This window comes from Xiphophorus hellerii, chromosome 6, assembly GCF_003331165.1.
Source record: "Xiphophorus hellerii strain 12219 chromosome 6, Xiphophorus_hellerii-4.1, whole genome shotgun sequence".
In the NCBI taxonomy this organism is placed as follows: Eukaryota; Metazoa; Chordata; class Actinopteri; order Cyprinodontiformes; family Poeciliidae; genus Xiphophorus; species Xiphophorus hellerii.
In genome coordinates, this window is record NC_045677.1 from 20,977,897 (window position 1) to 21,120,543 (window position 142,647).

General features: G+C 37.0%; 4 protein-coding genes, 1 long non-coding RNA gene and 1 other non-coding gene across 8 annotated transcripts; 2 read left to right on the plus strand and 4 right to left on the minus strand.

The window, feature by feature from the left end:
- Positions 1-1,092: 1,092 nt before the first annotated feature.
- trnae-cuc (transfer RNA glutamic acid (anticodon CUC)) lies at positions 1,093-1,164 on the minus strand. Its single transcript has one exon. It is a non-coding gene; the product is annotated as a tRNA-Glu (tRNA).
- A 212-nt stretch (positions 1,165-1,376) lies between these two features.
- On the plus strand, positions 1,377-12,773 carry sppl2 (signal peptide peptidase-like 2). 3 transcript variants are annotated; one of them, XM_032565927.1, is made up of 15 exons: positions 1,377-1,519; positions 2,254-2,370; positions 3,649-3,831; positions 3,922-4,011; positions 4,605-4,744; positions 4,989-5,131; positions 5,244-5,340; positions 6,099-6,215; positions 7,611-7,692; positions 7,767-7,841; positions 7,924-7,986; positions 8,060-8,159; positions 8,244-8,321; positions 9,857-10,017; positions 10,687-12,773. In XM_032565927.1, exons 1-15 carry the CDS (start codon positions 1,472-1,474, stop codon positions 10,861-10,863), a joined length of 1,671 nt encoding a protein of 556 aa, XP_032421818.1. In that variant the 5' UTR covers positions 1,377-1,471; the 3' UTR covers positions 10,864-12,773. The 3 variants fall into 3 exon arrangements, with proteins under 3 accessions (XP_032421818.1, XP_032421819.1, XP_032421820.1); XM_032565928.1 differs by lacking the exon at positions 10,687-12,773 and adding an exon at positions 10,366-10,565; XM_032565929.1 differs by lacking the exon at positions 10,687-12,773 and adding an exon at positions 10,369-10,565.
- A 1,377-nt stretch (positions 12,774-14,150) lies between these two features.
- LOC116721173 (uncharacterized) lies at positions 14,151-16,397 on the plus strand. Its single transcript, XR_004339544.1, has 2 exons — positions 14,151-15,938; positions 16,191-16,397. It is a non-coding gene; the product is annotated as an uncharacterized LOC116721173 (long non-coding RNA).
- Positions 15,562-37,398, minus strand: arhgef18a (rho/rac guanine nucleotide exchange factor (GEF) 18a). Its single transcript, XM_032564726.1, is given in 25 exon segments — positions 15,562-16,560; positions 17,139-17,243; positions 17,368-17,683; positions 18,275-18,736; positions 18,838-18,885; positions 20,004-20,078; positions 20,160-20,251; positions 20,948-21,088; positions 21,175-21,354; positions 21,566-21,621; positions 21,854-21,921; positions 21,923-22,036; positions 23,456-23,532; positions 23,778-23,832; positions 23,834-24,030; positions 25,019-25,136; positions 25,374-25,499; positions 27,544-27,636; positions 27,638-27,670; positions 27,672-27,790; positions 28,032-28,172; positions 29,255-29,349; positions 29,636-29,746; positions 30,737-30,793; positions 37,032-37,398. Coding segments are annotated over 22 exon segments (2,850 nt in total). The 5' UTR covers positions 29,334-29,349; positions 29,636-29,746; positions 30,737-30,793; positions 37,032-37,398; the 3' UTR covers positions 15,562-16,405.
- A 2,465-nt stretch (positions 37,399-39,863) lies between these two features.
- On the minus strand, positions 39,864-102,482 carry insra (insulin receptor a). The gene is made up of 21 exons (XM_032564724.1): positions 101,340-102,482; positions 86,243-86,791; positions 69,059-69,383; positions 63,489-63,628; positions 63,029-63,173; positions 62,584-62,798; positions 60,358-60,484; positions 58,706-58,947; positions 54,401-54,568; positions 52,294-52,492; positions 51,580-51,863; positions 50,844-50,983; positions 50,234-50,393; positions 49,227-49,326; positions 49,071-49,138; positions 47,934-48,163; positions 46,446-46,556; positions 45,005-45,164; positions 42,939-43,068; positions 42,615-42,749; positions 39,864-41,416 (listed from the first exon to the last, which is right to left on the minus strand). Exons 1-21 carry the CDS (start codon positions 101,425-101,427, stop codon positions 41,059-41,061), a joined length of 4,074 nt encoding a protein of 1,357 aa, XP_032420615.1. The 5' UTR covers positions 101,428-102,482; the 3' UTR covers positions 39,864-41,058.
- A 15,664-nt stretch (positions 102,483-118,146) lies between these two features.
- mfsd14a2 (major facilitator superfamily domain containing 14A2) lies at positions 118,147-139,405 on the minus strand. Its single transcript, XM_032564628.1, is given in 14 exon segments — positions 118,147-119,417; positions 121,427-121,584; positions 122,795-122,892; positions 125,079-125,191; positions 125,309-125,380; positions 126,760-126,873; positions 127,869-128,027; positions 128,029-128,088; positions 128,176-128,262; positions 128,264-128,291; positions 128,412-128,539; positions 129,866-129,928; positions 134,593-134,688; positions 139,144-139,405. Coding segments are annotated over 14 exon segments (1,473 nt in total). The 5' UTR covers positions 139,228-139,405; the 3' UTR covers positions 118,147-119,204.
- Between the last annotated feature and the right edge of the window lie 3,242 nt (positions 139,406-142,647).

A 142,647-nucleotide genomic window follows, 5' to 3' on the forward strand; every position in this document is an offset into this window, starting at 1 on the left:
CAAGAAGAATATTTGGTGGATAGAGAATTATAATAAAGGAGGGTCTCCTTTATTATCTCTGAAACCAACACAAACACAAAATAATCCAGAAGCAAATTGAAGAATTCAAATTCAAGAAGAATTTGAATTCACCATATTTCAAATGATTATATAATCATTTAGGCATTTATTAAACTATTACATAGTCAAAGGCAAAGCACACCAGTCCACCTCTGGTGTGCTAAAAGAGATCATTTTTAATTTGATTAAATTAATGTTTTCGTCTGACCTAGTTATAGTCTATTTTTGAAATTCAAGATGCCAAGGCATGTCCTTAAATAGACTGCTCAAACTCATCAGCTATCTGTTCACAATCCTAAACTTAAGTACACTTGGGTAATGCAGAAAGATAATAATCCAAAGTTCATTTCTAGATGGCTGAAAACAAAACACTGTAGGATTTTGGACCGGCCTAGTCAAAGTCTGGACTAAACTGAGATGCAGTGGTGAGCATAGGCGTTAGATAATAATATTGAAAGGTCTGCAAGTGCCTGGTTGGGTTGGTAACTATACAGTTTCTTGCGTGACTGAATATAAATAGCGTGAATTTATACAATAAATTTATATGATTTATTAAAAAGTCACAGATTTTTTTTTAAAAGTCAGATTTTAAAAAAGATTCTCGATTGCCTTGTGAACGTATAACCTCTTATTGTGAAGTTTGAAATTCTTCAGGTTCCGTTAATGATGGCTGTATTGACACAGGTAAAGTATACACCAGACGGAAGGACATATGGAATGACATCAGGCTGGAAGTCTCCTGCATCATGTCTGAATAACAAGATCGAGCACGCAACAATAAAGATTATAGGAGGGTCCCTGCTATGAGCTGCTGGATGTGAAATAACAATGACATTGATGAATAGATGAGGCAGAATTACAGCTGCCTGTCTTTTCTTTTTTACTTATTCAGTCTTATGAAGTTCTATTTAGCTTTGTAGTTGCACCGATAAAACTGTAATTGAACAGTTTTAAACTGGGACTCTTAATCCTGATAATAAATACAAACACCCTTTCTCTACTAAAAAATATCCTCAAAAGTTGAAAAAGATGTTCCCTGACCGGGAATCGAACCCGGGCCGCGGCGGTGAGAGCGCCGAATCCTAACCACTAGACCACCAGGGAAGATGATGACTACGACGTAAGAGCAGAAATTGAAAACGGTAACAGTGTGACGTTTCACTTCTATACACTGTTTAGGGAGAAAAATAACCGACAAACTGTTCCACATTATATTTTCGTTGTAAAAGCTATATTTTACTTTATTTTAATCTAACCCAATCGGAATTGCGCTCTTGCTAACCTCCTGATGAAACCAGCCAATGAAATAATGGCTAACACTGTAAAGGGCGTGGCTTTGACCAACAGCAGCTTAGAGATCGAGCTGAGCAGTTGGTCGGTTGATGGGTTAAACAACAACAAGCTCGGAGATATGAGGGTTTCCGGAGCACTGATTTGGGCCGCTTTCCTCATCCAGAGGGTGAGAGTGATTAAATCTGTTTCACTAAAAACGGTATATTTGTACAAGCAAGTCTTCTAGTTGACACAGTCGGGCTGCTGTACTGTAATCGATTTTTTTCTGCATTAGCCTTAATGCTATGTGAACGTTAGCTTGCGGAGATCACCGTGGGCCCTGGAAACCCACAGGTCACCGGTGGATAGTGACATTATAATAATAAAGGAGGGTCGCTGCTGATTCAAAGCATCTCTGAAACCAACACAAACACAGAATAATCCGGAAGCGAATAGAGATTTATTTATCTACAACGTGCCGTTGGTTTTAAAAAAATGGCAGCGGGTCTGAAATCTGAGCCGAAAGGAGTAAAATATGTTCAGATGACTTGCGTTGCCTTTAGAAAACAATTATAAAACTAACTCGACCCAGGTTAGAAAACAGCTGTGGTAAACTTTTAATTACTCTTTCCGAATCAGATAGATAATTTATCCGCTTTTAAACGTTTTTTTTCTGTTTTTTGCATTTCTCTTTTTGGGTCTCAGTCATAGGTTATTTGAAATTAAATTTGACATTGTTAGAGAATGTCTTACTTACACAGTAAGAACGAAACTACAAAATGGAAAACTGGGCTCAGAGGAGCATAAAACCCTGTTAACACATCTTACCACTACTACTGCTGAATATTTGTGTCATAATTTCTCAGTTTATTCCTCCCATCACTCATGACTTCAGCGGAAACAATGTTTTTCTGCTTACAGGTGGTGGGAGAGTACGGCATGGCCCATTTCAGTGATACGGGCAAAAGCAATGGGAAGGACTACTGCATATTCTTCAACTCCCAGTGGGCACGTCTACCTCAGGACCTTAATAAAGCAGTAAGTATCCTGATGGTACTACTGACACAACATCCTTTTGAGAAAACTACTCATGTATACCATTTGTACTTCACATTTTGACATGTCACAACCACAAACTTCAATGTATGCTATGTGATAGAGCAATACGAAGTACTGTGAAGTTGAGGAAGAGAAATCTAAATAGTGTGGCCAGCAGTTTTATTCACAGGCCTTCACTCTGAAATAATATCCTCTGGATAAATAAAATCCAGTGCAACCAAAAGTCAACATTGGTAAACCAACTTTTGAAAAATGTAATCTTCGTATTTAATGGAACGCCTTCAATGGCTTGTTAGAGAAACCTTGGAGGGCAAACATTTAAAGGAGAGCAGAGTTACGTTAGAACATATCTCATTCACATATCACATTACTCATATAAGCAACCAAGAATGGAAACTAATCCTCAAACTGAACACACTATTTCCAAGGTAAAACATGGTGGTGTCAGTATCATGCTGTGGGATTGCTTTCTTTCCACATGGAAGCTGTTCAGAGTTAATTAATGGAGCTAAATTCAGAATAATCTTGTAAAATCCTTGTTAGAAGCTGCAAAAGACTTGAGAGAAAAGTTCAAGGCGTATGAAAACCTTTGCAAAACATTGTATTTACTGTATCCGTCCATTACATTATAGTAACAAAAGTTACATTTACGGTGTAGATGTTGGAAATTCCTGAGATTCCAGCAAAGAACTTGCAGAAAACCTCTAAATCCAAAATGAATACAGACATTTGTGCTTTTCTATCCTGTTGAGAAAGAATTTCATTTTTGGCTTGTAAGATTATCTGTAATTTCCAAATTAATGAAGCCATAAGCTTGACGCTCTCAGTGTTTCCCATTCTGTCCACTTGATGACAAAAAAGAAGACCCAGACTGGATCCTCTTGACAAAGTTCAACTGTTTACTTAAAAAATAAAACAATACAGATGTAACTTATTTACAAAAACAATAAAGTAAAAGAATAATACGAATGAGGTAAAAAAGAAACTGCTTAACTGTCTGATAAGCAATTTCATGTGCAAATTTACAAGAGGGCGTTAGTATAGTGACTAATATAACAAATGAGAAGTTTTAATTGTTAAATAATACATTGTATTCTAATAAACTTAAATTATCATAAGAAATATAAACTATAAAATATAAAAACTTGTTTTTTTTTAATAAAATTGAACATCAGCTTTGCACCTGTATGAAATAAGAGTTTGTTGGTTTTTTTTTTTCAGTTTCGTTTTAATCGCCCTGATCTTTCTCCGTCACAGTCCCGTCTTCAGATCTATGACTTGACGTCATCGGTCCTTTGCTCGCCCTCCGAGGTCCCAGAGGGGGGCTTCCCAAACCGCATCCCCATGGTGATGAGGGGCAACTGCACCTTCTACGAGAAGGTCCGCCTGGCCCAGATCAATGGAGCCAAGGGCATCCTGATCGTCAGCAAAGACAGGCTGGTAAGACGTTCACTTACCGTCACAGTGTGTTGAGCAGTTTCCAGTCCATTTTATTGATTCTGTGTGTGGGTGTGTGTGTGTGTTTCACAGACTCCACCAGCAGGAAACAAGACCCAGTACGAGGAGATAGACATTCCTGTAGCTCTGCTGAGCTACGCTGACATGCTGGACATAAGCAAGGTGAGGATTTTCCTGATATTTCAGGGGTTTTACAGGTGTTTGAATTTCAAATAAAGTGTTTGCAAGGTTTGGAAAGAAAGTCCTTGATGATCTTTCTGCACAGTTTTGAAATAAAGTTGTAATAAACTTTCAGGTGAAAAGATGCCTTACAGAAAGTCAAGTGATTATTTATGTGGAGCAGGAAGGTTAACACAAGCCGATTACTACAATGTAGTGAATATTTATTGTTCCTAATGACTTAATGAGGTTTTGATCTGTGTAATTGCAATAATGGATTTCTTACATTTTATACGTTTTTGAGATTGTTTGTTAAATTTGTCAGTTGTATAAGGTGTGTGAGAGTCTCAAACTGTAACATTTTGTTATACGCTCGTTCACTTTGTATGCAGAATACTAAGAAAAGACATTATTAATAACAGAATAAATGATGTCATAATAGTGAATTAAAACCAAAACTGTATCACTAAAGTGTGGGGCTGGAAAAGTTTGAAAATGTAACCTTGAAAATGGTTGGAAAGTCTTACAGTGGGAAACCCTTAGATTTAAAAGATTTAGTAACCCAGACTGATCTCATTGTTTGTAACTCATTCCAGACTTTCGGTCAGGGGAGGCTTGTTGCCATGTATGCTCCCAATGAGCCGGTGTTGGACTACAACATGGTGATAATCTTCCTGATGGCGGTGGGGACCGTGGCCGTCGGAGGCTACTGGGCCGGCAGCAGAGATCGCAAGAAGTAAGTGGGATTCCCCCTCACCCTTAGGGTGGGAGCAGAAATATTTTTGCAAATATGAAATAGAGAAAAATGCAGCCTGTGTAGTTTATCTGAAGCTGCGAGCGACTCGCAGGTTTGAGCCGAGATGACAGAAGGCCCAGTCAGATGGGGGTCTCTGACGCTTGAAACATTTAGTAAAATGGATCATCAGAAGCTGAAATGCCGACTCAGTTCGAGACTCTTCAGCTTCTGATCTTATTTTCAGGCGTTACATGAAGCATAAACGCGACGACGGCGCAGAGAAGCAGGACGAGGAGACAGTGGACGTCACCCCCATCATGATCTGTGTGTTCGTCTTCATGTGCTGCAACATGCTGGTGCTGCTCTACTTCTTCTACGACTACCTCGGTACGCCGCACAAACATAGGAATTCAGAAAAAGCGCAAAGAGATGTATCATTTCATCGCTCCTAGAAAGTTAATTTGAGTTAATTTTCTGCTGCTGATGTCTGGTTGTTCAGCCATTTGGGTCATCGCCATCTTCTGTGTGGCCTCTTCCGTCGGCCTCTACAGCTGCCTGTGGCCTTTCGTCAGGAGGATTCCTTTCTGCAAGTGCAGGTGAGGCTGCACTTGCAGCTGACATTATTCTGATGATTAAAAATACTCCTCACTTCCCAATAAGATGCATCTGTTAATCTGTTAAAATAACATTTCTAATGACACTAGAGTCACATTTTGTTCCATTAAAACCACAAATTTCAGAATATTTTGTTTAGATTTGGTATGATAGACCAACACAGAGTGGTGGAAGGTGGTTTTGATTCTATTTAGAAATGAAAATCTGAAAAGTGTGGCATGTATTTGTGCTGTTCAGTGCCTGTGAGTCGGCACATTTTGCTTCAGTTACAGCTGCCGGTCTTTTAGTGCTTGCCTCTACCACCAAAGTAAGATTCTTGACCATTCTTTACAAAATAACTCGATCTCAGTTAGAATATAAGCAGAATTCTTAATGCTTATTTCACAGATTCTTTGGATTTGACTTTGCCATCACTAAGCTTTTACTTTTCCAGCCTCCAGCAGCTTTTCTTCTTGCTTTGTGTTCAGCTCTGTCAATCCTTCTTGCTGAAGAAATGGATTTGAGCTGTCAACATATTCCTCCAAAATGTATTTTATAGTGAGTGAATTTCTTAAATTTTGTGGTTGTGATGTGACGAAATGTCTCTCCAGTAATTAGAAGTGTGTAGATTTATAAAGAGAAACAGATGCTAGGCATGAGTTGTGGAACGTAAACAGTTAAGACAGAGAAACAAACAAGTCCTGCAGCGACAGTGATTGTTAGCGGCAGGCTAACCGATGTCGTAAATTATGGAAAACAGGATCCCAGAGAACAACTGGCCTTACCTGCACAAGCGTCCGCAGATCCGCGCACTGCTGCTGTCGGCCATCTGCATCAGCATCAGCGTCGTCTGGATGGTGTTTCGCAACGAAGACCAGTGAGTCTGAAACCAGCAGATGTGCTTCCTGTATGACAAATGAGAGGAAAACATGGACCTGGGCGATATGACTTAGACATCCTTTTATACAATAGATATACCAGATTCTATATTCACTTTTTTTTTCTTGCTTTATTTTCTAAAAGAGAAATTACAAATGGCAGAAAATATTTTCAAAATGTGGCTTTTATTTCAGTCGTCACTGCTGTGAGTTGTTCGACAGAGTGTTAAGGTCAGGCTGTGAGGATTTTTGTGTTAACTACGAGAAAATACTCATAACAGCAGAATAAAAACTCAATTTTACCAGGAAAATATTGAAATTATTAAAAAAAGTTTCTTTAATGAGGAAAAAAAAAAGCTTAATTACCACGATCTCAAATTGCCAGCTTACGTAGTTTGTGGTTCTTTATTTGATTTACAACTGTTTCAAATACAAATTTCATGCTACTGATGATAATTTCATGCTGATATGTTAAAAGATTTTGTATTTCTATGAAGTATGAAGTATTATTTGTAAAACCTATGCATACTGCAAAAACACAATTTCACTAAGTATTTTTTAGTCTAGTTTCTAGTGCAGATATCTTAATTAAAATCTTAGTTTTGTCTTAGTTGAAATATATTAACTTACGAGTAATTTTGCAGCAAGATACAGAAGAATGTTCTAAGTAAATAATTCCTTAATATTGGTGAACAATTGGCAGTTTTTCACTTATAGCAAGACATTTTTCCATTGTTATAAGGGAAAAAAATCTGCCAATGAAACTAGTAATTTTTCATCAATATTAAGAAATGATTTACTTAAAATATTCTTTTATATCTTGCTGAAAAGTAACTTCTAAATTAGTTTAGTCTTATTTCAAGTGAGATAAGATATTTGCTCTAGAAATGAGACTAAAAATACTTGGTAAGATTTGGTGTTTTTGCAGTGCAAAATTCCTCATTTTAATTGTAATTTTTTATTGTTTTGTGTTAGTTTTCATAATATTATGAATTTATTCTGGTAGTTTAAAAAAAAGGTACAAAAATCATAACCTGGCACTAATACTTTCAAAGTGATGAAATGGACTTTCTTGACTTTGAACAAGCGTAACAAGTGTAATTTGTTTGACAAATTACGCTTGTCAAACAAAATGGCGGGCCTTAACCAGGCCTGACATCACTACGAACTATGGAGACACACGGACTTTTAATAGTTGAGAAAAAAAATCCACATTTTCAAAAAACAAAAATTCAACAAATCAGTTTTACCGATTTATCGCCCGATCCTAGAAAAACCAGACGGTTTCTGCTTTTATAATAAACTCTTAATAATGTGGAGACACATGGGTCAGCTGTGTTTGTTTGTTTTGGCGCCGCGGGCTGATGGCGGCTCCTCTCTGCTGTGCCCTCCAGGTGGGCCTGGGTGCTGCAGGACACGCTGGGCATCGCCTTCTGTCTCTACATGCTCAAAACTGTCCGGCTGCCCACGTTCAAGGTGACGGATCAGAACCATTTACAACTGCTGCCTGAATAAGTCATAAATTTAACCCGTTTCTTTCTCTCCGGCAGGCTTGCACTTTACTACTGTCGGTCCTGTTTGTTTACGACGTTTTCTTCGTATTTATTACGCCCTTCTTCACAAAGGTACGATGACACTCGGCTGGAGTAAAAACAAACAAGAGTCGTAGTTTTCTGTCTGATTCTCCTCCTGCGTTGTTTTTCACAGAGCGGGGAGAGCATAATGGTGGAGGTCGCGGCTGGTCCCTCGGACTCCGCCCATCATGAAAAGGTGAGCGCTCTGATGATTCTGCTCCTCTGGGTTTCAGCGGCGAAGCGAACACTGACTCTGTTTGTGTCTCCAGCTGCCCATGGTGCTCAAAGTGCCCAGGTTAAACTCCTCTCCTCTGGCTCTTTGCGACCGGCCCTTCTCCCTCCTGGGCTTTGGGGATATCTTAGTGCCAGGTGACATTTTTAAAATCTTTTTGCTCACGTCTTGTTCGTTAGCTTCAACCTGACATGGAGACGGTGGTTCTGTTCCCCCCTCAGGTCTCCTGGTGGCGTACTGTCACAGATTTGACATTTTAACCCAGTCCTCCAGGATCTACTTTGTGGCCTGTACTATCGGTAAGTTCATCTGCTTGGATTATGATGGGATGGTAAATATAAAACATTTATTTCATAGTCTGTAATAATATAGGACGAATTGAACGCAGACCTAAATCTACTACATTTGCGTTTTGTTCAAATGCACATTCTTTTAATTTTCTCACACGACAAACCACAAACTTTAAAGCATCTTATTGGGATTTAATGAGATCGACACAAAACAAAAAACAGCATAATTATGAAGTTGTTATCCAGGGCTCATAAGGTGACTTAAATCCTGAAAATGCTTTAATTTCATTTAGGTGTTAAGGTTTGGAAAGTGCCTGATTTCTGTATAAAGTGCTCGATATTAAAGCTGCACAGTTTTATAATGAAGTACAATCTAATGTTTGATTAAAAGCCTAAATTTGGAAAACATTATTTTCAGTTGACATAATAAAAAGACACACATTACTCACAGTCTGAAGGTAAAATCAGATAAAACTTTTCTTATTTTGGGCTAGTTAGGATCACCAAAATTATTTCTATTTGCTAAATGCAAGAAAACATAGCAAGAACATTTTCAGGGATTTTCTTTTTCAGTAGCTTTACTTTGTATAATGTGTTTAAACATTCAATTTGGTCACAATTTACTAGGATTGTTCCAACATAATAAATATTTTCTATTCCTAATGACTCAATGACTTATTGATCTATTTAATTGAAATAAAGATTCTTATATTTTATACATTTATTTTGTTAATTTAGGGTTTTATTTTCAGACCAGTCAGGTGTAAGGTATGTGAGAGAAACGTACTTCTCGCTTACAGTTTACCTTGTCCCTGCTGTATAATGTAGAACACAGAGGAATATTTTATTTGACGTGCATAAGACTGACATGACACTGTCAACGGAGAAGCAGCATTCAGCTTCTATCCACCACAAATTTGGAATACACTTCCAGAAAACTGCAAAACAGCTGAAACACTGAGAGCCTTTAGGCTAGACTAAAAACTCAGCCGTCTGGAGTTGCTTTTGAAACATTCAATGAAACATTAATCAACAATCTGATGTCTAACAGGGTTAGGTAATCTAATGACGGCAAAATGTAAAGTTTCAATTGCTGACTTTGTATTTTTGTGTTTTTATGATGTGAAGCACTTTGAGATGCTTTGTTGCTGAAATGTGTTGTGCAAATAAACTTGATTGATTAACATGAAGGAGTCTTTATAAATGTTTGACCTGTTTTAAACACTTCTAAAGCAAAGTTGCATTAAAAGAGTCATTATTTACCTAATGGCACTTCCTGACCGTCATAAACATTCATGAAGACTCGTTCATGTTCATGACTTGCTCATGATAGTCTGATGCACACAAAACATTATCAATAACATTAATAAATGTTTTATTTTCATCTCCATTGTGTGGTGCTGGAAAAGTTTGAAAACTTACCTTGAAAATGCTTGAAGAGTTCTTGAGCTTTACTGCTGGAAACCCTGTAAAGAGAACGATTTCTCCCCAGCGACTGTACAGAACTGTTATTAAAAGTTGGATTTTCTCTCCTCTCCCGTCAGCATACGGCATCGGCCTGCTGATCACCTTCGTGGCGCTGGCCCTGATGCAGATGGGCCAGCCGGCGCTGCTCTACCTGGTGCCTTGCACGCTGCTCACCAGCCTCGCCGTGGCGCTGTGGCGCAGGGAGCTGCGTCAGTTCTGGACTGGAAGTGGATTTGTGGTGAATACCAGTTTGATATGACTGCCTACTGCGGAAGAACAAAAAGACTTTAATTAAAGAGAGAGAGAGAGCGACAAAAGACGATTTAAAAAAAAACACAACCCCATCCTACTTTAAAAAAAAGAAAAGCTATGCAGAGTGAAGTAGAATTTCAAGTTGAGTAACACCAGCCACTCCAACGTCTCTTTCTGTTTCGCTGTCCCTCCCCTGGCCTTTATCTGACTGTGGGTGTGCTGTAGTCTGCTGTCTGTGAATGTCACTGCAGGTATCTGGGCTTGGCTCTTTACTTTTAATTAAATCATGCTTATCTCACCTAAAGTCCCTTCCTGTTGTGTTGATTTTTCTCAGCAGCAGAGCTTTTACTTTGTGTTTGAAGCGAGTGACCATGCAGCAGATCGTGATCCTGAAGTAACCTGGCATGTTTATCTCAGTGGAACTCACGATCTCTGTGGGATTTCTGCTTTTCAGTCAACAGCAATACCTCTGACAACAGTTTGACCTCAAAGAGCTCCAGAAATTTGGCATTTTATTGTGCCAGAGGGATTACTGTAAATGTTTTTTCTGTTTACCTTCAGGTCCTCTGTATCTGTTCTCATTGCATTTTTTTTAGTCTAATAACATTTCAGACTTTTTATTTTACACATATTTTCTGTTTTTGTCCCCCTCCAGCCTCCCATAGTCCTCGCACCGATCAACCCCACGCAGACCGCCGAGCCGCAGACGGAGGGACTCCCGTCCGAAGCGGAGCAGCAAACCCCGGAAACAGCCGGCGAGAGCGACGAGGCGGCCGACACGGAGGGAAAGCCACCGACACCGAAGACGAGCGACGAGAAAATCAGCAACTAGTATATCTTTAGATTCGCTACATATTGATTTGTATACATGAATTTTCCTGAGGTTTCTCAATGGAGATCCAAGGTTCTCTTGATACAAAAAGGGAAGAACTGTTTGGTTCATTCTTTTTTTTTTTTACAATCGAAAATGTATTGAGACGGAGAAAAGTAAAGATTTGTTTAAACTGCTGGTAAAGATGTGTGAAAAAAACACCTTAAAATAAGTTCAGCTTTTATTGCAGCAGCATGGATGAGAAACAACTGAATAATTTTTTACCAAAATTATCCTTGAAACTGTTGATAATGATGACAGAGATAAAAGAAAGCTGATTTTTTTTTTTTCAGTTTAACAAATTAATAGAAAATGTCAACAAGCTTGACATTTTTGCAGAACAAAAGTCCAGAGTGTCACAGATTCTCCACCGGGCTTAATAATATTCCATTTTTACTTTTGATTGTAACTCGTATTTGCTGTGGCTTTGTTTCCATAAGCTTCTGAAATAATCAAGACCAGCAATTATTTATTTTTTCTCCACTTAAAAAAAAAGCACTTCAATTAAGTGTTGGATTTATAAAAAATTAAATCTAGATTAGATCATACATATGCAATACAATGAGTTCATTTCAGTTTATTTTGGCACTTTTGTCCACATCTGTAATGAAAGAAAATTTCAACTCTGCTGACTCATCAAAGTGTTTTCTCTCTTATTATTGCTAAAAGATCGGCGACATTAGCAGGAGCTTACAGTCAACTTGGAAATCATGGATTCAACATAAGTATGTTACGACGGGGAACACATGAACATCTGCAAACTTGGATAATTTGATTAAATGAGAAAATAAATCTCAGCTTCTCAACTGTGAAAATTTAAATCTGTAAACAGATTTTTTTTTTTTTATTAAAGAAAAAAGAATCTTGTAAATAATCTCCCGTCGCTGTTGTCTCTAATTTCTGTAAAAATGCCCCAACAGATGAAGTGTGGCTGGAAAGATCAACGCTGAATGTTTTGGTGGCTCTTAAACCGACACCATCGCCAAACTCAAAAAGAACAAAAATGGCTTTTCTGTACTGCAAACAGGTTTAACTGGGCCTTCCTGGTCTAATCAATCTGTTGTTTTAAAAAAAAGTTGTCATAATGAAGACAGAGCTGAGATCTCCGTTTGGAAAGGCTGCTGGTACTGAAACTTGATTGTTTCCTGTTGCATTATAAACTGCAGTAATGACAAACCCTTTAAAACTGAACCCAGAGTTAAGTCTTTTTTTTTTTTTTTTTTACATATATATTTCTTCAAACATTTTTCCTATTTATCATGTTTTGTAATATTTTATTTTGCATGCTATGGTTTTTAATTGTACTCTTTCTGTAACACTAGTATAGGATGGTACAAAACGCCGCTCACTGCTGCAGTTTTTTCATGTTGTCTTAAGATTTGGCCTTATTGTGTCGGCGGAATGTGTCTCATGGAAAAACTGCTCTATAAAAACAATACTGGACTCTAAACGTGCTGCAGTTTATCGGACAGGAGTGACCAGCTGTGTTAAAACTCATTTCATGCATTTGCACTTTTTTTTTTTTTTTTTTTGTTGCTCTTGTACGTTTTTAGCTATTATTATTATAAAGGATTTTTGGATGTGGAAACTAATAGTGAAACGTGTTCAGTGTTCCCCCCCCCACTCCTGACCTGAGGTCGCAACAAACAGCAGACCTCAGCAGTCAGAGAGGATAAACTGCTTAATCACAGAATAACCACCAAGTGTGTGTGTCGGTGTGTGAGGCTGAGTTGTGTTGAGGTGAAAATATATTTCATGTGGGCAGCTGAGATGTCAGATTTACAGGACATGAATCACCAGTATAATTTCTGTTGTCACCAAGTGGTTTTTAATGCTTTGAGGGGTAATTATAATAAAAGAATTGTATTTAATGTTTGTTTCTGTGTTTCCCTACATTAGTGTTGCTAGTATCTGTATATTGCCTTCAAAAAGGACATTTTAAATTGTCATGTTACCTCAGAAATTAATGTATATTGTTGGGGTTTTATATAGACCAAAACAATAAATGTTTAAGAAAAAAAAAACCTTTACAAGGAAAAGTCTGTAAACGTGCCAATGCATTTGTTTGGGTCAGAAACACATTTGACTGCACATTTTTGGACGTGCGACCCCTGCAGCTTCTCAGTTGGGACTTTGACTGGACCACTCCAGCATATCAATACGCTTTGAGTTAAACATTTTAATTATAATGTTTTTTTAGAAGGTGAACCCTTGGTACAATCTCTGGACAAAATGAATAATATCCTGTTGACACAAATCTTCCACCTGAGCCGTGGATCTCTGCAGCTCCTCCAGAGTCACCATGCTAGAATTAAAATCGCTGCAGTGAATAATTAGAGCCGTCTTTATCCCAACCTGATACTTTAGGTACATGGTGATTTTATTAGCAGTTGGTATGATTGCAGTTGTGTCTTAATCTTTCCAGTTTTGATTGAAGAGTTTTTATACGGTGATTAAAACTCAAGATTCTGTCGTATAACCTAAAAAGATAAGATTCCTTGATGTTTAATCTTTGGATTTATGCAGAGATTAAATCCCACAGAGTTAGGTCTCCGTTCACACTGCAGCCCGAAGTGAACCAATTCCTTTTTTTTTTTTTTTTTTGTCAAATCGGATTTTTTGGCTGTGGCCGTTCACACTTACAAATATACAGTATGTGACCTGTATGCGTTCTCCAGTGTGAACTGTAAATGACCTGAAAGTGTCCCGCATGCGCAGTAGAGGGCAGCGCTCAGTGTTTTGCCAACTGCTATAAAAAGTAGTGCTCAGTGTTAGCAACATGGATGCTAACGGTGGAGCATAACTTACGACTTTGAAATTGTTGTGCGACCGGAGCCAGCACTTTAACAAGGTAATCCTCGCTATCATCCGCCATGGTTGTTGTTTTTCTTCCCGCTTGCGCGTATCAGGACGCAGAATAGTGACGTTTGTCGAGTATCAGTGACGTTCAGGACAGATGAATCCGATCTGGCCAATCAGATTCAGGTCACATTTGAAAAGATAAGTATCGGACCTGGGTCGCATTCGAAAAAAATCCGACCCGTGTTGTACAGACTGTCATGAAAAGATCAGATACAGATCGCATTAAGGCAAAAAATAAAATAAAATAAAAATAATTATTAGGTCACTTCGGGCTGCAGTGTGAACGCAACCTTAGACTCTTCAGAATCATATTGAAAATGTAAAACCATGCTTCATTTTCTTTATTCAGCAAGGATCGATCACATAAAATCCCAATAAAATACAATTATTTGTATTATTTGGTGGCAACGCGACAGAATGAACATATTTGTGGAAGGTGCTATATGAATAGACGCTAGCAGTGGCTTCTGGGGCTGAATGAGTTTTCATGTGCAGAGACGGACGGCAGCCTGACAATGAGCCTCTTGTGGCTTCAGCAGTTCTTCAGAGGACAGAGGGACTATTTACTCTGGGTCGCTTGTCTGATTGACTGGCACACTGTTTCACAGAGTGCACACTCCGCCAACACTTGGAGAAATGTTGTTTTTTCCCCTATAGGTTAAGTTTCTTGACAGAAAATTGAAACAAAGCGACTAAACCTGATTGTCAGAAAACTATGCAAAAAAACATTTTAAAGATTTGCACAACCAGTAAAAGATTTGAGGATTGACAGCTGCTCACTCGACCCAAAAGACATTTTACGTGTCAAGGGTCTAAACTTTTACAGACTTGTCAACCCATTTTGGTATTTTTTTTTTAAGTATAAATATTTCAGCTGTGGGATTTTTAAGCCATCTTACCTTTACAGGTTCTCCAAGCGCTGATGTTCAGGACCTTCTTCCAACCCCTCCACTGGGCAACAATTCAGCCTTTGAATGCAAAATCTGCAAGAGAACAAACTGACAGAGGAGCAGCTGATGGAGCAACAAATGGAGGGTTTGATTAGTATGAATAAATTATAGGAATATTGAGTAATGGTGCATTCATACCAAACGCGTTTTGAGCATCAGGCTCATCTGATTTATAGTCAAAGTTTATGAGGAGCGTCGGACATGACCAACGCTCAAAACGGATCAAATCACGCCACACTAGACGCTTGAAACGCACGGACCCGCCCTCGACATGCCTCCATGTAGACCTTGAATGTAAACCAGACGCGCATGACGCTCAAAATGCGCTTGGTGTGAACGCAGCATGAATGTTGGGAAAAGTGTCTTCAGTCAGAGGCTTCTTCAAATTCGCTGTAATACAGACTGCTACAAAAGATCTTTCCTGCCAACAGCCGTCAATAACTTGAAGAATTTCAATTAATAAGTTACATTTAATTTCTCTTTTGGATCGATAAAGTATTCTTGAACTGAATGTATGCAAGAATAAACGGATGAATAGATAGAAGGAAAAAACTGTTCAATAATCGCTGGATGAATGGATGATTATTGAATAAATACCTATATGGATGAAAAGATAAATGATCAGAGTGGATGGATTGAAAAACAGTGAATGGACAGAACCACAAGTTTTCCATTAAACAACATAAAAAGTTCAATAAAGCATAAAGTCTGCATTTCATTTCCCTGCACTTTCTGACAGTTTAAATAAAATGAAAAAAAAAAAGTGAGATTGGCCTCATTGTGGAAGACAAAAAGGTTAATAAAATATCAAAATGACACATTATGAAAGCTGCTTCACATTGAGGTCTTCATTTAAAATGTTTTAATTGCATGCCATTCAGTTGAAGTTTGACAAGTTTTACACAAAACCAGTTCATGTTTACAGAGTTTCAACCAGGAACAATATGATGTTTCGCGATACCAAAACATGAACAGACTGTCAGAGGCAGAATTGCTATGAACTCAAACGCGTTTGTCTAAAACTTTAAATATTTGTCAATACTGTGTGAAAACTCAGTCTGCACAAACTGCTGCCATTTACATGGATTGTTCATTTTCAATAAAAAGCCGGACCGATTCGTACACAAGCTGAGAAGCAGAAACCTGAAGATCTTTATATTTACAGACATAAACTTGTCAAACCAAAGTTGTACACACATTATTACTGCTGTTAGAATTACCAGGGTTTTCGACCTCCCCCCTGAAGTCCCGAAAGAGGGTCAAAAGACCTGAGTCCAAACTGACGATTCTGATGGCTCAAATTAGCATCCCTTCTTCAATTGTAAATGTGGCCATTGACCGTCAGGCCAGAAAGGTAGGAGTGGAAAATCATGCAAACCTGCTTATAGGATGCTAGCTAAAATCCTTCAGGTCAGTCGACCCGTCTCTGGGCTCCAAAGGTAGAAATGCTAAATGACCCTTCTCTGGTAATTCTAGTAAGAGCCGAGTGCTTAATAGTTTAATAAAAATAAAACTAATCTTTGGATCAGAGTCTTTGTGTATTAAAATAATTATTTAAAATATATATTTTTTTCATAATTACAAAAGACCAAACTTTTTGATTTGTTTTTTTTTGGCAAATGTGCAACTCTTGGAGGATTTCTCATCTGGATTAAAGATGTCTTCCTGCTGCTCACGTCCAAATTCCTCCGTTAAAGAACGATAACATTATCTTGTTCCGTCGTACGTATGCCTGTCGGGAAGGGAGGAGGCGACGGCGGATGAGAACTGACGTTGTTCCACTTCGGTGTGATGAACGACTGAGACGGCTTCACGTTTTGGCCAGATGCTGGTGGCCTGAAGGTATCTGAGGGAGGAGGGGAGAAAAGATTTAAAATACTTCCCTGCAGCTTACAAAACATAAAATTACATCCACTAATGTAGTTACTGCTCAAGTTAAACTGGTGATTTATACTTTATTACAATAAATTATGTTGTTTAAAGCTACTTAAAGTCAACAAACAAAACAGTTTAAGGTGACATCTCCTTTAAAAACAGAATATTAGATTTATTTATGAAAGAATTTATAAAACTGTGCATCATTACGTTTATACTTTTGGCAAAGTAAGATAAAGCTCTCGAGTGTAGCGTTACCAAGTAAATTTGTAATTCAGTACATTAATATCTGTGTATGTTTTAAGTCAGTTCAGAAGTGTTTTTCTGTATCAGATCGTATCGGCTGATATAAACCTCAGATATCTGTATCGTATTGAAAGTGAAAAAAGTGGATCGGTGCATCCATGAAGATAATTGGATAAAAAAAACTTTAAAAAAAATGTTATTAATGTAAGAGAAAATGTACAAAAATGACATCAGAAGTTGTAGCAAAGCTTATATATTTGGAAACATTTCTAACAGTTTGGAAAAGTTTCTCTAAGTTCATACCTGAACTTAAGACTCTTTTTGGACTTGTGCTTATTTGGGCTTTTAGACTGCCTCCGTTTTTCCCCGTCGCCCGGATCGGGACCACCTGGGTTACGTCTATATTTGCTGGAGGAAGAAAAACAGGAATGATGTTCAATAGACAGAAAGTATCTGCAGCTTATGGACCGGTAATAACCCATAATAAACATTTAAAACAACTAACCCAAATGAATAATTTGGGGTTTCTGACCTGCACTGTGGGCTCTTTTATGAGAATGCTTTGACTTGATTTTCTCCTTCCCTTTGGGTTCAGCTGCCAGCTTCCTGGGAATCTTCTGCTGCACCTCCACAGGTTTCTGTACCTGGTTGGTGGTGCTCATCAACTGAACAGGCAGTATCTGTCTGCTCATTCTGATGCTGGTGCTCCGGGGCGGAACCCGCGGAGGAGTTTCTGCCGGGTCAGGAGAGTTACCAGTAAAGACCAGCGCATTGGGAACTGGGGTCAGAGTCCCTGCTCCGTTTACTATGCTGCTCCTGAATGATGAGAAAGTGGAGAGCGCCGGAGTCTGGGAAAAGAAAGGACAATGTGAGGAAGATGTTAAAATCATGAAGAACACAACCAGAGTTGGGTAGTAACTAAATACATTTACTTGAGTAATGTTTGGAAAAATATGCACTTTGAGGAGTATTTTTACTGCGGTGTACTTTTTCCTTTTGAGCAAAACTACACTGGAGTAAAATTTCTGGACACTTTGAGTAACTTCACTGAATGAAGAAAAAATTCTCCAGACATAAATACACCGACAGCCTTTTCTAAGTTTTATATTGAAAGAAATTGATTGGGAAATTGTTTTCTTTTGCCTGATTTTGTCATTTTATAATTTATAGAAATTATAACGATGTAACTTTTAGATATAAAATGATTTGATCAGTTATTCAGTACTTGAGTCGCCTTTTTACCAAATACTTTTTACTCTTACTTGAGTAATTTCTTGGATAGATACTCTTAACTTTTACTTGAGTAAAAATATGTTGAAGTAGTGATACTTTTACTTGAGTACAATTCTTGAGTACTCTGCCCGCCTCTGTGCACAACGCTGAATAAAGATGAATTATATAAGATAGATGATAGATGTGATTTTCTCTTTTATTCTCACCCGTGTCGGATCGTCATAATGGTTGACAAGCTTTGCCTTCATCTTTTCCAAACGTTCCTTGTCCCGATTAACCACCTCCCGGTCCCTCTCCAGTTTCTGCGTGGTCTCCCTCAGTCTCTCCAGGCCCTGTTGGTACGTCTCCCGAATCTGCCTCAGCTCCAGCTCTTTTTCTTTTAGTTTCTCCTCCGTCTTCCTGCACTCCTCTTCCCGCTGCTGCAGCTCGGCGTTCTGACTGTCAATCAGCACCTGCTGCTTCTCTCTCTCTTTCTCCCAGTGCTGCTGCTCCGCTTGATGCTGGACCTGCTGCTTGTGCAGCTTAGCCAGCTCCTCTTTCTGCTTCTCCAAGTTGCGCTCTTTCTCCTTCTCAAGCAGCGTGTCGGTGTTGCTGCGGACGGGCAGCTTGCTCTTTGACTCGAAGAGCTTCTGCAGTTCGATCCTGCTGTCCTGCTGGGCGATGACGGCCTGCACGAATCAAAGTGCAAATATTTTGTTTGCAACAGAAATACAACGGCATTCTTAAATTGTAGACAATTCCATTTGTAGCTTTGTGAGGTTCGACTTGCCTGTAAGCTGTAGAGCTTCTGCGCCAGCGACCGAAGGCTATCAAGCACCTACAAAGCAGCAGTGAAACTTTGGTGTATGAACACACATTCACATCTCCTAAACTCTTTTCAATCCTTCTTCTATTGCCACTTTATGTGACAGATCAACACGAAGTTGTGAAGTGAAATGGTAGTGATGCATGTTTGGCAAAGTTTTGTACTTTGCTGTTTTATTCAGATTCCTCTTAAAAACAAACGAGAAAGAAAGAAAATCCAGCGTAACCAGTGGAATCAGAGAAATAAGCAAGAGGATCGTGATATGATTTGAAGAAATAAATTGATAAATATCCATTATAGTAAGTTTGTTGTCATTTTTGTAGAATCGCCATTTTATTTAAAATTTTTGGTTTTAAAATAAAGAAAAAAAAAACCATGAAACCTTTACAAAAAGAGCAAAGCTACATTTCCTGTTAATATTATGAAAACCGATGTAAAAAAAAAACCAAAAAACGTTCTGACCTAAAGACAAGAAAAATAGATTTAATAAATATTACTTGTACTTTTAGTGTAATTTTGTTGTGGAAATTCAATAAAATAATTACACTAAAATCTACATATGTAAAAACATTGGTTTCTTTTTTATCACTTTAAGCAAATTTATTAATAACCCCTGTGGGACATTGAGAGAGAAACCTTAATAGTTGAAAATTAATGTTAAAAAAGCTCTTCTTTCAATATGAAATCTGTAATTTTGATACAATATTTCCCACAAAGTATTGACTTTAGGCTGGGAGCCGAAGGACAGGACTTTTACTTTTATTATTTGTAAAAGAAAACAAATGTAAATATATGTTGTTTCACTTTATAATTTTCCAAAACTTTTTGTTGGTTTATCACATAAACTGCCAGTAAAATACTAAAAAAAAAAAAAAAAAAAAAACTTTAAAAAGGTATGGAAACAATTGCAAGGCATGTTTGTGAGTTGCAGCACTGAAAATTTCAAATCTAATTTGGAAAATGTGTTAAAAACTGATCAGATGGTGTGTGTGGGTGTACGTGTGTGTTATTATATTATAGAATTGTATATCTATTTTGTAACCTGTCAACATAAATGGGAACATTTGTATTTGAGCCGTACACTGTCCCTTTTTAAATACAGTTTATTATTGTCATCATGGTGGACTTACCGCTGTCTCAGGGAAACCACCGCAGGCTGAACCACAGAGCAGCTTTGGGTGGGATCCACTTTCATCGTCATCAGTCTGGAACAGAACAGAGGAAATTTCAGACGGTGTCTAAAAACTGAACATCCAGTTTAGATCTTTTACATGCGTCTCACTTACAGACTTCTCCAGGTCTTCAGAGATCGACATGTTCTTGAGGAGATGGTCACAGCTGCTGTACCTGCGTTGCGCCTTCTCAGCTGCATCTTCGTCTGACAAAACGTTCACAACAAAATAATCAATTAAAGAAACTCCTGTGGCTCAGTCTTCAAGAGATCTTAATGTCAGTCAATGATTTCATTTCTCCAGCCAGAGCTACTTTGGGGTTTGACTGAAATAAGAAAAGCCTCAAAAGAAGAAGTCACCAGTATGATAAAGTATCTAAAAATGTGAAAGAAAGACACTTTGTTGTTTTAGTCAAACATGATAAATGCACATTTTCAAGGTGCTGTTTCAGCAGCACTAAAAAAAAAAAAAGCCTTTTTTTTTAAGTCATAAGCATTACATTATTTGCATTTGCTAAATGCCACAGTAATGTGGATATGTTTTAGATAATCTTTTAATTTCAGAAGTTTACAAACTAAAATCTCTATGCCTATAAATAATTTATTAAAACCCAGGCGGTAAAATCATGGCATTGTAACCTCCTGAAAGGTCAGTTCACAGCATTTATTCACTGATGGATGCATTTCAGGCACATTATAAACCAGCTGCTTCGGCCTCAGCATCATAGCAACATAAAAATAAATGAGATATAATATCAAAAACAGAGATATGTCCTGAATTTTCCCAACTCTGATATAAAACATGGAAATTTCAATCTGATCTAAAGTCAGAAAAAAATTATAGTTTATAATAAACATCTAGTTTCATGTGAAAAGGTCTATCCTTAGTAAAAACAAACTTACATTTCATGCTTTTAGCTACCAGATTATCCAGAGAGCCTTTAAAGGTTTCTGCCCTCCTGACACTTTGCTGTGTCTCAGTTTCCCCCTCAGGAGTGTCTGGATGTTTAATCGTCATAAAGAGAAGGTTCTGCAACTTTTCCACTGCAGAAAAAAGAAAAACCAACAAACAAACATTATTTAATCTCTCTACTTAAAGAGAACTTTAACTGTAGTTTTTCTGGTCTTACCCTCTTCAATGGCCGCACTCAACCAGGCCTCCCCCTGCTGGAGGTCAGAAGCATCACCTCGCAGTAGCAGCCCGCCGTGAGGGGTTTTCTGACCCACCACATCATTATAAAGTTCAGCAAAAATATCCTGTTTCTTCTCCAGACTTTTCTTTATCAGCTCATCTCTTTTCTGCAGCTTATCTGAAAAGTAGAACCAAACAGAACCTTCTTTAATCCGTCAAACGTAAACAAAGTCCTACAGATTTCCTACTATTTAGGTATAAAACAAAAATAGAAAAACAGCCTGGATTTTTTTCAGATATTTACCATTTTAATATTCTTTACCAAAGTTAACCAGGTATTTGGGTTACAGGTATGATGTGTGTACTCAACCTAAATTCAGGGGTTTTACCTTGATACATGTGCAGTTTAGTGATCATTTCTCTGTGCACTTCATTGTCTCTGCAACTGAAACACAAACATTTCACCGATATATTTTATTTCAAAGCGACAAATAAGCAATAGTCATCTTTCCAAACCGAGATGGTTTAGCTTTTATCAGATCAAACAAAATTTTGGCTCTTCAATCATTTCACTGACAAACTTAAAACTGTTATTTTAATCTGTTCAAAGTTATATTCGGCTTATTAATGATTCTTTAACAATACAGCATCTTAAGATCTACATTTGTCCCTCTCACCTTTCTACAACGTCACGTATGAGGTCCATCCAGGTTTTGCACTCCTCTTTGGAGCTTGTGTAGAGCTCAGTACATTTCTGGCGAGCCGGAGGGCCACGTACAGATGACATACATGCCTCTTTCCTCCTGGGCCACTTCCCTGACAATCACTCTCTGCAGGTAGATCACTGGCGGTTTGCTATCCTGCAAGAGACAACAATAATGTCCTCTGTTTACATTGTGATGTAGTCTTCATTATTACACCTCAGATCTGACATGTGGCATAGATTTAATAGATTCCAGCTAGGTTTTTTAAAAAATGCTTTCATTGTGACTTTACATCTGCTCAAATTAGGGTTTGAAAAAGTATTTGACCCCTTATAGATTCCTCCATTCTTGTTTTTCCCTTTTACCAGTGGTGAGCAGAACTCTGATAATCCACAGACATTTTTTTTTTTATTTAGCGCTTTAGCATTTTTGCCAACTTTAAAACTTTAATTTTTCTGGATGAAGTCTATAGCGCTGAATCTGCTAAGCTGTGTTACAGACTTTCTGTGATAAAGTTTTGGTTATTGACTGTTAAAAATTCTTCAATTAATTAGACATTCACATTCATGCTTTTCCTTTGAAAACTGGCCAGATAAATGTGGAACAGGTTTAGGAGATGTGTGGGTTCCTAACTTATTTGCTGTATAACACTGGGTTACAAAAAAATGTTTTTGGAAGTTCTCTATGTTTTTTCAACTGAACTAGAGCTAATTTTGCACCACTGAATCCAAAAATGACAACCATTTTTTTCTCAATCAGATCAGATTTTTATTCTAATTTGATTCAGAGAAGTCAAATTAGATATTTTTGTGACATTATCAGTTCATTTCCGTTAATATTTCTCATCCAAAAAAGGTTTTACGAGAAAAAAATAATTTTCTAACAGAGTGTATTAATTAAATGTTACAAACTTTGGATTTCTGTAAATTGAATAATAAACACTTATAATGGGAAGTACGTGTAAATTGAACATTACGTCTTCATAGTGCAAAATTCTCCATCTGTTTTCTGTCCTTGATGGAGTCTCTCCCACTGCTCATCACCCATTGATCCCAGATTATCAGGAAAAAGATCCATATGTGAGAACAAGTCATGCATTTTGATGCTCATGTTGCATCCATAGTTCAGAAAATGTGACCTGATTGAGCAAAACCAACGTGATTTTTGGATTCAGCACTTCAAAATGATCCTAAAACAGCTGAAAAACCTTTTTTTGGCCGTTGACCAGTTTTATTAATGCAGCATTTGAGAAAAAAAAACATTGTATAATCAAGTAAGACTCTTCTTAAATTAAATCATAATTTGTATTTACTCAAGGGATCTTTGACATAAAAATTATTTGGATCACTAAAATAAAATATACCTGTAAGGTGGCAAACACTTAAAGCAGTGACCCAATCTGCTGCCATGACACTGAATTATACAATAATAACAGGGTTGAGGTGTGATTTTTTAAAATTTGTTTCAAAAACAAAACAAACATGTACACCTTTGACTTAATATTCCCAAGATTGCCTCATGAATACAACAGATAGTTGTGATATTTTTATTTTCTGTGAATAGTTTTGGACTCACCATGGCAGCAAATACAAGCTTCTGATCTTTTTCTTGTAGCAGAAGGAGCATATCTGACAGCAGCACAGCCTGGATTTCTGCAGGGGAAAAGACGACAATATGAAAATTTAAAAAGATACAGACAGTGCTGCAACTAGACAAGTTTCAGGAATGATTTCTTTACATTTTACACACTCTCTTGAATGTTATCTAGCGGAAAAACCAACATTGTACCTGGTCATAGACAGCATACTGACCAGTAAACAGAAAGTTTAAAATAACACATTTTCATACAAACATACGTCTTTTATTTCTAAGACAGAGGCCAGAGTCCATCACAAACCTTTTTGTTTACCGGACGACTTCCAGATAAGGGGTCCTTCATGCAGCAGCGTCTTTGTTGCCCTGCAGCAGGTCCTCTCTACGGAACCAGCGGCCATCTTTCAGCTTGACCTGAGACTTTTGCTCCAGTCGACGGATGATCTCTCTGACGCGAGCGGTCTTCTCACATTCACTAACCTTGGTGTTCACCTGGGAGATGGTGTGCTTGATCAGCTCCAGAGCTTTCTCCAGCTGCCTGTGCTCTTCTGTGTCAGCTGTAAGAAGCAGCACAAAATAAATTACTAATGGGTCAGACGAAACAAACATTTATAAAACTGAAGCACCAATAAAAATCGTGTGGTTCATTTCTGACCTCTGGGCTTTTTAAAGCTTGAAAATAAAAATATCAGGATTTGGCAAATTCTGACTTCCCTTTAGGGGCTACACTGAAAGAACATAAATATATAAGAACAGAAGTGAAAATAGTTTTCGCCACAGGCGGTCATTAAATATTTGGATTAGACTGTTTCCTTTTTAATACCTTCTTTAATTAGTCTCTGTGGTTCTCCTGACTTAATTTTAAGCACCCTACCAATACTGATAATGTCTAATTTTGAGCATTTATAACTTTGTAACAGCATCCATACCCAATAGTGTTGTTAGTGAGACCTAGTAATGTTTATGCTGCATTCAAGTTGTATTCAGAACAGGAAAATTCTGCCTTCCCAGTTGGAAAAAAAATCAACTGGAACAAAGTCGGATTCACCACCAAAAAAACTGGGAGTAACTCCGACTACCCCTAGTTACGACTTGTTAGGACGTTCCTTGGTTAGACAGCAGTAAGTTATGGTGGAAACATGTTTATTTTACAAGACACCCATGTAAGAGTAGCGCCTGCAACTCTAAACTGAACACCATTAAAATTAAAGGTTACAATTATGTTTAAAAGAGGTATTGCAGACAATGTTTATGTGCGTCGCCATGTTGAAATGCCGACTTCCAAACGAGAACGCTGTCATCTCTGGGTCTGACGTCAAACCAAACTCAGAGGTATTCTGAGGTAACTGGAACGCAGCATTAGATTGGTTTATCTACTGATCAAAACACAGAGAACTGTGAGTACTGGATCTATAAAACAATGTATGCAAAGGTCTGATGGAGCTGAATTTGAACCATTTCCTGTTTACATTTTTCAGTGAAACTCCGGTTTTTACCAGAACTGAAAGAAGGCAGCAGATAAACTGATCAGGGCGGATTCTTTACCGTCTGTATTCTGGATGATTCGCTCCAACAGAACCGGATATTTTGTGATGCGTTGAGTCACCAGCAAGAAACATTCAGGAATCGTTAATCTTCGCACCAGAGGCAGCTGATCAATTTTCTGTAAACAAAACATTTTTCTGTTTTTAAACCAACTTCATAAAATGTATTATCTTATACAGTATTTGTTATTACTTAAACTTGCCAACCATCTCCATAAACTTGTTGATTGGTGAAGACTTTGCTTACTTTAAACATCATAGATCTATTCTGGTTAATTCTATCTACAATATAAGTTACTTAAAATCTTTATTTATCAGTCTTTTTTAATAAAGACTGAATAGTGCCGAATACTCACTCTTATCAAAATTTGCAGCTTCTTGTTGTTCTGCATTTGCTTCTTGTAGAAGTTGACAGCTTCGCTGTGATGGCTGCAAAAGTAGCCATAACCCTCCGTCATCTGTTTTCCCAGACTACCTGAAAACTGACACCAAAAACGAGAGCTTGACAAATCCATCTTAATCTTTGGGTTTATGGGAAATAAAAAAATATATATCACATAGAACCCCGTCAAAAACATATTTTATTTATGCCTGAACAAAATGTAGTTCCCACATTTTCATCTGCCACACACCCTAATTCACACAGTCTGCAGTTTGCACAGGCAGAACAAACAGCCACTTGAAATGTAAAGTCTACCAGCAAAATGTTATGATTTGCTCTTCGTCTTAGTGAGTTGATGCTCAGATATGAGGCTAGTTTAATGTATTATTTACATTTAAAACCCTGGCAAGATGCCCAAAAGATGAGGATGTATTTATCTTTGAATGAGTACATAGAGAGCTAAGCTGCTCTCAGCATATGCCTTTTAGATCAAAGTCGGAAATTCAGTTAAATATCAACGTCACAAGCTTGAAAACTTGGTTGTATGTTACAGAAAATCTACAGAAAAAACCGAGAGGCTTCCATTATTACTACATTATTATATCAATAGCTAAAAACTGTGATCAAAAACAAAATGCAATCAATTTCACAGCTTTCATACAGAGTAGGGATGCACGATATTACTGGCATGGTATCGGCTGATATCAGCTGTAAAATTTAATATCGGACAAATTATCTGTCAAAATAATTCACCGTTATAAAAGGCGTTGTTTTTATATGACAAACCAGTGTCAGTGATGCCTGCAGCACAGCACAACATCATAAGAAACTGATAAGTATTAAAGCGCGACTGATGTGCTTTTCATCAGGTTGAGTTTAGTTTGATGAAGATTTACCAGTTTGCACTGCTTGAGTCCTTGTCATTATCTTAAAGAGAGCAGATGTTATGAATAAATTTGACATTAAATATAATGCAAGTGGAAAGTGTTGCATCATTTTCATCCTCCTTTTTAGCATTTGCATTTGGCAGCAGGCTAAATTGACAAAGATAATGCAGTATTTTAACTCCACAGTAGAGAGACCATAGTTTCAGTAAGTAGGCATAGGAAAAAATATTGGTATCGGTTATTGGCCAAATGAGTTTTAGTATATCGGCATATAATCGACCAATAATCCAATATCGTTCATCCCTAATACAGCCTGTAAAGGTTCCCTACATGTTCAGATTTAATCATGGCCCATGATTAACAAGTGGGAAACTCAAACATTTGGCTTAAAAAGCATCAACTGTGAATTATTTTAAGGCAACAACCCAAAGACTGATTCCTTATGTCAGATCATAGAAAAGCAACAAAGCTTCTCATGTTGGTATATTAAAGACACATCTCCAACCCACTGTGGCTAAAGACTGAGGCAAGATATCAAAAAGAACTGAGAGCCTCCACCCGTTGTGGGTGTAACTTAAGGATGCCTGAAGGCGGCATGTTCATCTGTTCAGCAGGTGATGCAAGTGTAACAGTTTCGTCATTAGTCCTGTTCAGGAAGGAGGAGCCATGTTTTCTGTCCCGTTTATGAATAATCTACGGTGTGAAATTATTTTCTAACCTGCAGAACAGAAAAAAAGATGCATGGAGAGAAAGAAAAATGTGAAACCTTGGATTGTTTAGAGATAGCAAAGTTCATAGCAATGTAAAACATTGCTATGAACATTTTAGTATGAATATAGCAAGATTTTCAATTTAAAAAGTAAGGAGAAAAATTGTATAAAATTCAGAACAGGGTAAAATCCAGCAGCAGAGAGTACATCGACCATAAAAATCTGGTCAGTGCATTTTTAGTTGTTTTTAACTTTTGAAAAAAACTGGTGGGCATGAACATAAAAAGACTGAATTGTATGCAATTATCCCAGCATTATGGAGCAAATCCACCTTAGGTCGTATCAGACCCCTATCTGCACTTTTATTTTGTAAACAGATAGATAAGGGTGGAAATATGTAGGTGAGTAGAAACAGCATAGAGCAGATAAAGAATAAACACAATATATTTATACAAATTCTGCCAATAGACCAAACTCCCTGGTAGATATTGTTATTTTCTTAAAGACATGTCCATGATGGTATTTCTGGACCGCTCCTTCGCCCTACCTGATTGATGAGGATATCCGCCAGCTGTGTGATGCAGTAGTTATTTCGATTGTCCTCATCCGCACTCTCAAATTGTCGGGATTTGAGGGAGTTAGAGGAAGAAATGGTGGAGGCTGAGCAGAACCTCCGAGGCCGGGGAAGAGCTTCTCCAGCCAGACGATAACGTGGAACTGCTTCAGCTCGTACATGTAGATGTGGAGAAGGATTTTCAAGGTTCGCACATGGTTCATCTCAGTCTGGATCAACTCTAGGGAATTGACAAGGGTGTTGTCATTAAGCAGCTGATGTTTGCTCAATATTTAGCCTGAAACTTGGGATAGAGGAGGTAGAAATATTTCTATATAAACACATCGTCTAAAACAACACATGACTTTTACAAATGCAAAAGATTTGAGGGTAATGAGGCAGTTAACAGATTACTCTTTTCCAGGAAGAGTAAGACACACCCCAGTTTATAATGTTTTGACTCAACGTCTTTTTCAGCGTACCATAGATGACATCCTGCCTTTTAACAGCCTCTTTGTTCAGAGACATCAGGTAGTTCTGGTCCACAGCCGAGCTCCAGGACTCCGCCTCCAGACCGCGGGAGTCGCTCTCCAGATCAGCTTGCAGCTCGGCATAATGGGAGTCTGGTGACACACACCGACAGGACACAGGCAAGAATAGTTCACACACTGTTCAGGTGACAGGGATTTCAATTTTTTTGATGACAAACTGTTATGCCGAAGAAAAAAAAATAGGAAAGAAAACTACATTTTTTTGAAGGACAACATAAAAGTTTTTTGGTAACACTTTATTTTGACGGGGTGTGCATAAGACATGAGACTGACATAAACATGTCATAACAACAGCCATGAACATGAGGGAGTCTTTATGAATGTTTATGACTGTTGTCATCAAGTGTCATTCGGTAAATAATGACACTTTTAAAGCAAAGTTGCACTAAAAGTTGCATTAAAAGTGTAAACTTTGCATTAGTCAGGTCAATAACGACTATTAACACGAAGTTCTATTAAAATCAGCATTAAAAGTCCATTAAAAGTGTAAACTTTGCATTAAAACTGTCATTATTTACAGAATGACACTTCATGATAACAGTCATAGACATTTAGAAAGACTCCTTCATGTTCATGACTGTTATGACATGTTTATGACGGTGTCATGTCAGTCTTATGCACCGCCCATCAAAGTGTTGCCAAATAACTTTTATATTGTCCTTTAAAAAAAATGTAGTTTTCTCCCTTATTTTTTCTTCGGCATAACAATTTGTCATCAAGCATTAAAGAAACTGCATTTTGCTTTAAATTTTTGTAGAATTTTTGTGGGGTTTTTTTTAGGTTTGAGTGAATATAAATCCACACTGTCCTAAAATCTCGTAATAAAGAAGACTTTTCTTAAGCTTGAGAGAAAGCATAAATTCATATCTAAAGAAAATTAAAAGAATCCGAATGAGGCGAGACAATTTAAATCTTTTTGTTAAGAGTGATAAAACTATTTAATAACATTTTTAAATTATATTCTACTAAAAGGGTAAATATTTCATTATGTTTGCAACATCATATGATATTTAAAACTAACAATTCTCTGATTAAATCAAAACAATACAGAAATTACTTTTTTTAATTCTTCCCATCTTTACTTTTCATAAACTATTTCAATAAAGGCTACATAACTCTTTCATAACCACACCCTTCATCTGTTGCCAACTGACCTTCTGGGTTGATTGGCTCGGCCAATAACGCAGATTCATCAGCGAAAGACTTCACCCGCTGGCCTTCAGTCTCATCCATCTGCACCTCGCTGGGTCTAGATGGCAGGTGATGAGATAAGGCTCATCAGATAAATTAAAACATGCCAGCACAAAAACAAAGTACCTCAATACTGCTGCGACTAGTGAAACATGTGAAACGTTTTTTTCAGGGTCAAGCAAAGTAAAATCCATCAAGTGGAGTGGAACAAAGCTGACTAAAACTCAGACGTTTTGGATGACACATCCAGCCGGCCCAGAATACACATGGAAAAAACCAAGGTGCTGAATCTTGACGGGAAGTTGTTCCGTTTCTGATGAAGATTTTTTTTATTTTAAACCAACCTCACGCTTGCTGGTCTGTGTGAAGATTAAGCTGGTGATGAGTTGGATGTTTGGGGAGGAAAACTGCCTGTCCAGCCATTAGAAGGCGAGGGACAGAAACTCTCTGCAGAGCTGTGAGTCAGAACAACAGAGACAAAAAAAACCAAACTGTGTGTCAAGAAGTGTGGGTGTTGATGGTGAGGCAGACGCTCGAGACCCAGGTACGATGATAGAAGGTGGCTTTAATAATAAATAATAATCCAAAAACAGTCCACAAAACACAGGCAGCACAGGTTGAGCAGATGCCAGGGCTCAACGCCGGTAGCAACAGGTTAACGAATGGACTCGGAAGCATCAGACGCGTAAACAGCTAAGACAAGGACCCGAAGAGGAACAAAGGACACAGGTGGGGTTAAATACACAGAGGGTAATCACGGAGACGAGAAACACCTGGGAACAATCAAGGGGAGACAGGACAACACGGACACTCAGACACAGAAACTCGAAATAAATACACAGAAAAACACGGGACATGACAATGTGAGAGCAACACAGGGAAAAAGATAAACACTGAAAGTAAACTGGTGAGCACATTCACTTAAAAACATGAAATGTTCCAGTGAAAAAAAAAAAATCCATGATGATATTAATCAATACTTATATAACCTGTCACAACAATAGCTGCCGTTATTTTGCGTCATTATGTTTTCTGAACTATTCACTTCAAAAACATGCGTCTAAAGGACTAAAACTCATTCACCTGCCTTGTGACACTTTAAATAGATAAACTATCTGAGCCGAGGAAGAGGGAGTGTAAGCAGAGTGAAACAAGCCGCAGCAGAAAGAATCATGTGAAGGAAACTGGTTTGACAGACTGACACCACAACTCAAGTCAGACCAACTGAAAGGGAAAAATAAAAGTAGGAGCAAAGTTGACTTGTGGTAGCAAGCTGCAACTGACAAATATGTTCTAGACTCAAAGTGAGAAAACTCCAATATTTATAAATGTGTTCTTTAAATTTAAACTAAAATATACATCTCTGTAAAAAGGTGCAAAAATAATCAAAGAAACATGAATTATTAGTAGTTCATCGTCGCTTTTAACCAATTTGAATGACTCACCCTTCTCATGAGAAAGTTTTCTTTTTCCTCTGTCTTCACAATGTTTCCACAGTTCAGCTGGGAAAAAAAACAGGAATGAAAAACATGAAATAAAGAGTAAATATGAGGGAATGTTAAAATGCCGATCAATCTGATTCAACAGTAGCAAAGCATGGAGCAAACAAAAATATTCAAACATAATTTATGTTTTAAGCTTCCTCTTATCGAAGAGCTTATTCAGGAAAACAGAAGCTGTATAAAGTCAGACACACCTAGAATACACACTAACTAACGTTTGATCAAAGAAATTGAGGAACATATACGATTGGTCGCCACTCCAGGACATCGTTTATCACGCTTTTTCTGAAAAGTTTTCCAGGCACCACCATTCTGACCTTTTAAACACCAACACAACAAGAACTGCACTTTTTCAGCTTTAAAAAAAACAACAGCAAACACTTTCCTATACACTGGCACTACATGACAGAAACCGCTCTCTCTTGTAAATGAGATCTTGGATCTCATTGGAACAACCTGTACTAAATAAAGCTTAATTAACAAAATAAATAAATGATTGGTTAAAAGGTGCAGAGTATCATTGCCTTAATTTACTCAGAAGTTGAAAGTTAAAGATTAAAAGGTTTATCGCCAAACTCCCAAATTCAATCCAAAATAGCGGCCTTGCATTGGAAACTTGGGGCTAGTTTAAGTAAAAAAAACCAAAAACAGTTTAATTTCACTTTGGACAATTTGCCCCTTATATCTCCCACACATGCACAAAACACTTTAACGTCTTTTTGAAAATGTTTCAAAAGTGTTAAGGTAAAAAAACACCAAACCCCCCCTCACCTCACCTCCCACGCAAAATACATTATTACCTCGATCCACCAAAAACAATTAACTTGCTCACAGACAAAGTGCTTGAAAACAGTATTTGACTCATTTTTTGTCAAACTTAAATGTTTAGGATAAAATTAATTTTAAAGTAAGGTAAAGATAAACTAAATTAATAGCAAAAAACATCTAAATTATTAATATAAACAGCTATTCAGCCCAATTTGGATCTATGTGAAAAAATAATAATTAAACTAACAATACATTGCTCCACCCTTTACCTGAAGCATTTATGATTACTGGCAACTGGAATTGTTTCAATCTAGTCTTATTAGAGTGCTAGAGAGCTTCTAAATCAGATGCAGGTCCAGACTTTGACTAGGCCAGGCCTGTTTGGGTTAAGCCACCAAAAGATGGACGTGGTGAAGTTGAGTTTAAGGTCACAAACTGATGACCGGATGTCCTGCGGCAGAACAATTCATCCATTAAATTACAGGAAGTTTTCAGGTTCAGGAGGAAGCCAAGCCATCCCAAACCATCACACTACCCCCACTGTGATAAAAAAACAAACAGATTATTTAGGAAGGTGATGGTAGTAAAGCTTTGAGGATCTGGAACATTTATGCATGATAAATACAGAATAAATACAAGCTTAGATACTTCAATCCTATCGTTTTTTAAAGGAACTGGAGCATCGTTCATTTGGTTGTGATGTTATTCCCAGATCCAGACTCTGACGTTAACGGGACGCAGCAATAAACACTCAGTTTTATGGTTTTCAGATTGTTCTGGGTGACCTTTGAATTACTTTTTGTTGAGATGTAGAAGACAACTAAGGGTAGCCCAGGTATCACTAGTGTTACCTGTGGCTCAGTGTGAGAACCAGTGTGTTTGCAGAACATTATTTAAAGAATCCTGCCATCAGAATTGTGGTCAACAGCAAACTCAAACAGGTTATAAATATAATCTACCAGAACCTTTATTTAAAGCCGTGCTGATAAAGGCTTCGATAGGGTCTTCAAAGTAAAAGCAAACTCTAAGACTGTTTTATAATCTTTTGAATAAGTTCTGCCCTCCAACAGCAAAGCAATGATCCATGTCCTGATGCTGAGCGCAGTTCATGCATACATGAGGGTTTTCTCAGGGTTAAATTACAAATATAATATTACACATACTGTGAAGGAACCACACATCTTTATATTTCTATGTGACAGAGCCCGTTTTCCATTAGTATCATTTTCCTTTCTTTAAAAGCATCCCTCCAAGCCTCATGCTAAGTCATTCTCCACAATGTGGCTGTTTCCAGTCCCTTGTTGTTTCTGACAGCCACACCTGCTGCGATTCACCCAAACTGGGTGGAGAAAGAACCAACAAGCATGAATTACAGGTCATACCCTGCAAGAGAAAAACTAGACCAGCGAGTCGGCCAAGTCTGCTGCAGAGGACGGACAGATGGAGAAAGGAAAAAAACAAAACAAAATACGCTACTAGCACGAAAGCAGTTTCACTGTCCATGGTCATAATCATAGTGTTCCCAGACGAATTAGTGCATGAAAGTGAATAGGTAACCTCTGATGTCATGGCTTGTCATAGGGACACAAACCAGAAACACAGAAGCAACTTTAAGGAGAATCATGATGAATTTCTCTCTTTTAAAAACAAACCTAAAATCAGAGGCGTTTTGTACAGAACATTATCACACTTTAATTAGAGAATTACATACATGCAAACTGATGACCTGTGTGTCTGCCTGAACCTGCAAAACATCACAATGAACAGAAAACTGACTAGGTTGACTGACACTAATTCACAAGCAAATCAGACATAACATAGAAAAACAGCAAGAGGCGGCCAGTAGGGTGACGATCGGTCAGCAGTTGAAAATGAAGCACCTTGATCAGTGACGACAATCTATGTAAATCCCTAAAAGACATTTATAACTGATTGAGATTATATAGTTCTTAATTACGCCACGTACATGTAGTTCAGAACATGGTGTTAATTAAACAAACTGACATTTTGCCAAAATAAAATCATTTTGGCAGCTTGCAAAACGCAAAAAGGAAATTATTTAAATTTGTAGGTTATCCACCAGAAAAACTCAAACTACGAACCTTTGGAACCCAGAAGGGTACATGCAGAACATTTCAAATGAAATGCCAAAACTTAAGAAGTAATGTTGTCGAAATAGGAAAAAGAGAGAATTATCAGCAAAACAAAAAGATGCACCCACTACATCACATAACTCCAGACTGTTTACATTACTGCTCTTCGATGTCAACCTAAACTCTAACACCATTTTTGTGAAGAGAAACAGTTCATTTATAGTTTTTCTATTGACTTCTGAAAGAGTTTGCAGAATAATGTGCGTATTTTCACAACCGCACTATTCTATTTTAATTTTCTTATTAAGCATCTCAAAGTGTGCAAGCAAAGTTTACTCGTGTTGCACCAAAACTTTATGAAACCAATGGCTCAGCAGTTATACATTGCACTTTTCCTGCTGCTTTCACCTTTAACAGCCTTGACCACAGCTTACTTATTAACCTCAAGATAAATGGATGAGCACATGCTGCAATCTTTGGCTTTAAATGTGGTAGACTCGTAATGTCACTGAGCATCTGTGAATGTCCAAAAGTAAAGCTGTCTATTCACAGCTCCTCATCCTAAAGTCACAGGGAACCTTGGAATAAACGTTTGAGATTGACTGGAAAATGCAATATTTCACACAGGTACTCAAGATTTCCCCCAGAAAACTTGCTAAGCCTGGTGGTTGGGCAGTTATTCATCCAGCGGCCCGTTGTGTTTTTCAGTTAGAAAATGTTTAAAGCTGACAGGAAATTAGAAAATACCACTGGATTATTATTTGCTATTGAAAGATTGGAAGATTAATATATGAATACCAACTATAAAGTCTTACAAAATGCAAACAGTTTAGCACAGGTAAACCCTGGTGACCCGCCAGGCTTATAAAACACTGGTGGAAACCTTCGGTACTGACACAAATTTAAGAGCAAACAAGATGAAAATGAAAGCTTGAAAAGGTGGTTAATTCATTTGTTTTTCTATCAGTTTGTCTTGTTCAGTCTTGTGAAGCAGCTGCAGCCTGAGGCTGTCTAATTAGATCACATGGCCAACAATCAGGGATACACAAAATATTCATCAATACTGCAAAAAAAAAAACTTTGATAGAAAAAGAATAAAACACTGGACTTTATAAATCTAAACAACAGTTAAATTAACATTAATCAGAATAACAAAACAAAACCTGGACAGTTTTTGACTGTGGAGGAAAATAACACCAGCTGAAGGGGAAGAGGCAAAACTCTGACATACTTTCTTCTTGTGCAGCAGCGGTACTACAAACCAACACAAAAACATGCCAAATTTTACGGAACTAAAACGGCAAACAATAGCTGTCAATACTACGACTGGTATGCAAAGCGGTAATTGGATCCCTTTGTAGTGGCTTTTGGTAAAAGAGCTGCGTCTCAAACACACAGGAATGACATTGCCCTTTCTGACTTACAGAGATATAACCCTGTTTGTAATTTTAAAACTAAATGTTGGCCGATGGCGGCCATGTTGGATTCTCAGGCCCCTGGTAGGGGAGGAGATTCCAGATTTTCCAGTCAGTTGACTTAAAGATGGAAATCCTAAGTTTCAAGTTCAAACTGAACACAGTATCGTTTGGCTGGGACTTTGTAACGCTGATCTGGGTAAAGTGTCAGACGCAACTTAACAGTTCAAGCAGAAAGACCAGGCATATTACTATGAACAATACAAACTAATATTTCTCAGTATTTTATGAGTTCAAAACCCAAACAATGCTGTTTGAGAATCTGACCCGAACTTAATGACTGAACTTTCTTTGACCTTAAAGATGATATGGATTTGAAAGATTAATAAAAGTACAACTTCCCAACTTCTAAAGACCTAAAGTATGTGTTCCTCTTATACAAAAATATGAAATTATTATAAAATTAAGATCTAGCGTTTGAATTACACATCACTGCAAAAGGTAACACAGTGCCTAGTTAAAGTATTCCTTCAATTTTTTCACATTTTGTCACATCGAAACCACAAACTGTGCCTGAAAAGGAAAGTAAGTGATATTTATACAGGTTTTCTAATCATTTTACAACTTTTACACATGTAGTGCATTTGTAATGTATTGTACAATGCAATTAATATTACAGCTGCAACTCAGTTGGAGTACGTCTGTAAAAGCTTTCCATATCTTGACATCTTTCTCTTTGAAAAATAAGTAAAATTCAGTCATAGAAATTTATCTGGATTTCGGTCTGGACTTTGACTGGACCATCCTAACACCTGAATCCACCTTGACCCAAACCATGCACTGGTGTTGCAATGATCACAAGTAGCCTTTGCAATTGTCCCATACCCTTAATTTCCAAGATCATGACTCACTCTCCATGGGATGCTAAAAACTTGAAACATTTTATTTTAATCTTAAGTCAACTTTGATTTTCTTCTCAACTTTATCTCTAGTGTTTCTTTCATGAATCTTATGAAGGACTGATTCTGTCACAACAACTAAAAAATAAATAAGTATAAATAAATGTAAGAAATAACTAAACAATTAAATAAAAACGTGAGGAAATAAAACTCTACTGTGATTGGTCATCTACAAACCAATCAGCTCCCAAGAATTCACACAAACTTTTTGTATTAAATAATAAATGTGTAAATGAACATGGAAGCAAGTAATTACAACATATGTACTTATACTTATTTATTTTCAATTTTATTTCCTTATTAATTTATTGTTGATTTTAGCAGGATCAATCCACCATAGTAAACAAATAGTTGCTGTGGCATTTTATCTTTTTCATGCACCGAAAATAATGCTATATGTTTATAAAACTTTAAACTATATATCATTTATTTGAGCAAGAAAATGTACACAAACGTATTGCTGTTATGATGTTGCACATGTGCAACAACAACAGAGGGAATGGGAAACGGCAGGACGAGATTACTGGGCGCTCCACTGGAGTGGGAATGCTGGGAATGCCGAGGTGAGAGTATCTGACCTGGATTCATAACATTTCCCATCGACTGAGTGTCAGATGAGCTCAGCGGAGGCAGGTGATCTGAAGCATGAAAGTGGGAAACGGGAGTGGCAGACGGCGATACTAGCAGACCCGTAGCGGCCCAACGGATTAAATGCTAACTTTACACAAGCTTGACACCCAACAACAGTGAAAGTAAATTGAGTTTGATTAAATTATTAAATAACTCCAGCTCCTTTCGAGTTTGGGGTAAATAAAACGATACGATAAAAATATAATCACTCGATTTTTTTTTTACATGTTTTTTTTTTTTTACTGAAAACACACAAGTGACGTTACGTTTAAAAAACAAATAAAATCAGCTAGCTTCGTTTGTCAGCGTTAGCTGCCTACAAACTGTTTTCCTCCTACAACATTTTCACACAAAAGCAGTCACATAACTTTACCTGGACGTAGGAAAAACCTGTAGTAGGAGGAGGACGCGTCAAAGGCGAAACCCAACTTTCTGTTTACTTTCAGGCGAAGGTAAAGATAATAAGTCTCTTTACAGATCCAACTAAACTGAAAGGAAAAAATAGTGAAGATGTCTTCGGAGGAACAAGTGCACAAATCATTAAAAAAAGGGGAGGTTGGACGGTGAAGGGAGTGTTTTAAAAGAAATCCCAGCCTCCTCTCTTCTCTCGTTCGTCCTGCTTTTTCAAAACACTCATTAGGGCAGTGAACGCAGCACTTGTGTTTGTCGAACGGCGCTTTTTACATTGAGGTATGGCAAGACCATTGTCTATTTACTCAACATTCTTGATTTTGGGTGTCAAAGTTGTCACCAATTAAATCAAAATTCCACGCTAATTTTTACATTTAAAAACATGAAAAAGTGCTGAAAGCATCGTATCGTTTACTTTATATTCCGTTTCTTTGTAGTTTTATTTTTATTTTTATTTTCCCAGGTATCCCAAAACACTTGAAGTTAAATGATACAATTTGATGCAAAAATTCTTTATTTATCCTAAAGGGCAAAATAAATGTTGCTCATGTTATTCATGTCAAAATGTGCATGGGCTACACCGGTAGCAGTCAATCTCGCAGCACATCTGAAGAACCCTCTGACTGAAGAATATTTTTTAAGCCTGTGAGATGCTAATTAACTGCTCCAAGTTGTTGCCACGGCTAACATCCAAAATTTGCAAAGTCATTTAAAAATTAAGTTAATCACAACAACCTGATTAGCCTTAAACACACAAGCATTGTTTCACTGATCTAATCAATAGTCTATGGTAAAATATTGACCAGGACAGGGAAACTGACAACAGGCTTTCATTGTGATTGAATTAGAAGACTAGATTGGGTGCTTTCTTGTCCTTTTGTCAACTGATGTCACATTTATTTTCATTAATATGGCTTCACAAGTAAGGATATTTCCATCAGCAAAATTGCATCCAAATAAACAATTTATTGAGTAATTTAGAACGTCAAGAAAAGTCCGGCTAGTACTAAAGATATATTTTAAAAACCATTAAGCTAATGAATTGGATTTCCACCAGTGCAGAGCTTGTTCAGGAATGTCATGCTATGAAACTTTGTTAGAGCCTAAACTCTGGAAATACAGTAGTATTTCTTCTACTGTGAAGAAATAGATCATTTTTTTCTGTTATGAAAAATCAGCATTTCTTTGTGTAGAAAACTCTTGTAAGTGCATTATGCTAAACACATTATACTAAGTCCAGCGTAGCATTGGATAAATGATGTTCTTCAAAAATGCTAAGAAATTTAACCCAAAATAATGTCCTAATTAAAGAGGGGTTCACTTATATACAAAATTTACTGTGTGTGCTTCGTTGCTCTCTGCTTTACTAAAATTTGCAGTGGTAAAATCTGCTATAAATGAAAAACATTGTGTGTTTTTTGTATACGTGTCACTTAAATCTTCATCATATTCAAGACGGTGTTTATTTCAGTTTTAAACAGCAGGTGGCACTGTTACACTTCTTAAAGCACTTCACTCAAATCTCAAATAGTTCGTCAATTCAATAAGGGATACTTGATAAACTTCTGATTCCTCCTGCGTGTTTTACCACGTGCTATTGCTTACTTTTATTATTATTATTTTTATTATTATTTTACTGGTTTTTTTTCTTAAAAATTAAGGAAATTAAAAGAAAGTGTAAATCATTAAAGCCAGTTCAAAGTCCTACCAGGTGTGGCTATTACAAGAAATTAGAAATTAACCACCCAGTCAGACCTCTTGCTAAATATTAAGACGGTACAAGCCCTTTAAGAGCCTTCATGATCTTGATTTGGGCCGAAACGAAAACGAGTTTGACAGCCCTGATATATGTGGTTGTTTTACATAAATAATGGATGAAAAAGTACTAGTTACGAAGTTAGATAATCCAACAGCGAAACAAGACATTATGGCTTATAATATGGGTAAAAAAAATTATCTTTTTTCACTGGCAAATTATTTGACTTATAAGAATTATTCATTTAAAACAAGCTCATATATTGTGCTGAAAAGTTATTTTTCATGAAACCTCACCAAAAAGTACTTGGTAAGATTTTGTGTTTTTGCAGTGTAGGTTAATTGGTTTCCCCAAATTGTCCTTAGGTGTGAGTGTGAGTGTGTGTGTGTGAATGGCTGCTTTGTGCGTCTCTGTGTTGCCATGGCAACCTGTCCAGGGTGTGTCCTGCCTCTGCTAGAGATATGAACCAGCGGTTATAGACGATGGACGATGGCTGTTTCTTTTGACTGGAAGTAACATTAGTGTTCCAGGGTAAACCCAGCTAGAATTAACCTCAAATAAAAAAAAAAATAAAAAAAACATCATTAAAGCCTCAGGATTAATAATAATAATAATACACAGGGTGTCCTCCAGTGTATTATAAGCCTGGCAGGCCACCAGTCTTTACTTGTGCCCCCACCAGGCTTAGCATTGCTTTTTTATGTAGGTCTTTTTAAAATGTTTGCATTTTTTAAGATTTTATAGTTGGTGTTCAGGTATTAATCTTCCAATATTTGAATAACACACAATTATCAAGTGATATTTCCAAGTTCCTGTCAACTTTAAACATTTTTTAACTCAAAAACACGACGGGCCGCTGGATGAATGACTGCCGAGCGCCCCAACCACCAGGCTTAGCAAGTCTTCTGGGGGAAACCTTGAAGTAATGAGGTAAAACCAGCCAATCACATCTATATTGTAAAAAGTTGTGTAGCAAATTAACTCTAAAAGACTCAACAGGAAGGCAAAGAAGAAAAAAATGCACATTTGTCACAAATGCACCTTGCTGCATTATTTACTGCACTATTTTTATTTTGATCTTGATAAGATGGGCAGACATTTTAAAGCTGGAGACACCAAACACTCCTCCTCCTGGGCATCGCACTGTAAAAAGACCAAGTGCTGTTGGTTGAGCACAAGTCAGAAAAAAAAGCTAATTAGTACATTTATTTCTGGATTAGAAAAAAAACATAAGAGACTAACATGTATAAACATTATCTAACCGGAAATACCTCAAGAATGACAACATAGCTATGTACAAAAACATCAATATAAGATTTATATATAGATATATTTATATTTCTTGACTTCTATACCCACTAAAATATACCAACAAAGCAGCTATTGGTAAATCTGACGAACCTGTTTGCCAACATGTCTCTGAAAACAGTTTAAATATCCTTCAGCTGTAGATGTAAAAACTCAAATTTATGAGAGAGGAAAAAAAAGGAAGGAAAACAGAAATAACAGATATGTCAATAAATAAAAAATAAAACAGAACCCAAAAGAAGTCCTGTGTTTTTATCCTGTGTGCCATTTTTGGAATACTGCAGTGTGAGGAGGTAAGCCACTTCAGCCAGCTTCTCCAGTGGATCAGAGTTTGTTCCAGGATGGATCATTTTTTGGACCATCCAGCAGAGTCTTTTGTTTCATTTTCAGTTCATCATCCACATGCATTCAAAGACTCAGTTCCATGACGACCGATGTAGGCCACAGACAAAAAGAGAAGGGCACTTTTATTCCCCAAAACGAAGCAACCCGGGGAGATTGAGGGACGCGGCCTGGACAAAAAGGAGGTTCAGTGGGTTTAGCAGCCTTCTTGTTTGTCAAAAGTTTGTTTCACAGTTGAATCCAAAATCCACCCAGTCGAGCACAACATTGGCAATATATATATATATATATATATATGTATCTATGTACAGTATATAAAGTACAATCTTGAACAACAGAGAAGCAGGAGGTTCGTCCTTAAATACAAAAAGTGTCTTGTGGCGTCCGTGCGTGGACTCGCTGTAGTGTGTTTGTGGCATCTGGAGAGAAAACTAAAGTCCTGAGATGTGTGTTGAGGGGTTTCTGAGGACAAAGTGATCAAAGTGTGATCTATCTATCTATATATATATCTATCTATATATCTATATAGTGAGAACAAAAATAGATTTTATTCTGTAGCATGGATGTGGTGTTGCGGGATGTGTTAGGATGGGCTGGACCGCGGCAGCGCTAGTATCCGTCCGTTGGTTTTGCCCCCGTTCATGTGCGTGAAGGGGATGTGGTGCTCCTCGTAGCTGCCCCTCAGGCCCATGGAGGACGCCTCGTCCCTGTCCGAGCACTGCTCCCTCTGGGAGTACGACGACGGGTCCAGGGGGATGCTCTCCATGTTCTCCATGTCCAGGTCGAAGTCCTCGCTCTCTGGCAGCTTGTTGTCCTCGCTGTAGAAGAAGGAGACCTCCCGGTACGAGGGGTGCAGGTCGTCCTTCAGCATCTCGATGATCTCCTGGAAGGTCGGACGCATCTTCGGGTTGTACTGCCAGCACATCTGCATCAGGTTGTGTCTGTGGGACGAGATGGGGAGAGTGAGATTTCGCTGACGTTTAACCCTTTATGACCTAAGTTTCAAATCTCCGCCTGGATATTTTTGCTCATTTTAATTGCTACGACAGTTCTTTAAATGTTCTGAGTAAATATATTTGCCCATTTATCCAAGTTATTCTCACAATTTACCGTCTATTAAAAGAGTGCCCCTCAGACTAATTTCACTCCCTGCTACGGCGGGAGTGAAATTACCGTAATAACCCGATATTGGCTGCAAAGTGGAACGTCTCCCCTTTCAGAAACCGTTGGAATTTTTCAGCAAAATATCACAAAGTTACAGTACTGCAAATTTGGATGGGTTGCCAGCGCTACGTTCGCTCTGGAAGGGTTAAAAATATTAAAAATATATTTATATTATCAAATGTGATAAAGGTGACGTACTATGATTCCTTCACCAGGATATACAAAACATGTTCATTGCATTCTTTGCACAAAATCTCTAAGATTTCAGTCTGATCAGTTTTCCCTGTTTCGGAGCGTCTTGTCACTTTATACTAAATAAGCTGCTGCTGGCCACAACTTATCAACTCAACAGTTTCACTCTCATGTGAAAATAGTCGCAAACAGATGTGCAATTTTACAAATGTACATCTTTGAAAAGCAAAAGTGGAGCTTCCTGCACAACCAACAAAAATGAATCAAGTGGATGGAAGGTCAACAAGAAAACACATTTATTGCCTAAAATGCCATAATAAGAATCCTTTAGTGTACACTTGATCATTTGTAGTAAAGAATGCATTAAAAGGATGAAGTTAAAAATACTTCTGAGTGGAAAATATTTACAGACAAATATTTCTGTAAATTTAAGATGCATCATGTATCAAAAATGTATATATTTTTTGTATAGTTTTGGCTTAATTACTGCTCTGAGTATGTTGTTTAGTCAGAAAATAACATTTTGGAGTCTGTACACTCCTGTTAATTAACTGGCAACTAAATTAGTTGAACGATTATTTCAGTAACTGATTAATCGTTTCAGCCTTACATTCGATACTTCTCCTGACTGAAACTTGTTATTGGCACCTACTTTACTCTGTATTAGCAGAACAACCCTGCTCTTCTTTACACATAAATAAATAAAATATAAAAACAGCTTCCTTGCCTTAATGTTTATATATTATTGTTATAGATATAAACAGGTTTTGTGTGTGTGCTTACAGTCTGTCTGCGCAGTTGTCTGGCCGGTCCAGGAAGCCTCCGTCCATGACGAACTTGAGGACCTGCTCGTTGGACAGGCCCTGGTACGGCTGCTCGGCCAGAGTGCTGATTTCCCACAGCACGACCCCGAACGACCTGGTAAACATAGAGATCAGCTGATTAGACGTTTGACAGACTAATAAATCCATCTGTAAACACTCTGAGACCAGAAACAGAGCCGGAGTTGGTGAATACCAGCAGAGAAAAGGTTTACAGGTTGGTTTTCTGGTTCTGGTTGGGTTGTTCTTGATGAAATGTTGAAGAATAATCTGTGTTTTTACTTACCAGCAGTCTGAATGCGCGGTGAAGACGCCGTCCTTCAGAGACTCCGGTGCCATCCACCTGACGGGCAGCAGGCCCTTCCCTCCCTTCCGGTAGTAATCCGTCTCATAGATGTCCCTCGTCATGCCGAAGTCTGGGAACACAACATGATTGTTAGATTCAGAAATTAAGCTAGAAGGATGCAGAGATCTTCTTAAGATTGAGATATTTCCTGAGTATGACTGGTCTGTTTTATCTACTCCTTACAGGTGATCTATTATGCTTCCTTGAACAGGTGAGGATTGGTCTATGGTCTATACAAAACATGTTCATTACATTTTTGGCTCAAAAATTATTCTTAAATAATGAGACTTTACTCCAGCAAGTTCTGCCTACTTGCGCTATTTAAGCTGCTTTAGGGTAGTTTTGTCACTTTAAATCCAAATAAGCTGCTGCTGGCCACACAGCCAAACTCAACATTTCACTCGCATGTGAAAATGTCTGCAATCAAGACGCGCAATTATACCACCATACATGTTTGAAAAGCAGAAGTAGAGCCTCCTGCGCAAACAACAAGATTGCAGAAAGTGGTTTCTGAATGGCAAGTTAACAACAAAACACTTCCAGTAGCCATTGTACAGCTGACCAAACGTGCTGGAGCTCAGCTTGGGTTGCTCTGCTTGGGGTCCACTGAGGTTGCTAGGTAGCAGCAGAGTCGCCGTTGAATGTGAGTTTTTGAAGTGGCTCCTTGTCCAGACACCAAAAAATATTAACTTTTTGTCAAAAACCCCCCCCAAAAAAAAACAAACCAGCTGGTTTGTTTCTAGAAGCAGAGACCCAAATGGAAGAACAAAAACATGCAAAATATGAACTTTGAATAACCAAAGGAGTTGACTGTTAACTGTGACTGGTAGCTATTCAGGCCATGTATTTTGTAAATCTTTATTTTCCACAGTTTGAACCAGTCAACAAATTTCAAAAAGCTCCAAAATGAAGAAAAAAAAAATCATCCAACATCAGTCTTCATAACATCAGTGCCAGTAATCATTAACTGCTCTCAGAGGAGCACAGTTTTTGGCCGTGTGATCCTGTTTTTAAAGCACAATAACATCGTTGTGCAACTCAGTGCTGACACAAGCAGGTTTTTGAATTTGTCAAGAATTGGGACACATTCTGTGGCACTTACAACCCTAAAACGTTGAGTGTGAAACATTATGACACAACAAGTGGAAAAATGACCTGAAAACTGTAAAGGTTCAAATGTGCTGCAAACTGCAACCTAAATAATGACCCAATGTCACTGAAACAGTTCACATTTTCCTCATGTTAAAAACTTTAAAGTATTTAGTTAGAATTTTACATGCTAGGCTAGGCGTTTGTAACATGTTAAATGTTAAAGAATCAACTGTTTTAAATATAAATTTTATAACAAAGGATGGTTTATGCTGTTTTTAATCTAATAAGAAGATTTCGCACAACAAAGTGACACAAAAATATCATTAATGTTGTTGTAGGATATATATATTTTTTGCCATAAAGTTGGAAACTATTAGTCTGTTTTTCATTGTCCACAAATTTCACCACCCCACAGAAGGAAATGTATTCGCCTCCTTTCCTGCAAACATTTTATATTCTTCTTTATTTTGAAATCTAAATACACAAATTAAACAGAGCTCTTTAAAAATGGCAACAAATTTCCCAAAGTAGAGATTTATGAAAATCTTTAAGTTTAATTAAGTGTTATTTAGCTACACTGAAGGCAAATATGGCTCCTAGTTTAAAGACAGTAGTTCTTTAAAGGCCTCAGGAAGACTGATAAGTTTCAAAATGTTTATGAATGAGAAATGAAACGTCTTCAAGAAACAATGAGCTCAATGAGCTTTAGCTACATTGCAAAGAAGAATGGGTAAAAATGAAATCTGTAGACGTGTGAAAGCTATCTATCTTCTAATTTACAATACATCTCCATTTTATGTATATTGTATAGACATAATTAAGAAAGTACATTTTTCACAGATTTCATGCTGCCACCAGAGGGCGACATCAGAAAGCTTTTACTGCTAAACCTACAGCCTCCAAGCAAAACGTACCTCCTATCTTGACTGTGAAATCGTGAGCCACCATGCAGTTTCTGGCTGCCAGGTCTCTGTGGACAAACTTCTTGGCGTTGAGGTAAGCCATGCCGTCTGCGATCTCGGCGGCCATTTGGATCATCTCTTTCAGAGTGGGAGGTGGACGCCCCGGGTTATTCTGAGGGACAGGAGCCATGATTTTAAACATATGATCTACAGCAAGCTGGCCTGTTTTCCTGAAATGCTCTCAGCTAGCGCCAGAGGTAACTGTTTAAATCTTCTGTCAACATCCCTCAGTCCTCTGCCCATTCCGATGAATGTGTTTACAGACATTAAACCACAGTTTCCTTGAACATTACACTGGCAGTGATTTAAGTACAGATATTAAAACATCCAATGCAAATGTTTTTGCACAAACTGTGGAAATAATCTTGTGTTTCTCTGCACTATCTTTCATGATGTTGCAGTCAGAGAGAACGCTAAAACGAAAAACTAAGCTAAACCCAAAGAACAATAAGGTTCAAAGGAAAATAGTGCCTTAAAACAAAACACTGATACACAAGAGGAAGAGAGTCACAATGATGTATCAACATCACTACAAATAGATACAAAGTATTGATATGGCTTAAAAATAAAATCTCACATTTTTTCATACCAGGTCTGATTTCCAATCTTAACAGATTATTTTTTCTTGCTTTCCTAGTAAGTAGTAGTTTAAATGAGAAAAAAATCTTCAAGTTATCAGGATCTGACGTGACCGGCTCAGTCCAGGTGGTTCTTTCTTCGAAATAGACTCAGTCGTTTGAACAATCGTTTCAAAGTCCAGCTACTGGTAATAATTTGATGCTGATGTGTTAAAATATGACGCGTTTTCTTATATGTAGAGCCAATAGCAGAGCTTCACAAGATGCTCAACATTCCTCTCTTCATATTTTTTATCTTTTTGTGTTCGAGTCCTCATAAAATTGCTACTTCATTCTCCTAATATGACTTCACTCTTAAAATATTATGACTTTATTCTCATTTTATTAAAAAGAAAATCTTAGCCTGGCCCTGATATTCTCAAAAGCCCAAATAAATAGAAGGTGTAAAAGACGCTTGTCAACAAGATGGCGGCACTGGGTGTGCTGACATCACATGTAGTTCAAAAATTAAATCTTCAAAAGCCAAAAATTTGATTAATCAATAAAACAGGTTAAGTGTCTTTAGCGTCTGAATTCTTCATTAAAACAGGGCTCTTATTTCAGAGATTTTCAGTTCAGAAAATCTCATCAGTAGATTCTCCAACTCATATTCTTGTCTTTAAAAGTAACATTTTCATTCGGGGCTAAAAATAAAAAGAACCGTCAGAAATTTGAATTTGTACAACCAGGGCTGGGACCGGTGGTGTATTTTTTCCACAAAAAAGCAGAACTGAGAGGAAGAAACAAAACTAGCGAGTGAAACCAAGATGTGCTACCTCAGCGTCAGGCCGCAGAGAGCGCAGGTAGCTCTTCAGGTCTCCGTGGGTCATCAGCTCCATCACCACCAGCGTCGGCTGGCCCTTCGACACAACGCCCATCAAGCGGACCTGAGAGGAAACAACATTAGAGAGCATTATAACTTCATGTGACGCATCTCTTATCTTATATACTCAAATTCAAGACTTTTTAAGACCATAACAAATAAAATTTAAGACCTATCTCAAGCATGTATTAGCTTGCTACTGGTAGCCTTAACTGTGTTGAGTGACACTAATGTAGTGAGCAAAAATGTCTGGGCATGACTAAAACGTTTGCCTGACAAAAAAGAAAACTACAGTAGATAGACTATATGAGATTGAATAGTCCTGCCATGACAAAAAGATCTGTTATTAATGTATTTAAGCCATAATTTTCAATAAACAAATTTAAGACTTTTTAAAGGTGACCTATTGTGCGTTCTTGAACAGGTTAGTATAGGTCTATGGGCTATAAAAGAGAAAAGCTTTTTTTTGCACAAAACTATTCTTAGATAATGAGATTTTAGGCTAATTAGATCTGCTAGTTTTGAATTTCTTACAGAATGAGCTGCTTTAAGGCGTCTTGTCACTTTAAATCCAGATAACCTGCTGCTGTCCACAATGTTCACACTTACATGTGAAAATGGCTGCAAACGATGTGAAATTACACAACCGTACATCTTTGAAAAGCAGAAGTAGAGCCTCCTGCACAACCAACGAGAATGCAGCAAGTGGTTTCTGTATTCTTTTGTCATCAACAAAACACGTGCAGAATTTCCCACAGTGTATTATAAGCATAGCGGGCCACCAGGCTTTACTTGACCCTCCACCAGACTAAACGTTGATTGTTTATTTTACTTTAATACATCAGTAAAGCAAGTCGTGTTAATCAAGGTTTATATATAATAAAACATTCTATATATTTAAAAAAGATAATGGGATTTGATTATACATACAAAACCTACAGAAAGGCTAGTTTTATTTAGCGCACAGCTATATTTTCTTTGTTATTGATGTTTTATTTCTCAAATTTCTCAATTTTTAGCCTTTTTTTTAACACGGTGGCTCGACTGGTGGACTTCCCTAGCACCTCTACCACTGGGCTTAGCTTGTCATCTGGGGGAAACCTTGACTTGTCTTTTCTAGTGGCCATTGTACAGCATATAGAGTGGTTAAAAACAGCTGACTAAATGTATTGGAGCTCATCTTGGGTTGCTAGGTGATGATGGAACTTTGCTAGGGTTGCTAGGTAACGGGCTGCTGATTTGTTGCACACTGGAGATTTTTGAAACAGCTCTTTTTCCAGACACCAAAAGAGCTTTTTTTTTTTTTAAAGCACTTGGGGTTTTAGAAGCAGAAGAAACCAAAATGAAAGTATAAAAACATGCAAAATTTGAAGATGAGTCATTTTAAATAAATAAGACTTTGTAAGTATGTGCAGACATCCTGATGTATCAGTTTCTTTACCACATGGTGGCAGCTGAAGGCCTTCATGACTGACGCCTCGTTCAGGAACTCGATCCTCTCCCTCAGGCTGGCTGACTCGTTCACCGTCTTCACCGCCACGTGTGTTTCGCCCTCGCCCTTCACGATGTCCTTAGCGATGCCCTCGTAGACCATGCCAAAGGAGCCCTGGCCCAGCTCCCTCAAGATGGCGATCTTCTCACGCGGCACCTCCCACTCGTCCTCCTCGTACACTGCAAACACATTTCAGGTTTTACAGCCTTCAGTTTCAGGGGAATACAGGAAGGCAGGTTAGAACAAGCCGGAGCAGAGCATCTTCCAAGTTTTTATGAACACAATTAATGTCAAATTCTCTGATGTGTCGTATGAAGCAGCCGCTGCGATTTGATTTATTGGGGTTCAGATGCTTTGATGGCTCGAGTTCATGTTAACCATTTAACAGATAAAACTGAGTAAACAATTCTGCAAGCTACTGGCAATGATGTTCTGCACCAACATCTAAAAATGTAAACAGATTAAATCAACTGAAGATGATTTACAAACAGGAAACATCTGGGAATTTCCGCTGACAATGAAACATATAAATGCCTCTTGAAGAACTGGGAATCTGACAGAAAATTTAGCAAACAATGACATTAAATACAAATACAATTAGTTGACCAGTTTGTTCTTCAAGGACCTTGAGATTAATGGTTGAGTTTTTTACATTTTTGTTATTGTTTTAGATAAAACAAAGTTTAAATCAAATATTTGGTGTTTTCTCTGCTTGATGAAAATTATTTGACCTTTCAAAATCTTTTCCATCACAACCAGAAGTGTCACACATGGCTGTTTAAGGAATAAGAAGCCACTCACTGCGTCATTAAATAACTTGTTGCCAGGCAGTAACTATTGATTAAATCCAGTTGGTGACTGTTTTTATTTTTATTTTTGGCCATGCAGTGTATATATTAATTTAGCTGAATGGTTGTTTTTCTTTATCTAGTCTATGAATCAACTTCTTTGTTGAAGTGAAACTCTTTAGAAAACACAAGCAGCTAATGCTGTTGATTATTTCAGCTCCATTTAAACGGGATTCACTGAATGAGGCGCTAAAATCCCTGTGCAGTTAAAGAAACGGCTCGAACTCTTTCTGCTCACCGTCATTAGCGCTGAGGTACTCTGGGTTTGAAGAGGCGTAAATGGGTCCGCTTGGTCCTTGTGTTTGACTGAAAGGAAGCGAACAAACACCTTGAGAAGACAAAGTGATAAAAATACATAAAATAAAAGACTGAAAGGGATGCAAGAGCTGCGCACTTCTTCCTGAACACGACGAATCCTGCCACGCCCAGAAATATCAGCAGGACAAAGCAGATAATCGGCCCGATGATGATCTTCACGATGGAGAGAGGGTCGCCTGTTCAAAACACACCGGCACATTTCAGGTGGGAAAGAAAACACTCAAAGACGCGATTCACAGGCTGCTAATTATACATGAACCATGCCTGGATGGACACAACAACAATCATTTTTATCTACATTTTGAAGACTTTTGCTGAAGCTCTAATTTTAGAAGAATTTAATTAAACAGATGTCCTATCATCTTAGGAAACGTAAGAAAAAAGCACTTTTTAAGTTTAGTTTTTCAATTTGTATCTAAATTTGGTAATAATCTTCAATGATCTGAATTTTAGAGAGCAAAATAAAAACAAAAAAATTATTCCGTAAATCACATTAAAAAAACAAAAGATTTATTACTGACCCCAGATCAAACTCCAAACAATAATTAGGAAACATTCTAAATCTTTTTAGTTATCATCATTAACATATTTCTAAGTATTTTAATTACCAAACTGCATTCAATTTTGTCTTTTTTTAAAGATGTTTTTTGGCACAAGTAGTCATTTATTGCATAATAATTTGGTCACATGACCTTGTTCTGAAGAGGAAAAACCCTTAAAATGTGTGTTTCAACAAGTCAGAAACCCCAAACACACCGGGAATCAAACCATATCTTTGTTTTAGTAGAGTAAAATTTTTAAGCACGTTTTTAGATTATGGAGTAAATATTTGAGTTTGTAAAGAAAAAAGCAGATTCTCTCTCTGTATGGTGATAAGTGATTCATTCAATAAATATTTTCTTCATGTTTCACTTTGGATAAGAAAATTCCCAGTTACACTGTAAGAAATGTGAGCTTTACTCTCATTTTTTAAAACACGCTGCTCCTATTTTGAATGCAGCTGTACTTTTTGTCCCTCATCTCCTCCGGTAGTTTTCATGAAAAGTCGTCTCTGAGCTCCGTTTTTCTTCCACAGACACTTACTCGGATCCTGGACATAGAAGTACGAGGGCTCGGTCCACGACCCGTTTCCAGCCAGCGACGTGGCTCGGATCCTGACCGAGTAATTCCCAGGATGCATCACTTTCAGCTTGCAGCCGCGGGACGCTTTGTACATGTTTCTGGACACGCAGTGGGGCAGCTCCTGCAAGGAGGTTTGGAAAAATTAACGGTTATTTTTTATTTTTTCTGATTTTTAAATGTTTATTTTGACTTTTATTTTGATATTTTACGCTTTAAAACTTCATATTTACTTTCCCTAGTAGAAAAACAACATGTATGATTACAAAAACATGTTTTTAACAGAAACAACAGGCATTTATCCCTGAGATGAAGCTTATGTTTTTTCCACTTGTTTCCATGGATACTAAAACACAGCACAGCACTAAAATTACTCGCCCATTAGTTCTCATTAAACTACCATCAGGCAAATTTCAAAATTAGTCACGTAGACATGGCCTCTCCACACTGCTGCGCTCTGTGGATGGAGTTAATTTGTTGCTCATAAATTTGTTAAAAGTTGCTGTTAGTCATGAATAAGCCAGAAAACGCTGCTCTGTGTTGGAGGATCTACGTAACATAAGTGAGTCTTTACCTCAGCGTCTCCGACTCTCTTGTAGTTCACCTCATACAGGATGATGATGCCGTTTGGAGCTGCAGGCTCCTTCCAGTGTAGGTGCACCGTGTTTTCTGTCACTTCATGAGTGATATCACCCAAGATGTTATCGGCTTTATCTGTGGGGAACAAAATATTTCAGAATCACGTGTTTCAACTTCAGAGTTTCTACAAATTCAATATTTTTCCCGGGTGATTTTTCAAATTCTCTTCTGAGAGGCTGCAGGTCTTTTTTTTCTGCACAGAATTGGGAAAATTGGCATGTTGCAAAAAGACTGGAAATTAACTGAACTTATTTAATTTCAAGATGACTCCCATAATTGTGACGGTTTTTAGTAACTATTTGTGTAGCTAAAAAAATCTAGTAAGCGCTTTTGAACTATCCAATTATTAAGTTGGTTAATCCAAATAATATACAACAGATCAGCTCTGCACTGTTTTGATGTTAAGTCGAGAAAAATAGGATGAAATCTTCACATATTTTTTTAGCTGCAGGTGAACAAAAGTTCACTAAAGCGATGTTATTTTGTTGCATTTTAGGCGATAAAATGTTTACTTTCTTATTTAAAAAGGGTTTGAATTGTTTATTTGCATCTTTTAATGTATTTTTAATATTGTATAAATAAAAAATTTCCATCAGAATAATCGATAACTAAAACAATCGCTAGTTGCAGCCCTAATCAAAAGCTTACTTTTCCATTTGGAGGTGTTTTACCTTCAGGCATGGTGCGGGCGCTGACGTACGCCGCCATGCTGCAGCGGCCCTGGTCAGTGGGATCGTTGCAGGCGTGGACCTCAATCTGGTAGCTGGTGAAGTGTCGCAAGTTGGAAATGACTGTGGACTCCTTGGAGTAGACAACCACCAAAGTCTTTGGGTATTCCTTGTTCTCGTCCTCGTCGGTGGGGACCCCCGTGCTCCCTGGCGGGCTGGCGGCTGTGGTGAGGAAGGGCTGCGTCCTGTTGGCGATGCCTATCACAGAGCGCCGCTGTCTCGGGCGTCTAGAAAAAGCAGATGTGTTTAAGTTAAAAAAAAAACTAGGGCTGTCAACTTTAACACATGCTAAATGCAGTTAAACATGCTAAAATGTTTAACGCATTTATATTGATTAATTAAAACCTAAAAGTTTCTCTGTTGCAGAGAGTTACTTAGCTCAAAGCAGCGCGTTACCCGGTTCCTTCCTTCGAAGAACAACCTGTTTATAGTTAACGTTTCTAAATTATGTCTGAAACAAAATTACTCCTACCTGAACATAAAGACTGAGATGTTTGGTTTGAGATATTGAGAAAATGTCTGTTTTTACATTTCAAGCTTATCGAGTGAAGCTGTGATTAATTGCAGCGCTAGAATGTCATTATTGAAATTTCACAAAAACTTACAAAAATACGTATCTGATGATCTTAAAAAATAAAAACCAGCTGTTTGACTTACTTGACCTCAAAAACTTCATTGTGAAGGTAGTTTTCAAAGGTTTTCCTGTACTCCGAGTCTTCTTTCTCCTTCTTGAGTTCCTTGTCCGTTTTTGGGCAGGCGCAACATTTCTTCCCCTGGCCCTGGTCCTCCGTCTGGTTCCACTTCTGCTCCTCGTCACTGTCCACCTGAGTGGGCACCCGTGACGGCAGCTTCATTCCTGGTGGCAGGCAGACATGCGGAGCGGGGAACAAAGAGAGACATGACAGGTGAAATAAACAGCATATTCGCTATATCCACACACTCCTGCAGGGATTGTCTGTCATTGTCAACCTCTGCAGTGGAGATAAATTAACCCTGACAGGACCTCCCTGCAGAATGCAATCTCTATAAACATGCAGGCATTATAGAATCGATGTGCGAGTGCAGATCGGCGCTGACGGCTGGAGGCTGACGTGGGCCAAGCCGGGCTCAGAATAATTGAACCGAAATAAATGTTTGAACTCCGTTTGAACCCGAGCCAGAGTCAAACGAGGGCTCTGGACTGTCTAAAGTTTCATTTCCAGATTACATTCACGTAAAGGAGAAGGAGCTCATAAAAAGAAGTACAGATGCTTCTCAATAAATTCAATTTGTTTCAGAAAAGTGCTGCTTCAGTAGCACGATCCTTTTCCACGGCAAATACAAGATCTTTCCTCAAATGGAGGCCTCAAAGAAGGAAAACATTTTTAGAGATCATGTGATAATGTAAAAAAAATTAGCTCCTATTCATCTGCAAATAAGTCTCTATCAGGGATTCTGAAAGTCTGACTTTTCAGAAAACACGACAGATAACGCTGCTAATAGACGATAGTGTACGTAGTCATCATCAATACATATTACTGGATTGGACATCACCTATTAGCTCCTGGCCACACGATCCTGCAGGTGCCGTTACTCTGCATTTAGCCAAATCATTAAACCACAAAGTTCTGATTTGGGAAAAATTGGAATCTGTCACAAATCTTTCTTTTTTATCGTATTTGTATAAAATATCACTTAAATTAAAGCTGAGAAAATGATCAGTGTTTTAATAAGTAAAATATGTACGTATAAACAGTTTGATTTCTGTCAGTTCTGTCTCTTATATTGCACAATAATTTAATTTTACATGGTTGCCACTGTAGGAGACAAGAGTTAAAATTTTAGTTAATTGCTCCTATATTTTATGAACTGTTATCCTATTTGATGATTGTAATTAACATCTCCGTGTTCCACGAACTGCATTAATTTCCTTGTTCAAACAAGGAAATTATTGCAGTTTTGGTAATTTATTAAACTTTTAGAGCTACAGTGGACCGCGACAAAAGGAAAATAACTGCGATAACTCAAAACTACTTTTATTCTTCTTTTCTTTCGCTCTCTGTATCAGCTTCATGCTAAACACAGACCCGTTGACATGGCAACCGGCTGACAGCAGCTCCACTAGCTGACAGAGCGGAGATTACGTTCAAGTGTATAAAAAAAAAACAACCTGAAAAACATTTCCACACAAAAAAGATACGTAAACATTAAGAAACTGAACATTCAGTCCGTTACAGTTTTATGCTTTTAGGCTCATTAAGCACTTATTAATAATAATTGACTGTCTGAACACTAGCATTGATTGATTAGTTTAAACACATGCTCTACTGATGATCCATTTGAGTAAGAAAGTAGATGTTTTGGGTCACATTATTTTAGTTTTAAATGAACTGAAACAAACCAAACTGTGTACATGCCAAGCTAGCATAACTAACCTATTCACCACTTTCTCAATATATATATATTTTTTTATAAATGTTTTTAATGGCCTGTGAAATGTGATACTTTTGGACAAATAATGGACAACGCAATAAAACATTGCGTTGCTTTTTTAGATTCTTTACCTGACTGACTGTGTAATTTTTCCAACAATCATCAATATTCACAACTGGATGCGTAGCAACGGCGCGTCTGTGCTGCACAATAAGTGACGTGACGGCCCATCCAGTAACATATATGAATGGAAAAAGTACTAGAAATCTTTGAAGTGACATTAGCCATTATGAAAAGTCTTTAAAAAAAACACTGTCTTGACCCAGAAGGCCAGAAACCAACAGCGTCTCACCTTTCTGGCAGTAGTCAAACTTGTAGAGCTCGCTGGCCTCAGGCTGGCGCTGGTAGAAGACCAGGTAGTGGCTGATGTTCCCGTTGGGATCGTTGGGAGGTTTCCACTTCAGGATAATCTGAGACGACGAATTGGAGGAAGACATGGGGTCCAGTGGTACGGAAGGTTCTGCACAGACATTGAGGAAAGAACTGTTAACCAGGAAAGATATTTAATGCTCAACAGAGAACAAATGACAACTAGGATTAAAAAAAGACTGGGTATCTTGTATACTATGGACAAAATTCACTTGTCCTTCTTTTCATGCCCATGTTCCTAAACAATTGCATAACAATTTATTTTTTGAGTATTTGGAGTTAATGTTCAGAAATATTCTCAAATCTCACATGGAATTTTGCTGAAAACCCTGGTTTTATTTTCAATTTCCATTCATTTGATTCTGATTCTCATTTGGACCAATACGCCTCTTGATCACTCTAAAACAACTTTTAATTAATTGCAGTCACACAATCCAATTTCCTTATACATGAACTATGACTAGAATCGAAAAAATACTTTGGTTTGTAAAATGGGTACAAAATACTTAATATGTTTTACTTCAACAAATAACAAATTATAAGAGATTTTACTCAGGTTTTCAACTAATCTCTTCTATCAATAGTAGCCTGAAAAATGTAGCTCAGAAAAAAGGACGTATTCTTACCGAGCTTCTGGTTTCTGTGGTCTAAAATGTAACATAAGTCTACAATGGAAATGCACTAAATGCACATTTTTTAGCAGTTTTGAGATAACCCACTTCATAGATTTAGCACAAATCTAGATATAAATCACAGTTCTTTGTTTTAGAAATTACGAGTGGAAAATTGCAGTTTCGATCCACTTTGCATTTCAGATTGTTGCTCGATAACTCAGCGCTTACTGGCACATAGCCGCCTGCTCGGGTTCTCCCTGCACCGCCTTTTAGTGTTTGATGTTTGTGTCATCAACTGCTTTGGTTTTTGGTCACTGGCCTTCATGTCACAAGTGGAAGGAAAATGATACTCTGCTCTAATTTTTTTTTTTACTTTTACAAATAAAAGTCTGAAAATTGCCCCTTTTACTCGGATGATTCCAAATAAAAGGCAGAATTTCCTTCATAAATCCCTTATTTGGTTGGTGTCTGCCAACCTAAACGGAGTTGAAGTTGAAACTCGGTGGTGGCAGAATAATACTAGACTTTTTAATATCTTGTCATAGTACCATTACAAGCTAAAATTTATTTAATATCTGTGAACAGCAAATTTTCCCTCAAATTCTCAGATTGATGCCGCTCTGGATGTGTTTGTGCCATTATTGCTCATCTTTATCCCACTCTCATTTTTTGCAGATTTTTCTTTTGGGAATGGTTTTTCTCAACTTAGCTTAGATGGGGCTAAGCAATGAGACAACATAGAAAAAAACTGTAAATGTTGAAAAACTGTAGTTTTGGTTGGAGGCTCGCTGTTGGATCAGTGGCCCAGTCAAAGTCCAGATAAAATTCAAATACGGAATCTGGGGTGGTTTTTAATTTCTGTTCTCCATCCAATCTGAGTAGGCTTGAACAACTTTGCAAAATACTTGGAGATTCTACAATCTTTGACTAGTGAGGGGACGGCATCAAATGTACACCACACTTTTCAGATTGATCTATAAAAATTAAAAACAATGGATCTATTTCCTTTCACTTTAGAGCAGTTTTTTTCAAACTGTGGGTCGAGAAAAACCACCTACGGTCCGCGTGTAAACAACCGTTTATTTGCCATAACGTTAGCTCAAAGTGCGACGCTACAGTTAGCTTACCAAAGGATTGTGCTTAAAAGTAATAATGAATAAATGGCTTAACAACAGATCACTAAAAAGAAAGCTTGAAGATTCCGGGAGAAAAGTTTCTCAGGGTGAGTTGCAAAACTTTTGTTTTTGAACATTATTAAGCTGTAGGTCCACAATACAGTGTTGCGCCCCACGCTGACTAACTGCATCTTAATACCTAAAATAAAACTATTTATGCCTCTAAATTATAAATAGCTCTGAAACTTTATTAGTGCTCAAAATACTTGTAGTAGAGAAGAATTCATACTTTTAGGATCTGTAAGTAACTCAAAACACCCCGAGTTGACGTGTTTATGGTTTTATTGCGGTCAGTCACATTTACAAAACAGCGCCACCCTTCACATTATGAGGAACAAAGTCAATAAGTTAAGAGACTAGTATTTTAATTTGAGGTTGTATATATTAAGATTTTGTGTTATTGTGCAGGTATATCATCAAATCCCAAAAAATACATTAAAGTTTGAGATTATAATCTGACAAAATGTGAGAAACTGAAGGATTATGGATAGTTTAGCGACTAAACAATGGACGTGTTTCACCCCTATGTGAAGTGCCAGCATAGTTATGAACTGACTTTGTTTTAGTTCAAGGTCATTTTAAGGACTCGGGTTATTGCATCAATCACTGTCAACAAGCTCCACATGACTAGAAGCTCAGTCAGTGTGAGATTTATGAAAACTGAGGGATTAAATACAAGAGATTATTGGTAGGATTAAATACAAAAGACTTTAAGTTGCTAATCTCTGTTTTTACTCTGTTGTACATTTATAGTTTAGATGAATTTAGCCTGAAAGTCTTTACAGATGACGTGGGAAGTGTGTGTAGCAGCATAATATGCAACATGTAGCGTGTGTGTCTGATAGATTGAGCGCTACATGTTCTGAGATTTACTGTCCCTGTGTTTTGACTTTCCTCCATGACAAAGCGACGAGCTGGTTCGACCGCATTGTCAGACAAGGTCTCATCAGCGCCAGCTTATACTTAATGACAGCTTTGCCCTTCCAATGAGGAACGTTGGTGAGACGCGACAGCGACCAGCAACCGGGAGCAGTCGCCAAAACAACGCTCTCCCGACATGGCTGGCTGGCCGCGGCGTCTCAGCAGGAGATTTGTTTTGTGCGAGCGACGGCTGTCATGTTTGATGCGGTTTGCAGGGAAGGAAATATATTTTGTCTGAAAGGAAAACGGCCAGACAGGTCACAGTGTCTGTAATTAGGCCGAGCTGCACGAGGCAGGCTCTGTGGGTGGCAGAGGACATGGAGTACCAAGGAGCCGAGGTTTGGTTAGACACCTAGCATGAGGTGGAGTCCTGTCAGGTCAGCGGCAAAAATTACCATCCAGCTTACTGTTCCCTGTTTGTCTTATTTTTATTTTAAAGCAACAAACAACTGAATGATGTCCAGTTTGTGAGTTAAAACATCATACTAGTCCTGTAACAAATGATTAATCGGATAAAAAAAAAAAGTCTGCAGATTTTTATTCAACCACTTAAGCTTAATATCTACAATTTTAGAAATATATTAAAAGATGCAAATAAACTAATAATTTGATTCATTTTTTAAATAAGAAAACAAACATTTTATTGCTTACAATGCAGTAGCAGCGTTCCTTTAATGATGATTTGCAGTGAACGATGAATCTGCATGAACATGTGAAAATCTTTTCTGCTTCATTCAACATCAGTGCAGTTTAGCACTGATCTGTTGATTATTTTTTAGATTAACATATTAATAATTAGACAGAAAAATATGCTTAATAGGTGATTTTTTTTGTTTACACAGTTTTAACCAAGTGAAAGTAAAAATATGCAACTGCAGGAGTTTTGTGTAGAACATATTTACAGTCAAAGGTGTTTTTATCTTTAAAATGCAAAATTAGTGTCTTATAAGCCTGGCGGGCCACCAGGCTTTATTTGTGCCCCTACCAGGCTTATCATTGCTTATTTATTTCAGTTCTTTAAAAATTTTTGCATTTTGTTGGTGTTCAGATATTAATCTTCCACTATAATCTTCCAATAATACGTAATTATCAAGTGATATTTTTAAATTTCCTGTCAACGTTAAACATTTTTTAAATTCAAAAATACAGAGCGGGCCGCTGAATGAATGACTGCCAAGTGCCCCAAACACTGGGCTTAGCAAGTTTTCTGGGTGGAAACCTTGAAAATGTATATATTTTTATGCTTTTGGCTTTGTTACTGTTCTGAGTTTGTTGTTCCTTCATCAATTAGCCTTTTTTTGAGTTGGTACGCTCCAGTTAACAGTTAATCAATTATTAAATTAGTTGATTATTTCAGGAATCGATTCATCACGATTAATACGATTAATCGTTTCAGACCTACTTTTGAGGTTTTGATGGTGAATAAAATTATAATCATTAATTTGATCTCAAAAATTACATCAAGACAGAAAATAAATAAATAAATAAATAAATCGGAGCCATTTATTTCAGTCTTACTGGTGGCATTTGTGCGAACGTAGATGATATCGCTCTTGGCCCCGTGGACCTGATGCTCGTCGGACGCAGAGAGCTGCGTTTTCACCATGATGGCGTACTGCGTCCACGGCTTCAGCGGCAGGATGAGATGACCCGGCTCGACCTGCTCTTTGTCCCGGCGCGGCGGGTCGACGTCGGCGATCACCCAGCTGTTGGAGCCGCAGGCGTCCTGCCCGTCAAACTCTGTTACGTTCTGAAAAGGTCTGCACCGATCACAAAAACATAAACATAAAAATGAAGCTCAGTGGGTGTTTTACATGAAGGCTGGGATTTAATTTGTTTCACTGCAGTAAAACAGAGTTATTGAAGTGATCAGAAGTGGACATCTCATGACTTGTGTTGTTAAACTTTATGTATTATTCAAGGGAACTGAGTGGTGTACAATTTATATAAAATAGAGTATATATTCAAAGACAGATGACATCAGAAAAAATTAATAAAGGAGGATAAAAAGAGGATTTTTATGTTCTTTGTCCAATGTGGCTGTAATGCAGCTCTACTGATGTCTTTTATTTAAATAACACAAACCAGCAGAAATAAAATCCTAACACAGCCATGTATATAGACTCAGACTGACATTTCTTTGTACAATTTATGCAGAGATGGTGAAGATGGATTAGTATGAATGATTATTTGATATCTTGAGATTAAAAAATAAGAGATAATTTCAAGGTTTCTTGACATTTCAAAGACATAAGTACTGCAACATATTATTCCACGTTGATATTCGTACACTTTTCCTACAGCAAAATTCAAGCCTTTTCAAAGTAAGTTTTAAAAATTATTCCAGCACCGGACTTTGGAGATAAAAACAAAATAAACAAACTAAAGAAGAGAGTTTCAACTCACTATTCTATATGACCTTATTTATCACTGTTGATAATGTCTGATTATAATAATCTAGACATCACAGGCAATATTAACTAAAATATAACAAAAGTTGTATGTTTTTAAACACGTTTCTCTCTGAAACATCCTATACACCTGACCGGCTGGTCCAAGAACAAAACACTAATTTAACAAAGAAATTGTATAATATATAAGCTAACCTTTATTTTGATTACACAGATCAAAATTGTGCAGTTTGAATATCCAGCATTTTCAAGGAGTTTATACTAAAATCAAGCAGGTTTCAAAACCTCAAAACACATAATTGAAATTCAAGCATTTTCAAGGATTTCAAGTACTTTTAAAGTTCCCAGACCTTAGCATTTATTTTAAAATATAAAATGTTATATGAATCCTTTAAACATGGAGAAACACAAGTGGAAGGAAGGGAAGAAGCAAAAGAAAAGGAGGAAAATAATAAATAGAAATGAAGGGAAGATGGAAGAAAAATCGATTATTTTAGAACTTGAGGGAAAGGAAGGAAGGAGACAAGGAAGGAAAGGAGGAAGGTCCACATGAGAGGTAGGAATGAAAAAGATAAAGCCAATTTGGACAACAGGAAGGAAGGACACAAGTGTATTCACTTCCATATTTTGGGGGTTTTAAGAATCAGAACTGATTTTAGAAATGACCGATTTTCCACGACGCTGAGCTTTTTTTTCTTTTTACTACGGATCTGAAATAACAACCTGTTCGGTTCTGCTCCCGCCTCGAGGCGGACTTACGCTTCTTTGTAGAGAACCATGAAGCCCAGCAGGTCTCTGAAGTCCGGAGGCCAGAACGGTTCCCACTTGATCATGATCTTATCGCTCATGGTTTTGATCTGGGTGAACTTCAGCACGCGGTTCTCACCTGGAGAACAAAGTGAAACAACATTTGGCTCAGAAAAGGCCAGCAAAAATCATAATTTGGAAAACGTATGGAGAAAAATTATTTGTGTTTATAGATTTATTTGACACTTGTAACATGCAGATTTTAAATCATTTTTCCCATCTCCACACATCATAAGGATGCAGATTGTCTCTTACAAACCGACGCTATAGTTGATAGATTAAACTGCCTTTCATAGGCTTCTAGAAAACGTAAAAAAATTATATGTAGTGAAAAATCAGCACAAAAGTTTCAATACCTTGGAAAGTCCTACTTATTTCCCCACTTGTTGTCACTTTTGTTGCTGTTTTGTGATAAAATGTTACAGAGCTGAAGAATTATATCATTTTAGTATGAAAACATTCCTGTCAATCTTTAGGAAGATTATTTCTTTTTTTTGTCTTCTTAGAAATCCATATGTTTAACAATACTCTAAGAAAACGGTAATAAAGCTTCTTAACGCCTCAACAAAGAAAAGAAAATGTCTTGTTATGTGCAGCTGAGTGGAAAAATTTGCTCCAGCCTGGTGACCTTCACAACTGAGAAGCTTGTTGTCCAAGTAAAGGTCAGATGGAAACCAGAGGTTTAAGAATTTATACTAGCAAAAATTTGAAAGAAGAGGACCAAGACGGAACAAATTAAAAATACAAAAACTGTTTTGATTATTACAGCATCAGCCTGATGAAGCAAACGCCTGTCTAAATGTAATTCTTCAGACAATTTATCCCGGTTACTTTCTCCGAGAAAAAAAAATGTATGATTTATTTTGACCTAATTTATCAGTCAGCCTCTTATAAACAACTCGTTCTTTAAGCAAAGCATTTCTTTGGAGGGATTACTGTCAGAACTGTGTGGTTCAGCGCTGATTGAGTGTTTTGTTGTGTTTTTTTCTCCCAGCTGGGAACCAACAATCCTGCCGTCGTCGTCATAGCAACGGTGGAACTCTACAAGTTTAACCTTTATTTAAAACCTCTTTCACGGACAGAAACGACCAGGATTTTTTTAATGCCCAATCATTTGTCAGACTAGAATTGAATACACTGAAATATATAGTGTTTTTTTTATATATACATTAAAAAAAAGAAACATTAAGAAGGAATACAACAAAAATCTTAAACTTTTGGAGTGAATATTTTCAAATTTTGCCACAAGATGAGCACAAAATAGCAAATTTTATTGGGATTGTTCTTGGCAGAACAATGTATAATCCCAAAGATTACAGCAGCATAAAATAATAACACAAGGTCTGAACATCTCACAGAGAGATGGTTTCATCCTTTGAAAATGAAAAGATGGTGGCACAACTGCAAAACTACCAACACATGATTACCTAAACGGACAGAGAAGCAAGTAGGAGATTCTTGGCAACTCTGGAGGAAACCGCAGAGATTCACAGTTTAGGTGCAGAAATCTGTTGTCATGACAACTATCAGTCATGCACTTCACCGATATGGCCTGATATGGTCAGAAATAATTGAGAGTATTTGTGCAAAATGATGAAGAATAAAAATGTAGAAAGGATGTCACTTGATTCTACTTTGTATTCTATAACCAAGATCCACTGAATCACCCTATTGTAATGTTAGTTTTAAACAATGCTACATTTGTTATAGTCCAACACTATGTGAGTTTTATTTGTTTTTATGTGCTTCATTTCTGTTTTTACAAACAAAAACTGGATAGGGACAGAAGAGAAAGAGTATTTGTGTTAGAGAAATAGGCTGTGGAAGGTGAACTGACGTAAACAAAATAACAAAAAATAATAAAAAAAGAGAACCCTGTCTCATCACCTTTCATCTTCTTGTGTGACAAACTTGCTGGTCTGTCACATAAAATCCCAAAAACATTTAGTGAAGTTTACAACATGCTAATATGTAAAGACGTTCAAGGGAAAGGAATACTTTTGCACTGTTTTCCTCTGTGCTGCTTCTTCTTAGAAAAACAAAATCAGTGTAAATGTCTCCAGGAAGTTATCTACAAACACAAGACAGGAAGTGACCTCTATAACAATAACAGCTGTGCCAGGCGTCAGTGTGTGCCGTCTGCTACAACAGTCACGTCTGCAGACTGTGGTTCCTTACATGAGGCCTGGTCTCCGTTGGTCTTGGAGGCAATTTCGTTCTTGACCCGTCGCTCCTTGGTTCCCGTCACCTCCTCCATTTTGCGGATCTCGGTCATGCAGAGCTTGGAGTTGTAGTGGAAAAACATGCGGCCCTGCAGTATGGTCAGCTTGTGTTTGGACCAGTCCCAGAGCTGCCGTAGGTTCTGGTTATCCAGGGCGTAAAATGAATAATTCCTGGAAAAGAGTGCATGGACTCACAGTGAGCACTGAAAGCTATTTCTGACTGCAGAGCTTTAAATAAGAAACATCCACCACAATTTCTGGATTAAACTTTGTTTTTTTTGTTTTTTGAGAGGTCAAACCAAAAGCACAAAAAAAGACATTCTGAAAAGGCCAGACTGTCTGTTTTTAACTCATAATTACAGGAAGAGGCTCTGAAATAGTTAAGGACGAGGGAGGATTACCCGATTTCCTGTTCTTCTCCGCGAATGAGGCGAAGTTTGCGGAAAAATGAGAGGGACACGAGAGCGTAGGAACGTCGAACTGTGAGGTAACCAGTGATCTCCTCCAGCTGGCCCAGGCTGGCCTCCAGCTCAGCTGCAATGTTGTCTAGAAAAAACAAAAACAAAAAAACCCCCATTGAAACAAATCCTAAAGCCATAAAAGTGAGATTTTTGTGGCTCTAGAGACAATTATTCAACAGTAGCTGGACATAAAGAGAAGGGGAAGAACAACACATTTATTTTATCATCAACTGTTTCTTTAATATTCTATTTCCATGTTTTGTTTTCTAGCTGCTTGACTGGATGCTCTTGACGTAGCCTCTTTGTTTTGGACAAAGTCAACAAGCCTTTGTTTTGTCCTGCACCGCTGACGGGTCGCACGCTGTTATGTGACACTACCAAACGGACCGCAGGTACTCACTTCCTCCCCGCAGGTTGATGACCAGGCTCCCATTGAGGACGGTGCAGCCCCTCAAGGCCTGGGCGGCAGTGACAGAGTCCACCGTCTTCAGACCCATGCATACTTTGGGACAGGGTCCTGCGCAGGGCGTGCAGTTGAGACTAACAAGATAACAAAAAAAAAAAAAAAAAAAAAAATCAAATAAAGAAGTTTAGAAAATATCTAAGAACAGAAGTGTATGCTAATCCTAGTACCTCTTTTAATAGTTCACCAACTAGTAGCTTGTTTACACGATAGCGCAAAGTGAGAATGTTTTTGACTCAGCAAAATACGCCCATTATTTATATCAGACTATAAAGATAACTAGTGTAAGTCTGTTGCAATAAAACTAAAATACTTTAAAATAGACTTTAAAATAGTTTTGTTAGTTTATAAATCACTGAACCGATCAGCACCACAATGCATGAAAGATCTGCTGTTGTCATAGCAACCTTCCAGACCTCTCAGGTATTTCTGGTTCTGGTTCTGGTCTGCTCTACATCCCCAGAATCAGGACCAAACACAGAGAAACAGCATTCAGCTTCTATACACCACAAATCTGGAACAAACTTCCAGAAAACTGCAAAACAGCCGAAACACTGACTTCCTTTGAGTCGAGACTTATTTATAGTGGCTTTTGTACCATAATTAATGAAACATTAACCAACATTTTTGATTTGTAATCACAACACTTGGAAAAATATGTTTCAAAAGTTGATTTTTGTGTTTTTATGAAAAGCACTTGTTGCTGAAATGTGCTATAGTTACAAACTTGATTGATTGATTAATTACTCAATTCATCACCTTAAAAGGAGCTTGATAATTTTCATTCTGATGATTAATAATTTTTTAGAAGGGGGCAATTTTGTTTAAAGAGACAACATAATCCATTTTATGTTTGGTTTTGGTTGTGTGTGGTTTTCCTTTTTCTTAAATCTCTTTTTTTGTTGTTGTGTTTTATTTTGGATATCTAAAATATCTTCCAGTTCTAGTGTTAAATGCTCTGGGCAAAATTTTAGTTTATTGGTCTTTAAAAGAACAAATCTGCATTATTATTACCATCATGAATATATCACTACCAAACAGTAATGTTATTATTTATAACAATAATTACTGGGACAATTTATCATTTGCTTTATGCTTTGTTTGATGGAGTTTCCACATGTTGGTTCAACTTCAGACTTTTACAGGTTTACTTTTCATTTAATCCATTTTTATACAATATTAGAAATACATAAAAAGATGTAAATAATTGAGTCTCCTTTTGAACAATAAAATAAACATTGTATTGCCTAAAATGCAATAACAGCATTTCTTTAATGAATGCTTCATCATTTGTAGTAAAAGATGAATCTGGATCAGAGTGAAAAACTCAACTCTTTCCGCCCGACTTATCAATAAAGTGTACGATTGATCTGTTGACAATGTTTTGGATTAATCAATTAATATTTGGACAGCAAAAGGTGCTTGATAGGAGATTTGTTTTATTTTTTTTTTTTTTTACAGAATTTGAAATGGGTGAAGCTAAAAGTAATAAAAAAAGATTTTTACTTGAAAATGGTCAAAAACAGTGGATTCAGTTCAATTAAAAAAAAAAAATCTAATTTAAAAATACTTTATTTGTCCCAAAGGGAAATTAATCTGTGGCTGTAGATTGATAAAATATTGGTAAATGGTTAATGCAACATGTCTACAAAGCAAAAGTTGTTGCAACAATGAAAGTGAGCAGCAGCTGATCTGCGACACGCCGCGAGCCGTAGCGATGTTGTAACAGTAGATCAGATTAACAAACAGTTTCCAACAGCAAAACAAGCAGCTCATGTGACGAAATTCTTAAAAAACGCCAGGCGCCTCGAGGGGAAGTAAGCGTTTCTATCTTCCACATAGCAAGCTCTGAGCATCGTTTATTTACTTAGTGCATAACTTCACTGAACTGTCTTGACCCTTTTTTGCTTTTTTCCTTACTCTCTGGTGCCACATCTGCACTTTTACTGACTGCGGGGAGAGCACCGCTCGTCCTAACAGCAAGCCAAAAAGGGGAACAGAGACAGTCACAGTGCGAAAAGCCGAGGATATGAGTCCAAATGGGTTCACTATAGGTCGACAGTAGCCTGGAGATTCAGATGTGCAGGCTTTGTTGATTCATTTCCCTGGCAAAGCGAGAGCAAATCTGCCCAGAGCGGCTACCTATGCTCGATTTTGAGCGGTTTTATTCTGGAGATAGCAAAAAATCTATAGCTTATCTCCAAAAATTGGCAAAAATAAACTAAACAAACACTTTAGTTTGATATCTTATCATTATAAGAGGCTTTACCCAACATATATTTATGGGTTAATATTAAATTTTTTATCCAAAGATTAGCTTATGCTTCAAAAGCTCAAAGCTGAAAAGAATGAGCATCTTTTCTGTCTGAAGAAAGGCTGCACCGGTGCTGCCATCTGCTCTCAGCTGTTTGTCAGGTGTGAATAAGCGCCGTGTGACTTTTTAGACGTGAAGGTGCACACTGTTCAAATGGGAGATTATGTACCCTGCAAATCCTCTGTGGATTAATAAAGGTTAAACACACATAACGTCACAAACAACCAGAGCACAACGGCTTTTCTTCGTCACAGCTCTGAGCGACGGCCTGTCTGGACTCGCCGCTGCAATCAGCTCATTGACAAACCTTTTTAATTCCTGCAGAGAGCCAGAAGACCAAACTAAGACTGTAGTCAGAGCTAAATGGACGGTAATCCCTCAGCGCCTGTCACGTTCTGCTGGTGTCAAAACATTCATGATTTACAGAATTAACACTGATTTTCTTTTAGGTCAAAATGTCAGATTTTCCCAGATTCTGATTGGATGGATGGATGGATGGATGTGGATGGATGGATGGATGGATGGATGGATGGATGGATCTTATGAACAATACCACAGAATAAAGTTTTATAAGTTTTAAAAGTTTCCCATATTTATTCCCACCAGGTGAATCCTTAAATCAAACTTCTTCCTTTTCCTCTCAGGTAGAAACTCTAGTTTTCAGCCGCTGACAAACTGGCTCTCACAACAGAAATAAAACCCCCAAACATGTCAGCGTGACTCCTCACTGCAATGCGAGGACAAACGTCTAAACATAACAGGCTACAAACGACTGATCCAGTGAAAGCAGCCTTCACGTCTCAGTAGCTGCATTTGCATACCACTCGATCTCTGCAGTGCAGACACCTGCAGACCAGAGAGCGACACCAAAATGAGAAACACTGAGTCAGAAACGCAGATGTGCCACCCTTCCTGCACTGCTGCAGCGCTCTGACCTCACTGTTAGTTTCTGTGTGCAAAAACAAACAAGGTGATGCCAGAGATGTGGGGACTTTCAGGTCCTTCTGTTACAAACATGAAGCAGGAGTTTATAGTTTATAGTTAACAAAATAAACAACGTTTTCAATTCCAAAACCCTTTTTAGCTGCTAAATTACTGAATAAATAGACACATAAGTTCAACAACAAAGATACTTTATGTTTTTCTGTTATTCAATCATCAAATTTATAAAAATTAGTCTTTCAAGTGTTTCAGGAACCCCTGATCCTCTTTGAGAAAATAATTATCTAGAAATGTAAACTGTGGAGACTAATCATGCTTAGCATTTAGATGCTATTTTAGGCTTAAATAGTTTCGTTGACAAACAAATTTTTTGCACAATTTGCACACAGAAATAGTAGTTTTCCAACATTTCATCAAATTGTGTTTTGAAGCAAAAATTAACCTCTGGTGGGGGAAGAAAAGTGGATTTGTCGTTCATCACTGCTGTTTGCAGACGTCACTTGTGCGTCAGATTGACAGATGTACCAGAAACGCATTATATAAAGGTTCCAGTTCAGGACTTTTCTATGTAAAACTTTGTATTTACAAATAAATAAAAATCTATTAAATTAATCGTAACAATCTCATTAAGAGTTCTGGCCCTACTTAATATAAATTTTACCATAAACTGATTCAAGGACTTTTAAGGTACTTTAAGCTTTAATAAGGTTTTTAAAATTCCTTTGAGGTGTTTTTCTGCTTTTTCTAAAAATGGAAAATTAAATATTAAACATGAAAGTGATATGAGCTCAGTGTGGGAGTCGGAGGTGAGCCTTGTTTTCTATAGCAGAGCACAAAAGGAGCAGTTCTCAAAATAAAAGCATGATGGCTTTGTTTCAGTTTGGTGATACATTTTTTTTCATCCTAAAACCAAAAAATGGAGAGATCTCTGTTACTAAAAGAGAGGAGAGGATCCGTTTCCACGCTGACCGCAGACCCTCAGATCAGTCCGCAGCGTTGACACTGGTGCACTCACGCTATTGGCTGTGTAATTTTGCGTCATCAAGGTCAAAGTTCAAGAAATTTCTAACAACACTGTGCAGACTTCACTGATTTGGGGGTGGATTGACGCCAAGCGTAGTCAGAACGCTGTGTGGCGCAAACAACACAAACAAATGAGTTTCAATGTTTCTTTCTTCCATCTTTCCTTTCCTACCTTTTCTTTTTATCTCTTATTTTCCCTTGTAGTTTTGCACCCTTCTGTTCCTTTTGTCTTTCTTTCCAGATTTCTTTTGGCATCTTTGTTTTCATTTTCCAGTCTTTCATTCAACCATTTTCTTGTCATCCAGCCTTGTTTTACAATCAAACCTATTCCTGTCTTTTCTGGATTTTCATCTATGTTTCATTGCATTTTTCATTGTTTTTCCAATTTCCTTTCTTTTGCTGTTTTTCTATTTGTCGTTTTCTTTACTCTCGTTTATTTTCATTCCATCTCCTCTTTTGTTCTCTGCACTGTTCTTGCAGTTAAAATATAGTTAAAACAATCTTTCAAAAAATATAAATATGGGAAATACAAATTATAGCACTCATCTCACAACCTGTTAATCTCTGTTTTTCTTTTTCAATGGTTCCTTCTGTGATTTTCTTGCCATCTTTTTTTTTGCTTCATTCTTTCTTGACTTTCATCCATCTTTCATTAAATTTTTTAAATTCTTTTTCTCATTTCTTTTCTTCCTCTTTTGCAGCTCTGGTTCGCCCTTTCAGCTAAAAAAGCTGTTAAAATATTAGTGAAATATTATAAAATATTTGCTGCGTTTTAAAAAAATATTATTCACCTTACTGTTTACTTCTCTAATCATCCTATCATTTCTTGTCATCTTTCTTGTTTTGCAATTTCTTATTTTTTTCTATTCTTGACTTTCATCCATCTTTCATTGAATCTTCTCAAACTTTTTTCCAATTTTCTTTCATTTTTTCCTTCTATTTTCCTTCCATCTCTTCTTTTGCTCCCTCCTTCACTTCTTTCCCCTTCCATATTTAATTGATATATTTTGAAATTTTTTGCCCCACTTCTATTCTTTTCGATTGCACATCAAACACAAGTGATGTAAAAAAGAAAAAGCACACATTTTGATTTAAAACAACAGAGTTACGGAGCAAAGATGCAAAATAAAATCTATTCTAAAGCAGCATACAACGCACACTTCACTGATTAAACATCTTCCCTGCAGGCCATCAAGCAGCCATCAGACCGTTTCGAGTGTCCACTTACGTGGAGGAGTTGCCTATCGAGTAGCCAGAGGGACACTCCGGGATGCAGGCACCGTTGTGGATGACGTATTCGTAGCAGTCAGAGCTCTTCTCCTGCTTGCACCTGTTGTGCAGATCCTGGCAGAAGGCGAGGGAGACGCAGCGCCAGCCCTTGTAGGTGAAGTAGTTTTCTGGGCAGCGCTCCACACAGCTGTCCTCGTGCAGGAGGCCGCGGCAGGCCACGCAGTGCCTAGGCGAATTGGGCCTCAGGCAGCCGCCCAGACACTGGTAGTGGCAGCAGTCGTCGTCCTTGGTGCAGGCTCGGTGTGTGCAGTTAATAGGACACACTGCTGTGGAGAGGGTAGAGACATTCAGTTCAGACGGAGCAGGTCAAGGGGAGATTTTAGATCTTGCAGGCCATAAATGTGAATGTGTTATTTTTTTAGTTTAAATGATAATCACAGAAATGTTACACAGTGAGATCTTTCTCTCAACAGGAGAGAAATCCCTCACACAGCATAAGGCAGAGGATCATCTGTCACGTGGCAACAAGCGTACCAGTGGTGGACCCCAGAGAGCAGGGGTCCACCACTGGTCATTAAACTAACACATACTTATCCAGAACACTGGTGTAAGAACAAACTGCAAACAGTATTTAAAGCAGAGGTGTCCAAAGTGACCCAGGGACAAATTGTGGCTCTCAGAGTCAGGCTGGGCGACAGACAGTATAAGTACTCCATAATTTATAAGCTACAAGAAGTTTCTAGGTTATAATATAATTACACAGCAATTATAGCCCAGCAAACATAAATAATGCTCTTGAGAATTGTTGATGCTCTCGTTGAAGAGTTTTGGCGTAGCTAGAGGCCACAAAGCTTTAAAAACCTTCATCCTACTTTGCAGATAATTTCTTCTACAAATCTGGAGATAATCAGGCCTGAGTGTTGCTAACAAGACTGATCCAAAAACAATGTGGGTAATTTCACTGAATATATGATTTATTAGAATTAGAATTATCTGGTCACATGCTGTCAGGTTGATTGTGATTGTCTTCTTCCCCCTTATAGATGAAATCCTGACATAATGACCATTTTTGTGTCTTTGCTTGATTTAAAAATTTTTTAAGATCTGAAAAACTTAAATGTGACCAAAAAAAATCATCTGCTTTTATTTCAGATATTTAAGGCCTAAAATTAGGAGTTTTGAGATTTTCCGAATTTTTTAAGATCTTATAAATCAGTTAATTGAATGATGAATTAAAATAAAAATTTCCATTAACATGATTTATAGTTTATCATCTTTTCTCTCTCTTTTTCTACTAATCCATAGATGATAAAAGTATTCAATCTGATGTATTGGTCTCAACAAGCCCTTTTTTGAAGGACAATTTTGTGTACAGAGTCTTCAAAATTCATTGTATTGGTTGTTTCTGTAGTTTTATTGATCTATTTTGTATATTTAAAATGTCTTCCAGGTCCAGTGTTAAATGTTTGAATTTGAATTTAAAGTTAATGGATCTTTATCGTTTATCGCAATAACTTCTGGGACAATTTATTGTCCAGCAAAACTGTGTGACAGACCAATTTGTTATCACTAATTCACACTAGGGCTGTTGCAATTAACAATAAATTAATCACATGCTAAATTAAAACAAGCTCAGTAACTTTCATTTGTGTGATTTATTGCTTTTCTTTTCTCTTTTCTTGGTAGAAACAATTCTACCAAAGCTGCATTTTTTTGAAGGACAATTTTGTTAACAGAAACGTAATATTTTATTTCATTTGTTGATTCTGTTTATTTAGTTTATATTTTTAAAATGTCTTCAAGTTCCAGTGTTAAATGTTTATCAGAATTTAAAGTTTATTGATGTTTGAGAATGTGTTCTTGCGCTTTTTATGCCATTACCATTATACCACTTGAAAATTGTCTCAAAAAAAACAATATTATCATTTATCGCAAAAAATTCTGGGACAATTTATGGTCCAGAAAAATTTGTTACCATGACAAGAAAAATTAACATTGTTTTTTAGTAAATTTAAATGATCTTATGCAATTGGTTTCTTTGCTGGAAATATCACAGAAATCTCAAACTGTATTGGCCTTTATTGGTTTAAAGCTTGACTTTGCACAGAATGAAACTCTACTGTTGCTTAACCTTCAGGCCGCGCTGATTTGCAGGTGGGTTTAGCCGCTAGCGACTGAATGTAGGTGAGGACAAATTGTGCGAGCGTAGATGAAGGATTCACCGACTAACTTGAACGCTGGAGATTAACCTCTCGTCCATCAAAGCCAGATTAAATCCGTTAGCCAGCATGTGTTTGTGCGCATGTGTGTGGAGGGGCCGCCAGTCATTGAGGTCAGAGACGGACAACAGGTCAAACCATACATACAGGTGTCTTTGAGACAATAAAAGTGTAAGAAACTAATTTTATGTTTTTAAAAAAGTGGTGTCAGCAGACAGTAGGGACGTGTCATAAACAGACTCATCATTTGTCCATTAGAAGAAGAAAACAACGCAGTGTCCTCGTCCACTATCTGAGGGGAGAATGAAGAGCTGCAGGAATGTGTGTGTGGGTGTGTGTGTATGCGTGTGTGTGTGGAGAGCAGCAGAAAGAGGAGAATGGCAACATGAGAGGGCGGTGAAGGGGGGGAACAGTGGGGCGACGCGGCTGTAAAAACAAATGATATAACCACTGTTCATTTTTCAGTCATCTTCACACAAGTTGAAGCTTTTATTTCCATTCCTATTTGTTTGGAAAGCTGCTCTTAAAGCTATCCCCACATGCATATTTGCACACAAACATGTGGAGCGCAGCAGAGACTCCTGATCCTCGGCCAGCGCTCCACGCCGCAGCACAGACCCAGCAGCAGATCCACCCTCAGTCTTAGCCAATGTGTTGACTAGCTGCTGCAGCCAGCCATTCAACTGGCCTCTCCCATCTCCAAGGAAGACGGCTACAAACGTTAACCCTCTCTATTCCTTCAGAGCGAGAGAGGGAGAAGCTGTGAACGGAAAATCTGCCACGAGAGTCGCACAGAAACAAGCCGGCGCTGAATGAAAGCAAGTCTCGCTGCCTTCACTGCGCTGCACTCATTGACCGAGTTTAGGTCTCTATTTACTATGCATGGCTGACGTAAACAAAAGAAAGCTCCTGTTGAGAAGAACAGAGCGTTCTACAATAATGGGGTCACGCTCATGTCAAAACAATTATGGTTTGTTATTATGAGGCCGAGCAGCTCCATGCCTCAGTACATTAATCATCTCTCCTCTCATCCATGACTTTAGGAGATTCTTATGGACTCAAATATAATATTTTCAATCGCAGGAACATTTAAAATTAAGTTTATTGGGTTGGATGGTGGGGGTTTTTGGTTCTGAATTTGTGCATTTACCATTTAGTGGATTAGAGATGACTCCCTAATTTAATCTAGACAATCTTTTCATTAAAATAAAAAGTAGATTTTACATTCAGTAAACATGACTTAGCTCAGAAACTAAGGCATGTTTATTCATGTTCTAGTTAATTAGAACATGAATATCAACATTTGTGTGGCATAATGGTTCAGTTTTATTAATTAGATTTATTTTAAGAGCAGTTTTAGTTTGTATGCACCATAGATTTATAGCCAGAAATTCTGCAATAAAATTTTAAATGTATTTTTTTGTTACTTTTATGCCATTATAAAAAGAAATACCATGAAATATTGTGCATAATGGCAATAAAGATTTTCTACTGCTTATTGGAAAGGGTCAAAAATAATTTTCAACCTCCCATTTTTAATCAAATTAAAAATAAAAAAATAATTAAAATTGTTTAAAGTACTTTGCCATTTTCTTGATATTATTTTTGAGCCAAAACAAACTTTTTAGTTCATTGGAAATAATTTTAAAACTAAATCTACAAGTGTTATGAATAATTTTGGACTTAAGTGAATAGCACAATTTAATACATGCCTTATTCCAAGACCATTCAATGCTAAAGATTTTAAAATGTTCCTTTTTTAACTTTTCATAAGCCTAAAATTGTTTTCAAAGCATCTCTGTCATCCAGTTCATTTTTGAGTATTTTTAGATGTTGAACTAGAATCAAATTATTAAAAAGGAAACAGTGAAATATCCTTTTAGCTTTTAGCTCTGCCCCTTTTTTCAGTAATCCCAGCAGCATGATCTGAAAGCACGCATGCCCTCTGATCGCAGCACATTGTTGTGTTTAAGAGGTGAAAGAAAAAAAAAGTGTTACAGTTGATCTGAAAGGATCATTATTGGTGTTTTTGATTGCAATCCCAGGGGCTGTGTAGTGAATATCAGTTTAAAAGTGTATATCTTCTGTCTTTAACAGTTTTGAAAACTGAGTAAATTCAACAAAGCTGGGTTTCTGCCAACTTTAATGGAGCTGACCATGCGAAAGAAGCGCTATAAGACACTAATTTCCACCATTAGCTCTGTCTGTAAAACTAAAAACACGTCTGTAAGCCGATGCTGAGAAGTTATTTGCCATCTCACAACCCGAGAGGCTCCAATAGTAACGAAAAGAGTGACCACACTGAAGGAGATGGACTTGTTTTCTTGTGTGCTTGTCAGAAATGCTTTCAGGGTTGAGACCCTGGGGACCTGCGAGAGTGGGGCCAACCCAAGCCAACTTTGATCTTTGTGAATGAGGAGGGGGGCCTTTTGAGGGAATTTCACATTCTTTCCTTTAAAACATGCAAATCTTTAAATACATGCTAACTTCCCGGATTGTTATTGTAATTAGGCCTGAAGCTGTAACGGTTTAAGGAGAACGGAGGTGTTTTTCCCAGCATTAGTCCACTCCAGTTTGGCCTTGTCAGCATCTTCATGCTTTATCTTCCATTGGCACAATCATCAAGTAACAATAAATCAATGCAAGTTTTAAAAAGACAGTTCGACTTAGACCTGTTGTCTCTTGTCCTCCTACTCTGGTTCCACTGACATCGGTCGGGTTCTGACCGATCTCTTGTTATGCAGTTTGTCCAAAGTACAGCAGGATCACATGAAGGCCGAGCAAAAAAGCTGCAGAAATGCCTGGCTCCTTATCGCATTAGCCGAGGCTTCGGTGGGAATGGAGGCGGGGTAGGGCTGCAAAATGAGACCCCGAATCCCCGAGGCTTTAAAACGGGCTGCAACAACAAACCAACGGCGCTTCAGGCTCTGAGGCGACCAAGAAGAATACACACTGTTGCCAGCATGAGGGCGAATAAAGCAATCTGTGCCATGTGCCAATATGAGACTCATGAGTTGGGACAAGTAGAAAGGCTGAAGAGAGTGATAAACAGCCAAAAATGCGAAAAAAAGAGCTGAATCTTAAAACACCAAACAAACAGCAACCTGTTTATGCAAGCTTAGATAACTCTGAGCTGAAACTCCTGGATTACATCCATAAGAAAAGAATTTCACAAACCAGAATGTTTCTGGATCGATTTTCCTTTTTTAGTGTTCTTGTAGGGCAGCGATGAAACAACGGTGCACTCTGACTATTTGGGTTGCGATCACTTTGGATCAGAGAACATGGCAAACGGGGACGTGGTGGAGCGCTGGCTGCCAATTAAAATTCCACGGCAATGACAAGGGTAGCATTTAGCTTCTTATGAAAGAAAGTTTTTACTGAAGGCCAGAAGAAAAAAGGTTTTAGGGAGATACATGGCTGAAATGTTAGAACCAGTGTGAGAAAAGTAATAAACAGAACAGCTCATGTTTGAAGCCTCATTCCTCAATGAGTTGGGTGAAAACAAGACAGGTTAGCGGTTTAAACATTGAATTAAATGTTTAAATCCCAATACATTACTCCAAATTTAGGAGGAAATAGTGATTTTGTTAGTCTGCTCAGACAATAAAACCTAAATACTGGCACCCCATCTTGTAGAGAAAGCGTTAATTAAACTCCAAATACACCTTAAACAACAATGTCAAACTAAAGGCCCGAGGGTCAAATCTGGCCCACTGTAGCTTTTTATGTGGCCCTCCAGACTCCAAATTAGATCAATAAATCTGCAAAATTCACACCAAATCAACAAATCTCCACATTGTTTTCTGATTTTACTGCAAATTTTCTCAAAATTGGTCAAAAACATGAAGTTTAAGTGACTGCTGCCTCAGCCTTTCTTAATTTTATAGACTGTAATTAATACAAGTAAAAAAAAGTCACATTTAACATCATACATTAGTAAAAATTCTCTTACAAACATTTCTATATTGGCACCACAAAATCTGTAATTTTGAGTGTAAACCACTAAAACAATCACAAAATCCTGGAGGAACAACTATTTATTGATTATTTTAACAGTTTAATTGGTTTTATCAATATATTCTGGCACAACCGGCCCTTTAAAAACATTCAGATTTTTGATATGGCCCAAACTGAAAATGATTTTGACGCCCCTGCCTAAAACTAACACACAACAACTCCAATCATTTTTACTAATTTCTTTAATCAACACATTCACATCTATTTGTACTGGCTCACATCTGTTCATAAAACCTAATTTTATTCAGATGAATGTCATTTATCGCCTCATGTACACTTTTTCAGTCCTCAACGATTTATTTCAATTAAAAGTCTATTTTATTGAAATGTTACTTACATTTAAATGTAAAGGCAGAAGAGAGTGAGACACTGAAAACAGATTTTTGCAAATATTACTTACATTTGAATGTATGTAACACTTAAATGCTTAAATGTTACTTACAAAGCCAGTTTTTAAGTGATTGTTCTGTTAGATCATGCAATTAAGCAAATTACTAGCAGGATTGTTGTGGGGTCTTTTGCTGGAAGTGGTAATGGTGTATTCCCATAAATGGGGAAAATTTTTGAAAAAGGAAGACTACCCACAACCTTTTTAATACTTCACCCCGAATTACCTAATTGGATTCAACATTCAAAATGTTCTTGCTTTTTTAACCCTCATGTGAGGCAAAATAGCCCAAACGTTGTCTCATTTGACAATAATCCTAAGTAGGGAGTGAAAACTGAGTTTTGGACTGGACACAGCTGGCTGACATTAAGCTGTTGAAGTGGCTCGAACCTCAATCCCACTGAAACTCTTATCAGGTTTGTTTAAAAACCTGGTTTGTGCCAGAAAGCAAGAACTTTATGTCAGCTTGACCCATCACAAGACAAATGGGCAAATATCAGACCAGAAGCTTGTTAATAAGTGACATAACGCAAGTGCTTGAGGTGCAACTTGCTAAGACATTGAACCAGGTTTTATGCCTTTATTATAGAAAGTTTGTTATAAAGTCACAGTGGAGACCACATTTTTGCATTTTAAATGCATCATTCCGACCTAAAAGCGAAAAATAAATCACAACCAGCTTTATTGGCTAAGTTTTTTCACACATCAAAGAATTTGATATTATTTCCACTTTGCTCTCAATGTCTAATGAAGATAAAGGTTGAAATATAAGGAGATAAATACACAAAACGTGATTCATTCTTCCTGAATAAGTCATCAGTTTCTGGTAAACAGCTTTCAACTGTATCGAGCGCAGAGTCGGCTCTCTCATCTCTGCAACTGTATCTTCACATATTCAGCGAACCATCATAACGGATTGTTTCGTCACTGTAACCGTTTCCCAATGCTGAACACCACCAGTGAATGTTTCCAGAAGTATAATCAGGCTTTTCCCACCCCTGCAATATATCACTGAACATTTATAACGGTAAAAATACTTTAAAAGTTGACTCATACAGCTCATTTTTGCAAATAATAATTCAGCATAAAAATAAATGTGATAGAAAAAGATACTGCTTCAGACACTTAGAAATGTTGCTGTCTGAGGACGTTCCAGATTATAATCCCTGTTTGACGTTTTGGTTAAAAGAAAAATAAATTATAGCATGAGATTAGATTAGCTTCTAGTTCAAGTCAAACTGTGCAAAGACAAAAATACAACTTTCTAGTTGCATCAGAGCTCTTCATGCTTGTTTTTGTACAACAGACAAATTTTGCATCTACCAATTTGGTATCATGTGAAAATGAAATTTAATTAGTGTATCAAATTTTAATGTTTTTATTTGAGCTAGGACATTAACTTTCAAGGTTTCTCCCAGAAAACCTGCGAAACCTGGGGGTTGCAGTGTCAGGTCAGTCATTCATCCAGCGGCCCGTCGTGATTTTGAGTTAAAAAATGTTTAAAGCTGACAGGAAATTTGAAAATTTCACTTTATAGTTATGTGTTATTGGAAGATTAACACCTGAAAGCCAACTACAAAGTCTTAAAAATGCAAACATTTTAAAAAGACTTAAATAAATAAGCAATAACAAGTAAAACATGGTGGCCCTGCCAGGCTTATAATACATGGGGGGGGAAACCCAGACTTTGATCAATTTAACTGCTAAATATTTCCATGGCAATACAGGTTGAGATTACCTTTTACTTTTAATTTTACGACAAAAATTATAGACGTAAAGGGAGACAAAACAGATGGCTATGTAGATGGATGTACGAACAGATGGACAGACAGACAAATGGAAATATGTCTCTTTTTCCACATTTATTCAAATCTGTGAAATATTTAAATCCAATTCCTGCTTTTCCAGACTGCCTAGAAATTCAGAAGGTAGTTCTCTATTAAACTAAAACAACAAAACTTGCATTAGATATTTAGCAACATTTTGTTCTGAGGAAGTTCCAGATTATAATCACTATTTGAAGTTCTGGTTCGTAAAGGAAAAAGAAATTATCAGGCTTTACACATCTGCAGGTTTAAGAAAGTTGTTGCGACTAGAAGGTAAACGTGGCGGCTTGACAAAACGATTTTGTCTGAATTTACAAAACCTGACTGTGAGCACTATTTAAAGAAAGACCATAATGAAGAAACTTTGGAAACTGAAAACCGAATTATAGATCATTCAACAAATACAAACAACTTGCAAACAATCCAATCAAGCATGAAGGCAGAAAAGCAGTGACGTCATAAAACCAGGCGCTGATAACCGGTTTTATTTCCACTTGTTGGATGGCCTGACTCAACGGCGGCAGCAGGGCACTGTTAAGGCGACTCTGGGAGCAACAGGGACCGTAAACAACTTCATTAACAGGCTCCTGCCTCCGCTAATAGAACGAAAACACATCAACAACATGAAGAAGCACTTTTTGTTTTTAATGTCGGCCCGATGCCGCCGTCATCCAAAACGCAGGATATCTAGCTTGTCCGTGACCGGAGATAGAAATGATAAACACCGTGTTCTCATCGGTGCCGCCAATTACGCCGCCTGTTTGGCAGGCAAATGACGCACGCCGCGACCTTGAATCTTCATTTCCTTTCGGATATCAGCGTCAGGGTAAAATAATAAATAATGACTTCCCTAATGCTCAGCTTGGTCTGGGTAATGACATCAAACACTGATTTGTTCTTAATGTTCTTAATGTAACCTCAAGTGATGTGTTTTTGTTTGTTGTTTTTTTGGTTAATGTCAACTATTTTCCATTGTATTTAAACTTTTAAACAGATGGGGAGGAGCGGAAATTAAATTTGTGAGAACAAAGAGTTTGTCCTTTTTAATCTATTTTTGCAACAACATGTTTGATCTGGTAAAAAGATTAGGATGGCAAAGTGGGCATAAACTGGGCACCAACACTCAAACTGATCAAAGCAAAGATTTGGGACTTTTTGCTCTACTTCTGCGACCATATATGGGTTTAAATACGAAGCTTTGGCATTGTTGCTCCAACCAAAAACATTAAGATTAGAATAAAAAAAAAAGATTTCATGTTTTGGACCAGGGCTGGGCTACCAACTTTTCAAAAAGGGCCAATTGAATAATTGTTGTTCAGGGCTGGATTTATGTTAATCCAGGAATATATTTCATAATACATTACATATAAAGTTTTTTTTGTTGTTGTTTACTGCTGGGGCTTAAAGTAGTTATTGTAACATGAAATACTGACAACCAACGTTATTTTTATACTACAATGAATATTTATCTTTTAGAAAAAGCATGTTTAGACCTGGGATCTGCAACCTTTACAATACAAACAGTCGTTTTTCTTCTCAGTCACCTAAATAAAACTGTTATATAAACTTTTTAATAAAAAGACAACTTATAATTCTCGCTAAATACCAACTACAGCAAATTTTTTGTCATTTTTAGGTTTAAAGTAAGAAGAAATTAAAAAAAAGTTTACAAAAACAGATGCAGATATTTAAAAAAGTATTTGTTTCCAACCTGGTGGCAAGTGAAGTACATAAAAATTATATTAGTTATATTTTAATGTCATGTTGTAGACATGAAAAGAAAAATAGATAAAAAGAATCGGCTAAAAAAATCAAAATCTAAAACACAATACTTATTGTTATACGCATTATTATTGATAATTACATTTATACTGTCTACATTAAAAAACAGATTCTTTATTTCAAAACATCTGGCAACAGAAAGCGTACACTGCTAATACAGTTTTCATAAAATTAAGCTGCACGTCGCTTGTACCAGCTGAAAAGAAACATGATTATACTATCATCAGAACAGCAGCGATCCGTTTGAAACCGAACGGCTGTGGTGAGCGGGTTCATCGGTGGAGAAACGCCTGTCGGCTGCTCAGCTTTAACAAATGCCTGAAATGTCTGACATTCCATGGGAAAGACTCCAATAGCTGCGCGGAGAGGGCTTGCAGGGTGCAACTCCACAAGAGCGAGTGCCAGAACGGTTAAGTCAGCTTAAAGAAAAGAACTTATGTGGGGTGTGTGAAGGGAGCTTAGAGGCTAGCTTAAAGCTTGTAGAGAAGAGCAGCACACACTGCTAAAGTTGGACGAGGGTGGGAAAAAACCAGGAGGCATATTGTTACAACTTGAATTTGTCTGATCTTGTCTGGGTGTCTTCTTTTGCAACGATGATTATCAACCAAAATTCCTGCAGCAGTAAATCAGTCCAACGTTTTGGATATACGGTCCCAAAAACTGAAGCTCCAGTTACCTCTTAACATAACTGCCTCGGCGCTGTACATAGAATGACAAGTGGGTGACACACTTGGCTGGTGTGCATTTCAAGCGTTGCCAGGGACAATTCAAATAAACAGCAGCTTCAAGTGAAAAGCTTAACTCATTTACAACCCTCAGATATGAACCGATCCTAAAGAATCTTGCCTCAACGCTGCGTTAGTGCAAAATTTTAAATATTCTGGAGGTTTCTAAGTTGACTCTTTTTAAAGTAAACAGATCAAACTTTGAATCCTAAAATTGTTATAAGAGTCTTTTTAATACTCTTAACAGGAAAAGCGTGGAAGTCACTTAAGTTTATATGGCTTTATGGAGCAGAGAGCTGAATCGATTAATCAGATGAATCGTAATTAACTGTCAACTAATTGAGTAATCAGTTATATATTCAGACTCATGAAGGTTATTTGGTGAAAGAACACTACCCACAGAGCAGTAAGTAAGCCAAAGCTGTACAAAAATATTTTTTATTTTGCATTTAAGATTAAAAAAAACAACAAAAAAAAACACTGTTGTCTGTAAATATGTTCTACCCAAAACTCACCTGGCTCAAATTCTGTGAAAGCAAAAAAAGAATCACCTTCTGCTTCACTGTACTGATGTTAAGTTAAGCTTTTCACATGTTGAAATCAAAAGTAACAAACAAATGATCAAGCGTACCGTACCTTGCATTAGTAAATAAATAAACAAATCATCGCTACTCTGTATTGATGATGAGTCAAGCAGAAAGCCCTGAGCTTTTTATATTTTTATGTTTTAAGTATTTTTAAGCTGCAGATGCATCCCCTTTGCTACAAATAATGATTGCATTTTAGACAGTACAATGTTCTTATTTAAAAAGGAATTGAATTATTTGTTTATTTAATGTATTTCTGATATTCAATAACATAAGCCTAAGTGGTTAGAGGAAACATCTGCAGAATGTGCCTTTTTTTATCCAATTAATCATCAGAATACAAAAAGTATTATGAATCTGCAATATTGCAGCTTTTACGTTTTTATTTTTCACTTGAACTGTACAGAAAAATGGTTACATTGAGTTGTTTTTTTCAACAATGACACAAACCAGGCCCTTTAACAGCAATAGGAAATGCTTCTTGAACCGCTGTACTTTAGAGCACCTTGGGGTGTTAGTAATGGCAAAGGTTGAGAAGTTTTTACAAACTTTTGTCAGTCTGTGTCAGAAAGTGACGGCAAATCAATCTTGCAGAAATGAGCGGCGCTTATATCTGGAAAGCTGTTTCATCAGATTGAATATAACATAATTTACTTCTCGCAGCAGCTAAAAGCAAAAACCTAAGAGTGACAGAGTTACGTTTTGCATGGCAGCAGGTATTAAACCCACAACATCCACCTGAATATTTAAAATTAACTTCTTGTATGAGGTCCTGTAACAGCTAGGCTTGTCGCGACAACCAATAAATCAATTAATCGCCTTATAAATAAAACAAGTTCAATTTCCATTTGCATGATTTATTGTTTTTCTCTTTCTGACAAAAATTGGAAGATAAAATTCTTCAGTCTGGTGAATTGGTCTCAACTATCACTTTTTTAAAGGACAATTTTGTTTACGGAGACTTTATAATTCATTTTATTTGTTTATTTTGGATATTTAAAATGTCTTCTAGCTACAGTGTTAAACGTTCATAAGAATTTAAAGTTTACTGATCTTTGACAATGTGTTAATGTTGCCATTACCATTAAATTACTTGAAAATGGTCTTAAAACAACAATATTATTGTTTATCGCAATTTATGGTCCAGTGAAATTTGTTATTCTGATTAAAATATCCCTGTAGGTTCAAGGTACATTCCCTCCTGACCCCCCCAAAAAAACAAACACTATTTTCTCACGGATTGCTTCACTAGTAGCCAAATTTGTCCTGCTGACCTCCAGGGGTCACATACTAGTATTTTGTGCTACCGAGACCTCGAGTAAGGTCTGGGTGTCCATTCATAACTTCAGACGGGAAGCAGACCAACAAAGGCAGGAAACAATTGAAGAGAGCTCTTGGTGAACTTCTACAACCGCCATTGTTTGGAGGGGAAACGGACTGTGGCGCCGCTGCAAGGTCAGCGGCGAGGTTGACCAAGGTTTACACTACAACAGGTCCCATTCTCTTGCCCGCATGATGACCGGCCGTCACGCTTTTCCTTCCGATATGGCCAGGATGGATGATGGATGTGTTCATATCCCCGATTACACCACAATGTTACAACCCCGTATCCCAGCAACAAGGACAAACAAAGGCCGTCGTCTGTCTGCACAAATGCGGAGGTTATGTCCCCCATGAGATTTATAGTGCGCGTTACTGGTCCACACATTCACACAGACGCTTCCAGACCTATCAAAGTCCCTCTTGTGATTGGTCGAGAGGCATGTGACATGTACAGAGTGTAAATTTGGACCCTCCGAATGGAGGAAAGGTCTTGTCCTTACCTAACCTCACTCATTCACATCAATAAGCGGTCACAAAAACCCAACATCTTGCAGATCGAGGAGCTACAAATCCTTCAACTAAACAAAATGCCAATCCAGTCAGAGAATCAGGATTCAACGGAGAGATGTTGATTATCTTAAGGGATCCTGATTAAATATGTGACGAGTCCAACAATCCCAAACACAGGAGAGAGCTGCAGCAGGAAAGGAGGAGCACAAGCTCCTTTGAGTGTCTCGTCTCCAGCTGAGAGCGGATAATTAAGCTCTCATTCAATAATGTGTGTAAAATACGAGCCACCTGGGATACTCGGGTTCATTTGCTGGGTGTTGCTTGGTGAAAGCCAGTAGCAGAGACGTTTCCGCGCAGGGCAGATTTGTCAGGGTTTATATACAGTTTTTATTTTGAGATTATGTGCTCAAGAGCTCTCGCTAGTGTTTTTAAAGTATAAGTATAATCGTAGCAACAGTTTATAGCAGATATTGCCATAGTTGTCAGCCAGGTGAATATTTGTGTTATTTGGGGGCAAATAAGACAAATAAATTAAAGTTCCATAATATTACCAATGTTTCAGATTATGGCTAAAAAACACATCACAATATAACCATGTCATATCAGTCAATATCAATTATTAGTGATTCGTTTTTTTTGTTTGTTTGTTTTAAATATCTGAAACCCTGCCAAACTGGTGTCATGACTGTTTTATCCACAATTTTCACTCCATGGCATTGTTTTTTATTTTTTTTATTTTAAACAGTTATGAGGCACAGCGGTGAAACCTTAAACTGCTGCTGCTCCAATTACTCAACAACTAAGTAATTGTTGCTAGGCAACCACAGAGTGAGAATGTGCCAATACAAATGTTAGATAAAGGAGAATCTGCCTAAAAACTGGCCTTCAACCTTAATAGAAAGTCTGATTACTAACATACAAAAAAAGCTGATTCTGTCTTATTTTTCACTAGTCGAGACATATTCTTCGTAGGCCAAATACAAATGTTTGTAATTTAATTTATAGGAACAGCTCATTTTAAAATCAATAAGGGTGTTTTTAAAACTTATTTGATCCAGTTTTTTTCATTTAAATTTAAAAGCCATTAATCTGTGGTCTAAGGCAACGGCTGACATTGTAAGGAAGTTATTACCAAGATCTTTGACTGTGAAAACAAAATTGATCCTTTGGTATGTTTTAATAGAAACGGCTGTGAACTGGATCTACTGCTAGTCCTAGTCTAGTACCAGAACCACTTTGATCTAAAGACCTTTCTATATTGCTAGTTGTGTATATTTGCAAGTATTTTTGAGTTTCCTGGTCATCTAAGAGATGTTTTAACAGAAAACACCAAATGAACTTGAATTCATTTATAAAATTATGCATTTTCTCACATTTCTTCCTGGAATCTAACACTAAATCTTGTATTTTTATACAATTCACCTTTCTTGTACAGTACACCAACGAGGAGCTAATTGAAGATAAGGTGGATTATGCTATCTATGTGTTTAGAGCAAAATAAAGCTTTTCCATCATGAAATCATTGACACGCCAGACATAAAAAATATTTAATGTGATGTTAAACCATTTAGGGTTCCTGATTTTTAATGCACCACTTTTATTAGGTTTTGAATTAATTTTGTTGTTTTGTTTTTTTAAAAAAAAAGGGACACTTGCTGTGGCTAACCAGTACTTTGTCTCTGTAATCCTCTGAATCATTTTCTGAAAATGAGGTGTTAATGTGAGTAGGTGTTAATTTATGTTGTATTATATATACATGTATGGTGCAAAATGTCTTTTTTTAAAGAGAGATGTGCTAAAAGTAGCAACAGCGCAGATCAGAGGAGAACACTGTACGCTTCGCAGTCGTCCTGTGGTTATAGCTGGTGCTTAACGGGTCTTTTCATGCTTTAGTGAAAACCGCAGGTCCCAGACCACAAGACCACAAGTCCTGCCTGAACAAAATCCCTCCCCATGAGCTGAAAGGCAGCACTTTCTCATCATCATCTGGTCTTAATTCCCTTTCATAAACTGGCACCACTAGGAAATCCTTCAGGGATGTTGCAACTACGAACGACAAGCCAGGCTGTTCAAGCAAAACCCTGAATAATTGTAGGTGTCTAAATTTTAAACAATAATAATAAGAGAACAAACAGGAAAGTTTGTGTTCTTAGCAACATATTTCAACCTTTCAGCTACATGACGCCAGCTTTTTGTTTTACAGTAAACACAGCGGCAGGAAAGAAAAATAAATATGCCTGGATGTCAAACTTCTTCACCCCTTTCAGCTGAGCAACAGGAAGGCTGCAGCCTACGGGGAGAAAAGTTCACAGCTGGCAAGGTGTCGCTATGTGGAGCTGGGTTTAAGCTGCTCTGACACGGATCTTGGCCTAATTGTTTATACCCACCACACAACACAGCTCTGACATTCAAACATCAAAAACACAGAAGTGTTTTGTCTTGAATCCACTTGAAAGTTTTTTGTGACACACTGACATTCAATTTGACTCACCCACATTTTGTGTCGTTTCATTTATCGTCTTCCAGAATCTGTAAATAGCAGGTAAGAGCTGCAGCAAAAAAATAATAAATGCTCATAGAGATAAATTGGTTTTTATTACACTATTTGATACAACATTAAAAGTCCAAAATGGTTAGTAAAAGACATCTAAATTCAAACGTCTCTTACTAGCCAAAAAGAATCTGAGAGTGATTTGAAGAGCTGCAAATGTATCCTATAGTTATCTAAAAAAAAACCTCACCCATAAAATACACGTTTCATCAAAATATACCATAAAAGTGTATTATTTTGTTACATTATAGACAAGTTATTCCAAGTCTAGACAGGGAGATACCTCATCGTAACTTAATGATGATTAAATGTTTATACAAAACTTTAACTGTATTAAACACCGCCCTTCCCATTTGTGTTTATGGGACAAAATGTGCTTTGCCTGTGGGCGCATTTTGATCAAAACCGCATTCTCTGAGAACGCATTCAGTTTCCACACTAACATGCATAGGCAGCATCTTGAAACAAATATTACACACAAACTTGGAAAACAGGGTTCAAAAATGCCTTATGGATATAAGGCTGAATAATGGTGCGTTCACACCAAACGCCTTTTATAAGAAAATACCAGTTCCAGCTTGCTGGGTGTGAATTCGTAGCTGTACTGTAATTTCCCAAAAGTAATTTCCATTCATTAAATTTGCAATTCTGACACAATTTACATCCATTAATTGCTCAAATTGTCTAAAATTCCTATCTCATAAATGTCTATTATATTAGGGCTGAAACGATTAATCGGATTAATCACTATTATTGAATTAATCATCAACTAATTTAGTAACAGATTAATTGTTAACTGGAGTATACACACTCAAAAGGGCCATTTGTTGTAGGAATATCATATATAAAGCAAAAATTAAGCCAAACTGTACAAAATATTTATACATTTTGCATTTAAGATTAAAGAAAATCTTTGTAAATATTCTCTACCCACATTAGAAATATTTTTTAACTGCAAAAGCTATGTTATTGAATTTTATGCAATAAAATGTCTATTTTCTTTTTTTAAAACAGGATTGAATTATTTGTTTATTTGCATCTTAATGTATTTTAATATAGTATAAAAAATGCTAAAGTGGTTAAATGAGAAATCTACATTAATTGATTAACTGCCAGAATAATTGACTAGAAAAAATAATGACGAGTTGCAGCCATGCATGATATAAAGCTCTACAATCAAAGTCCAGCAAGACAGAAATAATTTTTTTTAGAGATTATATTAATGTTGGATGAGAGGAAGATGCTTCTTACTTCTTTGACAGTGGCTCTGAGTCCAGCAGCGTTCGCTGAAATGCCCGTTGATGGTCGTCGACGGGCAGGTGGTCTTTCCGATCGACGCCCCTGGGCAGACATCGCCGCACTCTCTGTCGTTTTTGTTGGCCACGATGTAGTTGTCCTCCACCGAGTCGAGGATCTTCGACCAGTCCAGGGTGGACAGGTAGCAGAGGTCCGAGTTCTTCTCGATCCTCACGGCGCCTCTGGTGATATTCATCAAGCTATGGAGGCCGATTTCTCTGAGCTGGAGCATCTCGAATATCACCAGGGCGTAGTTGAAGAACAGGTTGTTGCCTCGGATGACCGTCAGGTTGGGGAAGAGGCTGCTAAGACTCTCCAGGCCGTAGACTCTGAAGAGCAGCAGGTAGTCGGTGACCACTCTTAGCTTGGGGAAGCTCAGGCCTTGGAAGTCCTTGGGTTTGGTCCCAAACATGAGCAAGATCTTCAGGTGGCCTTCGATCACAGTACAGTTCTCGAGCTTTCGCAGGTTGGTCGCATTGTTGCGAATGTCCTTGCTCGAACAAACTGAAGAAACAAGAAAATGGAGAAACATTTTTTTGTAAATTGAGCTTTAAATAGACAAAAACAAGGACAAAGGAGTACTGTGTGAAGCAATATTAACTTAACTGCCCTTTATTTTATAGGTTAAAGTTAAGTATTGTCCCCAAACGTAGGTTTATTCTTGTGCAATTGTCTGCTGCATTTCACCAGATGTCTGCTCTGTAAACAGGACAAGACCTCATAAGGGGAAGGAATATAAAAATCAACCTTTGGATAATTAGAGAGAATGTTTTATCTTCAAACACGTGGTGGTGTCTCTGGCTCTGACAAAGAACAGACCATTGAAGATGACATTTTGTTTAGCAACCACATATCTGCCAGTGAGTTACTGTCAAATATGGAATGCTGTCATCAAGTACGCTGCGCACATCCCTGGTTACGCTGTGTTGTGGAGCTTCTCCTGCAAATCACAACAACTATAAAAACCTGGGGGAAAAAAAACCAGAAAAACATTTGGTAATGCATTAAAAATATGTTTGTGTGGGCAGCTGATATACTAATGCTTGTGTATTTGCACCAGCTGTAGATTTGTAGTTTTGTCTATCCTCACCCAGACACACAAATCCTACTTGATGAGAATTCCTCGACTGCTATTACGCAGTTTGGCTGCATTTTTTCTGTACTCCATTTCCAACTGTACTAAAAACATAATCCTGTGGCCAGCCATTATGAATCTGACAATCCCTCCAAACACAAATCACATCACCAGACAGCCTAAATATTTTACAAGAAAATGCTCCAGAAGCAACAAAAAAAAAAAAAAAAAAAGAAAGAATCCTAAAAAAAAATGTAATTCCACACTCCGATGATTCTCCAGACTCACATTTAAAGATTTTCATCCATCCATCTATCATCTTGCAATGTTCCATCTGGAGCTGTAACGATTCATCGAATGAGTCAAGGACCTCAGTTATTAAAATTCAAAGCTATGTTAAATTATGTTTTATTATTAGCACACTATGTTCTGATTGGATTATTATTTGTGTTGAGCAACACTCTCATTTTTTCCAATAGGCTATCAATGAATGCTAAGGGCTATTAGCAGCTATGGAGGAAGATGTGTGGGATAAACTAAATAGAAAATATAAAAAAAGAGTAATTATGTGTAGAAAATAAAAAATTGTTTAGAAATATTTTCTAAAGTTTTTTCATACTTTAAACTTGTAAACTGTAGTTTATTATAACCTCATTTTCAGTTTGCTTTGTAATTTGTAAAAGTTAAGGTGAAATGTGTTGTTTTTCACTGTGTTGAGTGACTTTACACTTTAAAAAAAGGTTTTCTATACTTAAAACTTGAGACTAAATGTGATGTTCTCAGTATGACATTTTCAGCTTATTACGTTTTCTTTAAAAAAAACTTATTTATTTACTATCTCTTTCAGTACATTTCTCATATTAGCTTAAATAGCAACTGCAGAATGGTATTTTTTAAATTTAATTACTGAATTAATCATCAGACTAATTGATAAATTACTTGATTACTAAAATAATTGTTTACAACAGCCCCAGGGATTTATTCTGTTTGCCTTGTTCATCATTTTCTTTAAACAAATCCTAATTTTAGGACGGTTGTCTTGCAGAAACAAAGTCCTGGGTTTGAATCCTGACCATAATATTTCATAGCTGAGTTTTGTTCTGTCCACTGTACTGTGGCTTCCAGAATATCAATAAAATAAAATTAATTCAAGACATTTCCAGTGTACATACTCTGCATATGATCCAGTATTGCCTTCAGACATTCTACTAAATGTAACTTAACGTCTTCCAAGTAACAAATTTTAAAAAATGGTAAAGATTAGCTCAACTTCCACTGCTCTAAATCTCTCCAGCACATGTTCCCGCTGACATAACAACATAAACAACAAAGGCAATAAAGATTAATCCCTCTGCGGGTGCTATTCAAGCCACATTCCCGCCTCGGTTTTCCAGTTCATGGGTCCACACAGCTGGAGGTGTGTGACCCGGTGCGCACTCCGATGTGTTTACTGCCCGACTCACAGCCAGACTCCACATCAGGCCAACTTGGCAGCCATGTGGAGAAAAAGGTGCAACAACTATAAGAAGCTCATTGAACACCGTCTGCTCAGTAACATTACAAGGTAAACAACACAAAGAGCCTCTGAAGAGTGAGGAGCTAATTTACTGTATGTGTTTTATTTATGACCAGGCTTATGGGATATGTGGGATTTAGCTGACAACACCGAGAAAGACTCACAATCCCCCAGGTTTTGAAGCTCATTAAAAAAACCTTAAAACTTTTATCCCTTTTATATATCAATCATCAGCTTTTCTGGGAATATAGTGTGATACCAAAGTATTCAAACTCCTTGAAGTTTGTCACATTTTGTAAGATTACAACAGCAATCTTTAATGTATTTTACTGGGATCTTATGTGACATAGACAAAGTATAATATATAAACACATTAATATTCTAACCAAACAAAATATTTTATATAAAATTCTAAACAGATGTTGATCATTATAATTTTGAACATCTACAATATAATAAAACATTAAAAAATTCACTTTTTTGACCACATTTTTCTCAGTTTGCTTTTTACTCACAACACTGCTGCACATACTCCAGACCAGCAGGTGGCACTAATGCCCCTTAGGTTTCTTTGAGAGTTGTAAAGAAAATATAGATAATCTGGACTTGTTTATTTGGATCAACAAATATTGACAGCAAAAGCCAGGTAGCATTGTGCCTGGGTATTATAAGCTACACTATCTTTCAAATATTTCAGATATGCTCTACTAAAATAAAATAATTTGAAGCTGTGCAGTTCTCCACGAAAAACTTGGAAAAATCCACAAATATATAAATCTAAGAATACCAATTTTGTGATTATTGAAGTACTAGTTGGCAGAGGTTCCCTGTACACACGTTAGCCTGATAATATCCCAATAATAATAAACATGCTGCGGAAACACCAGCTGGCGTTAGCTACAAGATTTGTGGCACAGGTTTAAAGCCAAAACAGGCAAGTAATGTCTAATCTCAAAGTTTAAGTTCATTAACTGATTCAGTTATCGTCCAAAATTTACTGAAATGGAAACATGTTTTGTTCCGGTTTTAAATATCCATCTTTGATTTAAAATGTATTATTTTTTTTAATTATCCTGGAAGAAAACCAAAGACAACGTGTAGTGGTGTGGAGGTTCGCTTTCCAGTTGAAACGAACAACCAGAACCACAGAGGAATAGTTTAAAATCAAAGCATCCATTTGTTAAAATGGTCTAGTCAAAGTCCTAAATCCAACTGTAAATTTTTGGCAAAGGTTTACCCTCACATGCTCTTCATTTAGTCTAGCTAAGATGGGAGAAATTTATCAAAGATGAATGGTAGGAATGGGTGTTGTGAATCAGCTTTGGCTATAAACAATGTGACGCAAACATTACATTGTCTTGATTTGTGTTTCTTGTATCTGTCAGTATCAAAACAGCAATAAAATAAAAATAAAAATCATTCTCTGTGTGTGCAAAGCTGGTAGAGACATAGCCCAAAAATACTTGGAGATATAACTGCAGGCGTACACAAAGTATCTACAAAGTATTGATAAAGGATTGCTGAATACAAACGACACATGACACTGCAGATACTTGTTTGTAAAAACTTATTATGTAGCTACATAGTTGTTATGTTAGCCTATAACATAAAATACAAGTAAGATCCATTAAGGCTTAAGATTGAAAAGTGACAAAAAGTGAACAAGCTTTAATCCATTTAACTTTAAACATTCACCTAAAAGAAATGAAAACAATCTGCTTGAAATCCCTGAACATTTGCAACCCTAAAGGCGCCTCTCTCTCCGTCTGTCTTGTACGAGTGGAAAAAGGCGAATCATCGCAGGGCGACGAGTCCAAGCTCCTATCAGTGTACACTTTCGGTCAGCCCTGTATTTTTAGCACCACATTCCCAATAGAGAATCTAATACACAGCAGTCACACCAATAGAGGCTCGCGCTGCAAACTGGAACATGGCCGCCCTGGTGTGTAAGTGAGGAATTTCAGAGCGGCAGCAGAGCTAGAGGTGTTTGAAGACCGTCGCGTTTTTGTACATGTGAACAAAAGTTTGGCCGAAACGGTTTTAAACAAACAACAATTAAAACTTGACTCCATGACAATGAGGCACAAGTTAAATATGCCTCCCTAAATGTAATGATCCCTAGGCTGGAAGACAACACAAAGGTTACCATGGTGACAAGGCAAGGCCATACATCCCGTAATTTAGCCAGAGGCTGGAAACAGCCGAGTGGCTCTGAGTAATCGATTAGAGTGATTAGAAAAGGAGATTTTCATTGACTGCAGACACCAAAAGTCTAAAACAGCCTGCATGTCTGAGAAAAAGAAACATGTAAGATTTATTTAAATTAAGTCTTATGAATACTTTAAATAAAACCAAGCAAGAAATAAAATATCTAAAATGTATGCTATGCATATTTTTTGGATGTTGGTCGTGTCAACCTTTCATTATTTCATATTTGAAGTTTTGGTCTTTTCATGCACAGCTGGACATTTTCATACCATCCTGCATCATTTTGATAACAGTTAAGCATGTTGGTTCAAAATGAATGAATTTGGTCAAGATAAAAGTTATCTGGAGCCATTTGTTTGTATTTTAAGTTTAGTAAAACTCTGGTAAGGACCAAAGCTTTACTGTGGTGCACAAATGGGAATAATCCTGCAGTTCCTGCATTTTCTATTAGCTTGTACTTCATCAGGGTCTCCCCCAATGTATTATAAGCCTGGCGGGCCACCAGGCTTTATTTGTGCCCCCACCAGGCTAAGCATTGCTTATTTATTTATTACGGTTTTTTTTATGTTTGCATTTCTTAAGACTTTATAGTTGGTATTCAGGTGTTAATCTTCCAGTCTTTCTATAACACATAATTATCAAGTGATATTTTCAAATTTTCTGTCAACTTGAAACATTTTTTAACTCAAAAATACGACGGGTCGCGCGATGAATGACTGCCAAACCCCCACCTACGAGGCTTAGCCAGTTTTCTGGGGGAAACCTTGCTTTAGTCTGCCCTTTATTCGTTAGATGGTCAAGGTTCATTACATTTCATAGACAATACGCACGAGTGAGTTTGTTTATTGTGGTAGTGTTTTTTATGTGCTGCAAATGTAAAAACTTGGGTTGCAAATAGGCCTGTTACGAACAATAAATCAATTAATCGCACAATAAATTAAAATAAACAAAATTTTCATTTGCTTGATTTATCGTTTTCCCCCTGTTCTCTCTCTTTTTACCAAAACCTGAATGATAAAAGTCTTCAGTCTGGGGCTTTCTTCTCAACTAGACCTTTTTTTTGAAAGATAATTTTGTTTGCACAAACTTCATAATTAATTTTTTTGTTGTCGTTTCTGTTGCTTTTTTATTTATTTTGGATATTTAAAATGTCTTCCTGCGACAGACTGGCGACCTGTCCAGGGTGTATCCCGCCTCTAGCCTGGAACGTTAGCTGGAGATAGGCACCAGCATCTCCCAACCCATCTAAGGAACAAGGTTGTACAAAAAATGGATGGATGGATGGATGGATGGATGGAAAATGTCTTCCAGTTCCAATGTTTAAATGTTAATTAGTATTTAAAGTTTATTGATCCTTGACAATGTGATTTTGCATTACATGGTTTTCCCCCAGAAGACTTGCTAAGCCCGGTGGTTGGGCACATTCTTCGCACGGCTTGTTGTGTTTTTGAGTTAACTTTTTTTTTTAAGTTGACAGGAAATTAGAAAATATCACTTGATAATTATGTGTTATTGAAAGATTGAAAAATTAATCCCTGAACACCAATGATAAAGTCTTAAAAATGCACAAATGTTGAAAAGATTTAAATAAATAAGCAATGCTAAGCCTGGTGGGGGCACAAGTAAAGCCTGGTGGACTGCCAGGCTTATTATGCACTGGGGGGAACCCTGCATTGTTATGCCACTATTACTATTATGTTACTTGAAGATGGTCTCAAAACAACAATATTATTGTTTATCGCAAGAAGTTCTAGGACGATTTATCGTTACAGCAAAATTTGTTATGGTGACAGGCCTAGTTTGAAAATACATATCACGTAAATATGTGTCATTAAAAAAATAAATAAATAAAATAAAAAAATAAAATAAAAATATATATATATACAAAATATACTGTATAAACAACAATCTGCTAGTTGTGTTTCTTCACTGAAACAAAAACTAAGAAAATGAACTGCAGAGTAAGACTAAAACTTAATATCTTGACTGCATGGTGATGAATGAAGAAAATATTGGCATTCACTTTTTAAAAATTGGACATATTTCTTCTATGGAAGACTTTTAAAAAAATTGATTTCTGTTTCAAGGTGACACAGGTGGATAACTATGAAAGGACCACCAAGGATTAAAAAAGCAAGCAACGAATACCTAAAAGATTGTACTTACCCTTCTTCAAACCAACAAAAAAATTTTAACAAAGAGAAATCATCATTCTTTCATTAAAGATTATTATTTTTTTTTTTACTTTATCAACTCATCAGCTTATCGCTGTAAAAGCTTTACTACGCAGCGCTGCTTTTGGATTCAGTGGGTGACGCTTGGAGGTGGTCTGGTTCACATTAATCAAGCCACAATCAAAGTCAATGAGGCATAAAGGAAATCCATAGAGCTTGATCACATTAGAGAGCAGGGAAAAAAACAAATCCACATACTAGATCTGACCTCTGTGACCCCGTTTAGAAAAGTAATGTCCCAGTCTGCGCAAAATCCTGACATACACAATAAATAAATGCATGCACTCTCACTTAGCACCATCTAATGATTTCAATCAAATGAATCATGTAAATTACTCAATGAAAATAAGTTTTCTGCTTGTACTTGAGCTGAAGCATTGGTTCAGAATTAAACAGTTATTATATCTGAAGCTGCTACCCCCGCGACCCGACCCCGGATAAGCGGAAGAAGATGGATGGATGGATGGATGGATGGATGGATGGATGGATGGATGGATGGATGGATGGATGGATGGATGGATGGATGGATGGATTATATGTGCAACAGCTGAGGGAGACACTCGGTCCATTTTGATTTCAGCAGCATCAACTCTCACAGTCTCACTACGTCTGCGAGCAGCAACTGGCCCCGACGATGATTTCTGATCTCATGATCTGAGTGAATGTGGGTGGAGGGGGCTGGGAGGTGAGCAGGGTGTTAAAAGTTGTTGTATATTACTGCTGGACCCTGTAGAGAAGTGAGGCCTCAAAATGTATGCAAGAAAGCAAACAGAGTGTTTGCAACACTTCCTCTTTCAAGGTTTTACAGTTCTGTTATTTTGTCACCTAAAAACAAAGCAAAAACATGAAAACATAGTAGAGTACTCGCTGTCCTGAAAACTTTAAAACAAGTTTAACTTCCTGGTTTAAGGAATAATTAACTTGCAGTAAGGAAAAGATATGAAATATGCAGCCATATGTACCATAAATGTAATTTTAACATTCAGACATTACAATTTAGTTAACTGTGTGTTCATCCTGGTAAGACTAATGAAGCAAAAACCAACCATTATTCCTCACTTTCTCCAGTTGTTTAAATTATTGCTGTGATGAACTTTGTTTTTCTTTTCTGTAGAAGGTCCAGTACCTTTTCCTGGATAGATCATTGGCTGCTATATATTGAGTTTTCCTTCAGTTTTTTTTTATATAAAGTATTTGTTGTTCACTACTTGTGGTTTTAGGTCTGTTCTTTGCTTGACCTATTGTTGCCATTAACCATTTGCAGTTTCTGATGGTTTTCTTCCCCATAGAAAGTATTCCTGGTCCAATTCTTCTCTCAAGGTTTCCCTCATTAAACTTGCTAAGCCTGGTGGTTGGGGCGCTCGGCAGTCATTCATCCAGCGACCTGTCGTGTTATTGAGTTAAAAATGTTTAAAGTTGACAGGAAATGTGAAAATATAATTTGATAATTATGTTATTTGAAGATTAATATCTGGACACCAACTATAAAGTCTTAAAAATTGCAAACATTAAAAGAAAACTTAAATAATTTTTCCATTAAAAACACTAGTGCTCCAGCGATTGTTTAGCAGTGTTTCTTTCCTGGACAAAGCCATTGATGGAAACATTATTGCCAATTACTGTATATCTGTACTGGCAAACCTTGAGACAGATTCTGTGCAGATATGTTTTTCTTTTTTTAAAGTTGGTTTTTAAAACTGAAATTTCCCATACTTCATGTACAGGTTTATGGCTCAGATTTATGGACTTTGGGTATAGAGAGGTTTTTCAATCGCAGAAAAAAACAGAACTGAGAAAAATCAGAAACAGAGGCACCTTTGAAAGTTCATATTAATATTTATTAATGTGCATCAGTGTTTAGCCTTTGAGTGAGTTTTAATTTAGTGAATAACATAAAAAATATTTAAAAGGTACTGATACTTGACCATTGATGTTTATATTAAATGAGTCTTTTTGACTGCTGAGCAGGAAGTTTTTAAACTGGGGGCCAGTGATAACTCTTGTGGTGTTACACCAAAAATAATGCTTCAAAGTAATGTGTAAATGTTAACGGTCGCCACCATACCCTCAATTAAATAGATACAAAACTAAGATTTTTAAAAATATCTTGTGTGAAACACGCCAATCTCCGCCAATTTGGCAGACGGAGCTCAAAAGTTTTGTGAACTCTGCACATCTGTGAGTGAGGTTTTTTTTCTACACTAAACAAGTTAAGGCTAAACATTGTTCTGTTATTACTGATACACATGAGAGTTGATACAAGTAGCAACAACAGGGAACAAGCCAAACCTAAATATACTTACCACTAAAACCTTAGGGACAAAGACAAAAACTGTTTCAACATCTAATCTTGAAATTGCTGTTTGGCTCTTTATGGATGATGAGCTTAATTTGGGTGTTAATGCTGAACTGGTTTGCCGCCACTGCTAAATATACTCCGTTTTACTTCCACATAGAAAAAAACAAAACAAAAAAACAACTGACTCAATGCTCCAGTGTTTAGTTGTGTCTTTTTTTCTTAGACAAAACCACTGGTGGCACAAACAGTGCTCACTGATTTTCTGCCAAGGACTACTTGTCCACAGATTGTTTCTGTTTGTCTCTTTTATGGATGAAGGCACTGATTGATCTATTAGTGCCATTTATTCTGTGTGTCCTCTTGTTTTATAAAACCATTGCTCTTTCCCAGGACACAGACATTGACGGACGTTATTTCTGCCACTGTGCAACCTCTCCTTCATCATAAATATTTCTCTGTACCCAGTGACTCTGTCAATGCTAGCTGTCTCTGGTTTTCCTGTTGGTAGCTATTGATGTAGATAAGTATAAACTTCAATAACATCCAGGAAAGTTACAGTAGATCCCAAGAATTGGCAGAGGAAAAAGAAGATGAAATCTGCAAATAATTGAGAACCCCTTTAAAAGTAGTTTTAATTTCCAATTTTAATATGCAACAGGAAAACCATCTTGACACCAACGCAGTAGCTAACATCTAGGATTTACTTGGGCCCCCATCAGGCTAAGGATTGCTTATTTATTTTAGTTTTTTTTAATACTTTATAGTCAGTATTCAAGCACTGGTCTTCCAATAACACATAACTATCAAATGATATTTTCAAATTTCCTGTCAATTTTAAACCTTTTTTAACTCAAAACATTGTAGCCGTTTTCCTTCCCCATAGAGAAAAAGGCTGAAAACTGAACAAAGTAGGAATATTGAATCTTGTTTTGCAGCTAAGAGGGAGAAGCTTCCTGCCCACTGTCACCACATGCTTGAATAGGAGAAAAAAACAACTGCAAAGTCAACAACTCAAAGCAGTTAGCTGGTCTTTCTTAAACAATCTTAAGCCATAATTTAGACTTATTACTTAATAAAGAAAATAGAGAATAGGTTTAAACCAGTTAAAGAGCCATCAGATCCATGAGTTTACATCAGGTTGTTATGAGTGAAAAAGATAGATCACAAAACCCATTCTTGGGATTTTGTCATGTGCCTAATGCGCACCAAAGATCATTTAGTTGTTCACTTAAAAACCACATTTTCTCCTTGCTTTACAATATTTTTTAAAATAAAATCAAAACCTCCTCATCCCCCAACATAACCTGTTGTTTTTCTTATTGTAGATAACCACCACATGTTTATCTGAAAGCACCGCGAGGCAGTTCAGTGACTTGACACTACAATGTCAAGCCGTCGTGCTGAAACAGCTAATGTCCGGGTAATCATCCACACTCTTGATGGCCATTTAAAAGAACTTTGATTTTGTGTGGGTGTTGAGGGCAACACTTGAAGAGTGGGATAATAATTACCTCTCAAGTTTGAGAGTGCAATAACAAACAACAGAGGAACTGTGTCAAAGGTCAAAGATCTGACACAACAAGCCTTCCCCTTGTTGGACACATTTGTAGACAAAGTGAAGGAAGGCAGGTGTGCCACATAACTATCATAAAGATTGTAATTTTCTTATAAGAACCTGTCATCCTGGATTTAGCCGCCATTGTTGAGTTTGACAAGCACAAAATCGCTCTTTTGAATCCATGTCAAATATGAATTTGGTACCTGAGACCACATAGGGTGTTTACGAGTAGCGACAGGTGTGATGATGGCAGTTTCATTGCTTTACGATTGTTCCCCTCGCCAGGGCGACTAAATCAGACCTGCCTGACTACAGGGCTCGTTGTGACCAGAGTGCTGCTCAACAACACGGTGCCTGAGGCTTCACAGCGAACTCCTGCTGCTTGACACTCCAGTCAGAGTGATGTGTTATCGCAAGAATCAACCCAATCACCAGAGACTGCAACGTAAGCTGCTGCTTTTATTGGCTTTCAGGGAGTAAAACACTGCCAAACAACGATGTCCAAACAGTTGCAGTTTGAAAATAGACTAAAATGTTAGACCTGTCACAATATCAAAATTTACAAGACGATAAATTACTCCAGAAATTATTGTAATAGACAATAACATTGTTATTTTGAGAACATTTTCAAGTTGATAATAGTCTAATAATGCAAGTTTGCCCTGTTAAGGGCTAATAAAATTTTATTTTATAAAGAACACTTAACACAAGAACTATTTTTAAATATCCAAAATAAAACGTAGAAAACAAAAACAATAAACACAATGGAAATAAAAACAATACACAACCGAAACCATAATTAAAATGGATTGTGAAAACTGCCCTTCAAAAGAAATATTCGGAATAAAGAATGAAAACTATTGAGCACAATTGCTTATTGTGACAAGCTAGTTCCTTGTTAAGACTATTTCAAACTTTGTTAGAAAAACCATGACACTGAACGTATTTACAAAGTCGAGCGTAATTGTAAAAATAGAGGAAAACGATAAAAGGTTGCACATTTCATCAACGCATTTACTCTGACACTCTAAAATAAAATGCAACCAACTAACTGGCTGTAGAAGTAACTAAATTGATAAACGGGAGTCTATCAGTAAATAATTTAATCTTTTCTTAACCGTCCAGTCAGTGCCAGTTCTGTAAAACCAGGTCATACAGCTACTGAACATAAGCTTTCATTATTTAGTAAAACTTTCCATCAAGCTGAGCTGGACAGCGACCAAAAAGTAGCTCAGAAGTTTTTCTTCTGACTTCGACACCGGCCAGTTCAGCTTATGAAACCAGCCAGTGTGACAACCAGGTTCCACTCTTCAAGTCTGTGGTTGACTCAAGACCGAGAAGACCAAGAAGGGAGGGTGAAGCAATGCAATTACACAACTTCTCCTCGTTTTTTTAGTCAGGATTCTTGTTCAAACTGGTTTGAAGATAACTCTATATAAACTCATCTTTACAGAATGGCAAAAGGAAGCCGTTCTCTCCCTTCGAAACATCGAGAAAAACTGAACCAGTGGAGTGAGTTTCAGCACCATGCTGTCAAGTCCACAAGGGAGGAAACTTTCTTAAACGATTATAAAGAAAATCAAAAGTAATTTCACATTTTTACTATGCCAAATCCATTCAAATCCAGCTGAAAGGGACTCATTATGATCAAACAGATTTCTGTATGTGTTAATTATCAAACAGCTTGTTTCTAATCATTACTTTAAGAGTGAAACTCACAGCATGGTGTTAAAAACCAAATTAATGCCACTCCATTTGGAGCAGAGCCACTCTTGGTGTTCTAATAAAATCCAAACAAAATTTCCACAAGTTGTGACACAATTACAACATTGTTCCCTGCTAATAAACATCCTCGCTGTACAGTAGGTTACACCAGCAAGTAGGTCCCACAGCTCTGCAACTCACTTCTTTGGAAGAACAACTAATATTTGCTTTATGTAAAGACTCTTAGTGGTGTAAAACAGTGAGTGTGCGCAAACATGAAAATGTCTCCGGGCGACGCGCAGATGGATTCATTCACTCCTATCACCTAAGTTGGTGAACAGAAAGGGATTTTCAGGAGCTGTGAAAAGGGCTCATTGTTGCATTCTTGTGCTGACCACAGCGTCGACCCAAAGGCCTTCCATTTATAATAACTGGCGGCTAATTCTGTCCAATTCTCAGACTACTTACTTAATTGGGACAAAACATTGTGTTTACAGTTGCTGCACAGTCACACACACAGCCGATAAGTGTCAACCTTTGTCCCTTCAATGCAGTCATTGGATACAATACCGCCGCCGCTTGCTGCTAGCATACCTTTATCAACCCACCATCGCTAACAAAACAAGAAATCTGGACGTGCAATTTTTCTGTTTAAGGTACACAAATTAGAAGAGGTTTCGCAGCGAAAGGGCATGAAAATGAAATACTAGAATTTACAAAGGAAAATATTGTCCTACTGTAATCATTTTTAATGTGTCACTGTAGTGAAATGTATCAGGGAGGACTGACAAATTTAAACAGCGGGTTTCCAAGAGTAAGTAATAAATTAAAAATGATTTCCTCAAGCTTCTGCCCAGAGGTCTCCAGTGCCGTTCAACACTAGGCTTTTCAGTTTTACTCTTATTTATGGGGCTGCCACAGTAAGAGTCTGTTTGTTTCTGCAGTCTGGTTTCATTTATAAGATTTGATTGCTAAAAAAAACAAACTCCAAACAGTTTTTCTTCTGGCTGTAAGCTGATTTATTGAGTGGTGAAATATGTCAAAATGCTCTTTCAGTGAAGGAGTGAATACTGCAGAAGTCCGGGGAAATATTTCCTACCTGTGGCCGTCAACCTGCGCAACTCCTCCTTATGACCACAGACTGTCACTTGCACTCATGCTATTTTTTTGCAGTACCGCAAACTTAGGATAGGATACAGATTGATGTACATACTATATATTTACTAGTACTTGTTCTTTGCAGACATGTCTGCACGAACAGAAAGAAAAACATTTGACTGCAATCAATCAACAAATATAAACCACAATTAATGAGGTACGCTCTAGGACACACAATAAGCAATTGCTAAATTAATGTTTTACTTTGACAAAAAAAAAAGCATCGAAATCAACTTTCATCAGACAAATACAATCTTGGCAATACAAACCTTTTACGTATCTTAACTTACTTTTTCTATGTCATTTATATTGCTATTAAATTTTTAATTTAAAGTTGTAGTTCTGAGAAAAAAAAGAAGTTTTTAATACAGAAAATAATAAAACAAACCTTTGCGTAAAAGTCTTACAAAGCAGCTCCAAATTCAGTCAGAAAGTAGGATTTTCATTTCATGAACAAATCCTCTGATCCTGAAGCTTAAACAATAAGATCTATTTGTCTGTTTTTATAGCCTGGCTTAATTTAGATTAGTCAAGATTTGGTAAACAAAACATCCAGTCACAGTTTTTCTTATGGTAGTTACTAGATTGAGTGATGAAGAAAACATAATAATGAGTAGAAAGTATTTTATAATATGTCTATATATTCATTGTAGTACAGTGGAACAAATTAATCTTTTTTAGGCATGTTTAATAATAGACGTCTCATTTTTAATCAATTGTCCTTTTTAATACTCTGGAAAGCAGAACTAAATTTATAGCATAATAGTTTTTATAGCTTTTTAACATATTTAAACACTTTTCTTGTCTTAAGAAAGGTAATCTGTCCAATAAAATGTTTAGATTCATTAAATACAATAAACAAAATAAAGCAGACATTTCACACTAAAGGATGACAACAAATCTGAAGAAGATATTTTAATATTGTCAAATGTGAAGTGTTTTCTAACTCATTTATTCATACAGTTTCCTCTAACATTTTTATTTAACCTTTACTTCCCACAAAAATTGTCGATATTATTATTATTTGTATGTTTGAGGAGTTAATCGTTTTTTTAAAGAATTTATTCAAAGCGTTTTCCTTTTATTAGTTTTTTTTTTTTTTAAGTCAGGTAATAATTTTAATTTATCAAACGTTAATCTGCAAATATGCGGTTTTAAAATCATCTCTGGGTATTGCACAACTTTTGTTTTTCATTGCACATTCACAAAACGATGGACGGCAATAAAAACTGCAACGAAAACACCACAGTAAGTCGATGTTGGTCGAGTTAAAGTATAATAATCATCGGTTTTCACTTACTTTCTCCATGCGCAGAGTGACAGCTCATCACAAGGCAGACAGCGGCCAAAACACAGCCCAAAGTCCGGAGCCACATAGCTGCTACCATCCAACCACCGCTCCGGCCAAAATACACGATAATCCCGTGCGAGAGGTGTGGGGGGGTGAACAGTCCAAAAGCCGCAAAAGATATGCGCTCAGGAAGCAGGGTTTGTTTGGCAGCGTGGGCCAACAGGTAAACAAAAATAAATAAAAGACATCCCGGAAGATGGGCGGAGGAACGAGTCCAACGTGTTCACTCAAACACAAGCTAACGCAGCAGCAGCGGCTACAGCTAGCCGCTCCGTGAAAAATGTCCCCGCACCGACACCAGTACCACACACGAGCATTTATTTTGTCACTTAAACGTTGCGCCTACGTTAAACCAGACCAAACGGAGCTCATGAGCTCATTCGTGTCCGCAAGGAGGAAATAAAAAGTAGACTTGTTGAGCTTGTTTTAGCCGTTGTTGCTGCTAGCTCGGGAAGCTAGCCGCTGGCTGCTCCAACTCTGGTCCAGGCCACAAGTGAAGTTCAGCAACCTCCCCAGTCAGCGCAAACTTCAGGAAATGTCACAAATAAGCCGCTTGCTTGCACTGCACCCAGTTTTTAAAAACCCATGAAAGATGCATGGATGCAAAGCAAGTAAAAAAAAAAATAAAAAAAGTCCAGCTTTATTGTAATTCAGGGGGATTTGTGGCGTAATGTTAGAGAGTCTTTCGTAGAAGAAAAAACAAATCCAGACAGAAAAAGAGTTCAGCCTGCTTCGCTTTCTTATCTTGATTAATATGTTGGTGCTCGTTAAGAAGCTTGAGGGCTCCCCAGGCTTTGCAGAGATTTCACGTCCACTCTGGAAAAAGCTGACAGGCAGACTTGGTCGCGGATCAGAAGCGCTCCACTCTCCTTTTTGTTTGAGAGTTAAAGATAACAAGGGGAAAAAACGCTCCAAGTTGGCTTGACTCTCTGCACATCTGTCTGCTACAAAAACTGCACATGCATGTGGATAACTAGGAAAGAAATAAGAGCTTTAACTTTCTTTTTTCCTGTTTTTTCCCTCCACAGACAGAGGTAGATTGTGGAGTCTCCTGTAGGATCCCCTTCTTCCCAGGCTCTCCGCCAGTAAACAAACCCTGCCAGAGAGCCAGAAGGGCTTGAGGGGAAATACGGACTGGAGCTTAAAGGATTACAAAAACCACTCAGACAACCTTTAAGGCGTTTAGTTGGGTACAGGTACTCCTGCAAGTCATTATATTTAGTTTGATATAACGCTCATCAGAATATGTAATCCAAAATATGTCATTTGTTTACTAGAAAAGTAGCGCCAGGTAGAGTTGGGTAGTAACCAGTTACATTTACTCAATTACATATACTTGAGTAACTTTTGTGGGGAAAACGTATCAAATTCACCAGACACAAACACTTGCAGTTTTTTTTAAGTTTCATTTTTTATTATTGTAAGAAATTTATTTGGAAAAAAAAGTTTCTTTTGCCTGATTTTGTTATTTTGCAATTATGAATTATTTTCATTTTCCACATAGCTTTAAATTTTGGTCCATCTGATGATGTACTTCTAAAATATTTGATCAGTTACTCAGTACTTGAGTAACCTTTTTACCAAATACTTTTTTTACTCTTACTTGAGTAATTTCTTGGACTGGCTACTTCCTACTCTTACTTGAGTAAAAAAATGCTGAAAGTAGTGTTACTCTTACTTCAGTAATATTTTGACATACTATGGCAACATATTTTTACTCAGGTGAAAGTACAAAGTAGTCGTCCAAGAAATTACTCAAGTAAAAGTAAAGAAGTACAACTGAAGTGCTGAGTAACTGATCAAAACATCAATTTAATATTTAAAAATTACATAATCACAATGTAAATGTAACTCAGAATTACGTAAGTAATGTTTTTGAAAGAAAAATTACTTTTATAAGAATTTTTACTATCCTGAAATTTGTATTTTTATTTGAGTAATTTTACTATGAAGTATTGTTACTGCTCACTTGAGTAAAATTTCTGGATTTTCTACCCACTGAATGAAAAACAAACATGTTTTAACCAACAATTCACCAAACACAGACACACCTGCAGTTTTAATTAAAGTTTCATACGTTTTTTTTATTGAAAGAAAATGATTTGGAAACATTTTCTTTTGCCTGGTTTTGTTCTTTTTTATTACTTCTATTTTATTATTGTCATTTTGGTCAATAAAATACCAAAACATCAACTTAACTTTATATTTTGGTCCATCTGATGATGCATTTTTAAATACTAGATGATTGATAATTTGATCTGTTACTCAGTATTTTATTAAATACTTTCTTACTCTTACTTGAGTACATTTTTTGGTTATACCATATAATTTTTGTATAGTTTATATGTGGATATGAATCCCATTGAAAGTCCATCCTGGAGCTGTAAATATGAGGCTTATTTTCTAAATTAGGCTATTATCTTCCTTCCACTTTAAATCTGGATCAGATGCTGATAAATTTTTTTTAAAAACCATCCTTAATTCTCATCCGGACTGCTTTTTAAATTTTTTAGCTTTACCCAAACCATCTTTATTTTTAGTGAACTGTTGGGAGGGGAAACGACGAGGAAGGAAAATATGCGTATGAATGAACCATTGTTTAAAAAAACACACTGAACTTGATTGTCCCTTTTAGGTCCTCTGCTGTTCTCACACTCGGACGGGGAGAAACAGAAGGATTACGTGTTTCACGCTCTTCTCACCGCTGAGCTCCCAGAGGCTGAAAATATCCCAGCACGTTCTTCCTGACGTGTTGTTCTTGTGCCCTGCGTTTGTGCCAAAATGCCAATCTCCGTTGCCACTGCTAATTCTGTTTACATCCTCCATTAGAGCCGAGACGTGTTTGATCGCCGGTCATCGCGTCCTGTTTTCTGACCACTGAACGGAGTCAAGTTCAATTCTTAAACGTAGACGAAAACGTTCTTAAACAGTCAATTCAGGAATCTTGTGTATCATTTAGAACAGAATAATGAAGCTGGAGCTCAGAGGTTAAGAGGTCATAGTTTAGCAAAAGCTCTTATGTCTTCGTTGAGTTGACTGGAAAACGATCATCAGGGCTAAATTGCACTGCTGTGAATTTGACATCTTAAGCATTAATCCAGCATAGATTGTGCCATCTGTAGGAGAGAGCGCTCTTAATGAGATTAAATCTTACAGTGAGTGACAAAGCCATGCCCCGCTTCTCATTCATGAGCTGAACTCTATTATTAACTTTATTATCTGAGGTCCTCAAATAAATAAGACATTTTTTCAAAATTTGACACAGTCCTTGGTTAAAATGTCATGTTTTTGTGATGACCATGATATGTTATTTCAGCATTTCTTCCTTATACAATGTGACATTTATCTTTAATATTCAAATGTTTAAAAGAAATAAGTATTTTAGATTGAAAACACACACACAAAAAAATGCAATAAATCCCTAAACTAATACTTTGTTAAAGGACCATTTGGTTTTGTTTGGTAGGAGTCCATCTCTAGAGAACTTAGCAGCTATATTCAACTACTAAAATGGCCTAGTCAAAGTTATGGACTGTGGAATGAAATGGGATCTATTGTGTCTTTGTGACAGGCTGGGAACAAAAAATAAATTAAAATACAACTGTTCAATCTGTCTTTTGAGTTTTGGACTTTTTTTGTATCCCTGATTCATCGGCTTCACAAATAAAAAAACATTCCTCAGGAAATGAGTGAAATGCAGCCAAAACATCTCAATAAAACTCTGACAGTTAACGCAACTGCTGCACAAATAAAAGATTACAAGAAAGTCACAATCATTGGGAAGCAAATAAAGAAATGTAACAGATTTACTTCCAGTATTTAGAGCTCCTGGTGGATATCATGATCAAAAAACATCACAAATGATCAATATTGTTTTGATTTATTGAGAAATAAATGAATTAATTGCTCAACTGTTCTTTATAATAAATATTTTTCATATTCCTGATGTGATTCCTGATGTATTGTATTTTAAATAGTCTTTTTAATATTCAATACATCATTTATATATATATATAAAAAATCATCCTACTCAGTTGCACATCCTTTGGATTTGAGTAAGCTATTTTTATTTCTAACTACACAGTATTTTATTTACTGTATTATCCTGTACAGTGTATTATTATTATTAATGTTGGTATTGTTTATCATGATTTTTCATTTTCTATTCTATTCCAGTCTGCTGGATGTCATTGATTCTCTCTTGAATTAGCATGGTATGCTAATACTTTAGCTTACTTCATGTTGACAAACAAGATTCTAATTTTGTGATTTCTAATGAATCACATAAAAAAAAAAAAAAAAAATCTAAATAATGTCCGACTTTCACCCTTTGAAATAAGAATTTTTCAAAATAACAAATTTTGTCAAATGCTTACGTTTGTCTCCCATGTTGCGGCGCAGACCGGATGAGGTCATTGGCTCAGACTTATTGATGGGCTATTGAGGGGTGAGAGGAAGAAAAAACAAATGACTCATGAACACATGATCAGAATGTGCTAAAACCCCTGTAATCCTGAGCGCCGGGGTCAGGTCAGTCTGCTAAAAGTGGAGCAGAACAACATGCAAAACATAACTGGAGTGGGCTGCTGTTTGTCACCAGCTGCAGGTAGCGGGCGGTCGAGATGGATGAAAATACACACAGTGCTGCTTTTATTTTACATAAAAGGCTTTATCATGATTTAGTTTGACTAATTCTTGGGTTAGAATAATATTTGGCATGTTCTGCCAGTTTAATATTGTCTCAAAACACCTTCATTAACAATCTAATTTGAATTTAATATAATTTAAATGTGGGTGTGTAGGATAGCTTTGAGTATTCATCGTCTGACTCTCAGAATGGTGAGAACGTAAAATTTAGTTGCAACCACAGATTTTAAGTATTTAATTGGATTTTTAAGTCGTAGAATAATCAGAGGCATCTTCAGATTCTGTGCAACACTGACTGCTACTGGAGATCCTTCCTGTCCAACAGTGACTATTTGAAGATACTTGGATGATATGAGTTACAACAACATTTAATTTAACCCTTCTAATTGAACTGATTGTCAGACTTCTGCTAAAAGAATATAATTTAATTCCACCCCAGAGTTTGTTATACTGATTTTATACCATCTAAACACTTTATTCTGTTGTCCAACTTTCTTCTCTTAATTCATGACTTAATTGTTGGATCCAATCTCCATAATTGCTACCAATTAAGCACCTCACCAGAAATCAGACACAGTGTCAAAGCCACATGTGAAGCAATCCTCCGAGCAATCTGAGCTTTAGTTGATGTTTTTCTTGGCGTTCCAGTTGATGAGAAATGTGGATCCCATTGTGAAAATGTTGCTGCTTATGGCCCAACATTGATGTCGCCATCTAATCTGAACGTTTGTGGTTTAGAGGAATAAAGGAGCGACTTGGCCGGAATCGATGAGAGAAGAACTACTGTCTTTAAGAAACAGGAGATTAAAAACACCAATTTTTATAAACAAGGCAACAAGAGGCAGTAAATCAAAATATGCCATCTGTAAAATAATTCGATTTTGAACTTTAATGCATGTCATTCCACTCAAATTAATCAATTTACAATTTATTGTGCCAAAGCTCTTATCTAAGAGCTAAATGAATATCAGTGCTTGGATAAATAGCCTGCATTCATTTATAATTACGTAAAACTGAAGCCAGCAAGAGTGCAAAAAATCTCACCATATCATAATTATGAAATTTTTTGTTATTTTCTTATTTATCTGATCAATTTATTTCAAAATAAAATAAATATTTTTAAGGAGTTAATCATGTCCGTAGGCCTGTCACGACAACAAATTTTCCTGGACGATAAATTCTTCCTGTATTTATTGCGATAAACCATAATATTGTTGTTTTGAGATCATTTTTAAGTAATATCATGGTAACGGCAAAATTAATAATGCAAGAGCACATCCTAAAAGATCAGTAAACTTTCAATTCTAATGAACATTTAACACTGGAACTGGAAAACATCTTAAATATCTAAAATTAATAAACAAAACAACAAATAAAATTCATTTTGAAGTCTTTGTAAACAAAATTATTCTTCAAAAAAGGGCTAGTTGAGACAAAAGCATCAAACTGAAGACTTTTATCATCCAGTTTTTGGTAAAAAGAGAGAAAAAAAGAGCTAAACGATAAATCATGTCAATGAAAATAATTGAGTTTGCTTTAGTGTATCAAGCAATTAATTGATTTATTGATTATTGTGACAGGCCTACATGTCTGCCACACAGAGTTTCCTACCAAAGGTGAGTTGCAGGACTTTAATCTCACTTGTGGCATAAAGAATGTTCCTTTGCGGCGCCTTTAAGGAAACTTAAACACATCCGATATTTACAGGTTGGCTGTTGAAAGCTGCTTCTCTCACAGGATACACTGCCTGGAAATCAGACCTGGAAAATCAAACAATGAGCAAACATGGATTTCTTGAAAGAGATTGTGAAATTTTCTCTGACATCAACAACAAAAAGAAAACAACACATGGCAAAGTTCACATAACACCATGCAGACTTGGCTGCTGTGTGTTGAATGGTTAGGAGATGGAATAATCTGATCCAATAATATGACAACATGAAAAGATGTTTTCCTCCCTGCAGCTGTTGGACTTTACAACCAGATGTGGCACCAAAAAATTAGATTAAGCCGGAGTTATGTGCAAAGGAGACTGTAGTCTTGTGCAGTTGTGTGAAAATAACAGCAGCTTTTCTTTCTTCATTTCTTGTAGGCTGTTGTGTTTCGTGTGCACAAATATACACATCTGGTAAAAAAAAATTATCCTTTAAAAAGCTTCCCACCATAGTTTTCTTATATTTTGTCCCATCTCGCCCGATCGATCTGCTCTAACTGAATCTGGTTTGTAACTTATTTGGAAATCACATTGCCTAAGGTTCAACTTCCTGTCTGATGTCTTGAAATATTTTATTTCTTCAGTTGAACTTTTATTTAAACCAAGAAGGGCAAATTAATAACATTTACTTTTATTTACAATGACTTTTGAGGGAAAAACAGTGCAAACACCAATGAAATGAAGGACATTTAAAAAGACAAGACTAAATCAACATAAGGTCAACCTTTATTACGCCCAGTTATTAAGGTAATACATCAAGTTCTATACAATTACTTCACGTCTTTGCAGGATCAGCTTGTTCGCAGAAATGGCGCAGGTTTTCTGTGCTTGTTAAGATTTGATGTTGTTGTTTTTGTTTTCTTTTTCTGCATTGCCAGAATCCTGTTTTTAGTGGAAAGCTCTCCGGGTTCGACTTTAACTCTGGAGCTCACAGTATGTAACAAATACAGTAATCGGATCAAATTTCAATAATTATAATGTGCAGCGAGATAAACTGAACTGATTCCTGTCAGGCATGTCAACAATGTAAAGCAGCAGAGCAAAACGTTCTGAATCATAAAGTGTGAGTTCATGTTCATCTGACACATTTTGAATTTTGTAAAATGACAGGCATTTCTAAAAGCATTCAATAACACATTTTATGCTGCAGTTATTGTTGTGAGGTTTCCTGTTTATGAAAAGATTGAGAGGTCAAATAATGAGGATTAGTCTTCATGCAAATAAACCTTTAGTCCGATTAAAATGCTACATGGAGCAGCAGTGTTAGAGAAAAAAAAATCTCTGACTTCAGCATCATTTGTGCAAGTAAAACTTTAGTTTTTACTAAAATATCTCAGAAAATTATAAAAATTTTAAAAGTTTGTGATCCACTGTGGACGCAGTGTGCCAAGATAGTTATAGGGATTTACTTAAGCTTTAAAATTTAAAGCTCCAAGAAAACAATTATTTGCACAAAGATTATGTAAGTAAATGTGGAGGTCTCTTTTTCTATTACTAGAAAGTGTGCAGAATCATTTTTTGCTGACTTAAAATTTTTAATTTCAATGTTTTTGGCAAAGATATTCAGTAACTTACATTATACAATTTTATTTTACTGGGATTTTATGCAGCAGAGCAGCACAGATAATTTCATTATTCCATTCTGGTTGGACCCAAATCCATTTTTATGAATAAAAGGGCAAAAATCAGTCTACAGATGTTGAATGAATACTTTTACAATAAACTGTAAATGTTTTTGTTTTGTTTTTGGTCCAAAGGGATGAAAAGCAGCGATTTTAGTCCGAGTCAGAATACAAAAAATTACAATATTTTAATGCTTTTAATGTAGATTTTGTTTGGTTTTGTATTCTTTAGATTTATCTCTGAAGTTCTGCAGGTGTTTGCTGACAACATATTGACATAAAACAGACGCATTTAAACAGGAAAACAATTTAATCACGTGTCAAACCGAAGGCTCGTGGGCCAAATCTGGCCCGCTCTACCTTCTTATATGGCCCTCTAGAGTCCAGAGAAACGCATAAATAGAACCATCAAGAAACAGTGGTGTGATTAAATATTATTTTATCAATAAAATAAAAGCTGTTTTTATCTTTAAACTGCGAAATTTCATCAATCAACCCCTCCGGTTTTCATGGACTTTTCCACAATAATGCATAATTCTAAGTTTATTGCAAATTTTCTGCAAAAATATTGTGAAACATTGAGTTAAAATGATGCTAACTCCCGCCTGTAGGTGGCACTATTTCTTACACACTGCTGCCTCAGCCTTACTCATAGACCGTAAACATTTACCATCAGACATAAGCACAAATATCGCAAAAATTCTTGCAAATATTTCTAAATTAGCTCCACAGAATCAGCGATGAAGTACTCATCACATCCCTGATTTATACCAAGTTAGAGTAAAACTGGAGCAATAAAGAAAGACTTTTTTAGGACAAGACGTGAATTTTGATTTCAGGAAGAGTTTAAATGTAGGTTGATGTGACTTGATTGATGTGGCCTCTTACTGCACAGGTGCATCAGTTCATGTAATTTAAAATCACATAAAAATGTTTGAAATGATCACCTGAGTGACCCTACATAAAAGCTGAACCTCTACTGTCACTTCCTGTAACACACAGAGAGGCAACAACAAACAAGATCAGAGTGCAGGGTGATAAGGCCGCATGCTGTCTGCAAGAAATGTGGAGATGCCTGCGGAGAAAATACAAGGAAGTAAAAATATTTTTAACATTATAAAGAAAATATATAGATATACCATTCATGTTAAACCTTGGATGTGAAAGCATCCAATGCCAGCAGACCCACACCCAGCGTGTCGCCGAGTTAATCGTCAACCTTGGTTTCCAGGAAGTCGTGTGAAAATACGTCGCTGCTGCTTATAGATCATGGGAAAGCAGGCTGAGGTTAGAAACAAAACTGGGTTCAAACAGACAAACCTGACTGGAGGAACAATAAAGTTCACACATGATTCATCTCAAGGCTCTTCCTAGACGCCAACATTCAACCCTTCCGCCGTAGGAAAAGATGCCGTCGACTGTCAGGATGTCCACTTGTGGGCCCATTTCCGCTTCCTCCAGTCCAGAGAGTCAGCTGGGTTATTCTGAAGAAAGATTTCCCCTCGTCGCTCCTGATAGATTTTAAAGATGGCTTTTCCACGGACAGAGGCCTTTTGGTGGATGCTCATGTGTGTTACTGCAACAGGAGACAGCGGGAGATTCATCTGGCAAAATTTCAATTTTTCAAACTCAGAAATTTCCAACTTTGTAACTAGAAAATTTATGAGATTAATCACTAAATTTCAGGGGTTTTTCTGGCACATTTTTGACTTTCCAAACTCAGAAATGTTCTTTTTTTCCTAAGACTTCTTGGCAGCAGTTTACTACCTTTTTTCCCTCACAGAACTCTGTGTCAATCTATGTGAAAATCCAAATAAATAACCAAAAATTGTTAGGTGTACATAGTTTATGTTGTTAGTATGTTAAAATGATTAAATATCTGTTTCTTCTTTGGTATAGGATTGTAAACTTGCACTTTATCCACTCTGAAAGCCCATCCCAATTTATTTGGCTGGTCTGAATTTTAAGTCAGAATTCTGAGAAAAAATAAAACTGAATTTTGAGATTAAAGTCAGAGTTTTATTTAATTTTTTTGTGACATTAATTGTCTTCAGTACATTCACCTCTAACCGAGGCCTGTTTAGCTAATATGCAATGACAGCAACTCGGCATCGCTGCACATGGCAGCAGCCAACCAACCAAGCAGTCACATGGTCCTTTCTTCATCCAAAACATGAGCACAACCCGAAGAGGGACTCCTGCTCTAACGTCTGCCAAGAAGGTCATTTAAGAAGCTACTCCAAAGCGATCAGAAAAAGTTGCTCTCGTTAAAACATGCCCAATCCTTTCCCTGCAAGAGAGTCGGTGCTAATCCCGACGAGGCTGCGTGCCCCTAATTCCCAGAAAGCTGCTGCTGTGCAGCTCCAAGCACCAGAGGCTGCAAGTTTAAACATTTCCCTTCCTATTTAAAAAAGAGAAGTTATAAAATATGTAGAGGAAACTAAAATCTTTGCACCTTAAACTTAAAGCTTTTATTGACACTGAAACATTTAAATCAATCAGTAAAAAAAAAAAAAAAATCTTTCACAAAGACAACCAGATTAAATGAGAAAAAAGGATCTCTCATGTAGTAATTTAATAGACAAAGCAACTAATACTAACCTGATTCTTTGTGGAGCCATCGTTAAATCGTGCATTAACTGTGATTAACCCTTTTTTTCCTTGGAAAGCTGAGGGTAATTTCACTTACAGCTAACTACTACCTGGCCTGTAGAATCTAGAAATCTCTAAATAGAAGCTGTCTTTGGCCTACTTCAACTAGTAGTCGAAGTAGGCCAAAGACAGCTTCAACAAGAAGTAGGCCAAAGGTCTCAAAACGCAACACATCATACTCTGACCTGAAGACATTGAAGAAAAGATGAGTAAAAAAACAGAAACTGATGTACAAAAATTACTTTAAGACTGCATCAACATTTTATCCAGGAGGTCACAAAGGACCCAAATCAGGGTTCATGACCCCAACCCAATCGCAGGGAGGTTAGCAGCTGCATTTCCATTGAATATACAGCTCTGGAGAAATGATCAGTTTCCCTGATTTTACTTTTTATAGGTTTATGTTTGAGCAAAATGAACATTGTTCTTTTATTCTTTGAACTACTGACAACACGTCTCTGAAATTCCAACCAAAAATTTTGTATTCATTAGCAGAAAATGAGAAATGGTCAAAATAAGGAAAAAGATGCAGCGCTTTCAGACCTCAAATAATGCAAAGAAAACAAGTTCATATTCATCTAGACACAGCAATACTAATGTTTTAACTCAGGAAGAGTTCAGGAATCAATATTTGGTGGAATAACCAGTGAGGTTTTCAGTGGGATTCAGTGCAGTGGGCTCTTCAGTTTTTCTAGAGCTGCATTTGCATAAATTGGAATTACAAAAAAAATTTCTTAATTCAAGAAAACATGTTTTTTGATAAAAAGATTGAGGTGGTTCTTTGGCTGTATTGAAGCTAATGTATTTTGCAGAATTGCAATGGAAAGACTTTTAATAGAAACACCACAACTGACAAATTGTGATTTTTCAACATAATAGACAAAGTCTTGCACACATTTGCAGTGGAAACGCAGATATTGACGCACCAACATCGCATTGGAAGAATTATGCTTGAGAATACTTTCCTTTTCTTTTGACAATCCAGATTGTTATCCAATTCTTTAGATGTTTTATTTGCAGACACTCTCCATCCAATCTGACTTATCTTGAGCTGTTTTGAAGACTAAATATTGATTCAGGAATGCAAATAACATGAACATGCATTATTTACTTTTATTTTACCATTTAGCACCACCTGGTTTCCTAATAAAGTACAGTATCCTGACAAAGCGAGGCATGGTGCAGCGCCTGGTGCAGCAAGAGGTTATGTGAGGAAACAGTGGGCACAGATTATGGTTAAGAGACTTATTATTATCTCTTTCATCCCAGGTTAAGACCACGTAACACCTGCTACTCCACAGGGAGAACTTTTCCCGTAGCTCATCATATTCCTGCAGAGGGAAAATGCTACAGCGGTGCAGCTCACGGATATACAGAAACAGTATTCTGTAAGCAAAGCAGGAAATGTTCCTGTAAACCTACAAACTCTCACTGCCTGTCGGAGCAGGTTTGTGTTTCAAAGGCACAGGCAAAACCGATGCAATAGCAACGCTAGGCTCATGTAGCAACTTGTTAGTTTGTATGGAGAGCTTGAGGAAAGTGTGTGAATGGATAGAAAGGATTTGATGTGAGAAATCTGTCCAAATCCCTATTTAAAGTCATGTGATTTTGAGTATTAAAGCTTCTCAGATATTAAGTCAGCCTGAAATGGAAGCAAACCCCACTGTTGTCATTCATTTACTTACTAAAACCAGCTGACTTTATTCGGTAATAGCTGGACAAAAACAAGGGCAGAGAGAGAAAAAGGGAAGACGTGCAGGTAAATGGCTCTGAGCCAGGAATCACACCCAGGTCAGCTGCGTCAAACTGTAAATGGATTGGATTTAAATAGCGCTTTTCTAGTCATACGACCACTCAAAGCGCTTTACAGTGGAGTTTGCCCAGTCACGCACTGACGCTCACCCCTTCATACGCAAACACTCGGATCTGTAGGCAACTCGAGTTTAAGCTCCCAGGGCCCACAGACTCCTCTGTCAAAGCCTGTTCACACACTGGGCCACATGGTGGACCAACACAAAGTAGAGCATTTTTGAGAAAAGGAACAAAAGCTATTGGGAGTATTGATTATATAAATGGGAACTATAATGAAAAATTCACAATTTTCATGTTTTTATACGTTCATTTGGGTATCAGCTGCTTTAAAAACAGCACTAAACACTTAAAAAGCAAAAACACCCGTCAGTTTCAAAAACCTTCCTGATGTAAAGTCACAAATCAAGGTACTGTGCCATTACCTAGCAACCCCATGGAAGCCCAGTCTACACACAAGCAACCCCAGCAGAGCTCCAGCACATTTGGTCAGCTGTTTTTTCTGCTGTATGTGCTGCACAGTGGCTGCTGAAAAAGACGAGTATTTTGTTCTCAACTTCCATGGGGTTGCTAGGTGACGAGGCTGGGTTCTGATTGGGTTGCTAGGTAACAACAGACTTGAAACAGCTCATTCTAAAGACACCAAAAAATATTCAGCTATTGCCAAAAAATGGGTCGTAGTTTTTTTGTTTTTTTTAAGTACTTTGACTCTTTTTACACAAATTCTCCCACCTGAGCTCTGGATCTCTGCAGCTCCTCTATAGTTACTATGGACGTCATGATGCCGCTTGCCTTCGCAGAACAGCTGCAGTTACAGAAATTAAATTAGAAATGAAAACTATTTGCTAATTAGGTCATTTCTTATTTTATTTAACAGTATCAGAGTAAAGGGGGATAAATAATATATGAACAGTCTGCTTTTAAGGTCTTCGGTAGTGAAAAAAAAACTCCATTACATTGAAGTTGGTGGTTGTAACATGAAAAAAATGTGAAAAAGGGTATGAATACTTTAGCAAAGCACTGTAAACATAAACCCTATGATCATAAAATGAAAGTGGTCCTACCAGGAACCTTGAAAAATAAACAAAAGCTGTGGGATTAAATAAAAACAGGCATTAAAGACAGATAAATGCTAACAGGATTTCTGTTTGGAAAGAGATTTACTTCAGATTTAAAAACCATTAAACGTGGCTGCCTCGCCTTTAACCAAACGCTTCAGGAGATCAGAAAAAAAAGAGACACCCTAATCGCTCCTGTGCAAAAAAAACTGAGGCAAATATTTCATTGTACAATAAACCTTTAATAAATAGTTTATCATTAGTTTCCCGTATTTACATAATAACCACCGTTTACTTACGTTGCCATACACATTTCTTGGCTAATTTTAGGCACACAGAGAAGGGGGGGTTCAGGCCACAAACCACGGTGTACTAAAATTAAAGAGTGGCTAATAACAGGTACGCGTTGAGAAATATATAACTGCACCGTACGACCAAACAGGACCAAGAGGCGGCCAGCTCCTCGAGCGACAAGTATATATTTACATTTGCTGCATGTACAGGTGATTTTTGTACCTTTACAGTCGTCCGCTTGGAGTATGAGCGCACATGGAGGCTGGTGCAGATTCTTACCAATTTGCAGAGGATTAGGGATGTGTGTTTACCTCTGTGCTTCGTCCAATAAACTACGAATCGGAAAGTCTAAGATTAAATTAACTTTAAAGACCGCCTGGATGAATAAAAACTGTGACAGGCTCAGTTAAGTTATGTGGTCAAAATGATGTGGAACATTCAGATATCAATCTGGTAAACACACAAATACACTCAAAACAGAAAAAAAACAGTGAAATGCTTGTCATTAAATGAAGACCAAGGCTGAAGAGATCTAAGAAAAACAAACAAAAAAAATGGAAAAGATCCTAAAAATGACAGAATCAGGACTTGAAAAGCTATAAAAAAAATAGAGCCTTAGAAGTTACATCTTCTGCCAGAGATATTAAGACAAAAAAAAGAAACCAATAATCAAATTACTCAAGTGCATACAAAGTACAAAAAGAAGCAAAATCAAACACATTTGGCACACGTGTGAGCTCAGTTATTAAATAGCATTTAGCTAGTAGAGGTATGATTAAAACAAACAAGAAGAAAATAATAAAACCTGCAGGGGAACAACTCCCCAAAACAAGCAAAAGAAAGACTGGGATGCCACCTACAGGCAACAAAAACAGACTGTATCGATTTGTACATCATTTGAGTCCATTTCAGGTGTAGCATCTTCAAATGAGGTTTTATTCACACTGAAAAGGAAGAGAAGGGTTGTTAACATCCTTTTTTTAAAAAATTGTATTCCTCATTTATAGGGTTTATTTCAAAATGCAGGACCAAAAGCATTAATATTTCTTTATCAAAGTTTGAGCAGCTTCAGTCCTTATGGTGCAGCAGGTTAAATTTCCCCGCAAAACTCAAAGAAAAGCAGCAGCGCAGTTTAAGGTAGGATGGTTGGAAATCTTTAGATGGATTCTAGAAAATCAAATCTGCTTTTAGAAACTCCTCCCTCGTCATGAAGGCTCAAGCTTCAAACAGATAAAGCCGGAAAATGTCAACAATGCTGCTCACACTCCACTTAATGTCCTGGATTTTAATCAGACTTGATAGCATCATCTCTGATTGAGTTGAGCGCTTTATTTTGCAAATCTGACCTTTTTTCAAACAGGTTTTTCCGCTCTTTACAATGACATTCACAATGAACACGACTGCATTTACTTCTGCAGATTATGTCTGAACATCCTCAAACAGAGCGGCTGAAACTCTACTCTTTAAAATTTATGAAGTTTAAGGAGGAAGCTGAAGAACCTTTTTAGTTTTCTGTACGTTTTGTCCGCACTGGATTAACTGCAGCTGCATGAAAATAAGCAATGAGGCGAAATATTAGTGAGTCGCATTGAAACAGAGAGTAAAACATGCTCGCATTTAGATAACTGCTCCGTTTGAAAGCAAAAACAGGATCCTGCTGCCTTTGGAATGTGACTGGTGAGCGAGTTAACTGGGATTTGTACTGGGAGGGGAAAAAAAATCCTTATCAGGAAGAGATTATTCTAGATGGTATGACCCAATCAACTCGTTTTACACCATACTGAATCACTTAATTCATTAACTGACCTGACTGAGCAGGAAAATGACACTAAATATAAAGGTCCGATGCTAAAGCTCCGATGCGTAAGCAGTAGGCTGGGCTCAGGAAAGCAGAAGCGAGGAAGAAGCTGAATTTGTAGATTTAAATTACAACTCCCAATGAGGAAACAGGATTTAGATCGAAAACAAGATTTTACAAAATTTCTACAATCAAACCTCCAGGATATTAAACACTGAACCATTAAATACAGAGTTCCTGCAGGCTTTTCACATAAAGATGCTCAGACTGAGATCTGCAGGTTCTACTGAAATATAAAAAAAACAAGTTATCTTCAAAATTATGGCAGATAAAATTCTACAGGTGGACGACTTTAAATAAGAAACCAGCAAAAGAATAAAAGGTAGGAAGGACAAAAGAAGAAATAAAGGTGCATAGAGAAAGAAAAGAAAGTAATGGAGAAAGGATAGAGACAAGGTAGGAACAAGGAACTCAAAGACGGAAGAGAGGAAGGAAAGACAGAATTTTTTTTTTATATTTAGACATTGGGAGAGGGAGAAAAGTTGAAAAATATTTTTTCCATCCTCTACTTTCTAACTGAAGTCAAACTCTATTCTTCAGGAACTCTGTAAATAGGAGCAACCAGAGATGCAGGTTGGAGAAACGCGCTGTGTTTTCAGTCGGCCGGTTAAACATGAGGGAACAAATGAAACTTTCAGTTTTTAGCAAAACTGCAGAAATCAACACACCACACCACAAAGTGAAGAGACTTAATGCTGCAGGATCGCTGCACTGCAAAAAACATAAAATCTAACCAAGTATTTTTGTCTAGTTTCTAGCACAAACATCTTAGTACTTAAAAATACTAACTTACAAGTAACTTATCAGCAAGATACAGGAGCTTGTTTTGAGTGAATAATCCTTAATATTGATGAAAGGTACAAGCTCAACTAGCCAATTATTTCACTAATAAGACATTTTTCCAATGTTATGAGTGAAATAATCAGCTAGTGGAATTAGTACTTTTTAAAATCAATATTACAAAATTATTGACTTCAAACAAGCTGATTAGTTACTTGTAAGTTAGTTTTGTTTTATTTCAAATGTACTAAGATGTTTGCGCTAGAAACTAAACAAAAACACTCGGTAAGATTTTGTGTTTTTGCAGTGTGATATTCTCATGAATGTATTAATGATATTTCCAGAAACTTTGTGTTAACAGCCAGCGTTGACCACTGATCTGCTAATAGATAGCTCTACGTGGTCCTGAAGCTCTAGAAATTAAAAAACAAATAAACAAACGTGGTTCTGTAAGCCTTAGCCCTGATGCTGATACACGTCAAGAACCGAGATAAACAGGAAGGGTACGAATGCGGAGGAATAAAAAGTGTCTAACAGCTCCGATGGGAGCGACAGAGTAAGATTACAGAGCCTACTCAGACCTTGGTCTTCATACAGGTTATGTCTATTTTTTTTATTATTATTATTTAAATGGTAAGCCACTTCAAGGCAACGTTTGTTTCTTGAATTAAAAACTTGAAGCACAACTCGGACTTCAGTTTGAACAGAGAAAAATATACAACCCAAACTGTTCTATGAAGCTAGAGAACTGCAAGTAAACATTGAGAAAGGACTTCAGCTAACGGAGTGGTCTCTTTCCTTGCACTTCTCTCCGTAAGAAGTCTAATATCTGGATAAATCTGTGGTCCTGACGCTGAAGCCTTCATCATCTGAACGGGTCGACCATCCTAGCTGAGGTTAGGCAGCGTTTCCTCAACGCTCCTCTTACAGTTCTGAAAACGACGATGAGCGTTGGGACACAAGTTAGCTTTTCAGTACGAGAGCTCGAGTGTTTGTTGCACTCCAGCTGGACAAAAACCAATATCAAGACTCACACAGGTACGTAGCGACACTTTAAATAAACACCCCCACTCGCACTTGATTGGGTTCTACGTGCCACACCTGCAGAGAAAATGGAGTCCAGCTGAGCAGCGTCTCTCTAACTCACACCCAAAAAAACAAAATAAAAATACTAAACGCTTCCTCCAGAAAGTCCTCATAAACCCGCCTTTAGACGAAGAACGGCCTGGTGGAGCACCCACTCTTGTGCTGTGGACAAACTCCTCTCCACGGCACCCTGATGCGTGTCCTTGTGGTTAAACGTGTGCGTCTGTCCGTATGTTGAGGGTCTTTTTTTTCTTTTTCTGTTTTAAATGGGGTGTGTGCCCCACTTAGCTGAGGTTATACGCTGCTGTCCTCCAGCAGCGGCTCCTTGCCCTCCGCCCCGCTGCCCTGAGGACTGTGGGAGTGACTCTGCGCCCCGTTGCTGTGCTTCTTGTAGGAGCCGGGCCGCATGCCGGGCCCCGTGTGCTCCGGGATGAACAGCGCCACCAGCAGGGACAGCAGCACTGAGCATGCGCCGAAGAGGAAGGGAGGACCGGGGATGATGGCACTCTGACGAGAGAGGAACAAACGACATTAATTTAAAAAAAAACAAAAGTTCCCACTCTTATGAAAATCAAAGTTTCTGCAGGTTTGATATCATGACATATTTTGCAGGATGATAAATTATCCCCAAATTTATTACGATAAAAGATAATATTGTCATTTTAACTATTCTCACAATGAAGACATAATCAGGTTTCCCACAGTGGATTATAAGCCTGGCGGGCCACCATGCTTTACTTGTGCCTCCACCAGGCTTAGCATTGTTTGTTTATTTTAGTTTTTTTTTTATTATTGCCTTTTTTAAGACTTTATAGTTGGTGTTTAGGTATTAATCTTCCAGCCTTCCAATAACGCATAACTATCAGGTGATATTTTGAAAATTTCCTGTGAACTTTAAAGAATTTTTCTACCTCAAAAATGTGGCGGCCGGCTGAATGAATGACTGCTGTAGTACCCAACCACCGGGCTTAGAAAGTTTTCTGGGGGAAACCCTGATAATGGTACCAGTACATCCTCTCAAAGATCACTGTATGTACATTTCAAAGAAAATTTAACACTGTTTGGATATTTAGCTTAAGTATCAAAATTAAATAAACAAAACACCTAAAACAATAAATAAAATAAAAACTGAAGTTCCAACAAAACATACAAATCATTAGGCTCAGTCACAGAAAACTGGCAAAATTTCAGTTTTACTTTTATTTTTGTAAAAGATAAAAGTGCAAACTGTGTTGCACTTTGTGTGAAATGTTTGCAACATTTTTCAAAATGGCTTTTTATTCATATTAAAGGGCAGCATCACTTAAACTACACAAACAAGTATGCAAATGAAACATAGCACTTATTTTAATTTATTATGTGATTAATTGACAGCTGTAATGACTCAGGACTTTTTTTTTTAAAAACAAGTAAAATTAAAAATTTTAATTGCATATGTAAAAATAAACCTTAACATTTAGTCAAATCTAACTTTTTCAAGCAGAGTGTTTTTACAACTAGCCAATCATTCAAATTACACTTTTCCATCCAAGATTTTCCTCCAATCAAGGAGCTGAAAATGATTTTTATTTCTTAAACATGTAATACATTAGATTCACTGCTTTGCAAAAGATCTGGGTGATTTCTTTCAATGGGGCGTTTTGATTCCCTGCATCATGGAGCTTGTGGTTTTGTCACAGTGATGAAACACCCAGATTCCACAGCTGGGACCACACATCACGGGACAAACACATCCCGTGTGTGCCCCACTTAGCTGAGGTTATACGCTGCTGTCCCCCAGCAGCGGCTCCTTGCCCTCCGCCCCGCTGCCCTGAGGACTGTGGGAGTGACTGCTTGTCACGAGTTTGTGCTCGTCCTTTTCTTAAGGACGAGCACAAACAGCCATCATCACTGGCAATAAAATAAAAATAGAAGCAATGAATAAACGCAAATACCAAAATTAGTCTAGCTGAAAATACTTGTGGGTAAAAAAAACACCCTTTAAAACGCAAAAAGTATTTTATTGCACTTAGTTTTAATAAAATTTACAAAGTAGTCTGATTTTTCTTGTCGGGAAGTAGTTGAGAAATAAATCCAAAACATGAAAAAGTGTGTCACATTTGTTTTAATAATAGAATAGCATAAGATTTCTTCCCTTTTCTACTTTTGGTCTATAAATATATTTTTGTCCATTTTCAGCAACAGAAAAGGAGATATAGATCAATCACCAAATAATATTTCTGTATTTGAGCAACATTGTTGATGTTTGTGGTCCTGTTAGCTAGGAAAAGAAAATGAAAGCAGTGTTGTGTTTTATCCAACATTTTGAGAAGATTTTAATTTTGTCTGTGAAAAATTCAACTCTAAACTAATTTAAGAAGATAATCTCTGCATTAAAATAGGCTAAATTTGTACAATTATTGAATTGTGCAAAGCCTTTGGAAGACTTTTCATAGCCTTGCAAACGGCAGTGGTTTGTACTCTGGATTTTAAGTCTTTAATCTCTGAAAAGTCTTCAGAGATTCGTCGCCGCTCACCTCGTCAGTGGGGTTGGCCATGTTGGATTTGCCACCTTTGTCAGAGCCGTCCGAGTCCGTCAGCTCAACGTGGAACAAGTAGAAGACGAAGCCGTAAAGAGCCGGACCCAAACCGTTACAGAGCCCGCGGATGCCAGTGATCATCCCCTGGACAACACCTACACGAATAACAAAAATTTTATTTAATTAAAAAATACATAAAAAAGCAAACAAAAGTGAACACCAAACTGAATCTCTCCTCACTCCCTGAATATGAAAACCTTTTCTAGTGTTTCAAATGACTAATGATGGATCACATGATGAACCACTGAGAGAAAATTGACTAATTTGTGATTTGATGATCTCTGATCAGAGTTAATATGTTTATATTTAAAAATTTCTAGCTTTAAAGCAATAATATTTTACTAACTTTTAGATATTTTCTTTAAAATTCATTTTTTTTTAGTATTTATTTATATACAAATGAGTATACATTGAGAATTTGCTGTTTTGTTCCTATTGATGCTCCATCTTTAAACAATAATTTCAGATATTTTGTATGAAAGACTAACGGATTTGCTAAAGTTAAAAAAAAAAAAAAAACAATAATTGAAACTAAACCACAATTGGAATCGGCTGGGCAGACCACAAAGAAAACTGGAAGTGGTCTTGGCCAGTAAAAGTCTGAAGTATCTCCAACAAAACTACCGTAATTAAAAAAGGAATTTTACCAGATTCTAGAAAACATTTTTATAAAATATGTACAAATACAACTGAGTAAGAAAGAAAGCTTGCATATTCTCAGGGTTTCTGCAAAATTTTAATCCAAACGTTTTTACCTCTCCAGACTCAACTTTTGAGTCTTGAAAGAAAGAAACAAACAAAACAAGGGAAAAAAAAGAAAGAGAGACTTTTCCAGGCTGTGAAGAAACTGCACAGACTGTGATAATTAGCACAAGTGCTGCTGTTATTTGCTGTAAACACACAGAGGGCAGGATGTAACCCGAACGTGTCTGTCCCCTGACAGCAGGGAGACATCAGGAAAGATTTGAATAATTCACAGGAAAGTATTCAGTAGCAAAACAAACAAGAAAACATTCCTCTGAGCACTTCTGTGTCTAAAGAAAGACTTTAAAGGGCTAAGAAACTATTGTTGAAGGCTACTTATATAAAAAACAGTAAAACTAAACTTATGGTTCGTTTTATTTATGTTGATTGCCAATTACACTTAATGTAAAACTATCTTATTCTAGCTAACTAAATGTCATTATTGTGTTCAACACCAAGTTTAATGCTAAAAAGCACTAAAAAGAGGATGTTCAATAGAAATATCTTGACATCAGTGACATTTAGATCTTAGAAAATATGAAAACTGAAAGTGAAGCTCACCTTGCTGGTCCGGATCTGCATTACGGGACACGATAGCGCTGATGGCGGGGAAGGTGATGCTGGACATGGCCGCCACGGCTCCAGCTGCCCACATCATCCTGCAGTCGGTGTTAAAGAGAGGAAAAAAAAAAAAAACATTCTTATTTCATGTCCACCAAATTAATACAAATCAACTACATGGATCTGGAGTAAGAAGCTGAAAACAAAAACTACACCAATGAAATCATCACTAGACTGTCCTGATAAGCAGAGGAGGGCAGAGTACACAAAATTTTTACTCAAGTAGCACTACTTCAGCCAAAATTACTCAAGTAAAGGTAAAAGTATTTGGTAGAAAATCTGATCAAATGATCAATCTTTAAATCAAATTATCAGGATTATCAGTCTTTTAAATTTACATAATCAGATACAAAGTTAAGTGGAAATTTTGTTATTTTAAGGACCAAAATGACAATAATTAATATAAATAAGAACAAATAAAGTCAGGCAACAGAGAAACTTTTCCAAATCAGTTTCTTTTAATAAAAAGAAACTAACAAAAACTGCAGGTGTGTTTCTGTCTGGTGAATTTTTGGTTAAGACATGTTTGTTTTTCAGTTGGTAGAGAATCCAAAAATTTTACTCAAGAGTAGCAATACTCCAAGTAATAAGTACAGTGAATTAAAAATACTCCTAAAAATAATTTTTTTTCAAAAATGTGATTCAAGGTAAATGTAATCGAGTAAATGTAACTAGAACTACCCGACTCTGCTGATAAGTTCTGAAATGCCTTATTAGTTTTCATCCTTTGAACATGGATAAATCTGATCTTATTCAACTCCACCTTAATATTTTCTGTGACTTCTGGTGTATTTACTGCATCCAGGGAGACTCATATTGAGAATATGTAGTTTCAGAATCGATGCATTTTTATTTTAGTGTGCTGCCTCAGGTCCAAAGCAACAAGACTCGGCCGACTTGGAAAAAAACAACAAACAAAAACAGTTTATAAAGTAACAATTTTTAATGCTCCATTAAATAAGAAATTCTTTTTAAAATTGCCTCCTACATGATTTACAAACATAAAAGCATTCAGGTTTTAACACTATTTGGCATATTAAAGGACTTAAAGCGATATTTTACTGGAATATACTTCCCTCTAGTGGTGGATTGGACAATTAGAATAATTAAAAAAAGCAGTAAAAACTTTAAAATTACTGAGATAACTTGTGTAATATTCAACAGTTTTTTATTAAAAATGCAAGCATACTGCACCTCTTAAAAGGTAAAGATTCAAGCAGAATGCAATTAATCTCTAAATTTCTAAATGTACATCATCTTACAATAATAATAAAATACATAATATTTGTTCCTATTTACAGCATATTTCAATAAATTAGAATGTGTTTCAGTAAATCCATTTAGAAAAAAGCTTACATACAGACTAATACATACAGATTGATACATTTTAAGGGATTATTTTGATAATTACAGTGTATTAAATGCCTAAATTCATTTCCTCAGAAAATGAAAAATTAATAAACAAAACGAATAATGCTATTGGACTAAATAATTAAGGGGAAAACTGACTTCTGTCCAGCAGACATTCCCTGTGTAAAGAGAATAAGCCTCTCTGTGAAAGGAGCTGCTTTATCCAATATTAATGGAAAGTTGACTGGAAGGAAAAACTGTGGTAGAAAAAGGTGTACAAATAGCAGCAACATTGATAAAAAAAATAATAATTTTAAGGATACACTAGCTCTAAACCATGATGCTCAATATTAAACAGAAATAAATACTTTAAATAGGCCAAATAAATGCATAAGTTCCACTTTTCTACCTGAACTACTGAAATAAACCAGCTATTCAATTATATTTTATTTCTAAAGATGCACCAGTGGATATTTGCGGTGCATCTCCTAAACAAATGAGATCAGAAAACAGATGTACTGTACAGATACATGCACAGCTGACGTCAGTGGTGTGTTTCACCACTGGAATGCTGTGTGAACAGGAATGTTTTTTTTTCCAGCGTAACACCAGCAGCTGCATGTCTACGTGTCGGTGGGAGGAGACAGCACAGCAATTCAAACTGTTTAAACTTGAATATTTTAAGAGGATTTCACCTCTGCTCTTACAACAGCTAATCATTAAGATTTCCCTTTGAGATAAACTGCTTTCTTTTGGTTGTAATGGTTTGATTTATGACAGCATCTCTAACCCAACTCCACTTTGTTTATCTCTTGACTTGTTCTGAACTGAATAAAAATGTATGAGATGTTTAAAGAGTGTAAGATTCACTGACCAGGGCTGAGAGCCAAAGCCATACCAGGCCAGCTGGAGGATCTGAAAGCCGAGGCCGAGTAGGATTGTGTTTTTATTTCCTATAGAACGCATCAGGATCCCCAACACCACCGTCTGAGTTGAGTAAATAAAAGAAAAACAAACATGCTGTGTTGAGCTCTACAACCAACATTTTGAAGTGTTTTACACACTGCAAAAGCAGAAATGTGACGTCAGCTTATTATTTTATACCTGAGCCAATATGGAGAGGATCCCTAAAACGGCGATAAAGGCCGCCACCATCTCCGAGGAGAAGCGTATGACCTGAGGGAAGGAACGCATTCATAGCAGGTTAGCACACGACTCTGCGACAGGCATGCATCAACACTAACACCTTTATGAATTTCACAACCAAGACACAAAAACAAAAGAGGCTGGCATGTGATATTTTGTCAACAAGTTGCATGTCCCACTTCCTTTTTTAGAAGGAGATTCTCTTTGTGGACTTTGAAGCCTTTCAGACAATTAAGAGGAGCAGGGAAGGTAATGTGAGGAGTTTGTAAACTGTGACAATGAAAAAAGAAGGACAAAGACATTACCGGAGCAATTGTAACCTAATGCTCCACTTCAAGTGCTTTTTTTCCCCCTACTGGAGGACAGAAGAGTTGCAGGTGCAAGTCTGACTTGCTCAACAGGTTTACTCTGAATCTGTTTATCAACCATTATTTAAAAACGTTGCTTAAAAAAAACGATCACAGCCTCTGGAGCGTAAAGCGGTCCGCTGGCGCTAGCAGCAGCGAAGGCGGGAAATCTATTAACGGTGATATTTTAACAATAAAATTGGATTTTATAAATTTTAGACAAGTCAGCTTATATCTGTGGGTTCTCTTTCCGCAAAGATGTAAAAATCCAAAATGATCAATGAGAGAATTAAACTAAACTGTGGCAAATCCAGATTAATTGTAGTGCTGCATCTAATCATCAGGTTAGTTATTGATAAATTACACATTCAACAGATTTTCATTGAACCACCTAAGCCTTTTTATACAATATTAGAAATAATATAAAAGATGCAAATAAACAATTTAATTCCTTTTCTAAATAAGAAGATAAACATTTTCATGCCTAAAATGCAATAAAATTGCATTCCTTTAATAAATCTGTACCTGAATCTAAAACTCTGCCACTTGAGGAGTTTTGGTTTACAGAAAAGTTTAATCTGATTTAACTTCAGACAACAAGAAAAAAAATCTGCACGTTTCTTTTTTTTAATCAGGTGTATGAAAATGTCTGGTTTCAACGTTAAATTTAGCCTTTTAATCAAATGTTAGATTGAACTTTATTACAAAACTGTGCAGTTTGAATATCAAGCACTTTCAAGGACTTTATACAAAAATCTTGAAAACACCTTATTGAAATTCAAGCATTTTTAATCCTGCTTCATTGTAAAACATTTCCCAGAACCCACCGATTAATTTGTCCGAGACTTCAAACGTCAGTTTTATCGACATTCAGCATGAACTGTAGGAGGAACAACTATGAGCCTGAAACATTCACTTAAAGGACCTGAAAGGATTTGCAACAAAAGCCCCAGGCTAAAAGCATAGCCATACAGCTGAATGTGGACTTACTGTAAATAATCTGACTGCTTTTATGTTTCATAATACCAAGGAAAGTTCTGGAAGGAAATTAAAAAATGTTACCTGTCTGAGATAGAGGAAGAAGCTGGAGTACTGCCCAGCTTCGGGGAGGAAGGAGAGAAACACTGTGATACAGATGAGCAGCAACGTGGAGTCCTGGCCCACTTTACGCAGAGACTGAGCCGGAGAAAAACAACAACAGTTCAACAAAAAGTACGCTACATATTCCTACCTTTCAATCGCTGCACGTTTTCAGACTCTAATTTTAATTCCCACAGGACTAGTTCAGACTGATGTCTAAAAAAAACATGTAGGGAAATCTCTCTTTTTGTATTTTTAAACAAGTTAGAATTTGAAATGCTGATGGGTAAAATGTTAACATCAAGAAGAATTCAAAGATAAAGCATGTTGTTTAAAAATAAATCCATAATATTAATAAGGTTTATTAGACTTTTGCTATTAGGGAAATAGAACTTTTTTTTAAAAGCTGCATTTAATTTTTAGCCATACATGGACAAATCTAAAACAAAAAACAGCTAATTCCACATTTTTCAGGAACACCCAGGAACTTTCGCTTGTCTAGAAAGTTTAGTTAATTTGGCTGAAGTGTGAATGCCCAATCCATGATGATGCAGACCAAAAAAGCGAACTCTGGTCCCCCTAAAAACCGAAAACTCGGTTCAGTTGAAGTGAACTCTGACACAGTTTGAATGCAGATGTGGATGCAAGTGGACCAGAGATTGCTTCACTAGCAGAAAGCAAACTATAGCACAGGGCATTCTGCGCTATAACAAGGTGCAGAATTGCACCTTGTTATAGTCTAAGTCTAGGTGCAAGTCTAGCGCTACGAATAGAAATGGTTCATGGTCTTTTACCATAAACATAAGAGAAATCAAACAACCACTAAAATATCCATCCTCCATTTTTGTTTATATTTATGGAGAATGAAGTTGCGCTTCTGTCTTCTTCAGACGTTTTTTTGTATCTTTTCCTTCAGTAGTTCAGGTTTTTCAAAAAATTTAGTTTATTTGACACAGTGTGAAAGCGAACTGCAGCAGCTGAAAGTGTAACAAACGTTGCAATTTTGGCTCCCAAACCGAGCCTACCAGACTATCATGGTGTGAAACTCCCTTACATCTCTGTAAGTCGACTTTTAATAGTGTTGTACTCACAGCAAAGGGATCTGCCTGTTCCCAGGAGATTGGTGCTCCCCATGACGCCGGCCTCATTTTCTCCGGCAGCGACTCCGGGACGGCCACCAGGATGAAGCAGATGTCTAGCAGGGCGATGGCGGTGGCCAAGATTACCACCAACGTGTCACCGTAGGCCACCTGATAGATAGGCTCCGATGGCTGGACTGGTAACCAGGCTGGCTGCAAAGGTAGCAGACACCTGGAAGGACCAGGAGAAAAAAGGTGATCAAAAGAAAAACAAGAGGGTCAGAGGTATCAGTTTTTATCTCCAACATTGTTTTCTCACCAAGCCATACGCTGTGCTCCTCTCATGCTCTTGCGTAATGTCTGCCACATAAGCAAAGATCACAGAGAAGGTGACGGCGAAGACGCCAGGACATGGAGATGACTGCAAAATACCACCTAAAAGCAGAAGAACCGACGCACAAGTCAGATCCAATAAATCAGTCAGTAAAGAAAACATTTTGACCTTTGCTGTTGTGATTTTTTTATCCTCAGGGATGTCAGAAGCTGCGCTCTTACCACGGGCTGATCTTCATCAGCGGAATGGGAGCACATGTGAAGAAGACTGTTAGCAGCAAGAAGGACTTGCGCCCCCAAACGTCTGACAACGCTCCAATCAGAGGAGCACTCAGAAATGATAATAGGCCCTGGAAAAGAACAAGGATGCAGAGATTTTGGAAAGTGGATTAGACAAAAGAAGAATGAATGTGTAAAAGCAGCAGCAAACTTGTAGATATGACAAAGAAAAAAGTTGCATTTCAAAAGTATCTTTCAAGGATGTGACTGGAAAAAGACGCGTTTGCATTAAGGGGTCCACCGGTTGCAGATTTCTGCCAATCGCCTGATTATTGAGCTTCAAAAGGACCTAACTTGGCGATTCAGATTTTGGCCGATACCAATTTTTTTTCATCTGAAATGTTGCAAAATACAGCAAGAAAGTCGCAAAGTTGGCAAAAATGGGGTGATTACTGTTAACCTGCAAACGTGAAGGACATGACCTGGTGGTCCTGGTCTATCAGTCAAACCTCAAAAAGGATGGTGGTTATTTTTAGACCTTTGCTGAGGTAAATAAGATCGGCTTCACATGATCTCCCAAAATTAAGAAAACTGGCACCTATAAATCAGTGTATCCATAATTGCATTTGTCCTAAAGTAAGACTCCTAAGATCAGTAGGTGTGCTCTGAAAAAGTGAAGATGGATATCTGCAAAACATTAGGACTAATATTAAGAAAAAACAAATAAAAAAGTTTTTCTGGAGGCCCAAACACTTAAACTTTTATTTTAACTAAAAGAAAAACCAAAACCTAGGGTTTCCCCCAAAGTATTACAAGCCTGGCGGGTCACCAGGCTCTACTTGTGCCCCCACCAGGCTAAGCATTGGTGATTTATTTGCATTTTTTAAGACTTTATAATTGGTGTTCAGGTGTTTAATCTTGAACACCAACTATAATTAATCTTCCACTCTTTCAATAACACATAATTATCAAGTGATATTTTCAAATTTCCTGTCAACTTCAAGCATTTTTTAACTCAAAAACACGGCGGGCCACTGGATGAATGACTGCCCTAACACGCAAACCCTGGGATTAGCAAGCTTTGCAAAACTATTTTCTGACAGTTATTTGTCCATCAGTATTTTGATTGTTAAATAAACAGATTTTTTAGATTTTGGAGCATTAATTCACAGGAATCAGACAGGAAATGAGAAGAGAGCGAGAGAAAGTCGACGACATGCAGTAAAGATCGAGATATGTGAGTCTTTGTAGTTAATGTTGCACATAAATGGGTTATCATGGTGTAATATAGATTTTTTTTTTTAATCCAACCATCTATCATGTCCACAAAGGATGAACGGAAATGGGAAGTCATTTATTGCATCAATTTATGCAAAAGTGACGACTAAATTGCAGTTATGTCAGTGAAGATAAAGCATGACGGAAAACAGAACCATACTGATCTGTGTAATAATTACCTTCACACCGTGAATAAGTCCATTCATCAGGAATGTGTGTTGGGGGAATGTCTGATGTAATACCTGGAAAAACAAACACAGCAACCCAGATGAAGCGGCTTTATTTCTGTAATTTACCCGACCTCACAGAAGAAAATAACAGAAACAATTTGTAAATGTAAAGAAAAACCAACTACACAAAAGTAAACAGAACAATTTCTCAATAAAACTGAAGCAAGTTCAGGTTATTGAACACAGTTACAAAATGTATCTCCATCTGACATTTATGCTGCAAACTTGTTTCAAGTCAAACACAAAAATGTTTGGCTTTTTAAATTTTGCTGGATGATAAATTGCCCCAGGAACTTATTGTGGTAAACGATAATATTGTTGTTTTGAGACAATTTTCAAGCTATATAATTGTAATAATGCAATAATACATCGTCAAGGATCAATAAAAATTCCAGTGAACATTTAAACACTGGAAATGGAAGACATTTGAAAGGTCCAAAATAAATAAAGAAAACAACAGCAACAACAAATAAAAGTTAATTATGAAATCAAAATTGTCTTTTAAAAAAAGGGATAGTGGAGAGCAAAGCACCAGACTGAAGATTTTATCATTCAGTTTTTGGTAAAAAGAGAAAAATGATAAATGAAGCAAATGAAAATGTATGCATTTCTTTTAATTTATCATGCAATTAATTGATTTATTGTTTATTGTGACTTTTAGGTTTGTTTTATTTAAATAACCCTGTCCTACGACCAAAAGTATTTTTCTGAATTTAAACACTTTCAATGACGTAGAGCAGCGTTTTCAACCCTGGTCCTGAAAGTGCGCTGCCCTGCATATTTTAGATGTTTTGCTGCTTTAGCACACCTGATTCAGGTGATTGCAAATCATCAGCACAGCCTGTTCTGTTCACAGCTGATCAACCGGCTTTTTCTGAAGGAGGGAAACATCTAAAACATGCAGGACACTGACGTAGAGTACAACTCTGTGCTAATTTCAGAAAATCCTTGAAAAATGTTACATTTACAGCAACGAAATACATTTTTTGACTGTTAATTATTGTTGTTAAAAAGAAATAGAGTTCACTTTACAAGAAATTGGTCACAAATCTGACTGGTGCATCTATAAAAAGCATTCTAAAAGGGTTACGTTTGAGTAAGTCGGGTTCAAATTGTTAAAGTTCAAAGTCTTGCTCATGTCAGTGACACCTGAGTGGGAACATTGTGCGTTAGCTTAGACTGGAACATGTTTAGTTTGAAGCTGAGAGTCTGGTTATTGTTACTGTCTGTGAAGGAAAAGTCTTTTCTTCCTTGGAGTTAAGTACAGTCAAACTTGACATGTTTAGAGAAGACTAATGAATCAGTCCCTCTCATCTTCAGACGGCCTCTGATTAGCCAAAAATGCAAATCAGCTTTTCGTAGCGGGGCAACGAACCCCAAATAATTAACGGTGAACAGTTGCACAAACAAACACCTCCTTCAAACTGAGAGACCATTGCATAACCCTGTCTGGCAAACGTGTGGCAAACAGATGTTTACGCATATTTTGAAACACAGGTTCCTGGCAAAAACTCGTGATTAAAGGAAAAAATATGCGGCTGGGAACCAGAGGTAATAAAATCTGCAAAGTTGACCTGAAATATGCAAAGCTACAGTGAAAAACTTAGAACTTAAACGCTGAGTAGCTGATGTGAAATAAAGCACAGCCTATGGCAAGTCATTTATAAAACAGCTTTAAAGGAACAGTCTGTGCCGGATGATAGAGAGTCATTCTTCTGTTTTGTGTAACTTAGGAAACCTCTGCAGCAAACGCTACATCACAGCTGCTGGCACAGTGCTTTGAGCCAAACAGAGTCTGTGATGTGGGCTGACAATACGAGCCAGCGACCCCCTGATAAACCTTTTCAACAAAGAATTAGGACTGACAATAAAACTGATGCCACATCCATAGTTCTCTGTTCAGCATCTGCTGAAAAGAAATCACATAGGGTTCTGATCAGCTGGTTGGTATTTAACACAAACTAGTGTTTAATGGATTTCTATTAAGTCCCATTGAGTAGTAAAACCTTTGCTAGAAATAAGCCTATTGGGGGATGTCTCTGCCAGCTTTGCACACCTAAAGATGGAAATGTTTGCCCAGTTCAGTTTGTAAAATGGCTCAGGAAAGTGTCTGAATGAGGGCTGAGTGACATAGACTTTACATTTTATCATGATATTTTGTGGTACTTATTGTAATAATAAAAATTATGATGAAAAACTGTTTATTACATCTTTTTTAGGCAAGTGTATGGATGTGAAATACTACTCTTGAAAAATGTTCCCATTTTAAATTGGTTTCTTCGGGCCCTCAGCAGTCATTCACGAAGAGGCCCGTTGTGTTTTTGGGTTAAAAAAATTGTGTTATTGAAAGATTGAAGGATTAATATCTGAACACCAACTATAAAATCTTAAAAAATGCAAACATTAAAAAAAACCTTCAATAAATAATCAGTGCAAAGCCTGGTAGGGGCACAAGTAAAGCCTGGTGGCCCGTCAGGCTTATAATTCACTGGGGGAAACCCAGAAATGTTTGCAATTTTTAAGACTTTATAATTGGTGTCAGGTATTAATCGTCCAATAGCACATAATTATCAAGTGATATTTTCAAATTTCCTGTCAACCTTAAACATTTTTTAACTTAAAAACACGACAGGCTGCTGGATGAATGACTGCCTTAGCACCCTACAGCTGGGCCTTGCAAGTTTTCTGGGGGAAACCCTGCACAAAGTAATTTAATTCAATATTTTCAAAATGACTGATTTCTATGGAAGAAACATTAAATCTATTAAAATGACCTAAATTCAGCTTTTTGTTGTGCTTTTTAACATCATAAATGGAAATGTATAAACAATAAAAACAACAATAAATCAAAATTTTTATCATGTTAGAAATTTTCACAAATGAAAATTGTGTACTTCCATTTCCAGGTCTTCCACAGATTCTTAACTGGACTGAGGTCTGGTTTTGAGTGATTGTTCATACTACTAATTAAACCGGACCACAATGAGACTTCTGTGTGAAAACGACCCCAATGCGCCCAAGAAAAACATTGATGTCACACGGTTTATGAAAATAAATTGTATATAGAGTAGTTTATGGATCAATTTTAACGTTTATTCAGCAATGGGAGCAGACATTATTGTCAAAAAAAATCATAAGACGAAGGAAGGTAGTAAAAACGAAAGAGCGATTAATAACGATGACCTTTTGAGGAACGCTACTGCAATTTTTGTAGGGAAGGATGTTTGGATGTGTATTCATAGCCAGCAGGTTCTGGATTGAGGTGTGAAGAATTTCACTGACAGAAAGTTCTGCCATGATTTCAGAATCAAAGTTTTCATCCATTGTTTATGTCCTGATTTACCACGTCTGACTTCTTCTGGTGCAGAATTAGGACGTAGAAGTCGGATGAAATGCAACATGACAATTCAGACTACAAACGTTTGAAAACATCTTAAGTATCTGAATTAGTTCCACATATGGAAGTGGCACAGATCTTATTTTTTGGAAGTGAAAAGATCAGAATTGGGGCGTTCAGACTGCTGTGAAAATCCAATTTGGGTCAAATCTCTGTGAGGTGTTTGAAGCTTAGTATATCGTTTTAAAAACCTAATCCCTGATTTAAATTTCCACATCTTCATCTTTTCTGTATTTGGTTATTTCCTTTGGCTCCATGATGCTGTTTTTTCACAAACATCATACAACAGCTGCCCAATCATCACACAGGTTCACTCAGTTTTGTGGTTAAATAAAGTCCGTCTGAAGGCAACTGGTTAAACTGGTTGTTTTTGGCTCATCAGAATAAAGGGGACTAGATACATAAAAATGGCATGCTGTGTTTGTAAAAATAAAAACTGAAATTCCTGCAGCCCACTTCATACTCATGTCACTGTGACGGTCTATCACATAAAATCACAATAAAATACAAAAACTTATAGCTATAATGAGACAAAGGTTTAACTCTTTCATGCATGAATTGTGATCCTTTATGTCAGGATTTTTCCAAAGTTTTATTTAAGGGATAAAAAATGATGGGAAAACAAATTTAGTAAAAAAAGATGAAAATTCTAGGATTTTTTTCCAAATACAAAGTTATTTAGAAAATACATCAGTAGTATTAGTCTTTAGGGGTTATGTGATGTCACAATATTTTTTCCCCCTGCAAGAGTTTCTACAGTAGGAGGAGGGACTGGATATTCCAGAGTTGGTCGGAATGCTTTTTGTCTGTCTGCCTTACTGAATTCAATAATATTTTCTTGTGCTTGCAGTGGCTGGCCAGTAGTTGATAGTGTATTGTATGATGCACGAATGTCCACTTCAGTGGTCAGTGAGCATAGAGACAGAAAATGGCTTTTAGAAAGCTTCACCAGTATACATGAAAGGGTTAAGAATTTGTTTTTTTGCAGTATAATTTATTTGTAGGGTCTTTACACAGTAAATTAAACAGGCGTATGAATGTCATAACATGTTTTTTTATTACAAATTCCTGGTAATTATTGAGTCGATAAGCGATATGAGAGGGTGAGATTAAATATGTTCACTTCTTTAAATCAGAAAAGTAGTGATAATCTAATTATGTTGTTCTTGGTTACACTGTTTTGTTTTCTTTGTTTTTAGAAACCTGTTTAAAATAAATAAATAGTACAAATACAACACACTGCTATGCTAGTTTACGTAACAAGCTGTGTGTGGCTTACCGTGAGCATCGGGGTGGTGAGAAGACCCCATGCGAAAAACTCCAGGAAAATGACGACCACAGCATGGTAGACGCTGGGCTCACCGATTCCCTGAGGCTAAAGGGAGACAGAGAAACACACAGAGGCGGTTAGCTGACAAGTAACATCAATCTCACAGCTTCAAAGTGTCTGATGATGGAAACATAAAAGTAATGTCAGAATCTGTCGAATTATAAAACTATACGATCACATGAGAACCTGTGAAGGCTGTGGATGCTAACTAGGAATATTTGGATAAACATGTTAAGTCTAGATTGTGATCTCAAGCGTTTTAAGGTTGTTTTGTCAGTCAAGATAACAAATTTCACTGGGCGATAAATTGTCCCAGAAGTCACTGCGATAGATAATAATGTTTTTCAAATAATATAATGCTAAGGCTCAAAGATTAATAAACATTAAATTCTAATGAACATTTAACACTGAAAGACATTTTAAATATCCAAAATAAATAAACTAAAACAACAAATTAAATGAATCATGAAGTCTCTGTTAATAAAATTGTCCTTCAAAAACAGGGGCTGGTTGAGACCAAAACACCAAAATGAAGGTTTTTGTCATCCAGTTTTTGGTAGAAAGAGATAAACAATAAATCATGCAAATGGAAATTTAGTTGTTTTAATTCATTGTTGCGACAGAAATATTTATGGTATACTAACACATTTTACTTATTTTTAAAAATTGTACTCATCTTCTTTCAATTGGGTGCAAGAGGACCAGCGTAAAATGGGTTTGATCGGATTTTTCTGCATACACTACAAACTAAGTAGGTATGACAAACTTGAAACCACAAAAGTTCTCTTAATCGAGAATGATGAATTAAAAAAGAAAACAAAAAAAGCTGTTACAGCTTTTTAAAGCTGTTAAAAAAAGCTGTGGAGTCAAAGTAGTGCAATGCTCTCTAGAGGCACATTTGTAGGTCATTCTAAAAAACAGATACCTCTGTAATCAGAGAAACATGAATAGACATCCTTATTATCTTTAATAAAACCAACTCCCTTGTGGGAAAGTCCCATCACTCCAAAGTGAATTTTTGAAGTGACAAAGCGAAGCAGGAGCCAGAGAACAGATGCTGTGCAGCAAAACCATTAGATGCTATTATTGAGTTAACCCGTTTTGTTTCCATATTTATTTCCAATCGTGTAAAAGCAGTGCAGACTCCTGCTTGGGGTGAACATCTTCCCCTTGATAACGCCTTTTATTTCAGGTCATTATGATGACTCGACTTGCAGAAAATGAGGAACAAGCTTTAACTGATTCACACAGCGCAACTTCCTCTAAATGAAACTGACTGCCAAGCAATACATTAAGATATCACTCAATGCTATTGACTAGTGAGCTCTCAATGCACAATTTGCAGTGGCTGGATGAGGAGATAGGCAGAAAATCTGGCTGTTGGAGGTGAAATCATGATGTCTGAGTGGTCAGATCGGATCTGGAGCAACAACAACAACAACAACCGTAGTAGAAGAGCTACGTATGTCGGAAGTGGAGTAAAGCAGATGACCAGAACTGAACTGAAGGAAATTAAATGTTTGTGGTTTCCTTTTTAGTCCATGTTTGCAACTCTCCCTTCGTATAGATTTTCAGTAGGTTTGACTTTTAACTGATTGCATAACAGTGATGCATCACTCCATTTATAACTAATCCCACATTGCTCACACTTTTCCAAAAGCCTCGGATAGAACATAATTCATTTACTCCATCAAACGAGCGGATCGCAAACTTTTCATCTGCAGTTTTAACACAGAACTGTGACCAAAAACATCAAGTATACAAACACCGCCAACAAGTCACACATGGGACAATTACAGGAATAAGTTTTAAAAGCTACCGTTTAAAATGGTTTCTTATGAGAAACTAAAAACGGCGTTTTCTTTTGTGTGTTTGGAGCATAGAATCCCTTTCCTGCACACTGCTGGTCAGCAGAATGAAACATCACAAACATAATTTCAAGAAGCACAAATTCAGCTGCATTTAAATATTTACAGTTACAAAACACTCAACTGGTTGTGATGTGAAGATCGAAGGAGCTCCACCCATCTTCTGTTTTCAAAACTAAAGTCAGGAGCTATAAGCAGCATATACAGTTGACTGCAAACTCAACCCAAGCAGAAAATCCAAATAATTCACCAGCAAATATCAATTTGTTTTAGTTGTGTAACTCCATTAAGAGCAGAAAGGTAAACATGTAGAATATTCTGCATTACTGGTTAACTTACTTCAAAACATCTGTCTTTTGCAGGTGAATATTGACCTGATTTAAATATGGCAAAAACAATGCTTTTGTGATTTAATTTTGAGTTTTTATTGATTTCAGATGATTCTCAACTACTAATCTTAACAACACAACCAAGAGAGAAATTATTAATGAAATTACTACTAAGGAAGAACAGAAACTGATTACATTTGGTAATAATTTTGTGATATAGTGGCATGTTGCTCTTTAAGTAAACTACTGAGACACTTGCAGACTGAGCAGAAAAAAACAGGTCAAGGATTAATACTTAAATTGAAATTGGTTGGTGAGTTGCTTTAAAGCTTGAACGGCAAAAACTAAAAAGTCTGACTTTTTCCAGTTGTTGAACGCACCACACACGAGTGCTGCCAAGTAACATTTCGTTGTGGAAGATGTAATTGAGAAAGGACGACCAAACTATATTCAACATCACTGAGGCGTTTAAAAATTTAATTCAGAGGGTGAAAAGATTAATTATTACAAAATTCAAACATTTAAGCCAGAATAGCTTCTCTAAGTGATATGCACAACTAAAACAAGTGAAAAAAGTAAGAAAAAATTATTTAATTTGTTGTCATATCTGAAAGCCCAGTATTATCAGATATGTGTACTAGAGATTTAGTCGTTTTGATGGGCTGTTACTGTGACTGGCCTCTCGGAAACTGTAAAAATAAAAAGAATTTTTTCATAATCAGTGATTACAACATTATGAAAGTTGTTGCTTAAGAAGACGACTCAAGTTTAGCCATTTTGATTATAACTCGTTCAACAATGAAGTTATAAGAAAAAAAAGGGGTAAAAAGCTATTTTAAAGGAAACTATTTTCCATAGAGACATTTCTCTGTTCACTCAGGAAGCAACCCTTTGAGTTTGAGGTCAGCTGATAATAAAAAGCTTAATACAGGCCAAAAATGTTTCTCTATTATTTTTCTTTGAGTCCAGTTGAGTCTGTCATGGATCACGCTGGATTAGGAAATGTTTTCAGCCTTTTGAAAAGCTCACAATTTAAGTATCTACTAACTCTGTAGGGAAAATAAATAAAAGAGAATGATCTTTACAAATATTACTGCTAACTGCAACAACTGCAGTTCTACCAAATAAAGTGCAACATTGTAGCTCTAATTGTGCTGTCTTTGTTTTAAAATAGTAATAAATTTTGTGGCGTTGCAGAGCTGTGAAGCTCTCTCTCAAACCCAGTGTGATTTGACCTCTGATCCTAGTGGAAATAATTAATTATTACTCCAAAACAGAAAGGTTTTTTAAGGATCCCATGTGATTAGAGTAAATGAATGGATCAAGCCTTTCCATAATACTTTTAATTAGATTTCAGTTCCAGATGTTATACGTCTTATAACGTGGAAGATTGTCAATGATGCAGAGAGAAAGCCCTGTGACTCCTTGCTGTTTTTGAGAAATCCTCATTTATTTTGATATAAACACTTCATTCTTAATACAGTTTATTTTTTATGTTTTCTAGAAAGTAAAAATGTATTTTGTTGCTCGAGAATTGGTACCAGCAGGTAAGAGCGTTATAAAAATCAGCTAAAAAAACCCCGTCTTTGATTGGTGTATCTCTAATTTCTAATCATAGCATACACTAAAGACAACATTACGTTACTGGAGAGTGTATGTTTAGTATGGCAAGTGGAATCAACGCTTATTACTCTGGAATGTTCTACGAGTTGTTTAGCTCGTATAAAACATTAGCAAACAATATTTAAATGTTGTTCCTTCAACCAGGTATAACCTTGAGTTTTTCCTATTCTGATACAAAAGCTCAACAAATAAAGTTGTTTTATTCAACAACGCAGATGTCACTTTCATTGCGAAGACTCATTATAAAAAAGCTAAGGCGAATTTAAGACTTGAAGCAAATGTTGGGCTTGCTGACTTACTGAGAAGTCATACACTTTACAAAGAACTCGGTAAGTTTAAGATGAATATGTAGGGGGGAAAATGCAACTATTCCAGGTGACGAAATAACCAATTTAAGAAGAAACATCGGTGTTGTTGACATTAGCTTGCTAGCGTTACCTGAGCTGACGTGTAAACCACTAGCAGGCCGCTGTATTACAGTTAGCCACTTAGCTCAGCGGTGCCTCCAACAGCCAGACAGCGGTTAACGGTTAACATTATAGTCAACAGACAGCCATAAACAACTTCAGCTCTGCTGTGTTTACACTAGCTACACACGGCTTCGGTCTAGACAAACAGTCGAGAGCTACTGTATTCAATGGTAAGCTAAGTTAACGAAGATAAATAAATATTTAACTCACACTTCCTCCATCTTTTATTATAATTTTCTTTGCTAGAAGAATGCTGCGGTTCAGCCGCTTCTTCTTCTTTTTCTCCCCCGTCATTGTTAACTTATGTCCATTCTTGATGTAAAATGGTCGTCGTTGTCCCAACCAAAAGTAAACTAATATTCTAAATTTGGGCTACTAAGCTCATTACACTTCAACTATATAGGCAGCTAGCAGCGAGCTAACTAAATGATGATTTCTCATCCCCACCTCACTTCAGTGCGTCTTCCTGTACCATTATTGAAGCCCCACCCTTCACTTGGAAATACTACCACGTTATTGGCTAGCGACCAGAAAGGCGATACAACTTTGCATCTGATTGGCTTAGAAAAAGTTGATGCTGCGGCCCTCCATGTTGATTCGTGGGAATCACACCGCGGGTAACAAAGAGGAAATGCCATATTTGGTGATTCCCTGTGTTTCTAAAGAAGGCAAACAAGATGTTTCGTCATTTCCAAGAAGTAATCAAACATTCACTGTCAAAAGAGATAACATGCAACATGGTTCGACATACATTCGTGCCTATGAACACATAGATATTAATGTATGTCATGTCTATAACATATATTCACCTAAAAGCTTAATTTCTTTATTTAATTGAAAAGTGAAACTTAAACATGCATGACACAGCCAAATAGAGCATTTCCTCCAGACTCTGGTACCTCCATTTCTAATAAAATGCAAAAACTACTCTCAGTTGAAAAGAAGCACTGACTAACCACAGTACATGGTCCCACAAACTCTTGAATAGGATTTGCTTTTCAATCCTTTAAAGGATGCAACATTTTCCACCACGTTTTTCTTCCACTTAACTTTCCATTCATTAATATCCTTGTGGAAGTTGTCAGTCACTGTCTGCTAGACATCGTCAGGTCAGCAATATTCACCATGATTGTGTAGGTCATAACAATTATGACTGTTTTTAATTGATCTTAAATGATATGAATTTTGGGTTTGTATTACCTGAAAGCAATAATAAATAAACTAACAAAAATAAATACTTCAAATACAGTTCTGTGTTTAATGAATTAATTATGTATGTAGTTTTATTTTTAAATTGAATTACTGAATATTTTTTTCAATAATATTATAATTTACTAAGATTCACCACATATAGCACTACATAAGCTTGACATGAATTTCATTATAATGTATACCAAACATTTTGTACAAAATAATTATTTATGTATTTTTAAAAAATACATAAATACAAATGTCTTAAATTTTTGCTGTGAATCCATGCACAAAAATATTTACAAGTTTCAAAGTCAGCAATTGCTGTGTGGCAAAATTGATATTTATATTTCATTCTTGGCTAATAAATGTGCGAGTTATTATATAATTATGATTTCATTTTCAATCTTATTACATTTTATTCATTTAGTTTCTCATTGTTTCTTAGCTTCATTTTAAGACATTTATGTATTCCTATACATTTAGTTCCGGCAGTTTTGGTCCCTCCTAACAAATAAGCTATTTATTTGTTTCAGCTGGTAATATGGCAACCAAATGGACAACACCAGTTCTTTTCAAAATGTACACATTTAACGAAAAAAAGAGAAAAATGGATTACTTGCTTTGCCATGGCAAAAAGCACAGTTCAAGTAAAGACAGAATTTATTTCTAAAAAGTCTCAGAATAATTAATGTCAAACTACTAAAAAAAGTACTAAAAAAGTAAAGAAAAAAGAAAGAGAAATACAGTGAGATTCTTGATCACAGTGTCAGAATACGAGTACAATGTCAGCACATCTACAGTATAGTTACTACATTATATTTTTAACTACAAACAAAACAACCACCGGAAAAGAGAAAAGAAAAGGGGAGTTCAGATTCAACAGCGCCAACCCTATTCAACAATTTGTTCCACAGAACTGGTCCAAATCCCTCAGCTCCTTTACAAAATGTTCTGTAAAGTGATGGAATTAGCAGAATCTCCATATAAAGATCAGAAATAGTTCTGAGCATGTCTCATAAGAACCACGATAGAGCGGGTCAGCATGTCTTTCTCAGCAGCAATGACAAATGGAGTCTGTCAAACAAAGTGCTTTCAGGTGTTCAGATTATCAGAACGTGTGGAATTAGTGTCAGCTTCAATCTTCAGCGTCATCGATATAAGGGATGTCCAGGTCATCAAAGCTCCCATTAAAGGTCTTGCTGGTGAGCTGCTGCTGATTGTCGTCTGGGGAGAGAGAGTCTTGAGCAGTGCGACTCCTGACCGTCTGCGCCACGTCTGCAGGTTTAGCTGGGCATTTCGGTCTCGGCGCTCTTGACAGCTTCGTCACCTTTCCTGGTAACAGAGATGCAGCTTCAGTGAAAACATTTTTCACATGTGTAGTAATGAGAAACTTCCTGTTCCGGTGTGACTTTAGTTATTTATATAAACAGTAAACAAGAAGTCGTTTTTGTTCCAACCAATTCATCAAATCCGTTGGGATACAGAGGGTGTGAAGTCGGTATACTCTCACAACCCTCTGTAATAACCACTTTCTTCTTTCACATCCTGTGTAGCTTAATGACGCAGCGTGATGATACACCGGATATTTCAACACGCCACTGAGCAAAAACAAAATCTAATACCTTCAGAGGGTATTGGTTAGAATTAGTCGTAAAGAAAGGAACCGGAGAATGAGTTTAACGCCTGTGTTTGGTCAGTGCGAGTATGACTTCCTTTTTAAGAAACAAAAATTTTCCACTCTTTTCTTGGAACATTTTCTTTCAGCCTGAAGGTGGATGTGTTCATCACAGTTAATAGTTTGCTATGTTATCTATGATGGAAATGGAAAAAATGTGACCACGTGCCAAGGTGAGTAGTAACTGGTTACATTTAATCGAGTAATTAAAACAAACTTCCAGGAGTTTGATTTAACCACAAAGATACTTTCCACTTCAACTTAATATTGTGAAATAATGATATTTTGCACAGGATAACTGAAGACTGAGATTTTGATGCTGTAAGTTACGGATCGATAGGGTTTTACTGGCGTGGGACCCAAAAGGTTTTCAATGCGGCCTCCATTTTTAGCCAAAAGCAAATAAAAAAGGATCAGGAAAACGAAAAAAATTCTAATCATACTTTGGATCCCACTCATTTCTGTCCAAATCACAGAGATGCCTGTTCGCTTGGGATTAGTTTTATCACAGGAGTTTGGATGTTTGGATGGATGGATGGATGGATGGATAATTTGCAGGGAAATTTTTACTCTTCAAATTACTGACATGACCGATTTGCACAGGATTAATGACACAGAAAATCTCTGCAATTATTACAAATAGATGTGGTAAAATTAACCCCACATGAACAGAGCTTTACTTGTGTACAATTTCTGGCATTTCTGGAAGTACCAACTTCTTCTGAGTTTTTCTTTTTCAGAGAAATTTTATACCTACACTAGTTAGTGATTTTACTCTGAATAAATCCTGGAGAATGTAATTAATTCTTTGCTTGTATAAATGATACATTCAGATACTTTAATCT

Excerpts from the sequence above, each read along its gene's own strand:
- insra (XM_032564724.1), bottom strand. The coding sequence starts at position 101,427 with ATGGTAGCAGCTATGTGGCTCCGGACTTTGGGCTGTGTTTTGGCCGCT. Across the intron at positions 62,799-63,028 it reads GGAGAAGAACAGGAAATCGG|GAATTATTCATTTTACGCCC; the intron begins GTAATCCTCCCT and ends ACTCTTTTCCAG. Across the intron at positions 52,493-54,400 it reads GTTTGACTACTGCCAGAAAG|GAATGAAGCTGCCGTCACGG; the intron begins GTGAGACGCTGT and ends GCCTGCCACCAG.
- sppl2 (XM_032565927.1), top strand. The coding sequence starts at position 1,472 with ATGAGGGTTTCCGGAGCACTGATTTGGGCCGCTTTCCTCATCCAGAGG. Across the intron at positions 3,832-3,921 it reads TCGTCAGCAAAGACAGGCTG|ACTCCACCAGCAGGAAACAA; the intron begins GTAAGACGTTCA and ends TGTGTTTCACAG. Across the intron at positions 4,745-4,988 it reads GGCAGCAGAGATCGCAAGAA|GCGTTACATGAAGCATAAAC; the intron begins GTAAGTGGGATT and ends TCTTATTTTCAG.